Source organism: Abrus precatorius, unplaced genomic scaffold, assembly GCF_003935025.1.
Source record: "Abrus precatorius isolate BTA unplaced genomic scaffold, Abrus_2018 Scaffold8, whole genome shotgun sequence".
Classification (NCBI taxonomy): domain Eukaryota; kingdom Viridiplantae; phylum Streptophyta; class Magnoliopsida; order Fabales; family Fabaceae; genus Abrus; species Abrus precatorius.
The window spans coordinates 26,181,123-26,303,018 of record NW_020874428.1 but is presented as its reverse complement, the minus strand read 5'-3'; the positions used below and the strand labels follow the sequence as shown (position 1 = coordinate 26,303,018).

The 121,896-nt window shown below is 31.9% G+C and overlaps 15 protein-coding genes across 28 annotated transcripts; 10 read left to right on the top strand and 5 right to left on the bottom strand.

Moving 5' to 3' along the window:
* Positions 1 to 3,337: 3,337 nt before the first annotated feature.
* Positions 3,338 to 7,510, top strand: LOC113847065 (glucose-6-phosphate/phosphate translocator 1, chloroplastic-like). Its single transcript, XM_027475918.1, has 5 exons — positions 3,338 to 4,028; positions 4,425 to 4,650; positions 5,075 to 5,297; positions 6,336 to 6,549; positions 7,358 to 7,510. The coding sequence occupies exons 1-5, from the start codon at positions 3,516 to 3,518 to the stop codon at positions 7,367 to 7,369; spliced, it is 1,188 nt and encodes a 395-aa protein (XP_027331719.1). The 5' UTR covers positions 3,338 to 3,515; the 3' UTR covers positions 7,370 to 7,510.
* A 5,067-nt stretch (positions 7,511 to 12,577) lies between these two features.
* On the top strand, positions 12,578 to 14,855 carry LOC113847155 (small nuclear ribonucleoprotein-associated proteins B and B'). Its single transcript, XM_027476062.1, has 2 exons — positions 12,578 to 13,514; positions 14,530 to 14,855. The coding sequence occupies exon 1, from the start codon at positions 12,651 to 12,653 to the stop codon at positions 13,497 to 13,499; it is 849 nt and encodes a 282-aa protein (XP_027331863.1). The 5' UTR covers positions 12,578 to 12,650; the 3' UTR covers positions 13,500 to 13,514; positions 14,530 to 14,855.
* A 2,226-nt stretch (positions 14,856 to 17,081) lies between these two features.
* Positions 17,082 to 19,554, top strand: LOC113846954 (KIN17-like protein). 3 transcript variants are annotated; one of them, XM_027475738.1, is made up of 3 exons: positions 18,036 to 18,678; positions 18,790 to 19,172; positions 19,218 to 19,554. In XM_027475738.1, the coding sequence occupies exons 1-3, from the start codon at positions 18,297 to 18,299 to the stop codon at positions 19,494 to 19,496; spliced, it is 1,044 nt and encodes a 347-aa protein (XP_027331539.1). In that variant the 5' UTR covers positions 18,036 to 18,296; the 3' UTR covers positions 19,497 to 19,554. The 3 variants fall into 3 exon arrangements, with proteins under 3 accessions (XP_027331538.1, XP_027331537.1, XP_027331539.1); XM_027475737.1 differs by adding an exon at positions 17,082 to 17,287 and having other exon boundaries at positions 18,290 to 19,554; XM_027475736.1 differs by adding an exon at positions 17,403 to 17,413 and having other exon boundaries at positions 18,219 to 19,554.
* A 1,683-nt stretch (positions 19,555 to 21,237) lies between these two features.
* Positions 21,238 to 24,698, top strand: LOC113846541. 3 transcript variants are annotated; one of them, XM_027474941.1, is made up of 7 exons: positions 21,276 to 21,403; positions 22,375 to 22,488; positions 22,593 to 22,848; positions 22,949 to 23,063; positions 23,391 to 23,410; positions 23,478 to 23,561; positions 24,386 to 24,613. In XM_027474941.1, exons 1-6 carry the CDS (start codon positions 21,311 to 21,313, stop codon positions 23,531 to 23,533), a joined length of 654 nt encoding a protein of 217 aa, XP_027330742.1. In that variant the 5' UTR covers positions 21,276 to 21,310; the 3' UTR covers positions 23,534 to 23,561; positions 24,386 to 24,613. The 3 variants fall into 3 exon arrangements, with proteins under 3 accessions (XP_027330740.1, XP_027330742.1, XP_027330741.1); XM_027474939.1 differs by having other exon boundaries at positions 21,238 to 21,403; positions 23,391 to 23,561; positions 24,386 to 24,698; XM_027474940.1 differs by lacking the exon at positions 24,386 to 24,613 and adding an exon at positions 23,771 to 24,352 and having other exon boundaries at positions 21,279 to 21,403; positions 23,391 to 23,561.
* Positions 24,699 to 31,389: 6,691 nt separating this feature from the next.
* LOC113848183 (probable LRR receptor-like serine/threonine-protein kinase At1g07650) lies at positions 31,390 to 40,633 on the top strand. 3 transcript variants are annotated; one of them, XM_027477582.1, is made up of 24 exons: positions 31,390 to 31,666; positions 31,949 to 32,123; positions 33,632 to 33,703; positions 33,786 to 33,854; positions 33,971 to 34,042; positions 34,204 to 34,275; positions 34,389 to 34,460; positions 34,788 to 34,859; positions 34,946 to 35,017; positions 35,105 to 35,179; positions 35,268 to 35,339; positions 35,697 to 35,768; positions 35,854 to 35,919; positions 36,123 to 36,188; positions 36,279 to 36,317; positions 36,443 to 36,501; positions 36,944 to 37,323; positions 37,427 to 37,622; positions 37,787 to 37,936; positions 38,251 to 38,369; positions 38,677 to 38,887; positions 38,975 to 39,215; positions 39,647 to 39,797; positions 40,156 to 40,633. In XM_027477582.1, the coding sequence occupies exons 1-24, from the start codon at positions 31,555 to 31,557 to the stop codon at positions 40,540 to 40,542; spliced, it is 3,072 nt and encodes a 1,023-aa protein (XP_027333383.1). In that variant the 5' UTR covers positions 31,390 to 31,554; the 3' UTR covers positions 40,543 to 40,633. The 3 variants fall into 3 exon arrangements, 2 of the variants coding, with proteins under 2 accessions (XP_027333383.1, XP_027333384.1); XR_003501803.1 differs by having other exon boundaries at positions 31,472 to 31,666; positions 38,975 to 39,512; positions 40,156 to 40,590; XM_027477583.1 differs by having other exon boundaries at positions 31,555 to 31,666; positions 36,443 to 36,491; positions 36,949 to 37,323; ... (1 more) ...; positions 38,206 to 38,369; positions 40,156 to 40,570.
* A 56-nt stretch (positions 40,634 to 40,689) lies between these two features.
* LOC113848184 (citrate synthase, glyoxysomal-like) lies at positions 40,690 to 46,031 on the bottom strand. 2 transcript variants are annotated; one of them, XM_027477584.1, is made up of 14 exons: positions 45,577 to 46,031; positions 45,135 to 45,315; positions 44,919 to 45,004; positions 44,425 to 44,529; positions 43,574 to 43,636; positions 43,287 to 43,396; positions 42,938 to 43,057; positions 42,784 to 42,859; positions 42,593 to 42,666; positions 42,282 to 42,402; positions 41,918 to 42,015; positions 41,693 to 41,816; positions 41,228 to 41,378; positions 40,690 to 41,130 (listed from the first exon to the last, which is right to left on the bottom strand). In XM_027477584.1, the coding sequence occupies exons 1-13, from the start codon at positions 45,820 to 45,822 to the stop codon at positions 41,247 to 41,249; spliced, it is 1,536 nt and encodes a 511-aa protein (XP_027333385.1). In that variant the 5' UTR covers positions 45,823 to 46,031; the 3' UTR covers positions 40,690 to 41,130; positions 41,228 to 41,246. The 2 variants fall into 2 exon arrangements, with proteins under 2 accessions (XP_027333385.1, XP_027333386.1); XM_027477585.1 differs by having other exon boundaries at positions 40,791 to 41,138; positions 45,577 to 45,933.
* LOC113848186 (alkylated DNA repair protein ALKBH8 homolog) lies at positions 42,982 to 48,713 on the top strand. The gene is made up of 2 exons (XM_027477587.1): positions 42,982 to 43,008; positions 47,537 to 48,713. Exons 1-2 carry the CDS (start codon positions 42,982 to 42,984, stop codon positions 48,203 to 48,205), a joined length of 696 nt encoding a protein of 231 aa, XP_027333388.1. The 3' UTR covers positions 48,206 to 48,713.
* Positions 48,287 to 52,396, bottom strand: LOC113848185 (ubiquinone biosynthesis O-methyltransferase, mitochondrial). The gene is made up of 9 exons (XM_027477586.1): positions 52,046 to 52,396; positions 51,697 to 51,786; positions 51,147 to 51,225; positions 50,672 to 50,749; positions 50,448 to 50,496; positions 49,519 to 49,568; positions 48,843 to 48,992; positions 48,504 to 48,584; positions 48,287 to 48,425 (listed from the first exon to the last, which is right to left on the bottom strand). Exons 1-9 carry the CDS (start codon positions 52,225 to 52,227, stop codon positions 48,312 to 48,314), a joined length of 873 nt encoding a protein of 290 aa, XP_027333387.1. The 5' UTR covers positions 52,228 to 52,396; the 3' UTR covers positions 48,287 to 48,311.
* Positions 52,397 to 53,668: 1,272 nt separating this feature from the next.
* LOC113846529 (integrin-linked protein kinase 1) lies at positions 53,669 to 59,777 on the top strand. Of its 2 annotated transcripts, XM_027474916.1 has the most exons (12): positions 53,669 to 54,065; positions 54,157 to 54,231; positions 54,371 to 54,466; positions 54,776 to 54,861; positions 54,978 to 55,098; positions 56,225 to 56,304; positions 56,485 to 56,547; positions 56,709 to 56,827; positions 57,135 to 57,220; positions 58,372 to 58,493; positions 58,610 to 58,721; positions 59,474 to 59,777. In XM_027474916.1, exons 1-12 carry the CDS (start codon positions 53,754 to 53,756, stop codon positions 59,567 to 59,569), a joined length of 1,368 nt encoding a protein of 455 aa, XP_027330717.1. In that variant the 5' UTR covers positions 53,669 to 53,753; the 3' UTR covers positions 59,570 to 59,777. The 2 variants fall into 2 exon arrangements, with proteins under 2 accessions (XP_027330717.1, XP_027330718.1); XM_027474917.1 differs by lacking the exons at positions 58,610 to 58,721; positions 59,474 to 59,777 and adding an exon at positions 57,443 to 57,512 and having other exon boundaries at positions 58,372 to 58,408.
* Positions 59,778 to 71,234: 11,457 nt separating this feature from the next.
* On the top strand, positions 71,235 to 81,407 carry LOC113846112. 5 transcript variants are annotated; one of them, XM_027474033.1, is made up of 6 exons: positions 71,235 to 71,443; positions 71,529 to 72,705; positions 76,483 to 78,316; positions 78,452 to 79,478; positions 79,569 to 79,704; positions 80,535 to 80,629. In XM_027474033.1, exons 1-4 carry the CDS (start codon positions 71,412 to 71,414, stop codon positions 79,363 to 79,365), a joined length of 3,957 nt encoding a protein of 1,318 aa, XP_027329834.1. In that variant the 5' UTR covers positions 71,235 to 71,411; the 3' UTR covers positions 79,366 to 79,478; positions 79,569 to 79,704; positions 80,535 to 80,629. The 5 variants fall into 5 exon arrangements, with proteins under 5 accessions (XP_027329834.1, XP_027329833.1, XP_027329832.1 ...); XM_027474032.1 differs by having other exon boundaries at positions 76,483 to 76,825; positions 76,898 to 79,704; XM_027474031.1 differs by having other exon boundaries at positions 76,483 to 79,478.
* Positions 81,228 to 82,554, bottom strand: LOC113846114 (HVA22-like protein f). Its single transcript, XM_027474034.1, has 5 exons — positions 82,421 to 82,554; positions 82,144 to 82,170; positions 81,839 to 81,961; positions 81,470 to 81,719; positions 81,228 to 81,366 (listed from the first exon to the last, which is right to left on the bottom strand). The coding sequence occupies exons 1-5, from the start codon at positions 82,465 to 82,467 to the stop codon at positions 81,340 to 81,342; spliced, it is 474 nt and encodes a 157-aa protein (XP_027329835.1). The 5' UTR covers positions 82,468 to 82,554; the 3' UTR covers positions 81,228 to 81,339.
* A 10,297-nt stretch (positions 82,555 to 92,851) lies between these two features.
* LOC113846110 (floral homeotic protein AGAMOUS-like) lies at positions 92,852 to 99,410 on the top strand. Of its 2 annotated transcripts, none has more exons than XM_027474021.1 (7): positions 92,852 to 93,081; positions 96,514 to 96,595; positions 97,903 to 97,964; positions 98,048 to 98,147; positions 98,441 to 98,482; positions 99,095 to 99,136; positions 99,234 to 99,410. In XM_027474021.1, the coding sequence occupies exons 1-7, from the start codon at positions 92,852 to 92,854 to the stop codon at positions 99,408 to 99,410; spliced, it is 735 nt and encodes a 244-aa protein (XP_027329822.1). The 2 variants fall into 2 exon arrangements, with proteins under 2 accessions (XP_027329822.1, XP_027329823.1); XM_027474022.1 differs by having other exon boundaries at positions 98,441 to 98,486; positions 99,093 to 99,136.
* A 2,447-nt stretch (positions 99,411 to 101,857) lies between these two features.
* LOC113847926 (probable galacturonosyltransferase 15) lies at positions 101,858 to 106,977 on the bottom strand. The gene is made up of 6 exons (XM_027477258.1): positions 106,599 to 106,977; positions 106,009 to 106,052; positions 104,605 to 104,751; positions 103,428 to 104,009; positions 102,742 to 103,044; positions 101,858 to 102,197 (listed from the first exon to the last, which is right to left on the bottom strand). Exons 1-6 carry the CDS (start codon positions 106,813 to 106,815, stop codon positions 101,901 to 101,903), a joined length of 1,590 nt encoding a protein of 529 aa, XP_027333059.1. The 5' UTR covers positions 106,816 to 106,977; the 3' UTR covers positions 101,858 to 101,900.
* Positions 106,978 to 111,990: 5,013 nt separating this feature from the next.
* On the top strand, positions 111,991 to 113,446 carry LOC113847664. The gene has a single exon (XM_027476899.1). It carries the CDS (start codon positions 112,178 to 112,180, stop codon positions 113,276 to 113,278), a length of 1,101 nt encoding a protein of 366 aa, XP_027332700.1. The 5' UTR covers positions 111,991 to 112,177; the 3' UTR covers positions 113,279 to 113,446.
* A 3,724-nt stretch (positions 113,447 to 117,170) lies between these two features.
* LOC113874557 (vegetative cell wall protein gp1-like) lies at positions 117,171 to 118,969 on the bottom strand. The gene is made up of 3 exons (XM_027512778.1): positions 118,813 to 118,969; positions 117,604 to 118,624; positions 117,171 to 117,507 (listed from the first exon to the last, which is right to left on the bottom strand). Exons 1-3 carry the CDS (start codon positions 118,967 to 118,969, stop codon positions 117,171 to 117,173), a joined length of 1,515 nt encoding a protein of 504 aa, XP_027368579.1.
* Between the last annotated feature and the right edge of the window lie 2,927 nt (positions 118,970 to 121,896).

Here is a 121,896-nt window from a genome sequence, read left to right as displayed (position 1 = left end):
ATCACTGGTGAAGAAGCATTGGTGGGACTACCTTGAGTCAATTGCTTTATATTAAATACCCAAGTGCTGGTTTTTATATGAACATGTTTACAGTGGAAAGAGAAAATTTCATGGATCTTTGATTTTAGTTGTCATGATTTGCATTACTCCCTCCTAGCTCATAGCAGACAACATCTTGACAACTACTACATAGGATCTAGTTCTCTAAGATGCCATGCAATGATACATGGCATGAAGCTAATAATGTGACCAAATAAAATGTACCTTGTTATTATATTTTGGATGTTTCTTTATGTATATGCATCTTAAAATACTTTCAAAAATCAAAACATGTTCTCCTTATATCTACACAAAACATTTTGGATGTTAATATTATTGTAATTTAAATCTTAACCCACTTTTATTGAAAATTTTTATTTTTAGGTGATATAAATATTTTTAAATATTTTAAATTGAAATACATTTTTATGTAATATTTTCCATTATAAAATATTTTATTAACAAATGTTCATCCTTTTTAATTTAATAATTATCCCTATAAGTTAAAAATTAATTTTTCATGTAAATTCCTTCGTCCATAAGAAATTGTTCGAGAAAGAGATGTTTGGACAAGAAAATTATAATTATTTTTTTATAAACCTATTTAAATTTGATAATATTCAAAATAAAAAATATAAGTTAATATATTCACATAAATTTAAGACATTATTAATTTATTTATTATCATAAATATTTATCATGTTAAAAAATATATACTCGTCATGTATCACCATGTATATCTTAAAAAAAAAAAATACCCAATTCCTAAAAAAGGAAAACTCAAGTAAATTTATAATCTATCGTGTAGATCATAAATTTCATATACTTATTATTTAAAAGAAAGTAATTTTAAAAATAAAAATTCTAAGATAAAAGACAATTTACATTAAAAAATATGTAAAAATATTTTACATTACATATAGCCATATTAAAAATACTTAAAAAAATATTTCAAGCTCTCTAATATTTGTAAAAAAAATAATTATTCAAATATTAATGAAAAAGGTAATTAATAGAGACTAAATAAATAAATAAATGACACTCTTTTTTAAAAGACTAATAAATTTGATAAAATAATACTCCGGTTAAGAAAAAGTGTTTAGTTGAATAACTATCCGAGAAAATGCACCTGTACCAACTTTTTAAAAATGTAGTAAAGGAAGAACAAGTGAAAATTCAAATAAAATAAAATAAAATAAATTAAATAAATAAGTATTTTGGTTATTTTTATTATTAAAATATTTAATCACTCTATTTACAATTTTGTAGAAATTATAAAAATATAATTCTTTACAACAACGCTAAAAATTTGTTATAAATTTTAAATATTTTAAAAAAAATTTAATCAACAAACAAATATATTTATTAATTAAAAGTGAACATTTTAAATTTTTGTATACGTAAATCATACTTGAAATTATTTAGCTATTGTAAATAATGCAATTAATAAATATATTTAAAGAAAAAATTAATCAAAGAAAGTTAACAAAAATAAAAAGTAAAAAAAATCATAAACTAAACTAAAGTTATATGTTCTTCAATTTAATTTTATTTAGTTGTGTTAAAATAATTATAAATAATTTAATTTTTATTACTATTTAATAATCATATAATAATAAAGATCTTCTTTTATCTATATAATATCTTAATGATAATAAAAAATAATAAAATAAATAAAAATATGAATAACAACATAAAGACATTTATAATTAAAATATAACTTTAATATCACATGGATCTAGACCCATACCAAAGGATATTTCAGTACCCATCACAAAGATAAAAATGAAAATAACTTTATATAAAACATCATAACAACTAAAAGAAAAAAAAATGATAGTCTATAAAATTTTGTGATGGAGAAAGAAAAAAAGGAGATGGAGAAAATTTAAACCCTTCATACCAGACAAAATGTAGAATATGAAAAAGATATGATTGAAAATAAAAATAAAAAAGATTTATTTATATAAGAGATATGATTTATCTATTAAAAAATGTGATTTATTTTTCAAATTCAAATTTATATTCAAAATTTAGATTCTGAATTCATTCATTCTTTATTTATTTCAACAAATTTTTTTATGATTTAATATTTTTTAACAAAATTTAATTATTACCTTTTTTACAATAAAATAAAATAAAAACCCAAATAAGTTAAGAAGTAAAACAATAATTATAATAAAAATAAATTGAAATATAATAAATAAGATAGTAGAATTACAACTTATCATACTCTTACATGTTATTTTTGTTATCAAGTTAAGATTAAAAAGTTACAACGATTATAAAACAAAGATTTGATATATTGGTTGGACGTAAATAATTGTTTTTGTGGTATAAATAAAAACAAATTTATTAATGTTAAAAATAACAATAAATATAAAAACCTGACTCATATTTATATATTTTTAATAAATTTATATATATATATATATATATATATATATATATATATTAACCACATACTCTCTAATAAAATTTTATGTGAGTTTGATATAAAATAGTAAAATTTATAAAAAAATATATATTTATTATATATAATTTTAGAATTTTGATATATATGTATACTAATAAAAATATATTAGTTTTAAGTGTATAAATTTAATCTTAAAAATTAAATACAATATTTTTATTATTATTTATATTTTATTAATATTTATAAAATTTAATTAACAAGTAAAAATATTACAAAATATATTCTAACGCTCTTTTAATAAAAAAAAAATTAACTGCACTACATAAATTGACTTGAAACTGAAAAATATAATAATTTCTTATTAAAAAAACAAATATATTATTCTTTTATATAATAAATATTTTATTTCTATATATCTCAATCTTACAATTAATAAAAATATTAAAAAATATTAAAAAAATGCTATAAAAGGGAGGCTCTTGTAACTCTTCCTAAAAGATGTTGAACTTTTGACCCTTCTGCAAGAGACCAACAAGGTTAGTATTCCCTTTTACCTTTGGCATCATCACACCGTTCTGCCACCTCTCCAACCAACTTGAGTTGAGAGACACAGAAAAATCCGCAACGATTCTCCATCCACTGCTTCACCTGTCACCCCTTTCCTGAAACAGATTCCAAGGTATCGATCAATAAAAAGTTTACCATATTTTTTTCCATTATTTGATTTTTTCCAAACTAAACAACGTTTCTGTTTTTTGGCGCAGTAATTTGGATTTGCATAAACAGCCATAAACCTTTAATGATCTCAGAGGGCATCACATCATAAAAGCCAGATCACAGAGACATTCTTATATATATATCACATAAAATAGTGTGTTCAGTCCGTGAGAGTTTATTTCACGGCCCTGACACTGACACACACAACAGATACACACGGGATCTCTATTTTCTCTTCTTTTTTTAGGTTTTCCCTTGAAGTGTTTAGCAACCCATAAAGCCTCTGGTAGAAAAGTTTACATTTTTATTGTTATTTTTTTGACCCATCATCGATCATAACATCATGATTTGCGCTTTGAAGCAACCTGGTATATCTATCAGAGGTTCTGATGTTGTTCTCCGGAACAAGGGTTTAACTTTACCTCCAGTTAAGTCATGTTCCCTTGTTCTACCTTCCCTCCCAAGGGAAAAACCTCAGAGATCCCTGGTGTCAGTGCAAAATCCACTGCTCCTTTCTTGCATTGGTTTTGGGAATTTTGTTGGGTCAGTGAAGCGTGAGCGTAGTGATTTGGTAACGTGTGGAGCGTATGAGGCTGATAGATCAGAGGTTGAAGGAGCTGATGCTCCATCAGAGGCTGCTAAGAAGGTGAAAATTGGGATATACTTTGCAACCTGGTGGGCGCTGAATGTGGTGTTCAATATTTATAACAAGAAGGTGCTGAATGCATACCCCTACCCTTGGCTTACTTCAACTCTTTCTCTTGCATGTGGGTCTCTTATGATGTTGATCTCATGGGCCACCCGGATTGCTGAGGCTCCTAAGACTGATCTTGAGTTCTGGAAGACTTTGTTCCCTGTAAGTGACTGGCTTTTTGTTTGTTTCCTGAGAGAAAAATTGATGGGAGAAAGTGAAAGCGGATTTTTTGTTTGTCATGGTTTATATATGTTCTCATAAAAAAATTAAATTTTTATAAACAATTTTGGTTCTTTCTCTGGATATCTGAGTAGTTTGACTTCAGAGAAGTTTCATGATTTCATGAAAAAGAGATAGAGAGAGAAAAGTTAAATCATGTTGATGAATTGGGTGGAGTTTTATAAGAGATATTGTTTTTTCTTTTCAATGAAGGAAATTTAAGTTTTGGAAGTGTAAATTCACCTTCATTAGATTCAATTGAGATCTTAGGCTTTTCCCTTTATTTATTTATTAATATCTAGAAATGGATAGGGACCTTAGTGTTTGTTTTTACTTCAGGTTGCTGTTGCACATACAATTGGACATGTAGCGGCAACCGTTAGCATGTCAAAAGTTGCAGTATCATTCACCCATATCATCAAGAGTGGTGAGCCTGCTTTCAGTGTACTGGTTTCCAGATTTCTTCTGGGTGAGACCTTCCCAGTGCCTGTCTATCTGTCTTTGATTCCGATCATTGGTGGCTGTGCTCTTGCTGCTGTGACTGAGCTCAATTTCAATATGACTGGTAAAGAAGTTGCTTTCTAATGAAACACGTTTTGTCAAAAGCATTATGTTCCTTTCTGTATTTTTCTGTTGAGCATTGTAATTAGTTTAAAAGTTGGAAATAGGATGATAAACTGACTTGAACTTTAAATTTGATCCGAGAGAAGATAATTTGATGTCAAGTTATTGGTTAAGGGCTTCAGGCATTGTTACAACCCCCCTACCCGTGTGGCTATATTGTTAATTTTTTTATTTATTGTGCATTCATGCTTGTGTTGAACCATTGATGGAAAGGATGATATGCTATTATAGAGTACATACTTGGGTGCTTATTTCAAAAGCAGAGGTTGTGATGAAATGTACTTTTCGTCTTTCCTGCAAAGGAGTCCTTTGCACCGTACCCTCTTGATTTTGATTTCATAACTGCTTTATTATATGTTTTTCAGGTTTTATGGGGGCTATGATATCAAATTTGGCATTTGTATTCCGTAATATCTTTTCAAAAAAGGGCATGAAGGGAAAGGCTGTTAGTGGAATGAATTACTACGCTTGTTTATCTATGTTGTCCTTGTTAATTCTCACACCATTTGCGATTGCTGTGGAGGGACCACAGATGTGGGCAGCTGGATGGCAAACAGCTCTCTCTCAAATTGGACCCCAATTTATATGGTAATTACAACATGTCTGCTCAATCTGATGTTATTCATAGCGCATCTTCTTAAATGCGATGTCTTGAAGTTGTCGCAATGTTTGTTCTTACAACTATTGTCTACATCTCTTGTTGTCCTTTTCAGAAATTCCAGTTCATTTGATGTTGCGTAAATTATTAGTTCATTTGTTTCTGAAATACATTTAAATATCAAGGTGGCGAAGGGTAAGGTAAACAGGGTTGGACAAGGAAACTTATTGTTCTGCCCAAGACAACTTCTGTTTTGGTGATCATCATGTCAAAGATAGCCAATAAATTGTTTGTAATTATTGAAGTTTTTTTTATGGAATTGCTATGGTACCTTTATGGGTACTTACCAATATGAGTTGTTAAATATTTAATGGTTGTTGATTTGATAGTAAATAGATTGAAAGTCTTTTAACTTAAAATATAACCAACAAGCAATAAATATTTTTGACAATTTGCCTTGATACTGGTAATAAAAATAATAGAGGGGTATGGGGGAATACTCCCATACCCATCTATTTTTGAAAGTCTTATGTTTCAACCAAGTGAGATGATTTCTAGAGATGTTTGGGACCTTCTTGATGGATTTAGGATTCTTGTATTGAAGTGACAGTTATGTTAACATCTTGTGAGTAATTTGGGAGGTCCGACACTAGAAGTTTATCTAGATGGATTGGTGTATTTATACATTAGCCAAGTCTCAATTTTTTCATTTTTTATCTAAAAATGAGATAATATGAACTAGCTCCTCAAATTATATGTAGAGGAATATATTAACACATTTTTTCCATCTGGAATTTATGCCAATTGTTAACATCAACAGTTGCTAGGCTGATGGATAAATTTATGTCTCAAATCAATGATCATGTCTTGTTTCATGATTTGTGTGAATGAATTCTGAAACAGAAAATAGATCTATGTTTTGTTGTTTTGATGTTGAGATAATTGTTATTTTCCTTTTTCTTTTGTTTCTGAAAGCTTCTGCACTTCATCTTGTGATTAAAAGTAAGCCTGCAAACTGTGCACAACAGGTGGGTGGCAGCTCAGAGCATATTTTATCATCTATACAATCAAGTGTCGTACATGTCTCTGGATGAGATCTCTCCCTTGACATTTAGCATTGGAAACACCATGAAACGTATATCTGTTATAGTTTCTTCGATCATTATCTTCCACACACCAGTTCAGCCAATTAATGCTCTTGGAGCTGCTATTGCCATCCTTGGAACCTTCTTGTATTCACAGGTATTTTCTAGATTAGATTTTTTTGTAGTTATTTCGACTATTATGCCCTTTATTCATATCATGCATTGATTAAAAAAAAATGAATGAGGCATAATCCTACTTATAGTCGTACCTATTGTTGGTTGGAGGCTTGGAAGATGTATTAGGATGGTTTTGTGGCTAACCATAGGTATGACATAGATTTTAGTGTTAGATACTCGATGATTAGGTGGACCAACTTCGAGGTGGAAGAACCTACTTTGTTTGACGAAAGCATAATTGTTTTGTCTAGTGTGCAAATTGTCTTTTGAGGTTTGGTGGAACAATTTGATTTTGTTAGCATAAAAGAAGGTAAAATTTGAGGCTTATAGTCATAGGTTAGAGTTGAGTGTCAATGTACCTTGGTATGCCTATCCTTCTCATCTGGTGGTGCTATTTTTAATTAGATTTGATAGTCGCACATCTGTTTTGATATCTTTTAAATACAATTTTATTAATTTCAATAAGGCTGAGTTTAGGTCAACTAACAATAAGTTTTTTGTTTAAAAATAAAATGTTATTCCACTTTTGTATCTCTAATGCAATAAATATTTTATTTTTCAATAACAATTTACTAATTTTGGATGTTTAAATTCAACACTAAGGGTTAAAGTTTTAAATACGATTGCTGTGTGTGGCCTTGAAAAATTAAGAAAAAGATTGATGATAAGAAAGTAAGAAACAGAGTATATTACTGACAATTTCGATTGTTTGGTTTTCTGTTTGAAATAACAATATTGATTGGCAAGGTATACTTGCTGTAATTTCTCACTCTGCTCCTTTTTTACAGGCAAAACAGTAGGGTCGAGGAGTTAAGAATTAAGGAAGTTGATTTTGAAATGAGATAGCTGGATTTTCGTATAAAGACTGGATGATCCGGCCGTTTGACAATTTGTATATAATAATTAATAATAATAATGATACTGCTGAGGATCATTATCATTATAGATATTACTATTTTTTTTTGTTCTCTATTTCTGAATTATCATTAAGTTTGAGTCATAAATATTATGCAGTTATTTAGTCTGAGGATAACTTTTGGAGACATGACATATTATAATAAGAAGTTCTTTAATAATAATCCGAGTTTGATTCTCTCTATGATTCACATGACAATATCTACTTAATTTATGCACGTGTCATTCTCTCTCCACCCAATCCGATAATAATTGGATTGCAGTCAATTTTTTGGAGAATTATTTTTATTGACCTTAAGATTGCTCATGACTCACAGCGGACATCTGACAATTCTATGTTCTTTTACAAATCATTCTATTTGTTAAATAAGAAAAGAAAGAATTGAAAGCATTTTATGTTTTCAAAATATATTTTTTTAATATGTCAAATGGGAATATATGATACGTTCAGATGACTGAATATAAGGATTTATTATCTTTTAAAATGATGATTTATGTTGTGAATTTAAAGATAAAACTTGTTAAAATAAGTTTAAAATATTATGAATCTTAATGAAACAAGTTGAAAATAATTTATTACCCAGAGCTTATAAGTTGCTTATAACACTTGTAGATTTGACATGACATGCATTTTGATTAGAAATTGTCCTGAGGGTATAAGTAGGAAAATAAAAAACGTTAGAGAGGTAGATGAGAGAGCCGAACCAGTTTCATGGTGAAATAGATGCTGTTGAAAGATTGATATCGAATGAAAAGGTGTTCCACTACTTTCCATATTCGAGCTTCAGCTTCCATCTTCCTTGCAGTTGGAGAGACTCTGACAAGTGTATAAACTGTTTCCAAAAGACTCAACAATTTAGAAGAGAAGGAAGCAACATGGAAAATTAGAGTTACACTGCTAAAGACTCCACATTGTTCTTTTGTCTTTCACTTGTTTGGACAACTTGTGGTTTGCAATGGCTGTTGTAGTTGTGGATGATATTTAAATGGCTATTGAGGCTCAATTTTTTCTTTTTTATGGATAAGGTTTTCAAAAATAAAGCCAGACGTAATTAATTTACTACTACTTTTGCAATATAAGATGGATGATAATATCTATGGCACTTCGATTAAGTGTCACATCATTAATATATTAACTGTTAAATGTTAAATTAATAGTAATTATGTATTTAAAAAAGAAGGAAAATTTAGGGGGAGAGAGAGAGAGAGAGCAGCCAAGTCATTATTTCAAGGAAATGATTCTACCAAATCAATATTTCTACGTCATTTTTATACCGCTTAAGGAGGTGCAAGTTTATGTATGCTTAACATGTCTTATTTGATTAGCATATGAATGTTATATTACTTTATGGCATTTGATTATTAATTTTTTTAGCTATAACGCACATATTGTTAAGAAGAAACTTCCCTCGTTAGGCTGCATAAAATGGTAAACAAAAAAATGCTACGTGAAAATTAGAGCCGATAAAGAAATAGATAGTACTGATGCATGGTACAGTTATTCAAATATAGTTTTACAAATATAATGTTTCTTAATAATTTTCTTTATTTTGTTATTTTTATAATAATTAAGGTAATATATAAATAAGAAAAATTACTATTATTATATAATTATTGGATAGTAATAACAATTGATTAGATTATTGATAATTATTTTATTATTCAAGCGGCTTTAATGAACTCAAGAATTTAACTTAAATGAGTGAGAATGCAAGAAATATGAAAGTCTATTAATATATATGACAAAATATCAATAAAATAAATTTATAATAAATTAAAGAGATAAAGAAAAAGAGATTGCAAACTTGATTTATATTAGTTTAATCACTTCCTATATCCTATATCTAGATTTCTCAAGCAAACTACTTGAAAATTTTACTATTTCTTTAAATTTTTACAATCAAAGAATTCTCTTACACCTTGAGATTTTTCACCCTTTGTGTTTGAGTCTATCAATAGTCTTGAAATATTGTACTATTGTTTTTACAAGAGATTTTCACCCTTTTTACAACTTTGATGATAATATAAGAAATCAAATGTTAACTTAAAGTCTTATAAAATTTTTCAATAATAAGAAAATTTGACCAAAATTTAAATATGATGAATAAGAATGATTGTTCAATTTATTTCTGCAATATATTTTTTTTATATATAAAAGTGTCTGAGAATGTTAACTATATTGAACAATTCATATGAACTGTTATAGATTAATTTTAAAAAAATACATCTCTTCAAAATGCATTTTTTTAGGTATTATAATCTTTGGTAATCAATTACTTAACTTTGTAACTGACTATATAATTTAAAATTTAAAATTTAAAAAATTGACAATGATTACTTTTTGATTTAATCAATTATATAAATAAAATTTTAAATTCTATATACAAGAGCAACATGATATTCAATTACAATAAATTAAAAAATTGAAAGATTAAAATTTTGTCACCTTATAAATAATTTTAAATTATCATTTACGCTTTCTTCATATCAAAATAATTATCTTAAAATTTATTTTAAATAAAATATGGTTAATTAAAAAATATTAAATAAACTTATTAAAGCAAAAAACTTTTGACAAACTTTTCTAAAATTTAAATATTTTAACTATTTACCTTTGTCATTTTATCTACATCGTCAAAGATATTAATGTTTAAAATCTGCAATAATTAATATACACTATTTTTAAGAGTTTATTTTTTTAATTCATCGTCAATAAAATTTTTTTTTTTAATGTAATCGTGAAAGTAAATGCATTCGTGGTTTGTGAAATCACTTTTAAGTATTTAACTACTTGAAAATACAAATATAAACAATTTTAAAAAACTTTTACTTCATACAAGAAAGAAAGAATGATAGAAACTTTCTTAAAAAACAATAATCACAAATCATAATTGAATCGTAATCTATCATTTTTCACTATCTAAGACCAAAGCACTGTGCCAACGTATATTTACGCTAAGACTCACAACACCAAATGATGTTTAGGAAATCTCTGGTAGCCTCCTTGTTCTCCTCAAAACCAGCAGTGTTCTTGATCTGATCTAGTTGGAATCGTGCTTCTTCTCTCTTCTTTTTTATCTCCGAAAGTTGACGCAGTTGTTTCTGTTTTTCTATCTTTATCTGTTTCCAGTTATATATTACGTTCTTCATTGAATTTTCATCAACAGCAGTGGGAGAAACACGAGGATTCAAACTAGTTTCTAAAAGAGGTGATTCATCGACACTCCACTTTTCATTACTCTCCAACCTCACGTTATTCAAAGCCATGCCAACTTTATTTGCTCTTGACTTTCCATTGCAACGCCCTTCGCTTTGCTGACGAGAATCCACCGCCATTGATGTATCGCAGCTCTCGATTTTAGATGTTTATTTATGTCTGCTGTGTGCTGATTCTACGAAGACAGAACCATTTGATACATGGCTGTGTTATTTAAATGCCACTTTTACGAACTAATTTAAATTTTCCAAATCTACGCGATTTTAACGATGGAGTTTAATTAACGGATCATAACTAACGGACTAACTTAAATTTAAGATTGATCAATTTTTAATATTTGCACATAGTGATTTATTTACAGTATAGCTCTCAATAATAAATAAGTCATAGATTATCGATAATTAAAAGATAAAATTATCGTTAAATATTTAATAATACGAACTTAATTACGTTCATAATATATTTCATGGCTATAGTAAAATAATATTTTAAAAGTTAAATTTCATAGTAACATATCATTTTGCATGTTTGCTAGGATGACAAAGTTACGTTAAAACAATTTGAAACAAGAAATTGAAATAATTTATAAAAATATAACAAAAAGTTAAATATTTCTTTACATCCACTCTATTGATAATATAAAGAAAGAACCGTTTGATAGATTTCCGGCGGCTAAATTTAATTATTAATATATATATATATATATATATATTACCTATATCTAAATGAAATTTCTAACACTTAAATCATGCCGTTAATTAACCACTTTTAAAATAAATTCAAGATTAATAAATTGTTAAAATTGACACAGTAATTTGTTTATAATATAAACCTCGATTATAAAATAAACCAAAAACCACTAATAAAAGAAGCATAAATTTACCATTAAGTAATTAAATAGCATAAAATTAATTATGTAAATAAACATTTCATGACTATAATAAAATAACAATCAACAAAATAAATCTCTTACAAAGTAAATAAATTTTCAAGGGTTTTAGATTGCCAGAAGATCTTTTTATCTCTACATGGCACTTCAACAAAGGAAGTTAGTTTTTTTCAAACTGCTGTATATATTTTTTTCTAATACGCAATTTTAACAAATAGATTGTGCCGTTAATTAATAGATTGATAAACTTTTAAAATTGGCACATAATAATTTATTTATAATATAACCCTCAATAATCAAATAAGTCTAGATAAATTTGTCGTTAAATAACTAAGTAATATGAACTTATTTATGTACTTATATTTTAATATAATAGGTATGAAAAAAAATATAATAATTGAATAATGATATAAAAAATATATTAAAAAGTAAAATTCATTGGTAGCTAGTCTTGGACTTATTTTATTATTGAGAATTATGTTACAAATGAACTTCCATCTACCACTACGAACCGATTTAACAAGTGGATTACGGTACATATTTTTTGCCAATTGTACCAGAAATTTTGTGAATTTTGCGTTAAAAAAAAATCTTACTCCTGTGTCTTAAGGTTGAAAATTCCCACATTGTGCATATTCACTTTTGTAATGAAATAAACAAAAGAATTAAACAATTTTATATATTTAATAACAATTCTCCAATACATGTTAGTGTAAATAGAAAGATTCAAAAGTACTTTATACCTTAAAATAAATAAATCTTTAGTTATCAGTTTTTATTTATTTTTTGTCGATAGTTATCAGTTAAAGGATTTTAGTAGGAAAACAAAAAGAGTAGTTTATGTAAAAATATAATTTGGGCTTGGGCCCATTTCCTAAAGGAAATTGGGTGGGTGGGTGAGTTAAACTTGACGGTTCCGGTGACCCGAATATTAGTCTTCCAAAGTCCCAAAAATTCTGAATAAATCAAAAACCCTAGACACTCACACTCACAAAAGGGAGCAGAACAAGCTGCTCTTCGCAGGTGTTAGGGCAGAGGAAAAGAAAATTGAGATTTCAAAATGTCGATGTCGAAGAGTTCGAAAATGCTTCAATACATCAATTACCGCATGCGTGTCACCATTCAAGACGGTCGTCAACTCGTCGGAAAATTCATGGCCTTCGACCGTCACATGAACCTCGTTCTCGGCGATTGCGAAGAGTTCCGCAAGCTTCCTCCTGCTAAGGGCAAGAAGACCCCCGACGGCGACCGCGAAGACCGCCGCACTCTTGGCCTCGTTCTTCTCCGTGGCGAAGAGGTCATTTCCATGACCGTTGAGGGTCCCCCTCCTCCCGAAGAGTCTCGCTCCAAGGCTGTCAACGCTGCCGCTCTTGCCGGACCCGGCATTGGACGCGCTGCAGGCAGAGGCATTCCACCCGCTCCCGTCGTTCAGGCTCAGCCTGGTCTCGCCGGTCCCGTCCGCGGCGTCGGCGGTCCCGCTCCCGGCATGATGCAGCCGCAGATCTCGCGTCCGCCGCAGCTCTCTGCGCCGCCAGTGTCTTATCCGGCCACCGCGCCGGTGATGCGGCCGCCTGGACAGATGCCTGGTTATCCTGGGCAGGCTCCCCCTCCTATGGGGAGAGGTCCGCCACAGCCGATGCCGCCCGGGCAATATGCTCCGCCGAGACCAGGCGGTGCTCCGCCGCAACCATTTGGTGTTCCTCCGCCTCAGTTTGGACAGAGACCTATGGGGCCACCACCGCCTGGACAGATGGTGAGAGGACCTCCGGCTCCACCGCGTCCTGGAATGCCTGCTCCTCCGCCACCTCGTCCGGGCATGCCGCCACCACCTGGCGGTGGTGTTCCTGTTTTTGGTCCTCCCCGACCTGGCATGCCCCCTCCCCCAAACCCTCCAAATCAGCAACAGTAATGGGAGAAAGGATTGGTAAGTGTATTTCTGTTTTGATCATTTTTTTTCTGCTAGTGTATGGTGAGAATTTTTAGGTTTTATGTGTATCTAGATGGAAATTAGGGATATCTAGAAGGAAATTAAAATGGTTCATGAAATGAGGATAAGTTGCGGGTGTGCATTTTACAATCAAATATATATTATAGTCTGTATTCATACGGGTAATGGGAGGTATTACGAACTCAGCCTTACGTTAGGAAGTGGAAGTAAAATTTAATGTTAATACATTATAGTTGAGTTTCTAGATGTTTTGGAATGATTACTGATATTACCGTCTGCAACGAGTTACTGAGTAAAAAGACCATGTTTGATTTGTCATGAACAATTTTTGAATTTGCTTTGTAGATATATTTAGTGTTTTAATCTAACTTGATTAGCAGAAGATATTTGTATATTGGTTTTTCTAATGTGTGCCCGGAAAAACGGTTTGTATATGCTTAATTCTATGTTGTTTTCTTTGCCTTCAAAATGGAGGGCTGTCGTAATTTGTATACTGTGTTGACTGTATACAAATTGCTTTCTTCTTTTTCTGGGATGAATACACGGAATGACATTTTATTCAAATGACTGAATGGAAATTTATTATCTAATGAACCAATACCTAATGCAGAATCCTATTTTCTTCTTGGATATCTCTTCCAAATCTTAGTTTCATGTGTCAACTGGTCCACTGCCGAATCCTGAACTTCAGCATCCCAATTCCCAGCTAATATTCTTGGAAAATAATTATGACTTCAAAAAAAATTTCATGAAGAAAATCTATTTTCTCACCATGAACGACTGATTGCACTTGATTGAGACTAGTAGAACTCTGCTTAGATGTGGTACTGCAGTACCGATGGCATGGAATCATTTTATTCAACATCTTGTATATGTTTGACTTGCTTCATAATGTAGTAGATTTAGTTTTATCTTGTGCTACTTATGTGGTTAGCTAATGTCCCTCATTTTCAATCAATGTTAAACTGAAAACATCTAATTATTGTGGCAGGCTTCTTCTTGCTGGTAATGAAGATCTGGACCCTGAACTTCTTGTAGACCATTCAGTATCCAGCTTGTACTTAGGAAGTGATTGTTGCTTGTACAACCTTGAATCATTCTCTTGTTAGTTTTTTTTTTTCGTCTTGATGAGAATGTGATGTTATAACACCCTTATGTTTTGGAGGAAATTATTCTACTGAAACCTGAGCATTAAACACATAATTCGGCTGTGTAGATTGTCAGATTAAAAAGATGCCAGATTGCAAAGACAGCGTACTGATTTGAATGTAGGACAGGAACCTTTATATCTTTCGGGTTATATAACATAATTATTACTTGGGCAATTTTTCTTGTGCATTTTTTTTATTTGTCGATTGTTATCTGTGCATTGTTTTTCTTAGTATAGTTTTGTTGTTTTCGTGAAGACAAATGATACATGGAGTTGGAAGATTAATCAGGAATGCTGGGTGGATTACTTATTTATAAATTTTTTTCAGTTGATTGCTTTCTACAAGTTAAATTTAATTATGTTTCGTTTCTTTTTTTTTTTCTCCGTTTCCTCGTCAATTTTTTTGTCCGCAATTGTTGATTGGTTTCGTTAGAACGTTAATAGTTCAGTTTTTGGTGTAAAGGCTTTCACCATCTACTGTCATTTGAAGTCTGCTCTAAAGAATAAATCACCAACTTTCTCCCTTCATGTCCACGGAGCACAATTGTTCACTTTTCAGTTGCGTTAGCATTTGTAAAAGGAAATTTCACTTAATATTGTGCAGAATTTGAACTGTTGAAAAATGTATTAATGAAATATACAATAATACAGTAAAAAGTATGTAGGATACTACTACAATTTAAAAATATTCACCTACTTAAATCCAAAAATATATACAATTTGATATACGTACTTTTGCCATGTATAACAAATTGTCGAATTATAGATTCTATCCTCACAAACAATAAATCCAAAAATAAAGAATTATTATCCCTCATTTTTCTCTGCACGATCATCTTCATCATTCATCAAAGCATTGTGACCAACACCCAATGATTTCTTGAAAATCTCTCATAGCCTCGATGCTGTCCTCAAAACCAACAATGTTTTTTTATCTGCTCGAGTTTTAGTTGTTCCTCTTTTCTCTTCTTTTTTAATCTCCTGATCATGTTGTTGGAGTTGCACCTCTTTTTTGTATGTCATTCCATCTTTATCTGCCTTCAATTAGACAAAGTGTTCTTCACAGTACTATCATCAACAATAGTAGAAGGGAGAAGAGGTAGTTGTTCATAACTAATTTTCCAAAAGTAGTGTTTCATCAACCACAATACCTTTTTCCTCTTTTAAGGTGCTTTTCAATCTTATCTTCAAAGCTATGCAAACTTGGCCACCCTTGACTTCTTGCCACACTTTCTTTTTAGGAAGGAAGGCCTTTTCCTGGACCTCGATGAATCACAAGCCTTCATATGTAATCTTTCTTGAACTTGTTGTGTCATCTGTGAAGAAGTAAAGTAATGAGCTCATGACAAAGTCAGAATTACTTTTATTATTATATCATAAAATACAAATATTATGAGACCAATGATCTAATCTACATGAGATTTGATCGTTGATAAAATTATCTACCATGTTCATGCACTGAGTCATTACGCCACGAGACTCACGATGTTAAATTCATATTGTAAATAGCATGTTAAAATGGCTGTGAAAAGAATCTTGTAACACAATAAGCTACCTAGTATCAAATTTCAAATTCAATGTGAAATCGCATTCAAGAAAATTGCATCATTCGCATTCAAGGTCAGTATGCTATTGTTCAAATTAAATTATTCCATTTCTCATATAATTATTAATCACATGTTTGTTTACGGTTTTGCTTTTCGTTGTAAATCTTCAAAAACATACCACAGTAGTTAATAACTATGTTAGATTCTTACTACTTATGAGTTATTGTTAAAGTATTAAGTGTAAGAGAAAAAATCTCACCTTATGTAGGAACAGGTAAGTTAAATTACATATGTAAGGAACACACATTTTATTAATAAGGCAGCTTGAATTTTGTTAACTTTATTATCATCACAATTGTTAATTTGTTTTTATTAAGTGTAATAACCCACATTTTACCCTTACCGTGCACTTTTCAGACATTTAATTCCGTATTTTAGATACAAAGAATAAACACAAACGTTCAATTTAAATATTTTAAAGTGATAACTTATTTGAAAGAGCCAATTGAAAAAAAAAAGCGTTTAATCGTCTTCAAACTTTATTGTATAAAAAAATTCCTTTTATTAAAACTTCAATAGTCAAATTTTGATCTAATTAATAGTTAATATAAAATTTTATTTTAGAAAAGATAAGTTTTTCAACTTGTAAATAATGAGATAGAGTCCTCCTAAGGTGGTCCAACCCATATGTGAAGAATAGTGAGCACGGGCCTACAGTTGTAATTGGGCTGGTTTTCATCCCCAGCAAAGCCCAAAAATAGTTGGGCTTACATGGTTTCAGCCATTCATTCACCTTTGACAAAAAAAAAAGTTATTCTTTCACCTGACAATTATTTTCCAAATTTCTTACTCTATCAACCCTAATCCTAATTGGCAATAACGAAGGAGCTGTAGAAGAACCGTACTCCCAATTCGCAATCATTGTTCGCAGCAATTGGAATCAACAAGCATCATTGCAGTCACTGCTTCTTCTACGCGGAATCGTGTGGTTCTTCGCATCCATTTTCGTGCACAATTCCCTGTTCCACGAACCTTCATCTCCGTTTGCGCTGGTAACGTATTCAAGTTTTCTGCGATTTCTAGTCTTCCCCTCTCCTTCGAACTCATGTGTGGATCTGGCTATCTTTCACCTCTTCATCTTTGATTTTTTTTGTTGGCTAGGTTGCGTTTTCGCTTAGGTAGGTTTAGATGGCATTGTATGCTTCACTGCGTTTGAGTCTGTCCCCTCAGAATTAGGGTAAGGTGGTTGGTGTCCGTTTGTGGCCATAGATGGTTTAGATGTTATGAACAGAGTTGCATATTTTTTATGTTGGTTTATGTTTCCAGGGAACATGTATTGAGCTCACACTTCTTATAATTTTTAGTGTTTTACCATTTTCTTTCTCAGTTATGGATGTTCTGTTCTGGATTTATGTAAGCTTTGTTTTTAGTGTATTGAGTGCTTGAAACTCATTTATTTGGGAACCAATTGTTATTAGTTTTAGAAATTTTCTTTTCCTTAAGTTTGTTTTGTTGTCATTTCATACTTATTCATTAGCTATCTTTGATGGTCTTCCTGTAAGGCATGCTTGAAAGTTTGACGCACAAACTTGCAAAGCAAGCTCAGTTAATAGCCTTTGCATTTATTTCTTAATTGCTTTAATATCTTACATGAAAGTTGTTTGGTTCTTTATGTTTGTCGCTTGTCTTCACGTTGTAGTGAATTAACTTTCTGAACCATTTGAAAATAGCAAAAAGAGGGAAATAATTTTGTTCTGCTTGTAGTAGTGAACCTTAATAAAGTTCTAATTAGTAGTCTAGTGCAAGTAAATGTATTCATTGATCATAGCTTGTTTGTCATAATCACATGCTGTTTGATTGATTATTTTTAGTGTGGATGCATGCTCCTAAATTCTATTTCTTCTTGTTGTAATGTTTTAAGAATTTTAGCTGTTGTTCCAATGCTTTTTGTTCTTCATCTTTTCCTTTTCAATGTACTTTCAGCTGTTAGGAGGAAGGAAGCAGTGAGTGGGATTACTAATAGCTTTTTTTTTTGTCTGACACGTTTCATCCAGAATCTCAATGGGGAAAAATGAGTTCCTCACACCTAAAGCAATTGCCAACCGAATCAAAGCAAAAGGACTGCAGAAGCTTCGGTGGTATTGCCAGATGTGCCAGAAGCAATGCCGGGATGAGAATGGGTTTAAATGCCACTGCATGAGTGAAGGGCACCAACGTCAAATGCAAATTTTTGGACAAAACCCATACCGGATAGTTGAGGGCTATTCTGAAGAGTTTGAGAGAGCTTTTCTTGAGCACATGAAGCGCAGCCACCGATTCAGCCGGGTGGCTGCCACTGTAGTTTATAACGAGTACATAAACGATAGACACCACATTCATATGAATTCCACTCAGTGGGCTACGCTTACTGAATTTGTTAAGTACTTGGGTCGTACTGGAAAGTGTAAGGTTGAAGAAACACCTAAAGGATGGTTCATTACATACATTGATAGAGATTCAGAAACCCTGTTTAAGGAGAGGATGAAGAACAAGAGAATCAAGGCTGACATGGCAGATGAAGAAAAACAAGAGAAGGAGATCAGGAAACAGATTGAAAAGGCTGAGCAATTGATGCAGCTACCTCCTTCTGAGTCTGATCAGCCTTCACAGGTTGACTTTTCAAGAGAACTAAACATGGAAAATGGAGTTAAGGTAGGATTTTCTCTTGGGTCATCAGCTAGACCTGTGACCAAGGAAAAACGTGAGGAGGCATCAAAGGTGATGTTTGATGAGATTGATGAAGGAAAAAATGAGGAAAGGAATCCTCGAAACAATTTGAAGAGGAAAGAAAGTGGTGGCGGAAAATCAATTTTGGATGAAATGATGAGGGAAGAAGAGAAGAAAAAGGAAAAAATTAACAGGAAGGATTATTGGTTGCATGAGGGAATTGTTGTTAAAGTTATGAGCAAAGCTTTGGCAGAGAAGGGGTATTACAAGCAAAAGGGTGTCGTGCAGAAGGTGATTGACAAGTATGTTGGGGAAATAGAAATGCTTGAAAGCAAACATGTGCTCAGAGTTGATCAAGCAGAGCTTGAAACTGTGATTCCACAAGTTGGGGGCCGTGTAAAAATAGTCAATGGGGCATATCGAGGATCAATGGCTAGGCTGTTAGGGGTGGATACAGACCATTTTTCTGCTAAGGTGCAGATAGAGAAAGGTCCTTATGATGGTAGGATTCTTAAAGCGATGGAATATGAGGATATTTGTAGAGTAGCCCAGTGAGTTTGATGAAAATAATAAAGCAGTCGTTCCGTCAAATTATTAAAAGAGACTTTTCAATTAATAATATTCTTCAAAATTTAGTTTTTAACTAAATTCAATATCGTAGTGTAATTCATGTACCTAATGAGGTAACTTGTTTGATGTTATTTTGTTAAGTTGCATGAATTGGAGTGCTTAACCTTATGAATGTTTCTCAAGGTTTCATCTTTGTAGCGCAGATCATGGCCATTATCTTATATTGGATAGAATTCTTGATAATTTCAAATTCTGACTATAATTGGGTGAAAAAACTGCAGAAAAAGATGGTGACTTTGAGGGCTAAACTATCATGTTTTTACCTGTCAATAGAGTCGAGTTCCCAATCTTACCCTTCGTAATTTTTTACGATGGTTAGAGAGATGATTATTTAAATTCGAAAGCAGTTTCTTATTGGTTTGACCCTTGAAACGAAAATATTGGTTATGAATTTCTTTTTGGTATCTATCACTATAATTCATTAGGTTTATAGAAATTGACGGCCTTTGTGTCTTGGGTTATGCATCTTCCCGAAAATATTGTCGTTTGTATCAGGGTGAAAAGTGATAGCCTCGATGCCTTTGAAATCTTCACGTATTTGTTTTCTCAGTTAATCTGTGCTTTGGCATTCATTTGGGAGTTTCCAACTCAAAGAATAACTAACTGTTCAGAATTCAAATTAATAGCAGGCCATGGTATTTGCATGATGCTGATTAGTGATTGTTGTTGAACACGAAATTATCTGCTATTTATAGTAGTTAATATGAATAAAGAAAATGAAATTTGCATATTATTTAAACTACAAAGAATGCCTAAACCTGGAACTGATTATGCATTACACGTTCAATAAAAACAAGCATATCATTTTCTTTACGGTCTCAAATATCTGTATAAAAAATCAACTTAAACGGATCCAGACCTCTTGTTACAATGCTCTATGGGGATAAAAAAGATTGCTTCGAAGTTTTAACTCCGCCACTTCTCTAGCCCACTAGCACCTATCTATTTTATGTGTACTTAATTTTTGCAATTGGTTCGTTATTGAACATTATTTGTTTGAAATAAAGAGAAAAAAAAAACTTGATGGAAAAACTGTCGTAAAAAAGTCTTTTGAATATGTGAATTTAAAACAAATTAATAAATTATGATAAAATGAAGAGAGCATATACTCGGATTTTATTTTAAAGTAAAAAAATTGTAATCGACTAATTTTATTTATTATTTATTTTAGAAAATTATGATAAAATATGTAATTATATTTAATTACGTAATTATTAATAAATAAACAAAAGAGGTGAAAAATATGCCATATAAAGTGATACAATTTTTAATTTTTAACTTGATACGTGATAAAAAATAAATCTTTTCAATTACAGATTTATTTATTTATTTTATATTGTATTATGATGAATAAATCATATATATTAAATATAGTTATATATTTTTTGTGAGATAGAACTATAATTATATATCCATTGTTATATACTTCATTAAATTTTAAAATAAAAGTTAAATAATAATAAATCCCCAATCAGAGGAGAACCAACTTGCTGACAAGTGACTTGCTACTTAAAAGAAGACAGTAGTATAATCTCAAGATGATATTTGTGTTCCTCATGGAGTCCAGGTGGTATCTAACATCATCTTTCCAAAGATATTTGGATTCAGTGGGGCCCACTTATGTTCTTTTGTAAAAAATATCTTACATTTAACAATGACTTCCTCTGAATATATTCATGATCCTCTCAAACTCCTTTGCCACATCCTTCATTATCCGTTTAGCTGAAGCATTAGTGGAAATGGAGAGTGATTTGGTTAGACGCAGAATTCACATGATTGCAGCCCACTTTGCCCCCAGTGATGAGATTTCAACTACCCATGTTCTGCCTATGGTAACATATTATCCTCCTTCTTTTTTTTATCATTAACACTTTTTACTCTTGTTGCTTTTGTTTGTTTCCCAAGATACTGATGGAAAATAAAGGAAACTGTTTGAGTTCAATTATGGACTTCCACTACACATAGGAATCGTTGTGGAGCTATACATTGCTAGGTGGGGAAGGATACTATTGAACTTGTGTCCCTTACTTTGGTTTATAAAGAAAGGGCATATAATGGGAGTCTTTTTTGTAATCATGGGAGAATCTAACTGCTTATCATTTGAACGTTGTGAAGTGGACAAACTTTTCCATGGTTTTTAAGTGGCTAAAGGTCCAAAGGATGAAAGTTAATTGTTCATTGGTTTCGAGTACTAGGAAATATGTACCTTTCTTCTAATAATTGATGTCACTGTGCGACTAGCTTTGAATAAATTGTTAAATATCACCGAGTCAGTCTCTGGTTCTCTGCAATTTGACTCATAGGCATTGCATATTTGCATTTATGAGAAACATTACCTTGTATTGATTTTACCATTAATTACTGTCAAGTGTTTATTGATCTTTAGGTTCAGGATTGGAAATTTATTTGTTTAAGTTGACCTTTTCTTTTATCATTTAATGTTAGGCAATAATAACTCCACACTGAATTCAAATTGATGCATTTTCGTAGGCTACTAGCAACTTCAAAATTTTAAAATCTGAGGGTTTCCTTCATCTGTCTCTTTTTGAATTTATCATTTCAACTAAAATATTTAACCACATAGCTTGTGTGTTTGCCTTAAACCAAAAGGACAAGGAACAAATCAGTCCCGTGAGGAAATTGATACACAATTTACATATGCTACACTTGCTTCACCTTCTATGTATACGAGTTTAGTAAAGCACTAATTTTGTTTTATAGCTTTTGTTTTACAGTGTCTAATAACAAACTCTGTCTGTACTATTCTATTTATTTTGTTGATCAATTTTGCTACCCCTATCAGAACTGCAGTGGTAGTCTGAACTCTGTGCTGCGGAGATGTGATAATAAGGTGTTTTTTGCGCGCCAAGCATCAGCTTCTCTTGGTTATTTTATGAGGCAGATGTCAATTGAAGAGGTACTAGCAATATTATTTTTGAAATAGTTCAAAATGTTCTTCTATATACCTTTTTTGTAAATGATTCTCATCTCACTGGCTTATTCAATACAATAATTTTTCAGGGTGGCTCAACTTCCTTTATTGATCCTAAAACTCATAGTGCTACATCTGAAAGTCCGTCTAAAACAAGAGCACCGTGTTTTGCTAGATCTTCAAGGACTGAATCAGCTGTCACAAATTCAGTGGTCCAACCCATGGCTCAGGTGCAGGGTTGTGATTTTAGTACACTGGAGACTCCTAGATTTGCCAGGCCAAGCAAAAAGATTGGAAGAGGAGACCAGTTACATTCTGAGAAAAAAATATGCTATTCAGAAATTGGTGATTAGGCTTGGAACTCTGAAGTCATTAGAAGTTAATTAATACTGATTAGCAAACAAACTGAAGTATATTATTTATGTAACCTTTTTTTTTTTGGCAGGAATTGAGTGGTCTCCAAGGATGGATGTTGCAGAATCAGAAGGCAAATTTGTTATCACAGTGGAAGTTCCCGGTGTTAGTATAAGTGACATAAGAGTGGAGGTTGATGATCAAAAGTAAGAGGCATTTGTTATACACATCCTTATATTAATTGTAATATTCTTATCAGTTTAAGCATTGAGTTCTGCCTAATCAATAGCAAAGGGATGGGTGAAGTAAAGGATAAGGCTAAATAAAATATTGTCGTACACTACTTTTGTCTAAGTCACTATTGTGTTTGAATTGTTCATTCATTTGTGTACGGTGAAGGGTACAGTCTATTGATACAAGGTTTATCGTCATTTTATGTATATATACTGAGTAAATTCTGGAAGTGAAAATGTTGATATTCTTGGTTTATAGGACCTCTTTTCTTTCTGATAAAAGAGCCAATATGTGAACAGTGACAGGTTGTGTGTCAAAGGTATACGCTCCACTAGCTCTTTGACAGTTTCAGGTTGTCCAAATGCTTCATTTTCTTCATATCATAGGAGGGAGATACTATATGGACCATATGAAGTTGTCTGGCCGCTTCCAGCTGGTGTGAACAAGGACACAATATCAGCTGAATTTTTGTAAGTTATCTTCCTGTTTATAGCCTCATTTTTAAACTCAATTCACAAACCATTCTTAAAAAATAATAATAATCTCTTCTAGTCAAAAGCGATATTCTCATAGCTTCTAATGAAGCTCCTAAACTATTAAAGGTGACTTCCAACATGTGAAGTGAAGTGAAATTCAAGACAAAAGCTATATCTTAGCTTCTAATGAAACTTACTTTCAGAAGCAATAGCATGCCAAAAGTTGAGCAAAACAACGCTTGAGACATCAAACCCACCGTTGGGATTCTCAAATGTGGAGCTAAACATGCTATGACTTAAACATCCAATCCAAACAAGCCTTTGCCCTCTATTTCACTCCCATAAAAAAAAAGCTTTCCCAATATAACTTAAAATAAGTATAGTTTTTGATTGGCCTGCTGAAAAACCATAACTTGTTCTCTTTGTATGTGACCCAATTAAGCTTCAGGATTCCATGTCATTTTATTTGACACGTGTGCTAATAGTGGCTGGAATAACTTCAAGGATTGGTTTAGTATGAATTAGGATGTGATGTTATTGGGTTTGTACAAGTTCAAAGATATTTTCTGTGACCAACAAAGTTCAGCATATATTGTAGATAGTTGTGCTCCTTAAGCATGTTGATTCAATTCTTATCTGTGTGTATGAAAAAGACTTTGTTAGGAGAGGTGAAACTCACTTTGGTCATCTCTATGCCTATAATGGATTAGTTTTAGCTATAAACTAGGAATAGCCTTGGTATACCCAAAAAAGAAATATATGTGCTGTATCTTTATACATTTGAACCTGATAATTTGTTATTTTTTCTCCATTTTCAGGGATGGATTTCTACAAATTATACTTCCTAAAGTCTGAGTATAACCAAGCATATTGATTTGTAGCACATTTACATATGTATACCACGTGCATTTGGTGATCATAGATGGAGAGGAAATGGGTGAAGTTCTGCATGGAAACCTCTTGCTTCTTTTGCATGAGCTATGTCAAGCCCTATATATATACATAATGTAATGAACAATTGCTCTCATATACAACTATGTATATTTTTAACCGAGATTGTCTACATGCATTTCCACTTTTGAAAGATAATACATTGAATTGGCATAAAAAATAAATTTAATATAATTTAACTACCGTAATTTTTTTTCCTTATCTTAATCGCTGCTATGATAGAGAATTCGTGTCACTACTTACACATTAGATTGAAACAAATTAATATGATATGCAGGGAGACTTTCTAGTATACACATACATGCATTTGTTATTGTTTAAACTAAGGTAACTTCTCAATTCTCTTTTAATTATGTTGTCATCCTTTGTTTTCTTTTTTTATTTAATTATTATTTTCAGTCCTTTTCTTGTTAAGGTTTGTAAACATTTCTTCTAAAAAATCTGGATTTGAGTCCAAATCCTGTAGAAAGTTCAAAAGGTTATTGGGCCTCAACCTTATAGGTCCATAACACATTGTAAACCATTCTCTCACAGGTCACAGCTTCGTCTACAAATAAACAATAACTTTTCAATCCTGTCTATTTATATCTTCCATAATACTACTAATCTTATAATAGTTGTTCTGCTTAAAAACTTGGGTCTTCTCCATCCACAATTCAAAACCTATATGTTAGCCTAAATTAAAATAATATCACTCAAGCTATAGTTAACATATCGAAATAAGCTGGATCAAGCCAAATTGACTATAAATTCATCGAGTTGGCATACTATGCTACATGTGTGTATAACATTTCTTATGAAAAAAAAATTTCAAAATTTACTAAATCTTACTTTATGGCCTAATGTGTGCCCCAACTGTGAAAGTAAATCTTCCAGTTAGTAATTAATTAATACGTGTTATTATATTAGCCTTTTAGAACAGAAACAACAAATATGTTGTACATACACAAGATAATGTTAAAGTATCATTACGACTTGTACGAATAGTAATTGACTGGAGAATAATTATCCAAATAGCGCGTACATAACAAAAGACAAAAAGTGTTTAATTAATAATTTGACAAGGCAGAGAGTCAAAAGTAAGCATGGAGCTACAAGAGTCCAAAATGGGATGCTGCTACGGTAAGCATAGCTAGCTGTCGTAGCAGTATGGTGGTAGTCAACCTCATGCTTAAGCAATTATGGATAATGCATGCATTCTCTGCTCTGCATGTTCAATCCTTCAATGCATCCAACGTCTAGAATAGACAGAAAGGACCACTCTCACTCCCTCACCATTCAATATTTCACTACCCTCTTCATATTTTAATTCAAGGTAGTAAATTACACTCTTTGTTCTAGTGCTAGTTTAATTAAATTTCATTAAATATATATTTTTTTATTTTACACAAACTTCTCTTAATTTATGTAAATAATTTTTAATATTTTATATAGTTATATAAATACAAAAATTAAAATAATTTTAGAAAAGAAGTATCTTTCATACTTTTACTGATCTTTTGTGAATGAAATATATCTGGATAAAACTCAAGTACATTGACTGTTTGCATTATTCTTAAATAGAGTTTAAGTTTCACTGTATAAATCTTTAATAGTAAGTAATATGCTGATCTTTTGCATTACTCTAACTTTAATAATAATAATAATAAAACAGCACTACCAATGTAATGTAATGTTACATTCAATTTTTGTTCTTATTTTATTCCCTCCTTACAAAGCGCGTTCTATTTTCTGCACCACGAGCCACCAAGTATCTTTGAAATTGTCCCCACACGCTTATCTCTCCTTTTCCTTTTCTACCAAAACAAGACAACACAAAAGTGTTAATTTTCTCATTTCGACGCCTCAATCGTTATCGTTCTCATTTGCAATGCAAGTCATTATTACGTTCTCAAGAATCAGAGGTGGGATTATAGATAGTGAAAAAAAAGGGAATGGGAGACATACCGAGTGCTCAAAATTGTTGTAAGTGTTCATGGACAACTCCAAACTATTGATTAATGAGAAATAGAATTAGAACTATAATGGTATGAGAAGTATAATTAGAAATATAATGGTATAAGAAGGACCACCTTTCTTACTACAATTATTAAGAAAACTTAATTAGATCATGGAAAAGTTAGTCGCTAATTGGGTCTTGAAGTTGTATTTACCATGGGATCAAGTGGGTTTGGAAAGCAGTGGAATATATAATAATAGTTTAAAGGGTTTGAAAAATGTTGTTTCTATAGTTGAGAGATGGGAATGTATCCACTGTGTACTGAAATTAACATAAAATGAACGTCATCTTCAAGTCCTTTTCCAGGGTAGATAAAAAAATCCGAAACTTGAAGCTTCAAGACCATGGTCAACCCCTAGGTATTACTTGCTAGCAATAAAGTAATATATAATTGGTTTAACTGATTTTTTTAGCCCTTTTAATTTAGTATATTATATGTATTATTTTAATTCTCTTAGTTTTGTAGTTAATTATTTTTATTTACTTTTAAAGTTGTATAATTTGATATTTTTATTAATTTTATTCTACTTAAACTTTTTTGTTTTTATTGTTTGTCTAAATAAATTTACATATTTTAAAGTAAAAATTAGTAAAATATATTTTGATAAGATTTAAAGACTTCTTTGAGGTGTGGTATTAATTTTTTTTTTTGGCTACTTATCGAGACACTAGGGCCCAAAAAAATTAGTCAACAAGACGAGAAAAAGTAAGGCCATAGGCTTTCTCTCTAAGAAATGAAACAAGAGCAGAAGGAGAAGATACAATGGGATGAAATCTTAAATTATAATCATGAGCAATACTAGTAAGATGATTTGCACTCTGATTTGCTTCTTTAAAGATATGAAAAATGACAACTATATTGGACATCTTGGCAAGGTCACGAATGTCTCTAGCAAGAGGAAAACAATTATGGGAGGTGTCACAACCGAATTTGGCGAGATGCATCGTTACCTTGGAATTCATCTCAATCACAATACATTGGAAATTGCAAGTCTTGATAAATTTGAGGCCTTCAAGTAAGCTCCAAAGTTCTGCTTTAATTGCAGAGCAAGTACCAATCTTGCAAACAAACCCATACACAAATCTACCTTGATCATCACAGATAACTCTCTCCACAAGTGGCTTCAAGAGGAGAACCAGAGACTGAACCATCAATATTGAACTTTAAGAGGTCAGTAGTGAAGAGACTCCAAGAAATAAGGGTCTCAGAATTGGAGGATTTGTTTAAGATCCTTTTAGAAGAAATATTGAGAGGATGACTCAACCTTGCATAGTCTATTGATTCACGAATGATGTTCTGGGGCAGAACGAGAATACTTGAATATGCGATCATTCCTAACACTCCAAAGCTGTCAAGCAATCACGCAGAATAGCACGCATAATTTGAGGTGTGATATTAAATTTTGAAGAAAATTATATATATATATATATATATATATATATATATATATATATATATATAGGCTTTAAAAAATACTAGTGATAAATTCTTTATTGTAAAATGTATATAGATCTCATTTTTGTTTTGATATTATTACTTTTTTTTTAATCTTAATAAGTTTTAACTAATAAAAAGGATTGTGTTTCTAACATTTTTTAAGTTTAAAACAATTTAAACTAATTTAATTTATTATCATTTTGAGTAAAAAAATAAATAAGAATTTAAGTATTTTATTTAGAAAAAAATAACAAGACATTTTTAAAAATATATTCAATATTATTTTGTTTAAAAAATAATCATATAAAAAAATAAAAAATTATTAATATTCAATATAAAAATTGTAAAGACTAGATTTTCATGAAAAAAAACACTTTGTTGTTCTTTATTTATAAATTAAGAAAAATAATCACCAGATAAAAAGATAACAACGATTCATATTCAATATAAAAATAGTTAAGACTAATTTATTTATAAAGAAAGGCTTGATTCAAAATAAAATAATTTATTAAAATAACAGCAATATTTTATAGCAAGAAATAATTTGTTACGATGGTACTTGTTTATAGAATGTTAGATGAATGTTAACTAAACAAATGAAAAGAAAATCTTTGATGAAAATCAGGGGCACAGTTGTTTTAACAAGCATTTTTCTTAAAAATATATTGTAATTTGAAAAATGATAAAGACAATTTGAAACATAAAAACATTGATTTATTAGAGATAAAATTTATTATTAATTGTATACATGTTTTTCCAAAAATAAAAAATAAAAAATACTCTTCCATTTCACACTTGCTTTTGGTCATAAAATTGATCAAACCTTTATATGGATTAGTTTGACTTATTATCAATTAAATTAAAAAGTTAACATAATTTACTCTCTTAACATAAACAACTTTTAAAGATTAAATTTAATCTCTTTAAAAGTAAATTTTAATTTTAAAGACTATTTTGTATGATGACTTTTAAATAAGCCAATAATCTTTTTTTAAAATAGGTTAATATATATAATTCTTTATCTAAGTTAGTGGGCTTCATTAGTCAAGTAAGTCAATAAATATATAATTTTAAAACACTGCGATAAAATTTAATATAACATCAATAATAAAAGTATATTATTTATATTCACTTAAATAAATAAATTTATTTTGTTTAAAAAGTATTTGAAAAAATATAGCTTTAATTTTTAATTAAATATTTGAAAAAACATTTACTTAATTAATTTAATGAAAAAGTTTGAGTCAGGTCATAGGTCTTGATATATTGTAAACTAACCTATTTCCCCTCTTTATTCATTATTTTGCTTTTGAACTTTGAAAAAAATTATGATTATTATAGCTTTAAATTATTCTGAATATAAAAATATTTAAAACAAATGAATAATATATATATATATATATATATTTGTATTAATTTATAATCAAACTACTCGTGAGGAAGATTAGAAAACTCTTAAAATATAATCAAAACCGCACAAAACAAACTTATCCAAGCCCAACACAACATTTTCTATATTTTATTTTGTTTGGTTTTAACTTCGATAAACAATTTATAATAATTATTTGGATTCTATTTTCCTTTTAATAAATAGTTGGGGCTTTGGTCAAATACGAAACTCGATTCAATAAACAAACTAATTAATATAATTAAGTATTGTCGGCACATATCTTCAACACCAGTTGTAATTATCGGTTAAAATTATACTAAATACATATTTAATATTTAAAACATGAGATAAATTATAAAATATAGAATAACCTCTCAAGTTTATAGATACTGTATTAAACAAAAAAAAAATAGCTTCATTATTTAGATATAAAAACGATGCTTTGTATATAATTACACTTCATTGTCTTTAAGTTAACTGTGCTTTAATCTTAGTTTAAAAGTAGGGGTTGAGATTAAACATGAAATTAGTGATGCTGGGGAAGTTAAAAATGCATATCAACCTCAGCAAAAGAAATTTGGTTTATAATCGAACAATTAGCATAGCATTTGAATCAGTAGAATATGAACAAAAGGATGAAGAACTAATCCATTAAGTTTACGCCATTGGTTGAAGACTTTGAATACTTCACATAAGATCATAACTTCAATTTTCTTGTATTCAAGTTTGAACAATGTGTAAAATTCCCTACGCCAATGATGTTAGAGTCCATGTTATTTTGTTTACCTATTAATTGCATTGGATTTACATTTCAAAGATTTGTGAAAACGTTATTTCCTATTTATTATATTTACAATAAATGCTAACTTATACAGCGTAGTCGTAAGAACAATTTCAACAAAGTGGTTTAGTTAAAGGAAAAGTAAAAAGAACAAAAACAAAAGGAAAGGATTTTTACATATTTTTCATATTTTATTCAATTTTATTTTAAAAGAAAGAAAGTAAAAAAAAAGAAAAGAGGCTAAAATCCCTTGGAAGAGTTGGAGGATATTTTTCAAAACATGATTAAAATAACAATTGATCCTCATACTTTTATTTTTTGGGGTCAAAATCCTTTTACTTTTAAAGTTCCATTAAATGTAACATTGCAGAGTGTGGCATTATGCCCACTCCATCAACTCCCACCCTTCAAGACGGTTGCAAATGCATTTAAAGCTTCACAACTTCGTTGACCCATAGAAAAGTCAAAACTTGGTCCATGTAATGATCATTCATTACCTCTTACCATTAACACACTGTAATTGTCATGGAAAATGTTATTTACTTTTTTTCTTTCAACTAAAATATTCCCTTTTTAATTAGTTTAAGTGATACCTATTTGACTTTTTTTTTAAGAATTATGATTTTTAAGTTTGAGTTTCGTGTATGGTTTTTTATAAGAGAGTTAATCTCATTAGTGATCATATCACAAATATTATTGTATTAATATTTTCAAAACCAATCTCATTTTTTGTAATTATATTGAACATTGTTCAACCAATAATTTATCAACCAACCATTGTAACATTGTTTGACAATTATGCATTTCAAACCAGTCCAAAAAAAAGATTATATATAATTAAATGATATATATTAATCTCTGAAAAATAGCACATAATAAAAAATTAAATATAATAAATTTTTATTGAAATAGTAACATTTAATAATATTAGTGAATTTAAAATTTATAATTTAAAATAAAAACTTACTATATATGTATGCACGAGTGAGAGAGAAATAAAGTAATATATATGAATATTTATTACTGGTTTAATTGTTATTATTATTAACGAGGGGAAAGGCAAGCGATGTATACGGCACAGCACGATCCAATCCCAAATCTACGATTAATGTTTGAATCTAAAATAAAAATTTAGGGCTAATTGATTCACATTTCCCACGAGCTAGGATTCCAAATTTGCAAGCCCCATTCATGTCCTTGCAAGTTGCAACTTTGCACTTAACTTTACAATGAATATAAGAAGGCTCATAGCATAGCACAGTAGTCTTTGATTTGATATGATTTTGTCTTGTCCAACAGTTCCTCGCAACATTATCTATCCTCACTTCTCATAAATTCACTCTCTGCCTATCTTTCATTTCTCTTCCCTCTTCTGCTTTGGCAACCACAGTTCTACACTCCCAAAAACTCAAAGCACTTTCATGAATCATGGAACCCAAGTTGGTCCTCGTTTTACTTCTCCTTGCTTCCACTTCATTACCTTTTCTCTCACACTTGCAATTGGCTTCAGCTGCCACACCCAAGCTCAGCACTCAAGAGGGTAACTAAAAGCAATCTCCTTTCCTCCACTTGGTTCACTTCAACTACTGGATCAGATTCATAAGATTAGTTCAACATATTTACTACTTTCACAATCCCAAGTTTATTGGAAATTGGAACTACAATTTATTTATTTATTCACTTGTTTTGGATCTATGGAGTTGTTTAGTTTCTTCATAGCTTTCTCTGTGCTTCTGTTGTGCTGTTGCTACTTGCTACTATTGGTTCATTTTGAGTGTTAATTTGTTTTTGTGATTGGTAAAATTGATTTGGTTGTGTGCAGTGATGGCATTGAAGGAGATAGGGAGGAAGATAGGGAAGAAAGATTGGGATTTTGGGGTGGAACCATGCAGTGGAAAAGGGAATTGGAATGTGTCAGATAATAGGAAAGGCTTTGAGAGTTCTGTGATTTGTGATTGTTCCTTTAATCACAATACTTCTTGCCGTGTTGTAAGCATGTACTACTCTCTCTCTCCATCAAATTTTATGTTCAATCCCAATAGATTCTTCATGTTTTTCAAGAACTCATAGGATGGCTATACTCACATGGAATCACATGCATTTAGGAAGATGAAGAGGATTTTCTTCAGCTTTAGATTAATTAATCTTTTCACGGGTACTTTGGATAAAATATTTTTTTACTACACACCTGAAGTTACACCCTCAAAGCTTCACGTGCAATTATAGACTTTTAAGAATGAAATGAATAAAAGGGCAAATGAAAGAAAAAGAAAGAGAGGCCAATGAACGTTTTTCTATTCTATTTATTAATACCTAGAGTATTTTCACCGATTTTTACAAATTTTAAATAAATTTCATTATTTTAACGTAAAAAAGTAATATCATATATAATGTTATTTTTTAATTCTCACTTATTTACATAAAAATAAACACCTCAAAACTATACGTACTTGAAAATAAAAGGAATATGATTTTGTTACGTCATTTCATTGATAACATTCTTCCCCTAAGTAATTTACTATAGCGAATCTTAATCATACACGCGTGTGGCTCGTCAAAGCACAGCATTGGTCGAAATGGGAATGAGTTGGAAATTTTGTGCAAAAGGTTCTTTTCAATACACTTTACCCGATGCAAAATTGCAAATCTCTGACTTTGAAACGCTTGCGTTTTGTCTAACTCTGTTTTTAATCACCGTTTTATATTAATTTTGAAATTTCTTCTGTTGGGATCTACATATACCGTTTTGCTTTAAACTATTTGTTTTTTTTTTTTTCATCAAACTGTTGTCTTTTATATATATATATATATATATATATATATATATATATATATTGCTGTGCAATCTCTGTCATATATTGAACAAACAAACACTAACTTGATAGTAATTGATTCGACTTAAAATGTGGTCCAAGAGCAATTTTTTGATACTCTTATAATACTACTAGTCTCTTTGGTAGTTATCATCTTTAACTATAAATTTTTTACTTTTAAATATTTAAATTGGAAAAAAAAATCATACACGTCAAGTGGCATAATTTAAAGAATGGAACATATGCTAAAAAAATTTCGTAATCCAGAAGAAACTTTACCTATAAAATATTGGATTTGTCATTCACGAATGACTTAAATCATCACCTCAGTAGGGTTAATCTCACTATATTTTTTTAGAACCTTGATTAAAGACCAAAAAACTAAAATTTGTATTTTTTTCGGGTACATAGGCAATTTGTTTTTAGATGAAAAGACCGCATTTTGATTTCAACAAAAGAGAGCAATTGAATTAACTACGAAATCTGCTTTGATTAGCCTTTTCAATTTAAATTTGTTTATGAGAACTTCCTAAGTTTTTTATACAATAGAGCATAACATTGGTTTCACAAGATATTGTCTCATTTTTCATGTACTATATATTTGTTTATTGGTTGGATATCTTGGAATAATCATGTGAACTACCATGTAAATTCTAATTTTCTGCTTTTAAATTCATATTCTAAATGAACAGATCCTTGAAGGCCCAGAATCTCTCTGGTACACTCTCACCAGAGTTTTCCAAGCTTCGTTATCTCAAAATATTGTAAGATAATCAAACCTCAATTTTGAAGCAATGATTATTTGGCTCTTTGCTCTACTTGATGTTCCCATGAACTTTCAAACAGGGACCTTAGTCGTAACATCATCACTGGTTCTATACCTCAACAATGGGCTACCATGAAATTGGTTGAGCTGTAAGAACTTTCTGCTTTGCACCCTTTGGCTTCTCTGCATTGTCTCATCAATTTCATATTTTTAAAGTAACGAACTTGACAGTGACACTTAATATTTTTGTTAATTGAATATGCAGCTCTTTCATGGGAAACAGATTATCAGGGCCATTCCCCAAAGCTCTCACCAATATTACAACCCTCAGAAACTTGTATGTTGAAATCATTTCTTTATTTTCAAATAAATTGTATGTTGACACAATGACTAAGCATAATTATAAATCAATGTTTCTTTAAAGAAAAATGAAAAAAAGAAGATAGAGAACAATATTTTCTGCTTTGTTTTAATTACCTATTTGTATGAATGTTACAGGAGTATTGAAGGAAATCAATTTTCAGGCTTCATTCCGATGGAGATTGGGAAGTTGATCAATTTAGAAAAACTGTAATTTTCTTTACCTTCTTTGTATGCTTATTGGAATCACAACATTTGTTTGTGTTTTCCCAACTTACATATTATTCTGTAGTGTTTAACATGAACAAATCATGTTTGTTTAGCATTCTGTCATCCAATGCATTCACAGGAGCATTGTCATCCGCACTTTCCAAGTTGACCAACTTGACTGATTTGTAAGTCTTTGCTTTCTTGTCAATTTAATTTATGTACAATCCACCATAAATAAATTAGCGAATAAAATAATTTAAACATCTTCTAGCACATGGTTACCATCTGATAGTAAAAGATGAATAAACCATAAAGATGAACCATTTGGATCCTTTTTAATATTGGGTAATGATCTGGTAAATGCAATCACTGCAGGTTTCTGAATCAATTCCTATAATGGGCAACGAAATTATACATTTTCTTGCTCAATGTATTGCTTAAGTTATTTTACTATTGTTTAATTTAAATTTTGAGTTTTCTTTGTGTACTAACCTTAAGGAAACAAATTTTAGGAGGATAAGCGACAATAATTTCTCGGGTAGGATACCTGATTTCATTAGTAAATGGACATTGATTGAAAAGCTGTAAGTCCCATACCTAGTTCTTTCTTATTGTATTTGTTTATATAATGATTTTATCGTGCCATTTTTTTCTTCTTCTGGGGTTACAGGCACATTCACGGTTGCTCTCTTGAGGGGCCCATACCTTCTAGCATTTCTGCCTTGACAAGATTAAGTGATTTGTATGCTTGCAATACTTATTTTATTTATTGTCTGATCATAGAATAAAATTGTGTCAAATGATTGTTTTGTCTATTCTTTTAAATTAGGAGGATAACTGACCTAGAAGGTAGTAAAAGCTCTGCTTTCCCACCACTAAGCAATATGAAATCCATGAAGACACTGTAAGTTCCATGACTTGAATGCTTTTTCTTTCTCTGTCTTTAGGATTTTTTAAAATGGCCTATATTTCATTTGGGCATCATAATGCAGGGTATTGAGAAAATGCATGATTAAAGGAGAGATCCCGGATTATATTGGCAGCATGGAGAAACTGAAAATTTTGTAAGTAGTTCAACAAGTGACTTACTGTAAACTGTTTTGACAACTGATGAATTACTTTTGAGGATCATCTTCCACATGAGAAGATCTCATTAATATAAATGATTCCAGAATTAATTCAATGTTGTTTTGGCCATCTTTAATTATAATATTGACACTATCTTTATCATAAATTATAATGTGCCTTGTAAAAACGATCCCAGAATTAATTCACTGTTTATATAGGCATCTTTACTTCGGATGTGCTTATCTTTCTACGAATCTTAAATTTGAAGATAAAATGTTTTTTTTTATATTTAAATTAACCCTTTCCTTATATAATTATAAAACAAGTTCACTTATTTATCTTCGTTGCTGCAGAGATTTGAGTTACAATGGTTTGAGTGGAAAAATACCTGAATCTTTTGCGCAACTTGACAAAGTGGACTTCATGTAGGTGGTTGGATTGAATGAAGCGTGTTCTTGGAACATCTTATTTTTAATTTTGATGAAACAAAATTTTTGTTAAATAATGCAGGTATCTTACTGGGAACAAGTTATCAGGGACTATACCTGGCTGGGTCCTTGAAAATAACAAAGCTATGTACGTTAAAGTCCTTGAATGGCTTACGTTTCAATTTTCAATCTTTAATGTATAGCTGGGTGGCTTATATTCTAGGAACTTAATCTATTGGCGTCTGCATAAAGTCAACATATGATAAACCCTAAACTGAAATTAAATAATGACTCTTGCAGTAACATGAGATAAAGTGATAAACAGCTTTTATTTTATATTTTGGTGCACAGTGATGTCTCTGACAATAACTTCTCCTGGGATAGCTCAAGTCCAACTGAATGTCAACGAGGGAACATGTAAGTTTTATTAAAGACTTTTGTTATAGTTTTCTAGAATGAATGGTAGTTATCGGTTATCACTGCAACCATTTTTTGTTATTTTTCCAGAAACCTTGTTGAGAGCTACTCTTCATCTGCGGATACACAGTAAGTTGTTGTGCTTTGAATATGCAGTCCTTTTTTTTTCCTTTTGCTTTCTGAGGAATTTCTGTAAAATAAGGTCGTTGGAACTTGCCCTATCATATAACATTAAATTTCACTCTTTGTTGCAGAAGTAAGATTCATTCATGCCTAAAAAGGACCTTTCCATGCCCTGCTTCAGTTAGCCAATGTAAGTGTGTGACAGTTCTTTAAATTAAGTTTTAAGTTGCTTTTATCTGACAGGCTGCTTTTAAATGGTGATTCAAAATCCTGTTTCCAGAAGGATAAATCTCCGTTAGGAAAGAAACAAGAATGTATCTGTTTTTCCCTAGATATTAAGATCAATTTCATCCTAACAAGTTGACTTATTCTAAGAAACTTAAAACTGGAAGGTAATTCAGTATTCTTGTTTATTAGAACCATTGCATAATTCTAATGACATCTTATTGAATAAATTCGTGTAACCAAACTATGCTTAAAAATTTAAACACAAATTGTGCTGTGTTATTTCTTTGTGAATTTTACCTTTATTTGATGCTTTCTATCTTTATCATTATTCCATTACTATTTGAAAGATTCTGCATCAAGTATTCTTTCTAAATCAATCCCGTTTGGCATTGGTTTTTCAATAGATCAGTACTCCCTCCACATCAATTGCGGTGGTAAGGAAGCAAATATTAGTGGTCATATTTATGAAGCTGACAAAGAACGAAAAGGAGCTTCAATGTTATACACTGCCCAGGATTGGGCTCTTAGTAGCACTGGAAACTTCATGGACAATGATATTGACTCTGATCCCTATATTGTGGCCAATACTTCTAGACTTAATGTCTCTGTACTCAACTCACAACTATACACAACAGCTCGTGTTTCTCCCCTTGCTCTCACATACTATGGCCTCTGCCTAATGAATGGAAAATACACTGTTAAGCTTCACTTTGCAGAGATTACTTTCATCAATGATAGGTCATTTAACAGTCTTGGGAGGCGTGTATTTGATGTCTACATCCAGGTAACTATTACTTGCATGATTTTATTATGATGCTATATAACTTGATTCGCACTGAGTTGTGCATTGATGTAGATGGAATATATTATTATGTGCTTAAATTAAGGGGAAATTAGTGCTGAAAGACTTTGATATCCAAAGAGAAGCTGGTGGTACTGAGAAGCCACTTGTGAAGACATTTAATGCTACTGTTACTCAACATACTCTGAAGATTCACTTCTACTGGGCTGGAAAAGGAACCACTGGCATACCCACAAGAGGAGTCTATGGACCTCTAATATCTGCTATTTCGGTAGACCCTAGTAAGTTATATCCTGCAACTTAGTGTTAGTGTTTTATCTCACTTTATAAGCCTAAATTTGAGGGAGACTGGAGTTGAAACTATAATATGACGATCTACCTCTACTCTCTTGTTTTGTTCTTAATTTCTACAAAAGCTATAAACTAATACTTTTCCCTTGCACAGATTTTAAACCTCCATCAGCAGAGGATGGCAACAGAACTTATGTCATACTGGCAGCTAGCATAGTTGCTGGTGCTGTAGTTGTTCTTCTTCTGGTGCTGGTTATCATGAGGAGGAAGGGATGGTTAGGAGGCAAAGACCCAGTATATAAAGGTATGGAATATGCCACAAAGTTCTTCCTATTTTCTCAATTTAGAAAAGATATTTCCATCTGTTTCCAACATAGCATACTTATTTTTATATTCAAGCGGTATTTGTGCAAGCTTGTCCAACAATTTGCATTAAATATTTCTACAAAATTTATCCAAATGTCATAAAACTGAAGTTCAATATTTTACTTGTATATAAGATTTGCTATCGATATTTTCATTGAAGTTAAGGCTTTAAGAGAACATAGGAGAGCATACTTGAACACTATATATTCTTATGCTTTCATGTTGAATCCAAATTTTCACTCTTTTTTCTAGAGCTTAGGGGTATAGATCTGCAGACAGGATTATTTACGTTAAGACAAATCAAAGCAGCAACCAAAAACTTTGATGCAGCAAATAAAATTGGTGAAGGTGGTTTTGGTTCTGTTTACAAGGTATTTTGATCTTCCTTATGTTTATATTGCTGGTTACCTATTCCCCCATATGGTTAATTTATACATTATTTGATTTGAAATACAGGATATACTTCATGGTCTCTATATCACCATTAGATTCAAATTTAATGCCTACAATTTTATCAGTTTTTTTTTTTTTTTTCTAATGTATTTTGTACTCGTTAACGAGCATATAACATTGGTGGGTCAATGAAAGAGTAAAGATTTGTTAGACCTATCCGTAGTTTGATATGTGTGTCTATGTAATTGTAATGCAAGACAAAAATATACCTTTTTCATGATGCAGGGCCTACTATCAGATGGTACAGTAATTGCAGTAAAGCAACTCTCTTCAAAATCTAAACAAGGAAATCGTGAGTTTGTGAATGAGATAGGAATGATATCCGGACTTCAACATCCTAATCTTGTTAAGCTTTATGGATGTTGTGTGGAGGGGAACCAACTAATACTGATATATGAGTATATGGAAAATAATTGTCTATCCCGCATTCTTTTTGGTAAGCTTCATGATGAATAACCTTAGCCATACTTTTGCCATTTGATATGACCAACTAGTTGATTGTCCTTATCCCAATCACATACAGGGAAGGATCCAAACTGCAGAATGAAACTAGACTGGCAAACCAGGAAGAAAATTTGCCTTGGTATAGCTCAAGCCTTGGCTTATCTACATGAAGAGTCCAGAATAAAGATCATACATAGGGATATAAAGGCAAGTAATGTGTTGCTCGATAAGGACTTTAATGCTAAAGTCTCAGATTTTGGCTTGGCAAAACTTATTGAAGAGGACAAAACCCATATTAGCACTCGAATTGCAGGAACAATGTAAGTTGGCAGTTTGCTATTATTTCTATTCTTTTTCTCTCACAACATGGCATTGAAATCTTCATAATAGTTTGGAGGAAGCTTCAATCTTGTTTGTCATGAAAAATGAAAGAAAAAAGTCCATAATTCACTGAAAAAGAATAAAGTGTATATTGTCATGGACCAGCCTGTATACAAAACCCTTCATGCAAATTCTTTTGGACCTGAAGTACGAAGAAGACACGTGTCTACCTCAATCTTATGCTGAAATCATAATTAAATTCGAACACACGTAGCAAGGAACTTCTCATTTAAGCAGTAGGTGGAAGCCATAAAATAGTTAATATCTGTCATATACATTTGAATGTTTCTATTTTCCGTGCATGTTATCCTGCTTCCATTTTATTTCAATAACGGTAATTTCCATCTATTTGTTTGATGTCATTCTGTAGTGGTTATATGGCCCCTGAGTATGCAATGCGTGGGTATCTAACTGACAAAGCAGATGTCTACAGCTTCGGGGTGGTTGCATTAGAAACTGTCAGCGGAAAGAGCAATACAAATTACAGGCCTAACGAAGATTTTGTTTACCTTCTTGATTGGGTAATTATAATTTAACTTACTCCTTATCGTAAAATAGAGTATATAGACTCATTAAATTGATACATCCATTACTACTACAATTAATGCCTGTTATAATGACTCATACAAACAAATCCCAAGTTAACCAAGACGTATAGATTATGGATATTACTAGTTCATATATATGTAATCCTTTATCAGAATTAAGACCAAATATTCTATAGGGTCTGTTAGATAGGCAAATTGATGCTTTCCACTCCAGATTTTTATGCTGGTTTGTATTTAAAGTCCACAAATTGAAATTTATGATACCAGTCATCTTTTGATCAAGAATTTAAGAGTAAACTCTGGTCTGAAATTTGATTTGATTTTCTTTCAGGCCTATGTTTTGCAAGAGAGAGGAAGTCTTCTGGAGCTGGTTGATCCAGATTTGGGTTCAGAATATTCAACTGAGGAGGCCATGATAGTCCTAAACGTGGCTCTCTTATGTACCAACGCATCTCCGACACTTAGACCAACAATGTCCCAAGTTGTGAGCATGCTTGAAGGTTGGACTGACATTCAGGATCTACTTTCTGATCCGGGATATTCAGCTGTTAGTTCCAGTTCCAAATATAAGAGTATAAGAAATCACTTCTGGCAGAATCCAAGCGGAACACACAGTATGTCAATACCTAGTATATATACGAATTCCTCTAGTTCACATGTTGAAAAAGAAAAGAGCTACCATCTTGTAACCAATAATCCAGATACATCAGACACGTGAAGATAGTTTCCTAACATCATGTACTTAATCCAAAACTCCTGATGTATTTAAAACAAAAAAGAAATTAAAGGTAATAACTATAAAAAGATTTTTAATTTGGTGTGCCATGATTTTGAACTATCTATAATCTACATTGACATTTTGTTAAAATGTTCAGAATAAAAGGTTTAAAAATATATTATTCGTGTTACACTTGCACATTCGGCTTCGTTGGAAGAAAAAGGCTTAATAAAAGAAATATGTCAACGGATTTCATTTATCTCATGCATCCTTTTTTTATTGATTTGGGGGATGACAGAATTCGTACTGGTATACCCAAAACTCAGCCTACTGCTTTTAACACAAACGAGCAACCGAAATTCATTGGCTAATACGATCATACATATTACTACCAATGAGTTATCGAAACTATGCTTGTCCGTTGTTTATCCCTTAATAATTTTAACAAAAAATTCAAAAGTATAAGTACTGGCACGTGACTTGAATGGAACAACAAATTCCACCAGCATCTCGTTCTTTCAGCAGGTGATGGATAGGACCCCAGTTGCATTATTTATTCAGAGACATGCTCCCTCCCATTGCATAATCCTGATTATCATAAAGTTAAGCTTGTTTAATAAGATATTAAAATGTCAGGAAAAAAGGATTATTTCCTCCGTGTACATTCCTGACAATTATATATTACCTTTTAAATCCAAATTGAGCTATATCCCAGTTCCAGCAAGCCGGCGCTTTGAGGCATTTGATATGGCCAGCTGACCGAGCTTGTCAGCATCGCTTGAGACAGTCCTTTCATTGATTGGTGTGTAATGCCGCAGCCATTCTCCAACATAAACCTGATACATACAAAAGATTTGACAAAATCAGGGAAGAGAAATGCAAGGAGAAAGGCATAAAAAACTAGAAATATTTATAGATGCATCTACTAGAGAGGTTTTCCTTATCGTTCGGATGCATAATGCAAGTAGAACCAATGCTATAAGAAATATGTAAATGCGGTCATGATACAACTAGAAATTCATTTTGAAGTTAACCAAATGGAACACAACATGGACAGCCATTAACACAATATAGCCCACTACAATGATGATATTTTTTTAATATGCAAGAAAATCAAGATCAGATAAATGACATATAGAAAGGAAGTAACCTGTTGTGGTCTCATAATCTTCGTATCGGGATCATCCAAGGACTCTCTCCAATGTGCCAAGTACCCGGCCATTCGAGGGATAGCAAATAAAACTGTGAAATACTCAGGTGGAAACCCCATGGCTCTGATTGCATAAAACTATTAGCTCAAGCCTTGTATGATAAACTATGGCGAGCAACAAATTCTACCCTCCCTAGTTAGAACAAATGGGTGTTATTATATTACCTATAAATTAATCCAGAGTAGAAGTCAACATTTGGATATAGCTTCCTCTTGATGAAATATTCATCAGACAGTGCAACCTTCTCCAAGGCAACTGCAACCTGAACAATAAAATAATCACATAAAGAATTTATAATTTTTAAAGTTTAACCTAAATACACCAATCAAAATCTGAATTAAATTACATATACTTTCCTGTAATCAAACATTTAAAATACAAAAATAAATTTTAAAAAAATATAGGAAGAAATTTTCCAAAATAGTTTGTCATTGTATTCACAACCCTAATCATAGGCCTTCATGACCAGCATACCAAGCTTAATGAATAAATAAGCACACAGACAGGGACTACATAATGAATAAATACCTCAATAAGAGGATCCCGGCCAACAATGGAAAACACTTCCTCTGCTAGTTTTCTCAAGACCTTTGCTCTGGGATCGTAGTTTTTGTAAACTCGGTGTCCAAAACCAGAGAGTTTTCTTTTCCTGGAGGAAAAACACAGGATAGGAACATCAGCTAAAACTATCATTTTCCAGGCTTGCTGACTAGACCCCCAAAAGAGCAGGCAATAATATCGAGGTATCATGCTTCCTTTCAGGGTATAAGCATTAAGAAAAACAGACTAGGAAAACAAAATATAAGAAATAGCTAGTAACAAAATGAAATATTAGCCACCTGGCTTTGACACCTTCAATGAAATCTGGAATGTTCTCAACAGTTCCAATTTCACTCAGCATTTTGAGGACAGCCTGCAGACTTGAAGGTCAGTTTAGCATGTTCCCATATTAAATAACTGTATTGCGCTTTAGTTTACTCACTTCATTAAGTAATACATAATGACAGCTTCATTAACTACTTATAATTACCTCATTTGCACCACCGTGAAGAGGTCCATATAGAGCTCCGACAGCCCCAGCAATTGCAGTGTATACGTCAACACCACTGAAATAAGATAATAGTTGAGCAATATCAGACTGACTGTTTTACATTGCTTAACCAGTATTCCAGTAGGGTGTCTACCTTGATGCAAGATGTCGAACAGCAGATGTAGAGCAATTCATTTCATGTTCTGCATGAAGGATGAAGATTATGTCTAGCGCACGGGTTAGGTGAGGATTGGGTTTATACAACCGATTGCCTCTGAAAGTATGCAAAATGGAGATTTTATTTGTATTTGAACTCTAAAAAAACAGCTAGTATGTGGTTACCATTATATCAACTAAGATTGAATTATAGTTCTTTTGGAAAAAAATGAATTCTTATGTATGAGCATAAAAATTAAAACGTCATACAGCTATGAGGAATAAATAACTAAAGCCAATTTTGGCTTGCCAAATGATCAATCAGACTTAGAAGTACATAGACATACAAAGAATCCAACATATATAGGAAGTTCTCTGTGTAAGAAAGGTGGTTGGATGGAAGCACAGGTGGCCTTCCTGCCATTCTAAGATAAACTGCAGCTGCAATTGTTGTTATCTGCAGCAAAGAAAAAGATGAAAAAGAAGCAGGGAATATTGCAAATAAGCATAGAGTTGTGTGGATACTGCACAAAATACCACAAGATAAAAGCTGTAAAACCAGTGCAAGAAGCACTTAAATAACTTGCATGTATTGAAGACAGGATCGTGATAGAAGAGAACCAAATAAGCACACCTTTCCAATAACCCGTGTTATTTGTTTGTCTCTCACTTCCTTTGAGTCGTAAATACCAAGACCCTGCATTATATTAATATAACACAGTATTAACAATATAACATGTCAAAGCCTAATAAGAGAAAGAGTACCACTCACATGTACATTATATTAATCCACAGGAAAAAGTAATATCCACAAGGAAGCCCTAACACTTGTGTGTGCGCTTGGTCAGGAAGCCCCAACACCATGTCAAAGACCAACTCTTTCAAAGGTTTACAGCTATTAGGAGTACACCCGAGATTGGCTCTATTACATCACTAACAGTAAGCATTACCCAATCGAAAGTACTGTAGTGACTGACTTAACAACAGATCATTTCTTATCATTTTTGTTAATTAATAATTTCAAAGCTGGGGTAAACAGTGCTTCAAACTATGGAAAAAAAAAAGAAGATAATTTTAAGTTCTCTTTCATGATACACTCAATGCAGTGCAATTACCTCTGACAATTCCTACTAATTCAGGGCCTTCAAGTTACATGCAGAATTAAAATTAATTTCTAGATTAATGTTACAAGGTTTTCCCAATATGAAATTAAAAAGCGTAGAAATTCACTTTGATAGAAATCTAAAATCTACAGGAAACCACATAATGTTTGAATCAAAACTCCTTGCTGTAAATTATCCTGATAGATTTCAAATTAGAGAAGTAACACAACTTTTTACAAACTACAGAAATTCAAAAGATGAAGTTAATATACTGTCCCACAAGATAAAGATATACAAGGTGGGTTGTTATTTTATTACCATAAGCTTGCATTGATGAAGAAACAGTTTGAAAGGTAACTAGACAGCAGTTGTTGTTACTTACTCTAAGAGCAGGATTTGCATCAGGATGAAAAACAGAAAGAGCACTTAAGGCATTGACCAGCACACCCATTGGGTGTGCATCATGTGGCATTGATTGTATGATATCCTACAAAACAAATGTCAGATGATACCACTAAAGTTAGATAAATAATCTCACACTTCATTTAAAGAAACAAACAACAAAATCTCTCTCCAAACGAAAAAGAAAAAATAGCATATACTTCAGAAATAAAAATGTTTACAGAAAACTATATTAAAAAAGTATTCCACCAAATTTCTCTGATATAAACACTAGTATTAAAGAGCTACTAGATTTCTTTAACAATATAAAATACTGCAAGCATACTATATTTCAAGCAGTAATGCAATTGGCGGTAGTAGTTTACAAATCTAAACTGTCACTGACTGAAACCAAATAGTTATCACCCAATAGATGAGATTTTGGGACAGTAAAATCATAGTAAAAGTTATTTTAGATATAGCATAAAAGCTCACCAAAACTCCTTGTGGAACAGCCGAATGCTGAGATACAGCAAACTTCCATTCTGTTAACTGACTTTCAGAAGGCAAACTTCCATACACTTGAAAACAGAGAAAGACGGAGTAAATAAAATTCGGAAAAAAGCATGCTATGCATGCAGAACTAAGCCCGAGATGCATGTGTCTTCACTGGCATAATGACATACAATTGCAGTAAAAGACAGTACTCACATATAAGATAGGACACTTCCATAAAAGTGCTTTTCTCTGCCAACTCCTCAATTGGGTAGCCTCTATATCTAAGAATCCCCTCATCACCATCAATATAACTAATTGTTGATCGAACAGGAGCCGTGTTTAAATAGCCAGGATCATAAAGCTTGAGTCCCTTGTCACTCTTCCCAGTCGATATCTGCAAATAAAAAATCAGAGAACCCCACGATCAAAATATTACCAAAAATTAATAAATAAGCGCACAATCATAACATAATTACAAACCATCCCACCAATGATTTCAGCAGGTAACTATGACTAATTAGCTTTGAGAAATTTTAAACGATTCAACAAAGCTTAAAGGAGAAGAATTGGCGGAGACCCATTAAGCAAAACTCGAAATTCAATGGAAAACGAATATCAAAACTGAAAATTTCATTGACGAATGAAGAGGAAATACCTTTTTGAGATCGGTAGCTTTGACAGTGCCTTCTTTGGAGACCTGAATTTGGTACTTCTTGCCGGTCCTCTCATCGACGACGGTCAAGGTGCCGTTGAGGTTCGCCGGCGGCAACTGAGCAGAGAGACGGTGAGGGTGCAGCACGTGATCAACGTGTTCCGTGTTGCCAGAGGGAATTAAGTGAGCGGTGAGCATAGCCAAACGGCCACGAGCAAGCACCGTCGCTGATTCTGATTCGGTTGACATTTTCTTTTTTTCAACAAAAATTTGGAATTCAGAGAGATGGATCCTCGATTTGGATTTGGATGAATTGATAAGAAAAAATATATTATTCACTCGCAAATTTCATTCATTCAAGTTTAAATAAACGGATGAATAAAGACAAACATTTTGATGCGTGTACCTCTGCCTCTTTGTTTGTGAGTAAATCTACTTAAAATAAAATGATAGTGAATATAGATAAATCAATAACTTGAACTTATATATTATTCACCCGTATCTTTCGCTTAGAAATTATAATATTATTTTACTTTTTCCTTTGCTTTAGAAACATGTAATTACGTGAAGGAAGAGCGTGTATAAAATTTTATTTCTTCTTAAGAATATTTATAATATATGAATAAATATTTTCTATCAAATTTTCTTTTAAAATATTTCAATTGTTGGAGAACAATTATTTGGAGGTTATAAAATCTTGTTTTGCATTAAGAAAAAAATAATTTTGCTGACCCATGTTATGCTATATTGTCATATATTAAATATATAGTACGAAGTTAGATATGCTACGGTAATTGTTGAAGGATCAAGGGACGCGGCAAGCAGAAATTGGCAGAAGTTAACAGTTCCGTGCGAAGAGTGAAGACAGGGCCGAATAATGTTTTCTTGAGTTAGGGAACGAGGGATACGAATTGCCAACATTTCAACATCTCAACCAACATAAAATGAACGACCGCGATGAACCTACCACTAGAATCCACAGGCGATTGTCAAGAGATAAACGATGATCAAAACCTAAAGCTTGTAGATGGTGTTCTAGGACGAAAATACAGTTTCTTTTTTCAGATAAAATAGGTGATAGATATAGATGTTGGAAAAGAACAAGAGGACCCATTTTTTGGGCAGCTAAACTATTTTACAATGAATAAAAGAATATTTATATTAATGACCAAAAAGATGAATATTTATATAATTATTTATTTTAAATAATTTAAACTTGACACATACTTAAAATGGTTAACATCACAAATATTTTAAATTAAATTAATGATGCAAACACACACGCTCTTTTAATAGTCTGAAGACTTTGAAGGTGCATAACCTGTTTTTTTTTCTCCGTGCGATCCCGTTCCTAATCCTAGGGATGACGCATGGGATAAAGACATGACATTTATCCTTCGATTCTTTCATAGACAAGAGAACTGCAGTTTTAGCCCAATGAACAACGAGCATGGTTATCCTTCATTGTAGTATGAATGTGGCAGTCGTCAATTTCACAACCCCACGCAACTTGAATCTTCCTTTGTCTTTGGGTACATGAAAGTTTAATAACACTAGTACATAATGAATTTCATAGCATGTCTAGTTATATGTCGTTAAATGTCATATTTTGGTCTCTTAGAATGCTGCACTCTTCTTATAACAAGAATAAATACAAATTTCTCTTTCCAAATACCGTGAAGGAAACGAATTAAGTGATAATATTTAATCCATTACATTTCACATAACATTATATTTTCCATAAATTATAACATTTTTTGTCCAGAAAAAAGATTAAATTGGATCAAGATCTGAGCCTTTTAACCAGAAGCCCAAGAAATAGAGCAATTGGGTTGGGTCAACCCATCCAAGGATAAATTATGAGATCTTGTTGCGAGGGCATAGGCCCAAAAACAGGGAGCGAATCGGAAGAGAGAGAAGGGGAGTTTGAGGAGAAAGAGTGAAGTGGAAGATGGTTGATGAGGAAGAGAAGGCAGTGTTGGAACAAGTGTTCGGAGCATCATCCTCCGACAGCGAAGAGGGATCCGATTGGGAAGAGTGTAAGTGGGAGTCAATCGAGGAAGTGAAGGGGCTATGGCTGTGCACGCGCTTCCTCTCTCCTCGCCAACAAACACGCTTGCTCTCAGCCATCCAAGCAGAAAACTGGTTCTCCCAACCCTCCATCAACCAGGCCATGCGCTTCGGCCTTCAACATCTTCCCCCTTGGGCCATCCGTTTGGCCCATTCCATTCACCGTTCCGTTCTCGCTACCCAAGCCCAACCCTTTCCCCTACACCTACTGCAGAGAGAACCGCTCTTTGATCAAATGATCGCCAACGTGTACCAGCCCGGCGAAGGCATATGCGCCCACGTTGACCTCTTGCGCTTCGACGACGGCATCGCCATCGTCTCCTTGGAATCTTCCTGCGTCATGCATTTCACTCCCCATTCCGAAAGCCAACACCGTTCCGTTTCGGTTCCCGTTTTGCTCACCCCAGGCTCCTTGGTTCTCATGTCAGGGGAAGCTAGATATCGTTGGAAGCACGAGATTAATCGAAAACCGGGGTTTCAGTTATGGCAGGGACAACCATTGACTCAAACCAGACGCACCTCTATTACCCTCAGGAAACTACTCTCCTCCTCCGACACCTGATTCCGTATTCAACCTTTCTATTTCGATCTCAATTTCAATGTTTATTATTCAGCATTCAAAACAAATTTTACAATCATAAAAATAGCAAGTATTTTAAATATCTATCCTATTCGGTGTTTTTCGATTTGGTACCGAAGGCGATGAAATTGACGCTGATATCGTCTGATAAAGACCATCGTCCTGTCACCGGGTTATACACAAATCCTGCCATCTCCTCCACCTGTGCGATGCAACCGAAAATGTCATTAAGATAACCGCAAGTGATGAATGTGTAACAAATCAAATCGAGGAGGCTTACATTGATTCCGGCACGTTGTAGGATGAGAACTAGTTCCTCTGGGGTAAGAAAAGTGGACCACTGATGTGTACCTCTCGGAAGCTGCAAAATTTTAAATAGAATGCTTCAGTGTTGAAATGCAAATTGTAGAGTACAAATCAATTGTAATACCTTCCCTGTACGCTTTCTATCAATATTTTATCAACACGTTACTGACTGATTATGTCAATTGCAACCGTAATATAAGTCTTTAGAGATAACGTGCGTGCTAATTTGATCACGCGTAAGGAGTTAACTACAATGTGAACCGGTTAATTTGATGTAGGATAAAAGTTTCTCCAATGAACTTGAAAACAATACCCAGCGCAGAATGTATTCTGCAGCAACAATCGCAGTTGCATAGGCTCTCATAGAACGATTGATTGTTGATATGACAGTAGCTCCATCTGGAACCGTTAGTGCTGCAAGAGATTTGCAGAACTCTGCAGGGTCTGCCACATGCTCAATCACCTGGTTAAAATTTCAAGTATATGAACAATGTGGATGCAATTCCCAAACAGAAATAGAAACAAATTCATTTTGACAAATATTAGATATACCAGGAAAAGGTCTTTGATCAATCACTACAAATAAGTTCTAAATTAAATTTTTACAAAGAAAAAGAAAACCTCTATTTGAGTTATTCTATAAACCTAGATCTACGTTCATCCAGCAGCTTTACGCAGTTGTTATCCAGCATTAAGCAGAACGTGCGCTCCGAATCTCATTAGTTACTAACATATGATTGACAATGATTATCAAATATAAATGACGCGCTGGTGAACCTGCAATTTATATCTGGGAGCATATGCACTTGATGCATTTAAGCAGGACCAACACAACATAATCACTTCAGAGCCCATGATGCATTTTCTTTACTATTACCATCAAAGATTTTACGCTACATATAATAGACGTGCCATATATTTATATATGAACCCATATTTATACACTCCAATTTGCAATCACACGACCACAGGGGTGAAAGATAAAGTACCTCCAAGGCCATAACTGCATCAAATTTTCTTCCTTCTTCAACTAGCTTCTCTGATCAATCAATTTTAAAATTGTTAGTTGTAAAATACAGTGCATAATGTCCAAAAACAAAACGACAACCCTAAACAAACAAGGTGTTCACAAGCCATTCTTACAAAAATTACCAAAGCCATCTTAGATGTACAAGAGCATTTATTTTTTTAGAAGCACTTTAACTAATTGGCAAGCAAAGAAATTGAGTTGACAACACCAGTGAAAACCATAATTCTTCCAACTACAGAGAAAATAAAGTAATAACTGTATGTAACAACTCTTTTAATTGACTTATTCTCCCACTTGAGGGTACAACATGCAAAAGTATGACACCTTGTTTAATACAAAACATTAAGGGTTGTTTGGGAAGGAGGATTCTAGAGGGGAAGGGAGGGGAGGGTAATTTTTTAATTTTAAATAAATATATTGGGAAGAAATAAGATCAAAGCAAAAAAGGGGTAAAGTTTCCAAAAGTTGACATTCTATTTTTAACTTTTCTACAGCCAAAGACAGATTCTAAATAACTAACACAAAGGGTTACTGCAAGCTACAAGAATAACAAGTTAAGAACCCCAATCGCAAAAGACAATGGGAAGTGAAAACATTGAACTTTTTCACGCTAATGCATCATAACCTCAACTTTTGAAATTTTAAGTTCTAAACTATAGTAAAGGTCTACAATACTTGGAAATGCTACTCCGAATTAGATAAAAGGACATTATGCCAGCCAGACTTGGACTTCTTATCAAGATAGTATACCACCAAAATGTAAGAGAATTTAGTAGGAAAAAGTAGGGCACTTCAGCAATAATTTCCAAATGGAAACAAACTTAAAGCATGCATGTCATGTATGTAAAACAGAAGTATACAAGAATGCTTCAAGATTTTCATATGTACCAGCTGTTGTGCAACAAAACTCAATAGTTGAAGTTGCTGGATCCAAACCCTGTTGACAGGAAAGAATAAGTTGTCCATCTATTAGCGAAGATGTAATTTACTAAGTTAGCATCTGCTTCCACCAATAAACAGTAATCTAATCAGTTGGGAGAACAATACTGATAAATTTAAATTGGAAACAACTATTGCAACATATAAATAGTCAAATTAAAGAATCAGCATACAGCATGAAGTTGAGCAATCTTGATATTTTTCTCGACAGCATCAACACCCGTCACAGTAGCTCCCAGTCGAGCTAATGGCTGAAGAACAAGAGAGAAGCATACTTATTAAATGACAATAAAAAGAGCACAAATTTGCAATCTGCAATTAAAAACAAATAACAATCTTAATACTCTACAAGTAAGAGGGAGGGGAACATGCATCAAACAAAGAATTTAGATTTTGACAATTCCAGCTAACAAATATGATTGCCTACAAACATATCATAATGCTACAGATTCCCACGAGGATCACAATATAGTAATACAGTCACAAAATATAGATTTCCCAACTTCTAGTCAACAAATGCAGTCCTCTCCAATCCCCCCCCCCCCCTCCCCAAATAAAATAAAATAAAATAAAATGTTTATCATAGGCCAGAAGATAAAAAGGAATATATTTTTTCAAACATAAGAAGAAAAAAGAGAGAAGATATACCTCAGAAAGAATTCCACCTCCACAACCTACATCAACAATTTTAAGTCCTTCAAGGGGTTTAGCACTATAAGGGTCCTTCCTGAGACAAGGGAAATCTAATTATTATCCAAATAGTACCCTCAAAGAGACAAAATAAAAAAGTAATCCTATTATCAACCTTCATTTGGTTCGTGTCAAAAAATAATTCAGTTAACTTTTTTTTCACTAACAAATAGTTCACTAGACTCATTGTCATTTGATTCAAGGGGTTTACTCTTACCAATCTATTTTTGGAGGCATTAAATCAATTTTCTACCCAATATTGCTTTAACAAGTTACAGCTGCTACTTAAATGACAATGCTATAAGATTAATGCATAAAAGCAATAGATTACAGTATTGGCTTGGAATCTGACCCAGTACAGCCAGATTATAGTCTTAAACCACTAAATACCATGCGAAAAAAAAAATGCAGTACAAATCACAGCACATTCTAGCAAAGTAACTGCAAGATAAACACCCCACAGAAACAAAATGGAGGTAAAAAGAGCTAAATAAAAGAGGTGGCTTACTTAAAATGTCGACACAGCGCAGACCTAATGAAGGCAAGTCTTGTGGGATTCATCACATGCAATGGTTTAAACGGGCCTTCAGAATCCCACCTATTAACATCGAGCAAAAATCAAGTAGATGTTATTCATAAACTCAAAATAAGACACGCGTTGCAAGCTTATGCACACGGTAGCAAATTCAATAGAAAATGAATAGAATAAACCCTTGAAAATTTTCCGCAATTTTTTGTTGTTTCTAATAACACCAAAGTTCTCAAGCTTTCAATCCTTAACGTTCCAATGCGATTATTATAAAAAAAGAGAGTAAAACTGGCAATCAGAGTGGACAGACATGAAATCGAAGAGTCACCAGGTATCAGCAATGGCAGCGAACTTGGCGAGCTCATGGTCCTTTTTGGACGAGGGAGGCGAAGGCTGTTTAGGCTGTGGTTCAGGCAATGAAGCATCGGAGAAGCATCTAGCGTTGAAGAGAGGGCGAAGAATGCGGTGAACAGTGATACGATTTAGGTTTCGAAGATGATTGGAAGCCATGGCAATGGTTCCGCGGGAAAGTGCTCAGAATCCTCTGCTCATTCGTTCAGCGAGGAGAAAGACCCGTGACTGTGAACCTGTCGGAGCTCCTATTTTGACCCGATTGTGGGAATCGGGTAACCCGGTTCAACCAGTATCGTCTTGTTGGATCGGATCCGTTGGGCTCCAATCGTCTGTAATGGATTTGGACCAGGCTGAAGAGTGGGTTCATTTAATATTTCTAAGGGACCACATAAGTCTTACAAAAAAAAATAAAATAATAATAAATAAATAAAGAGAAAGAAATAAAAAAATAAAACACAAAAAAAGCATATTGTAAAAATTAAATACACGAATAAGCAGAATAAGACTAATAAGAACTTAATCTGAAAACACTAATTATTTATTTAAATATTTTTCAATAATTATTTTTAAATTATTATTTATATTTTAAATTTAATGATAAAATTTATTAGAATAAGTAAAAAATAAATTATTTTAATAACTTACATTAAAATATTTATTTAAATAAATTTAAAAATAACTTATGAAAGTTGTAACTTTTTTAATAAGTTATTCATAAGCTATTTTAAATAGCTCCTAACATTTTTTGCATGCTTATAATATAATATTTTTTAGAAATATTATATTCAGAAAATTAACTGGAAGAATTTTATTTCAAGAATAATTTTAAAAAAGATATTTAATTTATATTTAATTTTTTAAAATCTATTTGTTAAAATATTAAGAGTGATTTTAATCCAACGGTTTAATACAATAGTGTAAGACTTTATTATGCTGATATTATGAGGTTATTTAGTTAATAAAAAAACAATGTGTTTGAATCTTGCAATTTTATTTTTTATTTTTTGAGTTAGTAACAATCATGAATTGTGGACTAAAATTAATCTTAAATTTCATATACTGAGAGACGCCTCGTGATATCTGAAAAAAAAAGGTTAAAATACATATCTAATGACATAAAAAAAACTTACACACGTGTGTATGGTTTTTTTATTGAAAATAATATTATATTATAAAATTTAGTGCATTAATAATATTTAATATCATAATTTTAATAAAATTTATTATTTATCAGATTCTTATGACATGTTATGGAACGCATTAAAAAATCTCCAGACAAAATATCATTTAAAATCAATAATGAAAAATATTATTATGCGTATGGTGTAAAAAAAATTGGATGACTCGAAGGCCGAACATATTAAATATAATAACGAACAATGTATGGAGGTTAATTAAGTTGCAATAACAGTGTATGAAGAAAGAAGAGGGTGCAACAGCGATTGGCGAGTTGAGTGTGTAGAAAGGCATGACGTAAAGCTCTGAAGCAGTCACTCTCTGACAGACAAATACAAAGAATCCGATCCTCTCTGCAAATAAAATCAAAAAAGTATTTCATTCCCTTTCCTTTTTGACGCTTTTCCTTCTTTCATTTTTATTCTTATCCCGCGTTGAATATAACGCCAACATTCTTCCACCATTTTCCGTTTTCCATTTTCCTTATCTCTTCAAAACCCTCGCATATGGATACCAACAAACTTCACCCTCGCTTCTCACTCGGCCGTCAATCCTCTCTGGCGCCTGAACGCGACAACGCCGCCGCCGCCGAGCCGTCTGAGGCGCTCGACCCCGCCGTTCGGTTGATGTATTTGGCCAACGAAGGAGATTTGGATGGGATTAACGAGTTGTTGGACGCTGGCAGTGACGTCAATTTCAGAGACATTGATGGCCGCACCGCTCTTCACGTCGCCGCCTGTCAGGGACGCACTGACGTAGTCGATTTGTTGCTCCGACGAGGTGCCGGCGTCTATCCTCAAGACCGCTGGGGCAGCACTGTAATTTCAACTCTCTGTTTTCTCTCTTCACTCTGATCTAATAGACTAATACTAATACTGATACTGATGCTAATTTCTGATTGTTTGACAGCCTCTTGCTGATGCAATGTACTACAAAAATCATGACGTTGTGAAGCTTTTGGAGAAACACGGTGCAAAACCCCCGGTTTGTGTCTTCTTTTGGTTCTTAGATGTTAAATTGTTTTTGTGATTTCACTTGCCAGCATAAGCTTTTAGGATGATTGGTTTACGACACTGCGTTGCAATTTGCAAGCATTTATTCTCTATCTGTTGTTTTGCTGTAGATGGCTCCTATGCATGTCCAGAGTGCTCGTGAAGTTCCAGAATACGAGATTGATCCTTCTGAACTTGATTTTACTAATAGCGTTTGCATAACAAAGGTAAACTTCCGAGTTTTCCTTTCTCTGCATAGTCTGTAATGTTGTGCAACTTTTGTTCCTTGACTTCTCCTCTTGTCTTGACGGCAGTATTCTCCGAGGATTTGGGAGATCCTCTGTAGTTAGAAAATGTGGAAAAGTAAGGGTGTATTTACTGTTGGTTTAAGAGTAAGTTAAATTGATTACATATTCTAATTCAAACTAACGGTGAATACAGCCTTATTTTCTTACTTTCCACATTTGCTTACTCCTCTTAAGTCACTGTCACCCTTGTTCATTTCCGACTGCATATTTTATATTTGAATATTTTAGGGAACTTTCCGGATTGCATTATGGCGTGGAACTCAAGTTGCAGTCAAAACATTTGGGGAGGAAGTTTTCACTGATGCTGATAAAGTGTGGGTTGGTCTAATGATGCAATCTGTTGTTTTATTCATGTCAATTGGATTATTCAGTTTGCAATTTTTATCTTCATAGTGGATTTCTTTTTGTCTTTTTGTTGATTGTCTCTCAGGAAGGCATTTCATGACGAGCTTACATTACTTCAGAAAATAAGGCATCCAAATGTAGTCCAGTTTTTAGGTGCTGTGACACAAAGCTCCCCAATGATGATTGTCACAGAGTATCTACCCCAGGTCAGTCTTGATCCTGCACTGGTTTAGGAAGAGTTTGATAATCATTTAGGTTGTGTTTGGATGGGGAAATTTAAAATTCTAGAAAATATGAAAGCATAATGAGGGATGCTTAAAGTGAGAATTAAGTATGACAGTAGTTATGAATGATAAATACAAAAAGTTAAGCATAATAAAGAGATTGTTTAAATTATCTATTAAAATAAGTCATTTAAAATTATTTCTATTTAACATAAAAATTATCTAGTTAAAATTATGTGGTATTATTTTAAAATTATTTTTTCTTACTACCCAAATACATAAATTGTAATAATTTTGAAATGTCCTATCCAAACACAACCTTAGACTTGCTCATGGTGTTTACATACAAATTATGGGGTTTAATTAGTTGGCTATCATAGACAATAGTGAGCATACCGTGGTACATGGCCTGAAATTTGTCATTTTGGATATAGTCTATAGAACTTTCTTTAGAAAGAAAGTGACTATTGTAGTTTCAATAGGATTTCTCAATCCAGCTTTAGGTAGGAGTTCATGTATGATTAAGAACTTAATTTGATGAAAAGTTATACTAGGACTTATAATAATTGTTGACATGCTACAGTTATTTGTGTGGGTCAGAAAAATGAGTTTCTGTTCTTTCTAGAAGTTATAAATATCTATTATGAGGGATTTAAGTATTGATAAAGAGATACTTGTTTTTACCTAGCATCGATAAGTGTTGATATAGGAGTTTGATTTCTGTTTATTCTGCATTTTGCTTCATATTAGTGGAGTGGGGAAGAAATAGGGAAGTGCATATGTATTGGTGACTGTAAATAAATACATGTCCATATGGATACTGGATATATTGATAAATAAGGATACACTCAAGGAATGTGTACAGTTTCTGTTTATATGCATATCCATTATTTTCCCACCAGTTATCATTTATTTTCTTGAAATACCTCAGATCTTCAAACCCAGCTTATCTTTTCATTTGTACATGACAATTGGCATTTTCTGTTCCAATAATTGGGGGATGTCTCCTCTGCTTGTGTGTATGTGTGTGTGATGTGGTGGTTAGCTAGACGCCGTCTCTTTCACAAAAGTAATTTCTAACAAGTTGGAATGGATTATCACTTTTTAGGGGGATCTTTGTGCCTATTTGGAGCGCAAAGGGGCATTAAAACCGGTAACAGCTGTGAAGTTTGCACTTGATATTGCTAGGTCAGTCTAGAGCTTTCATAATATGAATGCTTCACTAGATTTCTGTTGTTTTGCAAGGAAAAAGCTCCCTAATTATTTTAGTTTTATAGAGTTGAATATTAAATATAATTTTTTTCTTATTTTAAAAAAATTGTATTGGGTGTTTATAATAAAGGCAATATTTTGATGTATATTGTGCAGGGGAATGAACTATTTGCATGAACATAAACCAGAGGCCATTATACATCGAGATCTTGAGCCTTCGTATGTTTTCTGTTCTCATACCCCGTCTAGTTGATTTTAATATTCTTCCAGCATGTGTATGAAGTGTCATGGGTTTTTCAGTAGAAGCATGCATTGTTCATGCATTCTTGAATGATTGAAACTGTTTAAAGTTTCTTCATTGTACATGAGTAAGACAACAGAAATATACTACGGGATGATTCTGGGCATCTGAAAGTTGCAGACTTTGGGGTTAGCAAGTTGCTCAAAGTTGCTAAAACAGTCAAGGAAGACAAACCCGTGACATGCCAGGATACATCATGTATGTTTTATTCTTTTGTGGAGCCTTTTAATATTCATTGTTGATCATATCATTCTGCATAAAAGTGATGTTGCAAACCACATTGTTTCATGAGGGTAGTAACGTACAACATGCTGTATATTCTACAAAAGAAAAAAAATGCCGTTTAAATGGTGACTACTTCAGTTTGCAGCTGGTGCTTCACTTTTAATTATTTGAATTTGTCAAATAACCTATAAATAACATATAATTGATTTCATTTTGATTCTATTGTGATTGATTCTGATTTTTGTAGTTCTTATTAATGAAGTAATTCAAATGTGTACAGGGCGCTATGTTGCTCCAGAGGTCTATAGAAATGAGGAATATGACACAAAAGTTGATGTGTTTTCATTTGCTCTGATATTACAGGAGGTAAAATCATTATTGCTCACCTTCACATGCATGCTGATTTTCCCTCTCTGGTCTTGAAATAAGATTTTTAAATCCTAATTTTGCAAATTAATTATTAATTAATAAATATAAAATCAGTTGGATTAATTGGTGCTTGATGAAGATTTTGTGGTATTTGACCAAATAGTACTTGCTATTGCTAATTCAATACTCTCCATCCCTGGTAATTCTTGTTTATCTCAGCACATAAACCTTTCAGAAGGCTGTTAGTTGTATTTGATTTCTGAAGCATGAAGCGTCCCTGTTTAGCTATGTAAATTTACTTTATGTTGTTTATTATAAGCAATTAAAAGCAATTATATTTATGGAATCTTGAACAATAAGTAATGCAAATTTTTAGTAATCATGTGACAGTTAAGTAACTCATAATCTTGTGTCATCTCTATATGATATCAAATGGCCAAGTTGCAAAATATGTCCCATAGACACATTCGTTTGTATTATTTACATCAGTAAAATATTTGCTAGTCCAGGAAAAGGAATGCATTGAGAGTTGTATTATTTGTTGCTGTGTATCATATATTGCTTTCAGCATTCAAATTCCTTCAGTATTGTTACAGCATATTTAATTCAAATGTTTGATGGTTTCTTTTACACATAAGACCTTTTTGACTTATCAAGAATATATATAGGATGAGTCTAGGGACAGCTCAAGCACTCATGACTCATAAGCTCTGCCCTCTTTTATACACCAGATTATCCTAACGATCTTTTTATTAAATGATATATGATTTATATAATATTCTATTACATATTTTTAGGTTGATCAAATGGATAAGAAATTGAGCTCTTCGCAGATTGACCTATAGAATATAAATATTATGTATGGGTATATTATTTTCGATATTCATGATCATTTTTGTAAGATGCCATGTCACAAGGGTTTGCAGTTGCAACAATATTTGAATTGTTCTTGTACTTTTTTTTATGTAAAGACAAAGTGTGCACTTTCTTTAACTTTTTGCAGATAAAGTTCATAATATGATTATTTTATTTATGGAGGATGGGCAATTCTGAATCTAGAATGTATAGACAACCGACAGTAGGTTAATATTTGTAGAGATGCCCTGCAAATTATTGACTGCAACTTGTATGGTTTTCTGTTACTCCAGATGATTGAAGGTTGTCCACCATTTTATGCAAAGCCAGAAAATGAAGTTCCAAAAGCCTATGTTGAAAATGAGCGTCCACCATTTAGAGCTTCACCAAAGCTTTATGCTTATGGACTAAAACAGTGAGTGTTTTAAATATATTTGGCAACAGATTTGAATGTTTAGTTTCAAAACCTACCGCATGTAGGAGATTAAAAGAATAAGTTTTTTACATTCATGAAATTTGATTCGTCCGTAGGTTAATTGAGGAATGTTGGGATGAAAAACCATACAGAAGACCAACATTTAGGCAAATAATTGGGAGATTGGAAGACATCAGCAGCCATCTTGCTCGAAAGAGGCACTGGAAGGTATCCTACTCTTTCATGCAAAAAATTATTTTGTCAATTTTTTGACCTAGTTGTGGTAGCATAGTTAATTTTCTAATAAGAACCTTGAGAAAACTACATAAAAAAAGTTAGCCTTAGTAGTTCAAGAGCTCAAAGCTTTGTAAATTCTATTATTCCACCGCACTATGCAACTTCAGCACCCACACAGGCTACCTGTGTACTAGCTCCTTTGATTAGTTCCGAGCAAACGTGAAATGTCAGTGTCACCACCTGCACCTCGTAGTTGCATCTGGGAGACATGGTGTAGTGCTTTAATGCCAATTGATAAGAATCTTTAAAGAATCATATCACAAAAGTGAGCTGTCGTATTCGAGATGTCAAGGACTTATAAACTCCACATTAGAATTCCATACTTCCAAGAAGGATTCAAAGTTTCATTCCTTACAATTGGATTTTAACATTTTAACTGAGCAATAATATTCAATTCTAAAAATTACCCGAATTTAGAATTTCAGCTTAAAGGTCTTCTCCTGTATCACTGGATATTATTATCTGTGGTGAAGTGACTATAGAAAAACACCTGCTTTTCTTTTTCATTATAAAAAAGAGGAAAAAACTATTACTGTATTTAAGCAACTATATATCTGTCTCAGTAGTTGAATGCCCACATGCTTGAAAAGGTGCCAATGTTTTTATGTGATATATATTTTACGTCGATTCCTTGTGATTATTTATATTCAATGGCGTGTGATACTTTCTTGAATGATACCCAGGTTCGGGCTCCTGGATGCATTCTGAATCTGGGGGCCCTATTTAGAGGCTATCGCACAAATCCAAGTAGCCGATCATCTCGCTCTACGACCAGATAAATAATTGCCATTATGAAGGAAGAAGAATTTCGATCAAGCAGTCTCAAGGAAAAAAAAAAATCCATCGTGAACGGGTTTCCACTTGCGTGCATGCATAGCTTTTTGTAAATACCATGCTCTGATGCTCTCCTTGACGTGCGATTGGATAAATTTTTAAAATGTATGTGAAATACCCTTTTGTATAGTTTTTTCGAAAGTTATTCTTTCTAGCTTATACAATAAATATTAAAACTGTTCTTTTCAAAAAAAAAAAAAATATTAATATTCTAATTTTGTATGCATTTTTTAAAATTAAGACAATTTGAAAACAAAAACCATCATGCCCGTACTTGTATTCTCATATATTTTGCCTTAGGAGAATTGTGATTTGAGAACCTGTTTGGACCAGTGGACAGTTTTAATACCGACCTTGTGTCAAATCTTGTTAAAGTGCCTCTTCGCTCACATGTGGAATCAATTAATCAATTTTTTTACCCCCTAACATTCATTTGAATGAAAATTATAGTTGCGATTACTTTGGGTATGTCTTTAAAATTATTCTTATTTAAGTCGAATTATTGAGCACTGAATCGTTGATAGTTCAGTTCTGAACACTCTTGTGAATATGTGATTAGATTTTATGTTCGGGATATGTTCAGAGTGCAAGAAGGATAATTTTCCCAAATATCTTGAATTAAAAGTGGGGAAACGAAGACAAGAAGGATAATTTTCTTTGAAATTTAACCCAGTAGCAAAATTTTACTTCTACGTTTCTTCCTCAGTAACGATGCATCTGCAAATGATTCTGATCACATACAACCTTGTGAATCAGAATCCCAAACGATGTTGATGGATCCTACAAGCTGCCGCTACATGTACGGTTCTTCCTATTTGTTTAAGTGGTGAAATGTCTTTTTAATTGTCTTTTATTCAAGAAAACTTTCTGCATAATGAGATAAATAACAAAACTAAGGGACGCAGAGTAAGAAACGACGGGGTATTTTTGTTGTATGCTTTTCCGATCAAATTTTATCGTACGTATGCATCAACATTTTTTTAATACCTTCTGTTGTAATTGAAGTCATGTTTGAATGATCGTAGATTTACGTTTTAAAGTTACTAGCAGTAATTTTTATGTTAAATTTACGTTTAGAAAATTTTCACGTTTGCAAACACATTAAAGTTGCATTTATCTTTCCACCTCTGCAAGCCGGGATCTGCTTTTGCTATGTTTTTATGCATTTTTGTCACATATTTTGACCTATCTAATGTGTTCAATGCCATTCCGAGGCTTTATACCAAATGCCCATATTCTGCGCCCAGCCTGCAACTGCAACTGTCATACTGCACTTTTGACAGAAGGACACAATAAGACTGTATTTTGAGCGTGTGGAGTGACCTTAATAATTCTTTTTCCCTTTCCAGAATTGACCCCCTTATTTGTTAAAAAAAATTGGGCATCTGAATTCAGTTTGTGGAAATGGGAAAGCTTTTTCATTTAGATTTAAAAGGAAGCGATGTTCTAAATAATATATACACTAGAAATATCCCATCATTGCATAGGTCTTTTAATTTGTTCATAAATTTTAAAACATAAATTTAAAAGAAAAACGTTTAAAAATGGGATGTATGCATTACCAATTTTGGTGGGATATTTTCTTTTTCAAAAATATCTTCAATAGGAAATAATTCTACTTGATGAATTGGTGAGAATGTAATAGGCAAAAAGAGAACTTAACTGGTTTGCATAGCACAACGTTGATGGGATAACTTTCTTAATATTTTGTACCAAAAGAGTATACAAATGTCATCTAAATAACTATAAATCAATACATGGGACATTAATATAAACGTCATTTAAATCAGTAGTGGATACCAATCAAACTCAAAATTGCAATCATTTCCATTTTTTCACTTTCTATCAATGGTTATAACTTGAAAATGGCAGTTGAATTTTCATCGGATCTGGGTATATTGCCTTTTTTTCTTAAGGTCTCTCTTTCTTTTTTACAAGTTGTATAGGATTACTTTACGACAAGCACGAGGCAGCACGAAAAAGAACACGTTCAATATTATTCTTTTTGCTTCTATTCCCATTAGAAGGCGACATTAGATGAACGTTTGTATTTCAATAAAATGATGTGTTAGTTAATTTGATACTGAATTATTTTCATTATTTGTATGCAGACATATAGAGATACATCAATCTTACTTGATAGGTAAGACTACCTTTCATAATATAGTGCTTGCATTTTTAGTGGCACTCACATTTCTGAACAACACACCTAACACTACTGCCAAATGCAAAAAAATTAAGATGAACAGCTTTTCCCTAGCATTTGTTAATGTACGAGTTTCTGCTGCTTAATTCTTCCAAAGTAAAAACAATAATTCATCTATTGCTTATAGAGATGGTTAATTGCATTCCTAATTATCATGAGAAAAATGTTAATTAATATTAACTAACATTGAATTTAAGCAATTAATAATAGTAAAATTTTGTTAAAAAGTAAATATTTATTATACTTTTATGATTTTAATACAATGAATATATTATTTTAAAAAAAAACTTACTAGTAGTAGATATCTACACTCAACCTAATAAAATCCTTATCATGGTCACACAATCTTAAACGTGTTAACATTAAAGTGGAATGAAGTGCAATATTGTATGCCCAAGAATTGCTGTTTATGTAAGTAAGAACAGTGGACAATCCATGTGGAGAGAGAGATACAGTGTAAAGGATGAGATCAGAATAAAAAGAGAACCTCGTTGTCTGTAGGGTCGTTTTAGCTAACAGCTCCATATTTGCGTGCCATTTTGGGAACTGTATTTATACAGCTACTTTTGTCGACGCCCTTTCACTTTTGTTTCCCCTTCTAATTACTCTCTCTAATCTTTTATTACTTTAGCTTACTCTATGTTTCAATCTGTATAGTACACTCTTAGAGATGCTTAAATTGCAATATTTTTTATTTTAAATGTTTACCCTATTTCTACCAAGAGATTTATATGTTCATTTTAATATGAACGTGTGTTTTTATAACTAGTTTATCCCTTTTTTTTTATCACTCAACATCAATATCGATGACAAATTTTAAACGTCTATTATGATTTTGAGAATTTAGAAGATACGATACACTCTGAACTAAGTTTTAAAGTCAATAATAGAAAATTTTACTTTTATTTTTTGGAATCTTAAAAATGACAAGGTTTACTGATCTTGGGAAACCTAGACAAAGGAAAATTGATATTGATGAAAAGTTCATTCTTTATCCATTACTTCTAAACTACTAAAAGATTTATTCCCGTTGTAAAGTATAGGTCATTTTCAACAAATAGAGAGGATATAATTTTTTTAAATAGAAAGATAACATAATTTAAATATTTTTGTAATAAAAGCATATTTTATTATAATACATTTGCCTCTAAAAAACTTGTAATATTATCAATGTGGTATCCATATAACAGTGGTTGTAAGCCGAAAAACTAATGAAAACATTACAAAGGTTATTATTGAATTATCAAATTTCAAAACTAAGTGAGCTTGAGATCCAAGGGTTGACAAGTATATGCGCACACACGGTAAAACATTCAAGTACAATAAACTAGTTTAAAGCTAAAGCACACGACAAGAAAAACAAGCTAAAGTAATAACAGTTCCATTATTTACACAACTAAAAGTTGGCATTATATAGAATTTCTTTTATATGTGCGCTGCAAAAATACACTAAGAGTCCAAAATTGTCCAAAAATCATTTCCCGAGTAATAAATCAGATTGAACTCGATTTTGCAAGTAAAAAATATAAAATAAATGAAAAAATAGATAAGCCACATAGACAAGTATATTTCATATATTATTCAAATCTTTATAGTTCTAAAGTTTGAGTTGATTAGCTACCACAATCGAATTTCATGCGTCTGCATTGCTTTTACGCATATCGATTGTAGCCTTCACACTACGTTGGACCTCTCTCTCGTACGACTTTACATGGCAAAAAACATAATGTGCTATAAAGCCAAATATTTTCATAAGATAATCCATCTTCTTTATAGTATTTCTAACGAGAAACTGAGCTACGAAACATAAAATCTAACAACAGAAATTAGAAATCCTAGCCATGAGGAATTTTAAAACCTGTCATCAGCAACGAACACAGCCTAACAGCATGAACTATGTTTCTAACACTAAAAAATCTAATGTAGTGTTAAAACGTCAACAAATATCATAGTCGATAGGTACAACCACTCATTTAAAGAATATCTATCACATTCCCTCTTCCCAAACCTACCTTCAATGAGCTGTTCATCAAACTATAGTAGCCAAGCACCACTTTGTTTCAGCCTATAAAAGCAAAAAAAATCAGGATTACAATTAGTGGTGCATCAAATAAGACATATATATAATTGCATAAATGTAGATAAAGATACAATTTGTTTAACGAGTAATTGAGGATGATCTGATTTCCAGATCTACAAAGCTATCTGTGTTATTTCCAACATATTGGTTTTTCTCAAGAATGAACTAAAAGTGTTAAGATATTATCAAGACCAACTTCATCGGCCACCTTGTCTCTCTCTATATATATCACTTGTCAATGATATACAAAGAAAACAGTGTTAGGCACAAATGGGTGCCTCCGCCCCTTCTGCATCCTACAAAAGTCTTGTGCTAAAAGCAAACTTGATCAGAAGCCACAGTGGACATTGTGATTTGTGACAACAAGAACATCCCTTGCTATCATGAAAAGTATTGGAGATTTGGAAGAGAGGACTTCCGCTAATTGCAACATTCCAATTTACAGATAACCCCTCTCGTGTCGTGTCAGTTAAATAGGTTTTGTTGTCATTTTTGCTTTTAAATAGATATTCCTTGTTCATTTTTATTCAGCAAAATCCATGGATATATCATGAATCTCACATCGGAAGGCCCAAAATCCTTAGTATGATCAGCAGCTGAAACTCGGAAGTGTTCAGTTCTTGAGCTACCTTGCAATAAAAGCAATAATGTTCAAACAACCCGGTTAGTGTTTCTTTCACATTGGAAGCCAAAGCCTTTTCAGTTTCAAAAACTCAACAAATTTAATTTTATATCTTGGTTCCTACAAAAACGTGTTACGAGGACAAACTCAATAAATTATTTCCAAGAGTATCTTCAAGTCTCTCAAATGCTGTTTGTAATTTTAAAGCAGATTTAACATGAAAGTGGAATTCCATCTTACCATATATATTTTGGGAAGGTTTTTGACAATTTTATAATCCTCTGGTGGAATGTTTACTCTTTATACGTGAAGCGGGAATGATGCACATATAATTCAAATTTTGTATGCATGTCAAACAATCAGAAATAAAACTTTGCAAGACATTTATATATAAGAGATATTGTGCCCTTTTTCATGTTTCGATTCATGTAAATGTTAAAACGGGTTCTTGCTGGTCGCCACAGCACATCCTGACGGAACATTAAATAAAAGCTGAGCAACACCCATGCAGTGTCTAAAGAAACAAAATTTAGGGGTAATTCTTTAAGTAATTTTGATGTTAATTTAAAATTAAAATTGAAGTTTTATCTCAATAACTCATAGAATCAAGGTTAAAATTAAAGATCGACACTTATAATCAAGATAAAACTTAATTTAATATGATTGAAAAACTATATCAAAAGCATTTGAAAAACTAAGGCTGAGTTTTTCCTTATCTTAAATAGTTCAGAAAGCACACAAACTTGAAGGGTCCCTCATCCATAACCATGATTTGTCATCCTAATCAAGGCCTTTCTTGCATTAATTATCCAAGCTAACTACTGTTAAGTTGCTAATCCAACCCTCTACTTGATCATTTCTTAAAATGGCTTACTTATATGATCCCCAAGTGCTTCAGAAAACTCCAGCATTGCCTCAACAAATCCCAACCATTTTTTAATTTCTTCTTCCTATGAGAAGCATATATATATATATATATATATATACTTATTCTCACGAAATTTGAATAAATAATGCATCCCCATTTGAACTCATAAAAAACAATTTCAGTAACGCAAGGTTTCTTGTACCATATTGTTGCATCTTGTCTCACAGTTGTTTGAGCCTCGGACTGTGTTGTGGGGGCTTCAATTAACAGTGACTTGGGGACCCTTCATCTTCTAGGAAGATTCTTGGACTGTAGATTCTGTTTCACCGATCATCAAAGGTTGAAAATATTAATCTCCAACTCCTTCTCCACCATCCATGGCCTTGAAATAATTTTCAAAACAAGATAGCCTTGAATCTGACCCCTCAATCTATCACAGGGAGAAAAAAAAATCTCAAATAAATATCCAAAGCCAGGTTGAAATTTCAAAAAATAATAAAATTCAACAGTTACCTACCACTTGCTTTGCTCATTTTGGCAATGAAAACCACTGTTCTTCCTCCCACACACACATGCAGAATATTAATAAAAAAAAAATATTTAAGCTCTCCAGAAATCACTTGAAGCGCTGAGCTAAAACTGCAAATATCCACAAACAACTCCAGACAAATTAAATTAAATTTCATATTATCCCTTGATTATGGGTTGGGGCAGGTACAACTATAAAATTATAAATATAATATTCATCATCATATGAGTAAGCTAAGCTAAAAAAATAATAACATAGAGTAGAAATATGGTGAGTTAGAATAAAAAAATGAAACAGTTTCGACTATAAACAGAAGATATGAGGAATTATATATTATTTATTGATGGTATAATAGGCACATACATACCTATATAGCTGAGGAGGATTGGAGAGTGTGAGAAGAGAAACAGAGAGATAGGAAGTGCTTAAGGCAAGATAAGAGGCTAAGGGGTGAAAAAATTGGAATTGGAAGCATCATGCAAGTGTGAGATTAGAGATAAAGAGAATAAGCTCCACACTAAACGACACGAGTACCATTATCATTAGTGCCTGGGTCCCACTTTCTCGTCGTTTTCTTTGACCGCATGCTTTTATGTTATTTTGAGTCACTTCATCTATCATTATGCCACATTGCCACGCCCCATCCATATTCTTCACAATAATTATATTCATTTTAATTTTATCTAATAATGTGTCAATATAGTTTAAATGTTCGTGCTAATAGCCACGTAAATTAAACTGGATATATGTAGGTTTTTTTAAAATATCATGTTAAATTTAGAATTTGCATGTGAGCTTTTAAATAGGTTGTTAATCATCATATTATTTAATAGATTTAATAATTTTATGTTATTAATCTTGTTTAATAATGTAATAATACTTTATAAAATAAACAATATATATGAAATTTATATGCTAATAATGCATGTGCATTCAATTTTATGATTATATCAATATAAGTTTCATACAAGCGGATTACATTTAATTTTATGTATGATTGGGTTCACAAATCATGTAATATGTTCGATTCTAGTTTATAAATTTCAACAGTAAGTCAAATTAACTTACTGTATTTTAAAAATATATTATATATTAAAAAAATTAATGTAGTATTAGAAATTTTTAATTTTACAAAACTTGATAAGCTTATTTATTCGATAAAAATGATTTCCTTCCATTAAGTATAAAACTAAAATTGAATCAAACACATGTGTTTTGGACTAAAACTGTAACTATCGAAATTAAAATTGAGAGTGTGATGTGAGCATCAAATATGCTAAAGATAAAGATGGTGTGTTGGAGAACTTGGTAATTTGCAGCGTACGTTACTTTAAAGTTTTTTAAAACAAACAAACCAAACCTCTAAAGTCAAAACGATGTGTGGTCTAAATGTGCCTGTTAGTGGGGGCGCCCCATATTCTCGCCATCCACACACGCCACGCCACTCGTCCCCTTCACGCGCTTCCTGATTCTTCCATCCACGTTTCAAACTTGCTCATAAAGAGTGTTGGAAAGAAAGACATTGGTTTTTGCTTCAAAAGCTTTTTCCACTTTTATTATTTAACTCCATTTTAATTTCTTATAGTTTATTAAAATTAATAATTGGATTCGAAGGTACCAATGCCATGTGGATACTCTTGCTTCGTTCTGTGAAGGTGCGTTGCTTAATTATTTATGAATTTTCTTACCCCTTTCTGCCAATTAATTGCAAAAGTAAAATTTCAATGCTCTAATGCAGTTAATTTTTTTGTTGGTACTTTGTGCTCAGACTAAAAATGCTTTTGGAATGTTATTTGTGGTTAATTTGGAAAATTATTGTATTTTATAGATCATATTAATGTAAAAGTGACCATCATCCTACGTTTTCTTTCTTCAGTTACTTATTTCAATTTTAGGTTTTTAAACTATTGTTATTACTTTATTAGAAAACTTGCCGAGTTCCCATTTAACACTCTTTAAAAAACTATTGCTATTATTTTATCATATTAAAGAGATAAAATAATAGCACATTTTTTGTAATACAATTTTTATTATTAGTTAAAATTTATTAAAAAATATAGAAATTATGTGTATTTTATTTTTTAATAACGTGACAGAGAATGTGTTATTATATAGCATCTTTTAGTATTGGATTTATTGGTTGATCGCTTAAAAAATTAAATGATAAAAAATTTTAAAAGTATTTATTATATTAACCTAACGAAGTCTTCTTTTTATTTAATTAAAATTATTCTTTAGGCTTTGACGTTATTGGTAGTTGAATTTCTATAAAAGTTTTCCAGTTTTTATTTGTTGCTGAGCTTTTAAGCTCTTGAATATTAAAAAAAATCATAAAAAATAATATTAACAAAATTCTTAATTTTAAGATGAGTAAGATGCTGTCAAGCAAAAGGTAGATTGTAGTGGAGATATGATTCGATGTGCAGCCCCAACCCTTGCATCCTTGAATTGCACTAAATGATGATGTTCGTATTTTTTGGTTGTTTTCTAAAAATACTATTACTTTTTTTCTTATTTATTTATTTATCCAAAAGATATGCAAATTTAAAAATTAATTATTCTGTTAGAATAAATTAGTAAGCATTCTGATTTATCTTTTTTAATATTTTTTTACTCTTGAACTACTCGAATTATATAAATATTTTTATATAAAAAATGAACATCAATAGAAAAATGATAATTAATATTATCTTAAAACATTTCACAAACAGATAAATAAAAATATTTTCCCTCTAGATAAATAAATAAATAAAAATTTTAAATAGTATTAATATTTTATCAAAATTTATAATATTTAATACTATTATATGAATTTAAATAAAAAAATATGTTGTCTTTAAACACATAAAAATCACTTTTTAATGAGACGAGACTATTTTAGACTGTTTAAAGTTTAATTTTTTAAAAAAAGGTAGCTGTATTTAAAATATAAAAAAAATGTTAACGCTAATATTTTTTTTAATCAGTTTTTGGCCTATATAAATTATTGAACTTTTTAATGAGATAATTTTATTCGAATTAAATAAAATTATTACAAGTAACAATTTTTTTAATATTTAACAGATTACATCTTTAAAATTTGAACATAAAATTATTAAATATGTAAACTGAAACAACTTAACCAATCAAATAATTAAAATATTTAATATAGTATCTAAATATTATAATGCTATAAAAACAAATCCCTTCAATGGCGGAGAAAACTGCTATATGCATGATTTTTTTCATTTCTGGATGATATTTATGTTGACAAATATATACATGCCGAAAAGCAAGCATGGATAGCTATAAGTTACGGATTCATCATATGATCTACGAACCTTGTATTAACTATAAAATATTATAGGCTAACTTTTCATGACTAACATAAAAATGTTAAAATAATCGATCATTTTATTATCTTATAAAAATAATTTTGAATTGAAAAAAAACCATAGCATTTACCAATTACAAATTATTGGGAAATGGGACATTGGCATGGTACTTGCAATTTAGTTCCTCCAAATTAACGTTTCGAGAGTCTAACTTTCAAGTTTCAAGAGAAGCGCTAGCCAAGCACTTTATTAGAAAAGTATTTTAATCAATTATACTTATAACTAGTTTCGATTATCGACTCTACACATTTAATTTTCCAAGAGTATGGTAGAAAACTGAAACTTGTGCATTTTCTTTTTGTTGAATTTTAATACATACTTATCAAGAACAGATAATAAAATATTATTTTTAAAACTAGCTATATAATTTACCATCTTTCTTAGGTACTACGAGATGTATATTGCATAAGTGGATACGATTAGATAATCAAACTTAATAATATGGTATGAGAGTGACAGAGTGTGACATCAAAGTAAAGTTATACCTTGTATCTGCATCCAGATGGGGACTTGGCGTGCTAACTCAGAACATACGGTTTCTGCTATTAAACCCTTCAACTTTCCACCATTCACTATTTACCGATTTAATTCTAACCTTTCTCAACCACTGATTTTTAAGATTCTATTAATATATAATTATATATGTTTTAACGTTCATTTATTGAGTATAATCAATTTAGAATGTGTATTAAACCAACTTTAATCACAAATGTTACATCATAAATTCGAACATGAATAGAATTTGCATGAATTTCGGACACGAACAACGAATGTGTACTTTACTTAAGAATACTATTATCATTCTCTTTCCTATCATCTTGATCCTAATCGAGCTCGTAGCAGGCTTGGTATATATGGGAGTAAATGCTGGAAACTTGAACATAAAACAGTATAAATATTTGCAAGGATATTCAAACCCTTATGTCACTATAAATCGTAATAAAGTAATAATATGTGAAACCTTCGTATAGGATTCGGATACATGCAATGTGGAGATAAGAATGGGAATATAGACTAAAAACTTGTAAAAATTAAATAATAAATTTAAGAGCCAAAGTTAATCTTACGGTCAATCCATCTTTAACCTGTCACAATTTGTAAGTCATGTAGGACAAATTACACAAGTTGACAAAAGTCAAATACAATTTCAACAATAAAAAAGTAATGGGTTAAAGCGAGTTAAATTTATTTTGACATCGAAATATTATTTTTTAGCAAAAAAGAAATAGACATTAACAAAACTTGAAAGAAAATAAAAAATATTGACCAAAGTCACCTCTGTAGTGGCAAGGGATAGAGTGACAGAGTTAAAAGAAATCAAAGAACTAGCAAAAATAAAGAGTGATGAAAATATGAATTTATCCTAAACGACTGATTCTTAGAATTTGTTTATTTTTCAGTTTTAAATTAATTTTAAAAAGAGAAATAATAATTTGAGGAAAAAAGAGAGAAAGAAATAGGGATAGAATGAAGGAAGAAAGCGCGTGGATAGACGGTGATCGCGTATGGTGGTTAGTTTGTGCTCTTACAGCAGAATCTTTGTTTCATAGCAGTAGCCGAGCGTGGGCATAATACACAATAGATCATATAACAAATCTAACATTAAACATTTAAAACAATACATAATTATATATTTATGATTAAAGTAAATCTCCAAGGCTTGGGTGCAGAAGCACACAAGTCGCAATAATATAGTAAATTAAATAATGGAAATAACATGCATGGAAAGAAAAGAATAAAGAGAAAGAGTTGATTAAGAAGAATAAAATAATTAATTAGCGTTAATTAAATAAAATATTGTTTCACTTTCGCTGGTTCGCTCAATTCTTCTTCTGTTTCTGTCGTCACTTTAGAACCCCCCTCTCTCTCTCTCTCACTCATACGTCCCTTTCAGTCATAAATTAGGGAAAAGCAAGCAGACAGCTACACACAACACACACTCCCATTCCCCCCCTTCTTCTCTAGTAAGAACGCAAAGCGTTAATTACTAATTACTCTCTCTCTCTCTCTCTCTCTCTCTCTCTCTCATCTAATCATAATCATCATCATCCATGTTCCTCTCTTCTCCTCTTCCTTCTTCCTAGTCTCTCTCTTTGTAACCACCGATCATGGCGGCTACGTTTGATGGATTCTGCATAAGGTATTTATCTATCTTTTTTGTTTTATTAATAAGTTTGGTTTTACTAATATGAACTCTTGTTATTGGTTTTTATTCGGTGTTGCAGGGACTACACATCGAAGATGAGGTCCGTCGACGTTTTCAAATGTTGGCCATTCACATCCACAACCTCACGTGACGTCACGCGTGAGGAAGTTCAGTCATGGCTTCCGCCGATGACTCTCCCCGGTAACCGCTGCCCTAGATCCAACAACCACAACGCGCCAAATCCCGAGAATCTCCCTTCACCTCAGCAAGATTCTGGAACTGACGACGACTTCAGCGAGGGAGAATCGGAGAAATCCGATAACTCCGCTCCTCCTCTCGATGCCGACGCCAACGAGGATGAGAAATTGGAGATGGTTTGTCCGGTTTGCCGCGAATTCCACGCAGCCACGCTCACGGCGGTGAACGCGCACATAGATGGATGCCTCGCGCAGACCATGAGGGAGGAGCGTCGCCACATGAGGATGATTAATTTGAAGTCGTCCAAGTCCAAGGCGCCGAAGAAGCGTTCCATCGCCGAGATTTTCAAGGTGGAGGAGGAGGAACAGCAGCAGCAGCAGCCGCAGCAGCAAATCGAGAGCGTGTTGAAGTACTGGCCGTTCCGTGAGGACGCTGACGATGTGTCGATTACCGTTACGAAGTTCCAGTGGCTCTCTCGCCGCCTCGAGGCGCTGAGATCCAAGCGCGGAGGTGGCGAATCGGCGAAATCGGACCAAGGAGACCCCGCGGAGGAGGAGAAGTTAGAGATGGTTTGTCCTGTTTGCCGAGATTTCAACGCCGCCACCGTGACGGCGGTGAATGCGCACATCGACGGTTGCCTCGCTCAGGCCGTTAGGGAAGAACGGCGGCAGATGAGGAGGACAACTGGTTTCAAGCACAAACCGAAGGCACCGAAGAAGCGCTCGATCGCGGAGATTCTCACGGTGGCGCCGCCGATCGAAGCCGGCAAAAGCAAGGTGATTGAGGTTGGGGAAGATGAGAACAAATCCGATTATGGCGGTGGGGATTCAACTAGTACTTCTGCTGCTGCTGCTGTTTCGGTAATCAGGAGCAAGAAGAATACGAACAAGAATAGGAAGAAGAAAAAGACAAAGAAGGCGAAGAAGAAGAAAAGCAAGGTGGAAAAGCATAGTGATAGTGGTGTGTCATTCCTGAACAACGAGAAGACGACGATTGTGAGTAAGAAAAAGAAGAAGAAAAAGAAGAATGTCTTCAACAATGGGCCAACTGGGAAGAAGGTATGTGGTTTGTGTCTCATAAAATATAAGTTAATGTCTGGTTATATGCAGTTTGTTTCTTCGATTTGCAGCTAATTCATGGCAGATAAGGATACAATTCATGGAATTTGCGCATAAAATATTACCGAACACTGTAGATTTTTTGTTGATGTAGTTTCTTATCCATGCGATTATAGCTTTCCTAACTCTATCTCTTGCTTTTTCTGCATAAAATTACTGCTGAAAAAGCTGATTAGAGAGAGAGCTTCCCATTTGTGGACGAAAGTGAGTGGGTTTTTTCGTTTAGTACTTGAGCGAAATACGCGGCAAGTAAAAGTTGGGAAAGGGGAGTTATAAAAGAGGAAAATTAAGACAAGTGCCTTCGTGCGCGGAAGGGATTCAGAAGTTAGTGAAGCCTGCAAGAATGTTGCTCCAGCTGTTGGGTTTGTATGATCAGTACAAGTACCCTAGCTAGAAAGAAGGGGCCACTCATGGGTTACGAGGAAGAAGAGCTGAGTCTAATGATGAGGGGTTTTTCTAGCCCCGTCACTATTAACTAATAATTTGGGGGGGAATTAACATATGGGCCATGGGTAGATCAACAGATTCTCATCTCTTGTGGCTAGTTTTTCGGAACGTAGAGGTTTATACACAGCTTACAGCTGGATATATTTTGGCTTGTGGGAGATCTGCATGTGGAGGTCCAGAATTTGATAGATCATTTATTGGGTCTGTCAGAAGTGCATATACAGTGATTTGGATCGATGAATGTTTGCTTATAAAATTCCATATTGGCATGTAACTTCAGAAAAAATACTCTGACTTGGGGGTTGATATATATCATTATCGCATGGGCATATCTTCTGAGGTGTTTTATGCGGTAACCATCGTGGTTCGTTAGTAAGTCGGGGGTGTCAATGTAGCGTATAATGGTTTTGGGCTTTCTGTCGTTGTGTGAGAGACTTCCGATCATATTCTGAAAATGTTGGTCTGTGTGTGGGGAGAATAGCTGGGATATATCAGTCAACAAAAGTTAGTGACTCATGTTTTGTTCATATTTACGAGCAGATATGTTGAGATACAATCAAATCAATGTGAGTGTCGATCAAAACCCAACCTAGGAGCGTACATAGAACCATGAGAAGACCGAAAATAGTATCAGTTTTCGCGATTATTATGGTGGCCGAAATTTGAAAGTGGAAGTAGTCAAATATTTAACAAGGCTAGCCATGAAGGTTGCTCAATGATGACATAAGGATGACCTTGCCGCTAGCTGTATCTCTAGAAATGAAATTTTAAACTTGACCGTCCGTAATATGTCAATAATGACATCTGTAGTATTGTCTAGATTGTTTTAACTAGCGTTTCAAAATAAATACGTTATTTTCTAAAAATATTTCGAAATCTGATTCTATAATCATAGAAGTTTTTCCCTGCCTATCAACGTTTTTCAAGATTAGAATAGAGTGATCTTTTCAGTATTCAGATTCTACAGAAGCCTCAGCATTTTGAGTGGGGATACATCATACATATAAAACACGTAGTACAATTTCTATAGAAGTTTATATGTGAATTTTAACGGTGAGCATACTACATATAAGTCTGAGATTTATGTAGAAAAGTATTTAAGCATCATTATTCATGCATTTGCCATTGTTCATCCCTCCCTTTTAGTAAAATTCACTGAGAAAAAAGTATCACTTAACGTCCCACTAGTTTTTTTAATTTAACTAAGGTAGATGCCTTTAAGGATGTCTTTTTATTTAACCTCCCTTTTATAATTAGAGGCTCTTCTCATTTTACCAGATCATTTATTTTTTCTTGAAATTGCCTTTTGTAAAAAACAACTAAGATAGTTATTGTAAAAACATGTTAAAACAATAATTTTAACCCCACTGTGAAATTATTTTAGAATCTGTAATAGTTGCTTACCCTAACAATATTTGCTAGAGCAAGCTTTTTTTCATTAGTTTCTACTTCGTACAATGATATACAGGAATGTATATTGTTAAAGAAGTACTATTTTTACTAGGGTATTAATTTTATAAGTAATTCGTGTGACTTTACGAACAAAAGATTCCCTGTATGATTCCTCAAAGTGAATATTCTTTGAACAATAATACACAGCTTTGTCATTACAATATAATTTGGTTCTTATTTTACCAGAAAGTGTAATTGGGAACCAAGGTAGAAAGTTTGTTGTTAGAACTTAGAATGAACTGAACTGATAAGTTTTTTCCTCTTACAAGTGTTTCTATTGACAATATCTTTGATATCTTTATAATTTGAAGTCCCAGGTTTTCAATTACAACTAGAATTTTTCAAAAATAATATTTATTAAGTAAAATCAATACTAGCGATATGTAGTTTCTATGAATAAGTAAAAGCTTTGATATATTTTATTATCAATAAATAAGAATTGTTTTTTATGAAACCATGAATAAGATTTTGATTGAAGCTCTCGTGCATTCTTCTCTCTGGTATTCATAAGAATTATACCTACATTTAGTTTGATATATAATTATTTTAAGTGTAATTTCCATTGGCTTGTAAAAGGTTTACAAATAATATCTATACAATAAAATATAAGCTCAAATAACCTTATATTTATAAACTACGAGCATTTTCTGGGATGTATTAATAAATAACAAAAATTTCAGTTGCTTTTCTTATTTACTAATGTTTTTTTTTGGTTAATTAGCATATGATCTATGGATTTATGATACATACATTTATAGATTTTTATCTTCCCTCTTCCGAAAATAGATACTAAAAAGGTAAATTGGCCAAGTTCATGAAATTTGTTTTGAAGCTTTTAAGGAATTTCTTATCATATTAGAAAATATGCACTAGCACGTTTTGACATATTTTTTTGAGTGACGGGTCACTTTGAACTACCGATTAAATTGTTATTAAAATCTCACTAGAGTCTTTTCCTGATTATAATGATTAAAAAGTATACTTTTTTCCTCTCAAATGACGAAAAGTTTGTTTACTTTGGGTCATTATTATATAATTAAAGCTGGAATACTTTTATCTAATTTCACTAGAACTTTCATATTGATCTTCTATGTTAAATCTACTTTTACTTACCATCAATTCCATTTGAAAATGTCTGCCATTTTATCGTATGTAGTCACAAGATATAGGCATGAACCGAGTTGCTGCCTTTATCTTTTATAAAATGCTTTTTGATGAGGGTTGAAACAAGCATTAGAAAAGCCCAGGTGTGAGTAAACTATTAAGGACATTCATCATTGGACATAAAATTAACAAGACATGATATTATGGTTCTGGGAGTGGTATTGTAAATTGTAATGTAGCAGCAATCATAAACAATTTCCATGCTATCTCATATGCTGGTTGGAATTGTTGAAAGGATATTGAGATTTGTCCCTGGTTTTCTACAGTGACACTTTATTCTTGGCATCACCATACAATGCTATTGTGTATTATTATGAATCTTATTTATTTTCTTCATCTGTCATTCCCTAAATTTTGGTAGTGCGGTATCTTGATGACAAATATTGCATATAGTTTGTTAACAATTTGTCTCATGCATTGAATTTGCTGGGGGTTTTCCGTGCAATTTTATTTATTTATTGCTGAAAACTCCGCAAAAGTAACTGATAGTGATATAAAAGTTACAAAAGGTGTTGTATTTATTTATTTTCCTAAGTACGGGATTGGAGATACAGTGAATTGCTTTCTCTTTGAATGAGTATTTTACATAACCTAGCCTATTCAGATTGTATTATAATAGAACATCCATAATTTTGTTAATTTTGTCAATCTCAGGATGGTGCTTACAAGCGCATGCTGCAAACTGCAGCAAATAGTTCCAGAAAACTAAAAGGTAGAATTGGTAATAAAATGGTTGCAGTTCACGAGGTTGATCCTTCTGTCCATAGAAAGAAATTGGGTTTAAATGGTTTATCAGTGGAAAAGAAGCAACAAGTTAAAAACTGCGATCTAGTTGGAAAGCAACAAAAAGCAGTATCTCCTGTTCATGGCATTCTTAAGAACCACTTAAAACATGTTTCTGAGAAGACATCAAGTGGCTGTAGTATTCGAGATGGTACGGAAGAAAGTCATTACAATGATCAAGTGCCAACCTTGGACAGACATGTGAAATTCTCTGGTAAAGACAATAATATACTTGGTCCAAAAAGGAGAAATTCATTTGACGAAGCAATGTTCAACATGTCTTCAGGTGCGATGGCTATTTCACTACTAAAGGAGAAGTCCTCTGGAAGTGATGAAGAAACTGCAAGTTTGGAGACAAACAGAAATTATGACCATATTGCTGTGAATATAGACAGAGACAAGAGAGAGGAGGTTTCCCCTATAGTTGAAAGTAAACATTTTTCTATCTCTTTGGAACAAGTTACTGTACAAAGTTTCTCGAAACCATGTACCAATCAAGAGAAGTCAAAGAACTTGGAAGAAAAGTCTGAATTGTTGGCCAAGGTGGCAGTTTGTGACAATAATAGTTCACAGGTTTGTGATGGAAGCAACACAACCACACTGCATTGTTCTCCATTTGCTGACATTTCTAGACCTCTTTCAGCGGTTCAAGAACAGCAGATGTCTGGTATAAATACACGAGCGTGTGAATCTGCATCTTTCAGCTACAGTGGAAAGTTAGATCATTTGGATAATCCAACTTTTCAGGTTGATGCTGTGAACTCGAATGAAGATACAAAGACATTTCTGGAGCCTTCATCGTCCTATTCTGCTTCATATAATAAAGGAAATGAAAAACCAGAATCTCCATTGCAAAGCTATGGAGATAATGATGACAGTGGCGAGGACAGACAGTTGACTCATTTGTTATCTGCAGACATGATTGACAGCTCATTCCCCTTTACACGCTGGGCAAAAGGAAGCGTAAGAAATAGCTGTCTGGATCCGAATTTTTTTGGTTTGCCACTCAATTCTCATGGTGAACTAATCAACTTCAGTTCAAATGAAGAAGTAGGGATGAAACAGGCAGAGACATCAAGTGCATTACCAGGTTCTTTAAGTGGCTTGTCTTTTAATAATATTCTCCATCAAAGTAACCAGCAAAACTTAACCTTTAATGAGAGGCATGCTGTTCAGAAGCAATTACCCAACGATGGTCTCAATCCATTTCCACATCATCCAACCAGATTAGCTGTCACCGAGATACAATGTAGAGAGAGAGAAGATATCTGCCGACCGAATATTGATATGTGTTCCAGTCATTATGTCCCGCCACTTAACTCAGAGTTGAACCTTAAGAAAAATTCGTTCACTGAACAGACTCAACGTGAACAGGTGCGGAACCACAATGGAAATGGGATGATTTATCTGAAAGATCATGTCTCACTAAGCTCCAGCCAACCAACAGTGAGGTTGATGGGTAAAGATGTTCCAATTGGTAGAAGCAGCCAAGAGATGCAACAATTTGCGGGAGATGTTTGGAGTGAGGAAGAATCCAGAAGAAAGAATTATTCTGAATATGCTGCTTTTGAACCCTCTTTATTGGGAAGAAACTCTAAGCAGGATTCGGTATCTGGTTCACCTTTACAGATATCAACTGGCAATGTATTGCAATCAGCAAAAATTCAGAGCAATCAGGCCTTGCAAAGCACCTTATGGATGAGTGGTACAGACTCTGGATTTCCTAAACAGTTTATGGATCTGCAAAGTAATCATGTATCTCAAAATGGAAGTCTTGATGTTGACAGAAACGACAGTTCTTATTTCAATCCCATTGCTCAAAAATCTACTTCATATGCAGTATTTGATGGGGCATCTGATGACTTTCGAGAGCAGTTTATACCTGGAGCTAAACCTGTAGGACTGAGCTCTCAATCACTGGCGCTACCTACTCCTGGCAGTTTTAGTAACTTGACACGTTTAAGCAATGGTGAAATGAATGACAGGAACCAAAATCCCCATGTCACAAAATCAGTCTTCGGATTTCCTTTCTTGCAGCCAGCTGTAAATGAACAGGCCAAAACATCTTGGTTTCAGAGGCCCTACAGAAATTTACCATCGTGGTTGTCAAGCTCAACAGATGAAATGCTTCCAAGGACCTTTTCTCAGCAAATTTCTGGCGAAAGTAATCGAAGTTTTCCTCAAAATATTTGGGGAAATAATTTTACTACGCCATCTGTGAATCATTCAACAGAAGTTTGCTTTTCTTCTAATCCTCTGACTTCTCTGGGTCCCATGAAGACGACTCCTCTTTCTCCAGCATCAATTGTTCAACATCCATATATTCCAGTTACACCCTCTACCATAAATAGTGGTAATAGAAACATAAATAAGGTCGCTGACAGAGTGAAGTTGGATGATATGATCACCAAAGACTATCATCCGTGCACAAATAGCAGGAAGAGATCCGCAGCTAATCTTGATGATTCCAGAAAACCTATGAAGTTACCGAATATAGAAGTGCAAGAAAACTTGAGTCGTGTGACTAGGTTTACTAGTGAAAAGTCGAGCTTAGAATTGCATCGAAACACGAGAGCGGTCGAACTCGATCCACAAATGGACAGTACTAGGAGTAGATGTTGTCAAAATGAGGCACAAAATCTAAATCCTAGAAGTTATCCTGCCCTTGATTCTTTTAAACTGGACGGCATGGTAACATCAGGTCCTCTCCGACTTGGTCCTAAAAGAGCTAAGCACATCCTAAAGTCCTCTTAAAATGTGGATCAGGATGACAAACTATTCTGCCACATTCTCATTTGCGACAACTGACAGTGATAGTTGATCTAGAAATTCAGAAAAGAAATGACAAAAGTATACTGATTTTAGGTGTAAGTCATATCATTTCATATCTGTTTTTCCTCCATAGTATATATCCATTAGACAACATAACAGGATTGTCCATGTATCAATATTGCCAGGTCGCTGAAACCGGTGGAAATTTGATATAATTCCATCCAGTCTTTTGATACATCCAGCTCTCAGTTTTGAAGTTTTAAGCCCTTTACAGAATTTTATCCCCAAAGATGACGTTTTGGATATCTATTTTTGATTCAGGTATTCCCCACACGGCACTCGTACAATGATTACGAAAAGATGAGCTCTTTTGTTTTTTGCCCTTTTTTTTGTTCAATATAGCAGAAAAGAAAAGGAAGATGACGGGCTTTAGAATACGGGAATAGTTCATATCTCATAAATATTGCTAAACCTGTTCAATAAAATTTGATGAGAAGAAAAAATCAATAAAATTTGAATTTAGTTATTCATTAATTAAACACTGAATGCTTCAAAATTAATTTGAACAGGCAAAAATATATTTATGAAAAGTATTTCTGCCATCTTGGTTTTGATTATTTTTAAGAAAATATTTTTTATTTGAAAACTTTTATGATTTATTTTAATATATGGATATGAAACAAGTTACCCAGTGAACTCGCATTTGATGAATAAGTACATAGTTTTAGTTTGCTTTCCCGTTTTATGCTGTGAGAGGATTTAAACTGAATTAAGTGTTTGTAATTGTTTTAAATAAATTAAAACAAATCAATTTCATTACTTCATTCTAAGTTCAATTACAAATGAGACATTACATCGGTAAATGAATTTACTTGAATTCAAACGGATTTCATATTCATTGGATTGAAAATGAACTAATGACGTGTCAGTTTGCCGGTAAACTAGCGCTTATTAAATTATTAATGCAACCGGAAATAAGCACAAATTTTTATCAAAATGCAACATAAAAGTTAGTAGGCAAAGTACTGCAGTTGATCCTCTTGTCTGATTTGTTGTCCCTTGGATCATTCAGTTTCATTCTAGCTATATACTTCTCCAAGTATTGTCTCGGCCTAATTTTCTTGTACTTTCGATTAACTAATGTATTTAAGAGCTGGAAGTGATGATAAGAACCAAGAGTTCAATGTCAAAATAAGGAGGGATTGAGTTACGTTTGAGTGCTACACATACAGATAGGAAGAATCTAGGCTAATTCACCATACTTGTGCATTATTTTGTTTTGATTCTTATTTTATGCCTGATATTTATCATCGGTTAAAAACATTCATTCAACGCAGAATAAGTTATTATTTATATAATGTCCCTCAAAGCATGGAAGGAAAAAGGTTGAGCTTGTCTTGTTTAATAACAAGATCGGGTTATCCCTTACGTTACTTTATACGTAATCACTGAAGTGATTCTTACGTTGCTTATCTGTAAATGAGTTCACCCAATTAATCAATTAAGTCGCTGTTCAAAGCATTATGGTTTATGCGATCGTCAAACTTGCTCGTGATCTACCTTGTATGCTTGTTACTGTTGCTGCACTCGTCCCGATTATATATGAGTTTCTAGGTTATTTATTAGAACTTAGAGCAATTCTATAGGATTTCGTTGAATTCTCGTTGAAGGGTTTAAAGTAAAACTCAGATAATTTGACCTTACAATTTTTTATTCTCTAACTATATCAGGAAATACCTATATATCAAATCAATCAACTAGAATGGAAGCCCTTACATTCTTAAACCATACGGAAGGTAAAGAGAAAACTCATATCAAGTTCATAATAGCTGTCATTTAATTAAACTATAATTCTGAAACTCCGTCTTTTTCATGCTAAAATATACACGGAAAGAAGTATGGATTTCAACAATATTTACATTCTTTTCATTCCAACTTTGTCAAATCGATACTCACTTAATGCTTCTTTGCTTCTTTTTCAGCCTGCACATATTTTAAAAATAAAAGAATGTTTAAAACACGGATAGATGAACGATATAATGAAGTAATATATCTTTGGATCATAGTCGCTTTGTAAATATCATACCGCTTTGATTACTCTATCAAAGGCATCAGTGCCAAATCTATCGATATAACGTTCAACTGCTTTCCTTGCATCGAAGGACATCATGTGAAGGACCTTCTTGTACTCATCAGGATAATTGGAACCTCCATAGCTTCCGATATTTTTTATGTATTGCCTCACAAAATTCTCATATATGTAAGCAGCTCCATTGAACATTGGAAGTACTAGCCAGGCGCAAAACACAAGCTTCAGGTATGGCCAAATGGGAAACCTGTATAATATATATTTTTATTACAAGAAAGAAAAAAATGTCAAATTTTTGTGCATGTATCAGTATATAGCTAGAGAGAGAAAGAGAGATTGGTATATAAGTAATAAAAGTGAACGTACCAAGATAGGATCTTATAAGTGGAAAGCTCAAAGAGGGTAATGAAGGAGTATAAAATCCAATACGTTAGCCACTGTTGATCATCTAAGGTTGAAGGACTTTCAATTGCCCTCATTGATGCGTATCTATGATATTTACTCGGAAATCAAGCATTTAATGATTAGTCATATGATCATGTAATATGTCAGATAACGTGCATGCCTGTGCTTAGAGATGCTTTCTTTCTTAATAATTGTTAGTTAATTAAGAATTACAGCAATAAGGAACTGAAAATGACGCATGATTTCATGATATGGCATATACTTACAGAGGATAAAGAAGCATTACTCCAGGCCTGGTATACAGAAAACAAAAAGCATACTGTTATTACAGGGAAATATATTCATAAAATTAAAACCTATAGTTTGGTGAAATATAATTTTGTAAATGTTGATTCGCATGCAGGTGTTGCATGAAAAGTATTTTTTGTTGAGCACATAATCACCGCAGTGCATGTGTAGGAGTAGAATGAGAATAATATATCCGACACCTAAAGAAAATAAATGCAGAAACATCTGTTTAAAAGCACAGAGAGATTTATTTACCCTATTATCGTGTCGAAATGTCTTGCCATTGTTCCAAGGACACCCATGACGAAGAAACTGAGATATTAATTCAGATCTTTCTTGGTGGGCAGATTCAACTTATAGGAAAATTTGGAGCGAGGGATGAAGGAATCTGAGTTGTATTATGGATGCATGCAAGTTGTTGCAAGGTTAGATATGTATATAGTAAGTGTATAGTAGGAGGATAAATGAAGCAAGCAAGGAATGTTTCGTGGGATGACCCAAAAGTCTTCTTTTTCTCCAAAGAGAGGAAAGAACAATGATGATTAAGGAATGTGTAATAAGGATGCCAAAAGTTTAGGATTCCACGTGCTTTTGAAGTCGTGCATATTCGTCCCTGTAAGCTTTTGTGGCATTCAATGTTCTTTTTGATCCAAGTGGCATTAAATGTTAAAGCATGCTAACGAATATGTATATACGGACGAGGGTGGCTACACTTATAATTGCCCTTCCCACTCTCGTAAGAGCTGCGGAACAAAGTACTCCGAGCTTTAACGTATATAAAATAAAATAGTACTCACAAAATTTAACTAAATTCAAACTCTATATGTTACTCACAAAAAAAAAATAAAAATGTTAGGGTGTAGGGGTTGGAATTTAATGTAATTTTAGTATAAAAAATATATACTTATATTTAATTATGTGCTCTCACATTGTTTAATATTTTTTATTTTCACATGGCTATTAATGCAGTCAAATTTTTTTGTTAAATATATTATACTAACGATATATAAAATGTTGGACTTACTCTTGGTAGTAAATGATCCTGACACACATGTATGTATGTATATATTTATTTATACATGTAAACATATTTTCTACCCAGATAAAAGAAGAAAAAAGGTGCTGTGTCTCTTTTTTTAGGTGTTGAACTTTGATATTTGAATAACATTATTTGGTAATTGTGATCTACTAATGGTGTTCGCCAGTGATTTTACAAAAGCAACTTCGTACAGAATTAGGCATTGTTAACTTAACATTCCTAAAAGCAAAATATCATTCGAAATTTAAGAAATCTTAAGTTTCACAAATACAATCATGACCATAATAACTCCTCCACACATGAAGCAAGAATTCTGACTTAGTTTAATAAGTTTATTAACTTAAAATTGGAAGCTTTTATCAAACCCATGACCAAAAACTGGTGGTGATGGAAATAAAAAGAAGCACAAATATGGGTCAAAGGAGATACGAAGCACGGTTGCAGCCATCGTTGAAATTTTGAGTGTTTTTCGTCACCCAACAAGATAACGACCAATGATAATGGAAATTTGGAATGAAGGGGTCACACGGAAATGGGAGTAGAAATGGAGGTGCAGTGAAAGTGAAGAACAAGAATGAACCATTTATTTTTGGTCAACGAAGAATGAACAAGCAAACCAAAAACCAGTACAGGCTCACTTTTTTTTTGGATCCAGGAACAGGGTCATTTCTCTCTTTTTTTGGTCCAACAGGGTCTTTCATAATGGGTTCAGAGCAGAATATTATTGGGCTGGTTCAACCATGGCCCATATCTTACGAACAACGGAATGTACCCTACCATCGCTATTCCCTTTCACCAATTTTTAATGTATCTGTAGATTGTAGAAACATAGCAGCAGAAACCATGTCCCCTATTTGTCATAATAAATTTGTTCTTTGTATATAGTTTGATTTTGTAGATTGTTGTAACAAATGGTCTAAAAATTGACTAATTGTGTATTTATTTATTTTAATAAAACTGACGAGATTATATCTATATATGGTGACGATGAGATATACAAAGAAAATGAGGAGGATATAATAATTTTGGTTTCCTTTAATGATCCCAACAAGCAAAAAGAACGAAGAATAAGGGTTGCAATGATACGAGTATACCTCAACTAATTCACTGGGCCAATGCAAAGATATTTAAATGACATTAGATACGTATCATAGAAAAGGCTGAATATCCAATAACAAGTTGTTTCGTGGTACGTAAATTGGTACACATTTGTTTCCTAGAAATCATGCCCATGCCCAAATGTTATCTCTTTCGTAATGAGAATTTGAAAGATTATTTACCATGCTTGCCATTTATTGAACGAGTATTGCTTTGATGATTGGCCTCATTTTTCAGGTTCAAATTGTGTCTTATTGTAGTGATGGTCCCTCACCTAATCAATCAATTAGCTAATAGCTTTTAGGATTTTGAATTTTGGTTCCCGACTGTTAACTGTGGTCACAGTATTGCTGATTTGGGACAACTCTATGTTTTATTCGGATATTATCCTATTTGTGGTCCACATCATCTATTAATTGGTATGACTATGAATTACAGGAGAAAGACGATGTAGGGCAATTCCAAGACACACAAAGTTTTAGTAGAACATTTTTTTCCTTCATACGTTTACTTACCTTTGCTTGGTATACTTGACAAATTATCCTATTTTATCTTTTAAACTTTGGTCTTTCCATTGGGGCGTATGAGACACACTTGTCTTTCTTTTCTTCTTTGCCTTGGCATTTTCTTCATGATACAGCCCCTAATTTTCACTATAAAAGTGATTACAGATTTTGCCTTGTGCATCAAGAGAAATATTTGGAAGAGTTTACAAGAAATTATGAATATAAAACTTATAACTAGTTTGTTTGAACAAATTTCATAATCAAATTTTTAGTATAAATTTTTATATGATTAAGGGTCTATTTGAAAAACTTATAAATAGTTTATAACTTTAATAAACTGTTTTAGATTATTTCAATAAGTTTTTTTGAATTTGTTTATCAAAAAAATATACCCAACTTTTCAGAGTAAGTTTTATTTATTTATTTTAATTAGTTTTATAGTTAAACTTATAAAGTTTTAAAAAAGTTTATTAAATAAATATTTAAATAAGTTATCTCAGCGCACTCTAAAATTTATTGAATAATTAATTAATTTAATTACATGAACACATGCTGTTAACATCAATTGCACAAGTTTCGAAAGTTGCTCTCATCCTAGAATCAAGTTTGAGTTTTGACAGCTATGGCAGCACTTTTTTAAGTTGTCATTCCATAGAATCATGTCCATCCAAAATTGATCTACGATTCTTTAGCTGGCACATGCCAACAGCACAACTTGTCTTTGAATTGGTTGTCACAGTTTCTCCAATTTGGCTTGACAACAAATGTTGGTAATAGTACTGAAAATCTACAATTTTACACCCATCATCTTCCACCGAATCAATATCTTTTGGCAAGAAAGAAGGCAACAGTGTCCACACATCATGGTCTCTACATCAACAACAACAAATTCTATAGTATTGAAACCATTATCACCATATTGCACCATGTAAGTTAGCAGCGTGGCTGCCATAATATTCTAGTAAATATCCATCTAATTCAAACATTGGTCTTCACCCTGCCCTTAGCCTAACTTTGCATTCTTCCAAGCAAAGGTATAATCTAACAAACACCAGCTCTAAGGGATCTCTATTGTAATTGTTGTACACTGTTACCATACACTAATGCTTCTAGATAGTTCCAAAGCTTTTCCTAACCAATCTCTTTCAGAATCTTAATGATTTGGTTTGGTCTGCTCAATGTTCTATAGGCTTTTGCTGTTGTAGTCCTTAAAAGTTGCTGCCAACTTATTTGCAAAACTCTTGGAAGTAGCTTGCTGACTTGCCTTTGTCCTGTTGCAGTTACATGTATCATGAAATGTCTCTGAAAATGAATTTGAAGTTTGGCATATGAACACTAACATTCTATCTAGCGCTAAGTGATTTGTTAATGTTACAAATGAAATAATTATAAAACTCAATCAAAGTATGAATGAATAAGAAAATTGTAACATAATGAATCAAAAGCACACCATCTTAACAGACTTTCTATAAAATAGAGCCTACATATTATTCATGTTAAAAAAATTGTGTGATAAAATGTCGATGAGGACTATTCCTCTGCCCACCAACTTTTTATTCGGTGACCAGACTATTCAATCTACAAGAAGTACCCAGTTTGGAAAGAAAATTCACAAAGGTATTTGAGATAACTGCACTTCTCAGTCAAATTGAAGCAAGATTTTGGTATATATATCCAATATATCTGATGCTTTGCAAGGAGATAACTAGCATCCTAGGAATCAGTGTCCAACACAATTAAGCCATTTAAAGCACATGAAAGATTGAATGAAGCTTGGCATTCATGTTTGCAGCATAGAAGTGATGTATATAATGTATTTGTTTTAATCCTTGTCTTTGTCCCATCTTGGTAAAATCATATAGCAATTCTTTGTATATAATGTATTTGTTTTAATCCTTGTCTTTGTCCCATCTTGGTAAAATCATATTCTTCACTTTGTCCCAACCTTTTTTCTTGTTCTTATACAAAGAATTGCTTTCTATATCTATTGTGAGAAACTCGGAATATGCTATTGTAACTTACATACACTTATATATATATTATTTCTAAATAAGTGATTTTTTTTTCTCAAATACCTTTATTATTAATTTGATCAAAAGAACAAGAAAGGTATTTTAGATTAAAACTAAATATATAAGAGTTATAATAAACACAGAGAACTGGTAATAAAGCTGATATACTTGGGCTCAATACCAAAGTAAAACCTTTTTACTTGGTTCCTTTCCATAAACTGTTTTTTTGAGAGCCTGGTTTGTGTTTTAGAGTGTACGCGTTCACAGACAACTACAATTGATTTGAATCCTAGGATTGTACAAGACGACATCCAAATTTTTTAGCTCTTGACCGTGCTAGCTAAGAATTTTATGATATGATGAGATAGTGTAACGCGTGATCCAAATTTTTTAAGCTCGTGACTTATGCTAGCTAAGAATTTTACGATTTGATGAAACAGTGTAACGCGTTAATTTTAATTAATGCAAGGTGACTTTTATATCGTTTTGAGTCTTTGTTTGATCAGTTTATTTTGTTGTATTTTTAGGACCCTCGCAAATTGGTCCGAGTAGCAAGTGATTGCAACAAAAATGTTAATTGTCATCGCAATTTAACATCACAGCAAGCAATACTTAACCAATATTTGCTTTATCCGCCCCTATTACTTGCACCTAACATAACAAAAAACTTGCAGCAATTTTTACAATTAAAACTATTTAATGCAATGTTTTATCCGGTACCTAATTTAATCAACAACTGTTTCTGCTTTCATGAACCTTTTGATTTATATCACCATGTACTAGGAATTCTTTAATGCATATGAATTGCCTTAGTTTATGAACTGTTAAATGGTCATGTAGATGCTTACAACCAACTTTAGCTAGCATGTGACAGATCAGATGATTTGTAAGCCCAAATTTCTGACACTGTGATTACGGGTAGGTATGAAGGAATAATTGCACTTATCAATGGGTTATTATCAAACCCCTTTCCATGTTAGAACAATGTGGTCCTCAAAGAAGAAACTTCAAGGATTCAAACTTCCTTTTATGACGTTAGGTCTACATAGAATATAGCCTTAATAATGGCATTAAATTGCTGCGAACAGATGGCATGGAGAAAATATTTGCATTTAAGGCTGAAATGGTGGAAATTATATATAAATACAAATATTAGCTTGTGCTTGAGTATGAAAATGCATTGTGACGTGGATAGAAATATACGTGCAATGGAAAGAGACCATTCACACTGCTACATTGATACAGAAGTATGCCTATTAAATTGATAGCACTAGGCCACCGAGTTTAAGCGTTCCAGCAATATCTATTCATATTACTTTGTGCATGTGCATTGTTATCTAAAGAGATTTTTTCTTTGTTGCACCAGTTTGTGTTGCTTTATAATTGAGATATATTTTTAAGATGTGTATATAAAAAAATAAGTAAAAGATAATAATTATATATGATATTATGCACGATAATAATGTATAATTATAACATGTTTGAATTGCCGTGAAATTCACTCAAATATTAATTCTTTTCAACACTGTAATAGCATGCTTGAAACTCATTATACTTGTGTTAAGAAAACGTAAAAACTGGTCTTGAAAGCGCATAAATAGACGTGCATATAATGATAAATATATATATATATATATATATATATATATTCAAACATATACTTAAATTATAACTTTTATATTAAAATGTGATTTTGTTAAAATTTTCAAACATGCACTTCAATGTTCAAATATTTGCTATCTAAAATAACTCATTGCTTTTGTAAAAGTAAATAAGTAAGGAGGAATTGAGACAGATCTCGTGTCTCTTACCAAGGAAAAAAAATGATGAATCATTTCATCTAATGCTTAAAACCTGTGGATGGCAGCATGCAAAATTCCAGACAGAAGAAAAGTTGAGGATTATTATCATTGTGCATATTGTCTTTGGGCAAACAAATTTTCTTTGAGCAACCTTTTTAATTAGCATTCAAAGGGAAGTAGAGATAGATAACCTATATCATTATCTTGACGGTGTGCTTATGTTATAGAAGCTACATTTTTCCATTAGCTCTCTAATTTTCTTTACTGGCCATGGCATTTTAAATCTGAAACAGAAACCCTTCCCAAAGATTGTCCTAACTTTTCTTCTTTTTTTTTAATTCGTGATCCAGTGAATGAAGATCTGATTATAATAACATCACATGAGACACCAATAGACTGAGGTGATAAGCATTTGGGTAACACTCATCTAAATCCAGGGAGTTCTACCTAATGATTTTTTTTTTTCCTGAAATGTTCAAATATAATTTATTTCATTGGTGTGTCAATCATTTTTAAAAAATATTAATAATACAATTTTTAACACACTCTTTTTAACATCATCTTAGTTATTGGTCAAAATTGATTAAAAAATATAAAAATAATACGGATCACACTTTTTTCTACTTTTGATTTAATAATATTGTTTCATACTTTTAAAATTTTTATTAAATCTTAAACAATAATTAAGAACTGACTATCAAATACCTGAATTAATTAGTAGTAGATTGTTTTAATTTGATTTATAATTCTAAATTTAAGTTTTAATTAATATTATTATATTAAATACTCAAATAAAAAGCTTTATCGCGTATCTCAAATAAAATTGCTTCTATTTAAACAAAAAAACAATAATTAAAAGTGTCTAAGGTATGGTTTTAGCATTCACAGTTATTCTATTAAATATTTGCATGTACGGATATGTTATGAAAAATTGAGCAACTTCATTTGCAAAATTAGTTTCTTGAGTTCATTGAAGTATTTTAGCTTGTAAAATATGCCCCGGTCATTGCAAGTTGCAAATGGGAACATAAATTCTTTAATATATCAGAAAAAATGGAGATGTGATTATTTCTAAACCAGGATTAGAAAACGGAATAACATAATATCTATCATGTTGCTCATTTAAATGGTCATAAGTTTTTAGTAATTTGATCACGTCTTTCTTTACATCAGAAACAAAGAAAAACATGTTTATTTTGAATATCCTTCATCTTAACAAACACATCACTTTGGAGTTTCTCCGCCACCATCTTGCAGAATTTTAGCCATACAAGTTTATTGTTGTACAGCAATCGATAAAGAAAGAGAGTGTAATGAACTATCAAGTTTCTGACTGGAGATACGTAGGGATGATCTGAGTTCCTAACACATATTTGATGGCGGAGAAAATCCAAAGTAATAAAATACGAGAGTTGAATAAGAGTAAAATTTGATAAAAATATAATAAATTTTTATCATATTTAATATTTGATCTAAGTTTAATAAAAAAAATAAATAATATAAATATGTAAAAAAAAAAAATTATTCTTTTTCTATATTTATGAAATTAAATTTTAAATTTTTATAAATTATTTATTTTTAATTTATAGAAAATATATAAATTATTTAATATATTTTAAATTTTTAACATATTTTTTAAAAATATATAAAAATAACGATGTAATAAAATAAATTAAATATATTTTTTAAAAAATAATTGTTATCATTTCTTCCTCTCTTAATCTATTCATATTATTAAGATAACAATTACACTAGTCTAATATAATAGAATAAGTAACATGATAAATTAATTTATTATTATAGCTCAATAAACAATTAAGAATATATATATATATAACTTATCTATCTATTTTTATTCTGGTTACTAACTTTAAATATTAATATTAGAAAAAAATTTATAAGAGTTTATTGACAAATTAATTCACTAAAATTGGACCGATATTATTGTAGGTTTTGTCTATTGCATCTTTGATAAATTGGATCTACATATCAAACATCAAATGCAACAGTTTATTAGGTTTTTAAGTGAGAGTAAAGATTTTTCACATGAAAAATGAACTGTCTAAAAGGATAGATCAAATAGTTCTAATAAACGACTCATGCATGATTACAGTTCATCTAAACCATATGAAAAAATGAAATCAAGAAGGATTTTAAGCATAGTTAAATAGTTCAATTTTGCTGCTAGTGTAAATTTCGATTCTATCTTTTGATAATATTGTTATTATTTATATGAATTTCTATCCATTATTACACATGTAGGCATACTAAACTGTTCATTTATATATATTTGAATTTAACAGGAGTTAAACGGGTTACTAAAACTCAAAGAAACAGTGTTACGAAATTACAATTTTCTGCAATTAATTAACTTAAAAATTTATTAAGACAAGTACCCTTGTAAAACTTACATTATTTAATTTACTTTTAAACAACGGTTACATCAACCAATATATTTAATAGTGTTTACTTCAGTGAAAATAAATGACAAATTCAAATCAACTTAATCTAACAGAGTAGTCTCACAATTATTCACGTAAGCTCTTAAAAAAAGAAGAAAAATGCAACGGTTACATCAACAATTTTTTTACCCTGATGGAAATATGGTTATATATATGGACACATAACTACGTAAGCGTGAGGTCACACCATTTTTATCCTAGCATTTTATTAACCTAATTCATACAAGGGTATAAACTATATTGAGAGACTAACTATCTAATAAATAAATAAATAAATATATATATATATATATATATATAAATTTTGAGTTCTCTTTAAACTCTCTAATAATATATATTTTATCTATAATATATATATATATATATATATATATAAAAGATTTAAATACAACATTTCACATTAAAAAATTTATCTAAACACCACTTGAACTAATTCCATTTATAAAATTATTTAAGGATTATGCAAGTCATCAACATAAATGGAGTACAGAAAAGGCAAGAAGAAAAAAAATTGCAACTGAAAATACAGACTGACTTTCCCATCACCAAAAGACAAGTTAGTAACTGAAGAATTAAGATTATGATTACGACGTCACATGGGAAGTCTATGCAAGGACGGCATAAAACTTGGTAAAATTCTGCAATAAAAAAATTAAAAGTAAATTACACTCACACCGCTTTAATAATATTACATTGGTATTATGTTATTAAAATAAATGGATCGAAGAAAATGTTAAAAGACTGAGATATCAAATGTAATATCGTTAATCCTCAGCCCTCACCTCACCAGATGTAGGTATAATTTGTCCAAAATTCAAAGAATGCAAGTGAGTGTGGTGAGTGAGCCTTAAAAACGAAAATGTTTGTAGTGCAAACACCAAGAAACCGATAGATAAAAAGAGAGAAGTAATATGGTATGATAGGAGAGAAAGAGATTAAAAAAAACGTTAATATTATGAGAAGTAATTAGGTTTCAACCACGAGAGAAAAGTGAAGGGAACAAAACTAGATTCTACATAGGTAAATGGGCAAAACTCAAAATCCAAGAAGCAACCCTGCAGCTATGCCTCAAAATTTCAAGCTTTCCAAGTTTTTGCGTGCAAGCTTATCTTCCCGTCCCTCTCATTGGAATTGAATCAAACCCCACATTAACAAAGTCACTTTCAAAAAGACATTTTCATTGTCTCCCTTGCCTTTTTCCCATACATGAAAGAAATGAACGGTTTATAGAGCACCAAAGTTGAAAAGTGAATCCCAAGTCCTTCTTTCTCTCCCTTTTTCTTTTATTCTCCAAACATTACACAACGAGTTATGTTGTTTTCAGTACTGAGAGAGAGAAAGAGTTGGGTAATAGTTGAAGGGTCTATTTTCCGTCCATAAATACCTGTCTCATGGTCCAACCCACTTCCATATTTTGCAACCCTTTCTCCTCAGTCGCAGGATAACACCAAACAACTCTAAATAGTCCTCATTGCAAAGGTACAACCTACACACAAAACCCTTGTTTCTTTCTCTTCTGTCTTTGATTATTATTTTCATGTTAGGGACAAGCTTATATATATAATATATATAGCTTATAGAGCTAGCTAGTATGTCAAAATCATCAAGATCAAAGAAATCTCATTTTGCATAATGAACCAATTTTTTGAAAGCTTCTTCTTTGTTTCTGCTTATTAATTTCATTCGTCCTTGAAATCACATCGATATTAACTACTTTGGTTTCTTCTAATTATTATTTTTAGCAAGCTAGCTAGCTTCCATCAACTCATGGAGTTTCCAAACCAAGCAATATCAGAAGGGTCTTCTCAGAAGAAAACGGGAAGAGGGAAAATAGAAATCAAACGGATCGAGAACACAACGAATAGGCAAGTTACCTTCTGCAAGCGCCGCAACGGGTTGCTCAAGAAAGCTTATGAATTGTCTGTTTTGTGCGATGCTGAAGTTGCTCTTGTTGTCTTCTCAAGCCGTGGCCGTCTCTATGAGTATGCCAACAACAGGTTTCTCAACATTTATAACATATATACCATTCCTCTCTTTCAATCTCATTTCATATCTCTAAATTAATATGCACTATATATAACATAAGGTGATATTTTGAAGTTGTTATTTTCCTTTGTCCCAGAACCCTTGTCTTTTATTTAATTTCTTTGTTGTTATTTTTTATTGTTTTTACTATATGATCTTTGTTTGTCTTCTCAAAAGAACTAGACGTTAAGGTGAAACAATATGAAGTAGCACGTAGTTAGCAAGGTTTGTCTAGGGTTACAAAGATTTGCAGGTCAGAGATCTTAGCTTCCTTGTGTATATTCCCTCATGCTGTTAAGCTTTACTAAATCATCTTTCTCTCTCTTTATTTTTCTCTCTCCACATGTCAACCATCAAATCTTAAAAGGGTCTGCTACACAAAGCTGTCACGCACTCAATGAATCCCTGCCTTCTATTCTATCTTAATAGACTCTTCCTTAATTCTACTTAGTACTTATTTGTCAACTGAACAAAATAATAGTGACACAACACAATCACAAGCAGGTAGTCCAATTAATTAGGAGCTAGGGTTTCAGACTTTTTTCGCTATTTAGTCACACCTGAATCAGTTCAATTCTTTTTTACATATTTACACACAAGGGAAAATTGATTATAGCTATAGGGTAGTGCAAAAACTGCAAATAAGTGTTGTCTTCTAACTAAAAAGGCCTTTTCAAGAGAGGTTTTTGTTGGGAGAGAGACTTTTTAAAACTGTTTATTGGCTATCTCCGTACAATGAGATTCTGAAGAAGATGCCAATCAAATCAGATTTTAGGGTTTCCGACTCATTGGATACAGTTTTCTTTAAATTTGCAACAGATTTTTCGCAGGATTAATTGTTTCATTTGTTTGTAATTAAGTGCATGTTTCGTATTTCAAAACCCTCCTTTTTGTGTTAAGTTTAAATTTTTTTTCTTAAATTCTTACTGAAGTTTTCGTTATAAACTAATTTAATAAGTAAATCAATTTAAACTAATACTTTTTCTGCTGATAAAAAAAAAAACCACTAATACGTTTTCTACAGTTTCCTGGATGTCCAAATTTGATCCCATTTTCGTAAATTGTCCTTTACATCATGAAGGAAAGCATTCAGTGGTTAGGGTTTCCCAGCATAGTGATGCCCATAACTCATGTCTCTACAAGAAAATTCTGGCGGAGGCATTTTGATATATTAACAAATTATTTGATTATTTTACCTTTGTGTAACTTGAATTTATTAGGTAAAACAAAAATCAATTGAATAAAGATTACAAATTTATGTTGGGTTCAATTATATTTTAGTCTATTAGGCTTGACTTATGGATGATTTTAGAAAAAAATTTAGACTTCCTAAAGTACGTATTCATTTCCTTTAATAACAATACACACTCATGCATGATTAGTTTTTTCATAATTTAAAATTTTTAAATTAAAAATAAAGAAAAATGTATAAATAAAAAACGTAACTACAAGAGAATATGTATTACAGGAATATTAATAATTTACTTGTGATTTTGGTTATTATTATTTTTCTAAATATTTAAGTGATTAATGATAAATTTATTATATAAAATGATTTTGAATGTTTAAAGGTGAAAAATTTAGTGAAATTTTGATGAAATTTATTTTTTTTAAATATGCAGAATTAAAGTTTTAAGAAACACAATTTTGAGTTTTTTTAATATGTGAGATTAGAGTTTAAAGAATTAAAATTTATAATTTTTTTGTTTTGACTAAAATATGATGTTTTGAAGAAAGGAATATTTTAATAATTTAATGTAGTAAAATTTTAAATATAAAATAAAAATTAGAGTGCTTTAGATAAATAAATAAAATAAAATAAATTTGAAAAAAATGTAAAAGTAGATAGACTTAATTAACTCCTAAAAATGAAAAAAAAAATCAAAATCTCATGCATATTATGTAAAAAATATATATATAATTAATTCTTTAAGTTGTCCCGCAATTAAAAAAAGAAAGAAAGAAAGAAAAGAATTGAATGCAAAGAGAGAAAATTTGTAAGATTTTGATTATTAATCTTTTAAATTTTTTTTTTCTATTAACAATAAGACATTTTTTTAGGATGTATAAAGAAACATCTTTTTATGAGAAAATATTTTTTTTATAATTTCTCCTGAAAAGATATTTAAGAGAAAATTTTTCTTAAAAGTAAAGCAATCCAAATGCCCACCTGAGTTACCATACACATGATTTCGTGGTTTTTCAGTAAGGACATAGGTACTGTTTACAATTCATCCACTTCAATTCATTTATCATTTTTAATTATTTTGCTCATTTCCCCCCATCTCTTATATTTCGAAAATTCTAGTATAGAAGATTTCTTTACCCTAAGTTGCTAAAGCAAAATGATGAAGCCAGATTCTAAGAATAGCTAAAGGCTCTATTTTTATTGCTTTCACTAAAGCTTCTCATTCCTGACGTCAATTCTCAACCTACTCTCAATTATGTGTTTTGGACATTTCAGTTAAAGGAAATATAAACTTTCATCCATTGATTCAATATCGACCTCTTCATATGCATACTGTATTAATCAGATATGGACATGCCAACCTGTGTTTGAACTTTAAAGAAGCTAACATATCGAGGGGTTTAACATTCTTTAGGATTCAAAGAATGAAACTTTCATCATAAAAGTATACATATTCAACTTGAACTTTTTTGGGTTCTTAGAAAAAATCGGAGAGGGTATAGCAGAAGAAGGGTAGCATAGAAAAGAGTTTTCTGAGCTATTTATATGCATTGGGATGGCATCCATTAATTTCCCAGAATCATATTCACTGGTTATTATTATATTTAAAGACATTCGTTAAAAGCAAAAATACAAGGACAGTATATTAAATTGAAAGGGTTTTGCCATAATCAAGGTAGTGGGTACAAAAAAATTTATTAGTTATTATCGTGGTTTTTACACAATGAGTAACGGGAAAGTAACACGATGTATGAACGAAGAGATAGTTGTGATAGTGGAGCCAATGACGTTTTGGGATCTTGTGCCAGCTTGGCAAGGACAACCAATCAGGGCCTCGACAATATTAAGGTTGAGAGATCTTAGTACTTACCCTGCTATATATTTAGTTTATGAAATGGCTATTTACATATAAAGAGTAATAATGATAAGAGTACAGTTGAAAATCTTGTGCTTTCTCTTTTCATATTAAAAAATTTTTCATGCAATTTTTTTCTGAACAAAATTTTTCACAAAAAACTGGTTCCTGTGCAAGATTACGCATTTGTAATTTCAAACTCAACTTTTTGACTTAAAATTTCAATGTCAAAGATCGATGAGTTTGTAATTAGGATTCGTAAAAATACAGATTGAGTCACCGTTTATCTCTTCTAGTAAAAATATTATGACTCGATCACATTTTCATATTCCTCTAAGCATAGCCTGTATTGTTTTGCAGTGTTAGAGGAACTATCGAAAGGTACAAGAAAGCATGTGCTGCTTCCTCAAATGCAGAATCTGTATCCGAGGCTAATACACAGGTAAATTTAGTCAGCTAAAAAAATCGAAGATAAATGGTAGAAGAAAATGCTCTAGTTTGGTTAATTTGGCTCAGAATTAATGCATCTTGCTTTAAAATTGCAGCATATTTTTATACAATATCTTCATGGAGATTTAATGTATAGTTTCAAGCTATAATCATCTCAAAACTATAAGAATCCTCTGTGTAGCTTAACTATTAAACTATTTTTCAGGCAAGCTAGCAGATTGGAAAACTGTTATGGTCATATTTCTGTTTTTTTATGATGTGCTGATGATAAAAGGACGATATTGCGTATATCTTCTACCCATGATTTAGTATTAAGTTCGCATGTTATCCCTAAATATCATTTTAATTCACATAGAATATTCCTCATTAAGTATAAGCATTCCGACACTTAAATTGTATGTGAATAGTTGCAACTGGAGAGCCACTGCATAACCTTAGACAAATTTTTGGGAGTGGATGACATATAATTCTCTTTTTGTAAACAACAAAAGAGAAAATATAAATGGATTGCAAGGATAACCCAACCCATTTACATATAAAAGCATCAACGACAATACTGAATACATTTAAAGTTATTAATTTTCTCTTGACCTGTTGACCCCTTTATGAGAAAGAGATATTAGGGGAAACATATTTGTTAGATCCATGTAGATATTAAGATCAAGAGGAAATTAATATATTAATCAAGCCTACACAAGTGGAGTTTGGTTGAATTTAAAAACATATTCAAATTAATTAAAATAAAGTATATTAGATTAGTTTAGATTTAACAATTTTTTTATTATATAACTCGAACAGAACCAACTCAACTAAAAATAAGTTGGATTGAAATGGTTGGGTATTTGGATATTTAAATATAAAAGAATTTTACACTTATTATTATTATTATTATTATTATTATGCTTTCCTGATCAAGTTTACGGATAATAATGAGAGCATTGGTAATGAGTCAAAAGATTGAAGTGGAAAGCACTAAATTTGATACTTACGAGTTCAACTGACGAGGGACAATTTTACCAATACTATGTACGTAATTTGGTTCTAAGGCGTGTGATGAGTTACATGCAAGACTATATACAATAAATTGGAAATAATTATAGTTAGAATCACTAGTTTTAGTCTCTCTTCCATTTATATAAACCAAAATATAGCTCATTTTGTATACTCTAGTTCTATTTAGTGATTCTCTCAAGTTCTCTCTTCTTTTGCGTTCCGTCTTGTTTTTCAACATATTTTCAAACAAAAATTATCTCTAACTACCTATAAATATAAATTAACACTATTTATCAATATGATCAGTTTTATCAGCAGGAATCATCCAAATTAAAAAGACAAATCAGAGACATTCAGAATCTAAACAGGTCAGTTTCCTCTCTAATATTTTTCAACACACACTTTTCATTGAATTTGAATGAAAACAATGAACTTTGCTTTTAATTTCCAGGCATATCCTTGGTGAAGCTCTTAGCTCTCTGAGTCTAAAAGAACTAAAGAATCTTGAAAGTAGATTGGAGAAAGGTTTAAGCAGAGTTAGATCCAGAAAGGTATCAAAAGACGTTTATAGTATGTGACATTTGTGGGCATCACAAGTGTCTATATAATAAAACATGTCACATGTCTGGGTGGTTTCCACCGTAAGCCCAAACATGCATTATGCATTTACATAAATGTACAAGAAGCTAATTAAAAACAAGTAATTAAGATTATTTAAGTCAATATTTTTGAAAAAAAAGAAAAAAAGGCTTGCCTAGTCTTTGGAAAATATGCGTTATTTTACTCTTCCAAGTTATAATATTTATATTTCTTTGAACTGACGTACGAACTCAAATTCTGCCAGCACGAAACACTGTTTGCCGATATCGAGTTCATGCAAAAGCGGGTAAGACCTTCGTTTTTCCTTCAATGTTAAATTTCTTCTGTACTTGTTTTCTACACACACACATAGCATAACAGCTAAAGAAAATATATCATTAAGTCAATGTATTGAAAATGATTGTGTAATTCTTGTATTTTTTTTAATTGTGACGTTTCAGGAAGTCCCAAACCTCACTAAATTTCAATATTTAACTAGAATAATGGAACTGCAATGTTGAATAGGAAATAATAAACTCAGAATCCGAATAAGACTTTCACTCTAGAAGTGGCAAATTTTGGAATAAAATAGCAATTATATATGTATGTAGTGGCTTCAGTAACTTTTCGGTATAAATCACTCTTGTTTTGGGGGAACTTGGGTACTAATCATTGTTGTTGGTATATAAAGATTAATATTTGGATGTTCTTCTACATAATAAAACTTATATAGAAGGCATACTTGGGGTTTCTCTTTACCTGAATGAATGTAAAAATTGTTATTTTATATACTCAATCTTTCATAGAAAATGAGAATAATTACGAATTACCGAACATAAATTCATAAACTCTACCAAATATATGCATGATATTTATATCTTTTCTGACATGCACATTTATATTTACTGGAAATATGCAGGAAATAGAGCTGCAAAACCATAATAATTTTCTGCGAGCTAAGGTCTCTTTCATTCCCTCCAAATGAATGTATGTAATCTACGTGTCTAAAATAATTGAGTGAAATGAATGATAAAAAAAAGTTGGTGGGGGTGATGCAGATAGCTGAACACGAGAGAGCACAGCAGCAACCACAACAACAGCCGAATTTGATGCCGGGAAATGTGTGCGAGTCCATACCTTCACAGTCATATGACAGGAATTTCTTCCCTGTAAATCTCATAGATTCCAATCATCATTATTCACGCCAAGACCAGACTGCTCTACAACTTGTGTAAGCACAATATTCATTTACCAATATGTTAACAAATTGTTGTTATTGAATACCCTTTTAATTAGTTCATTGATCACGACGATAACAAAATCAAGGAGGGAAGGCAATGCCCAGTGCAAAAACCAATTTAATAAATAATTGAGTTCAACATTGTACTAATCCTTTATATGCAATCCATTATATAAGGTGTTTGAAGGACAAAAAATCACGTAAATTTAATCATACTCACGAGGAATATTTTAACGCGTCTCAAAGGCTTAAACTTAAATCATTAGGCAAAAAGTTGGAGAAATAAAATGGGGAAATTAGTTACCATTTCTCGTGTTTTTGCTGTACAATGCAATTAACAATATGCTTCTCTGTGCCCTAATATTGTTCATGCATGATTATGGTATTTTATTAACCATTCTGATATTTTCTCACTTTTTGATGTAGCTGAATAGGTGGAAAACCACGGGAAATTATGCCACAGCATTTATATTGTTTCATCTATCTGAATAGCTAGTTGCAAGTGGTGTGAGTGCCATTGGAATTTCCTCTGCTAAAGTTCTGTCAACTGAGAACAAGAGAAAGCTAGAACCAGCATTTGTACCATTACTTCACAGGATACTGTTTATGTATCTTCGAATATAGTTTCTATTCACTCATAGCATGTATGTGTATGTTTGGTTGGGCCTAATATTATGTTATAAAATGGCTGTTTAAATATAATTATGAGCAATTAACGAGGAGTAAATGTGAAAATGTTTGGGGCGTCGGCGTTATTCATCGTAGATAAATTTCTCCATTCTCTTTACCCTAATCAATTCTGAAAATTCAAAAGCCATCAACAATTGCAAATATTATTATTTCATATGCCATCAATCATTCTATCCTTGCTAGGGAAAAGTTAAACGAGTTTTGAAGAACTCAAGCTTAAACCTTTTTAAGTTGGACAGCAAAGAGAGGAGGTTAAAATCAATGGGTGCTTATTGTCAAACTGTTCAGAATTGCATACCCAATTCGAGGGCTCGAAAACAGATTCGGCATCTTCGCTTTTGTTCTCGATTCCTGAAATTAATATCAATGGGGTATGCTTGGCCGGGACATTGGAACATTTTTTAAGGCATATATAGTCTAGCTTGTCCTTCGTAATAAGTTCTTTAGTTTAGGGCCTGGAAACATAGGGCAATTGTACCAATCAAATGTGAAATTTCTTTTGCCACTCTTGAAAGGTTTGCATGATCACTGATCATTTAAAAGTTTGATGTTGCAGGGCATTATAAAAAATCCTATTTTGAGTCAATTCTTACTTACCTCAATACTCATAATATTCCTAATCTTTCTCTTTCTTTCACACCATATCATTTATTACACTTCTCTTTACGTGTATACGCCCAAAAAATGTTTATGAATTAATTTTCATTTCGAAAACCATTATATCTATACAATTATTTTTCTTTCCCTTTTATCTCTTTTTTTTTATCTTTCTTTCAATTACACTATATTTTCTATCTATTTTTATTTCTCTCAAGATACAATTCTCATTTTCTAAATTTTTATTTAATTGAATAACTGGTCAGAAGGGTCAAATGATGTATATAGAGCTTGTTTGTTTGCATGTTAGAATAGGAATTGGGGGATTTCTAAGTTATAGAAACGGTATTTTCTCCACAAAAAAGGAAGGGAAAAAAAAAACTGTCAACAGAGGTTCATATCGTAGAGACAGACAAACTTTAATATACTCAAACCGACAGAAGCGAAGTCCAAGAAAAAGCGTACCGTAATCCATATATTATTTCTTTGGGACTCTAGCTCCACATAACATACACAAAGAAGAAATATTTTAATTATAGGTTTTCGAATGCTTGATCAATCTTAATTTTACCGTACTGTTTCTTGTTCCAAAAGGAGCTCAGGAGTTCACAATAAACAAATATAAATAGTTGATAGTGTGTCTGTGAGAAGAATCAGAAGAGACTGAAATATAGTCTCGTTAAAAAGGACTGGGTTTTGCAGGGGACAGTCATGTGAAAACGTACGTCAGAACTCTTTATTGTCCCAAGAATTAGCTAATAAAAGACCAAAGAGATTAATTAAATCAAGATGCAGGGTTTATTGGTCAATGATTTTATTACTAGTTTTTAATTTGACGAGAGTTGAGAAATATGTAATCATAAAATTGAATTCACACAAGGATTTAACAAGATATATACAAACGCTACTCAAGGAAAACAATATCTCCATTTTGAAAAACAAATAATTTACAGTAATGTTAAACTACAAGATTATGATGCTTGTATCTTCTTTCTTAAAACTGCTACCACTGCTTCTTCTAACAGGGTAGTGTATGGTAACTTCATCAATTTGCTATTTATATGGACATGGAGTGATACATTAATGTGTAAAGCGCATGAGTCATAGACTGAAGGCAAAACCTTCTTCCCTCTGATCCCATACGGTACGGTTGGTTCAATGTCAATATGAACGCTGGAGGTGGGATAACTTCGTCTCTTCACACTACAATCCTACATTTCCTAATAAACTTATCGGAGAAATTTACATATCTGTTCCATAAGCTTCGAAGCTCTGGTGAACCGATTTCAAGCCATGGCTTTGCTGGGCCATTGAAGTGAACAACAGCAGCAGCTTCCAGTCTTTCTATGCTATTGATAATTTCTTCTGATCGATGGCGATAACCTAAATCAGTCGCAAGCCATGATGAATTTATGGGTTGCACTTGACCCTCAAAAGCAATCAAGGCAGGTGGGAGTACTCCAGGATTCCAGAATGCCAACCCAGACTTGACGTTCTGTGTCAAATTAAATCAGATAAATGTACAGTTAATATCATTATCAATAAACAGAAACAGCACCATCAAAGATAAATAATCGAATATACCGACAATATTTTTCCTTCTTCATCTTTTTTCTTGTTGGCGGGGTAAATACCAAGCATTACGCAGACTTGAAAGATTTAAATAAATTTGCATTTCTACTGTATAGCTTAGAAACACTGAGCAGTTCAGCAATAAAATAAAGGTAAAGAAATCCGCGCTCGAAACCTACTACTGCTTGCTTGACACTTCTCAGAGAAGATATGAACATTTCAAATTCTTGTTCATCAATATTGAGACACCCTTAAAAGTAAAAATGTGAAATTCGACATGATCTTGCTAATTCCATTTTGATTATGGAAACTAGTCGAAACGTACTAGATTTTTGGATCTCCGTTTACAACGGAGTTTGAGAAAGCAATTTATTTGCTTCGCAAAAACTGAGTTTTGCGTTCAAATGCATAACCTCCGTTTCGTGTATAAAACAAACTAAGCCCAAATTCTGTCAGCATATACTTACAAGTTTCAACCACTGATGATAGGTCTCAGTAATATTTGATCTCCTCCAAGCTTCAAGATCAAATATGTTCATGCCATAGAGCCATGCACACTTATCACCGTCAATGTTGGATGATATGATAGGATGTGAAAAGTTAAAGAGGTCGTGGTATTTACTTCCAGGACAGCAGCTGTTCTGACACCATGACTTGAACACCGAACCAACGGCTTTGCCATTAAGATCTATTTCCCACAAAGAAGATATGTCATGCTGTACGACAACATCATCATCCAGCAATACTACCTTGTTGAGATCTGGAAACAGCTGTGGTGGTCCACAAAAATCAGATTATGAAACAATCATGTATCATCACTGAGCACGCGTCTTGTGTTATTACTAAATCAGAGGCCAGGCGACCTAAAAAGAGGTTTAAATAATTTTTTATTTTTTATAAACAGATTTCCTTTTTTTAATCATAATAATTTTTTTATCCAATTATGATTTTTAAAAAATTATTTTTTAAAATATTATCGTCACACTTAATAATGATGTTAATAATATCACCCCATCAGCAGCGACTATTAAATGTGACATTGAATATGGTGTGGCTAAATGTAACAAAACAAAAATAATTGAAAGATCAAAACCAAGTCAAGTCATGTTCGCAAGAATCAAGAGCACATTTGAAAAAACAAACTAATAGTTACCTCAGGGATATAGACGCGGAGGTGATTCAACAAGGAAAGGCTGCTGGGTCTTAAAGCTTCCAAATATCTCTTATGCTCCTCACTATAGTCGACGTTTTTTTCTTTGTAGTTGTTGTAGCAGTGCTTCCAAATTAAATGATTAGCTTCCAGCAGCTCTTTAACACCAGCATTCACTTCTTTAGACCAGTCATAGTGGTGTAACCCCCTAACTTCAACAACTGCTGATCTAATAGAGTTGATGGCAAACCAGGTATGCATTGGAGTATAAGTTTTCTTGTCGGTAACAACGTGAAAAACTAATCTTTCAGGCTTGGCTGAATTTTCAACAGTAGAGGTTAAAACAACAGAAGCTGCAAGTACGTTGTCAGTTAGGAGAACAATGTGGTGAAATGTAGGGTCAACAAGGCGAGATACATATTCAGGAGCAGGTAAACGAGATCGGGCTATGGCATTTACAGCATATTCTTCAGCCAACTTCAAACAAAGACAGTGCAGACTTTTGGGAACACCATGTGAAGCAAGATGCCAATTAACTGACTCCTGATTTCTAGCTGATTGCACTTCACGTTCCATCTGCGACAGCTGCATATGAACATGAGATGACATGACTATAACTTTACAAACTCTGTTTATATGATGATCGAACAATTCAATGGCGGAATACCTCATACAGAGAGACACATTGATTATGATGCTACCCTTCCACTCTCCTCATAATGCCAGTTTACACATATATAGCTTACATATCCGTAAGTTTTCTTAACACATTCGATATAAAATTACAAATGCTTGAGTACTACAGAAATTATATCGAAATTTTCCACAAAACTATCGTAGATCTGTTTGCTTATTTTTAGTTCCAACTCTTGTCAAAGTGGCAAACTACCTGTTCATCGAAAAATTATGAAATATATTGAAATCACAAGTAGTTACTTGAATTTGAATTGTTCCAAACAATGAAACTAACTTCTTAGATAATGTCAGACTGCATTTGCGAACAAAGTTAATTTGAAGTTTAATGTTCAAAGCTACACCTATTGTCACTATGTCCAGCTTGATTGTAACCTAACACCAAAGGGAACCGAACAATAATCACAAGGGAAGATTAACAAAAGCATCATATTGTAAGGGTAACTAGCTAAACCTAACATGGTAAAACAGTAATTGTTTTGTGTACCATGGCTTTGGTCTTAAACGCAAATGCCTTAAGGTCTTGTTTTGACCCCAACACTTTCACAAGCTCGTTAAATGACTCTGCTCCTCCTTCATTAGCATTGCCATCATTTGCCTCTATTAGCGCTCTGGTCAGCTCGTCTCTGAGTTTCTTCATGCAAATACATATATACAGTACCACCGTAAAAAAGGATGAAGCAAAAGATGATAAAGTTTTAAAAATAAATCTCATTAATTTTTGCATAGATTTTCTTTCTACTATAAAACCTCCTTACTAAGTCATAGATTAAACCATTTATGTGCTTTAGTGTACCAAATTGTTTAAGCATCTTTAGTATATTTATGACTAGGTTAATGTACGAGACAATACATTGACCTAACAAAGATAAATGCATCATCATAATGATGACAAAAAAAAAATGATAAGATAGAAGATACAACTTGAATCAATATGTATGTCAATAGATAATTAATATGAAGTCGTTAAAAGAAATTATTTTTCCCTGAAGAATTAATTACTATGCAAATAAATATTGAACGATGTTTAGCCTGCTTGTGTTATCGCTGGAATTTCGTTTTAGTCGCTTTGATATTATTTGGTTTGGCGATAACTTTATTATAAGTGTGATTTTGTATCTGTGAATAAAGGAAGAGTAGTAATATCCTTACATTAAATTTATTAAAAAAGTTACTCTTAAATTATTATTATTTTCTCATAATTTTTTAATTTTTAATTAATAATTAAAAGTATATAAAAAAAGATATGTTCAAAAATATGTTTCCGGTGTTAGAAATATACGCTTAGAAAGGTGGAATTCATTAATTAAGAGAGAAGGTGGCGTATACATACCGTACAATAGATAAAGCCTAAAAAGTACCGAACTATGAAAATGCCTTTTGTCTAATTCTTTAAATTTTATTAAAAAAAATAGTATTAAAATATCTAATTTTTATATAAAGAAAAAAATATAGTTGTTTTTTAAAATTTATATTTCTTTTCAACAATTACCTGTATAAAAAATATATAAAAAACAAGGATTTAATTAATAAGAAAAAAATTATAGAGGATAAGATTAACAAGCATGAAATATATATATATATATATAGAGAGAGAGACACACAATTAAATGTTGCAATTTTTAATTAAAAAATATTATTTTTTATTATGTGTATTTTACACATTAAAAATAATTTCAGTATTGTTTTTTAATTTTAATCTTTAGAATTAAAGATAAATATTAAAAGGTAATAATTTTGTATTAAAATAAATAATTACTATGTTAAAATATAATAAATATTTAAAAATAAAAAATTATGATTATTGATTATGTGTAATAGAGATTAATATTTTTAAAATTTTATATCTAAATTTTGTCTTTTTATAATTGGAGCTGGAGCACATCTATACCAGATTGGCGTCATCCCGGCTGAAAAACATCGATCCCACGCAATCTGCAACAATCATGTTCATAGATGCTGTCGTCAATTTCCAAAACAAAGATGAGCGCAATTAAAGGATGATTTAAGAGGAGAAATGTTATTCATACAATTAAAAAAGTAATATTAAAAAAAACTTGGAGAGAAATAAAAAAATTAAAAGGTAATCAAATGGATAATATCATGAAAAGATATAATACAAATTATTATTATTATTATAGAAATTTGTTATAAAAATAATATAACTCATTTAAAAGCGAAATATGTTTTTAATGATTTTAAATCTCTTTATAGATATAAAAAAAACAAATAAATATAAATATTAATGCAGGCCGTGGTATTACTATCTCTATCTGGTTGGTAACTTCTTTTATACATTCGCCATTCGGTACTTCACAGTACACTGAAATTCATATGTACTTGTTCCAGTGTAACCAAATTCAATTCCAATGTTTTTACTCAACGAACTGTGTAATACGAAACAGCTAACAGTAAAAAGAAAATAAATAAATAAAAATATTAATAGGAGCAGAAAGTATAAAGTAATCGGAATATTAATACCGAAGGTGGAGCAAACCACAGAAGATTCCAGCATCAAAACCGCCACTCTTACAAAAGCGAGAAGCAACACGACGCCAAGCGCCAGCACCGTCCGGTTAGAAATCCGGCGACCGACAACGGCGTCGGCAGCAGCTCCTCTCTTTCCGGATCCTTTTCCGGCGTCTTTGGATAGCGTTACGACTCTCTTTATCCCCTTGGAAGATACATAGAACTTCATCTTCCGAATTCCATTCGCCTCTTACTCCGATCGAATCGGCACCAAATCTGAAGCTTCGCCGCCGATACAGTCACAGTCGCAAAGACAGTGCGTGCTGTGTGTGTTGCATTCGTATGGTTATTAGTATACGGTTTTGGTACTAATATTTGCGCTGTGAAATGGATTGAAATGGATTGAATTGAAGTTTAGTTATTGCGGGGAAAAGAAAGTTGTTACGGTGACAGAGAGAGAAAAGGAGTGGAAAATGCGAAAAACAAAGTCGCGGGAAATGATTATAATGCAACGATGCGTTGGAGTTGGAGGGATTTGAGAGGTTGCTTTTCGCCACTGGTTTTCACGTTATTTACTCTTTTAACACTCGTTCACCGACACCTCCACCACGTTGCAATTAAACAGTTCTTGCTTCTGCTTAAAGATTATGTCATTTTCTTTTCCAATTTTCTTACAATAAATACATCCCGGATTTCCATTTCTTTCCCTATTTTACGAGATAATTTTAAAATTTAAACGTATAATTAAAATTTTTATTTTAAATATGAAATTTATTATATTTTCCGTTTATAATACATGTAAAATATTAAGCAAGGATAAAAAATTAAAAATAATAACTTTTGTTGTTTTGAATGTTAAAAATATATGAATTTTTTAAATAAATAATAAGGGAAGTAATTATTAAGCGGTAAATGATTTTTCTTGATTTTTTTATAAAAAGAACTAATCTCATAACGTTATATATATTTTTTAATCAAATAAAATTATTAATTTTATTTTTAAAAAATTCATAAAGACTTAAAATGTGAAATTATTTAATAATTTTTTCTTCTCCCTTTCAATAATTTAAAATCCAATAATAATAGTATCTTTTGGAATTATTAATAAAATTAAAATATATTATGAAATCTGATATATTAATAATATTAAATATTGTAGTTTTTTAATAATGATATTAAACGTACATTCAAAATTTTTTTAAAAAAAACTCATCTTGAGGTCGGTGATTCTGCCTCCACCGTCCACGTGTTATTCAAATTTTCCCGATGCAGATTTGGGCTCTTGTGTGACATCGAAACAATTTTTTTAATTTTGTCTATATTTTTATTGATAGTCTAAAATTAATATATTATTTTATTTTTATGTCTGTTTAAAACATTAAAATAATATTATTTATTATTTTTAAATAAAAAAATTTTAAAGATATTTTTTTTAAATTATCTAGATCGGATAATTTTTTTATTAGTCTCTAATTTTATAAAAAATATTTATTTTAATGTTTTTACTTTACTTTCTTCTGCAATTTGATATTAAATAAAGATTAAATATTATTTTACAAAATTAAATATTAATGAAATGTTTCAATATTTAAATATTAAAATACTCGATTACATAATTTTAAAGATTAATCTAAGAGTTTATGCATCATGCATATCCTTTGAATTTGAGAGACTAAAGTGGTACTAGAATTATAAAAAATATTTTATATAAATGCAGATGTAAATTATAATTTTTTTTTCAATTTATACATTATCTTACTGAATAATAGAAAATATAGTCTCAAATTATCTTTGTAACATAATAACTTTGGTTGGGGTCTTAACAACTATGTTGGGAGAGAAAGCACTAAATATACTGTTTCATCATTAACCAATCTTATTAACTTCAACGTCTGTTAGTTAGATATTTCTTGCTGCATTGAATTTTTTTCAAAGGAAAAATGGTTATTATTAGTGAGTGCTCACCTAAACATTCAAAACCTAGAGTTCTGAAAAAATGGTTAGTAGTATTTGATCTAATGAATTATATATACAATTAATTACTCTTTTAACATTTAATTAGCATAAAATTGAATAACGTTACGATAATTAATCAAATCAAATAATTTTTGTCAATCAATTTATTCTTTTCATTCACAATTGATACATGATTGGACTTGTCCCAAAAACTCCACAATTGCAGGTAGGAACAGTATATGCATAGGAGCGTGACTCTGTGAGATTCAGAGTTGGAGCAAGCACGAAGACTCTTATCTTTTATCTTGGCTCAGTAACTATACACTAATATGTAGATAAAATTTTCATGAATATTAATTAAACATTATATGGTATAAAGAATTATATATAAATACAAATTGTCATCACCGAGCCCACTATGATAACATTAGTATTCATGGGCACGTTGATTCAGGATAATATGGAGACATGATGGAAATGGATAAGGATGTTGTAGCTACACATTTAGATTTTCTTTGATTAAGTCTTATTTCTTAATGAAGAGTTCATTAAATTGTATATAATTTTATAAAAATAACACACAGATTGCAGAGGAAAAAGTTAGTGTTTTCTAATACAGTGATATTTGAATATATTAATCATTAATTAAGGCTTATTATTAATTTTTTACACTATTAAATCTAGAACATCCATAACGGATCAATATGAAATCTGAATTTGATTAAAATGCTCTTTGACGCAACAGAATTTGTATGATGTATGACTGCCTGCCGACAATAACTATACCATGTAGCAACTATATATACATATATATGCTCTTAATCTAATAAATATATAGTTAAATATGAATGTGTATATTAATTCCATATTTTAAAATTTTGAAAATTTAATATTATATTTTGTTTAATTTCATCTGTTAGACTATTTTTGTTACCCATTTATATCATTTTCTAATATAAACTTATCTTAATAGTAAGTGAGAAAGGACAAATAAAATTAAGCTTAAATTTTGTGTTATTTTTTTAATTTGGTATTTTTAATGTTTCTAATATAAATAACTCGATAAAAAGAATTAAAGTGAAATAAAAAAAATAACTATATAGTGTAAGAAAAAAGCAGTTAAAAAAAGTGAAAGAACTATTTTTGCCTGCATGTACGTGAGGATATATAGTACAAAGTCTCTGACAGACACATATTATATCTATTTTTTTCCCTCCAACTTTGCACATGTTCCAAAATCTTCCTTAATTTTAAAGTACCATGAAGTGAACATGATGATGAAGAAATAAGGCAGAAAATACTGAGCCAGTTTAAATAAAATGATTTTGGGTTTTTGGGAGAGATAATTTCATTCAACATATGATATATATTTTACCTTTGTGTGGTCATATTCACTGTTCACATTGAAATTCAGTCCTTGCCACTCCAAGTCCAATATCTGGTCCTTGAAACATTGTCTTTTTTCACCTATATTTGTTTTTTTTTTATTACTGTTGGGCTATCACTATCTATGGCTTTATATTGTATATTGTCACCCTTTCGATGACTAGTTATTTTTAGCTGACAGTGACAGTGAGCCTTGTAGATTTATTATGGTTACAGACTCTTCACCTACAATTCTTTATTTATTTATTTTATGCATTTTGGGTTCTCTTATCTTTCTAGCCAAGATGTGTTCCTAATTAATTTCAATGTAGAGAATGTTACATTTATACACCAAACAAAGAGGCATAAGCATGAAGTATTTCTTATGCTTTAGAAACTGAATTTACATGATAAATGATCTGAAATTCTAATATTTGGAAATGGGTAATGAGTTAAACAGAAGTCGTATATAATTAAAGGAAGAAAAAAATGGAGGAAATGATTTAGGTATTGAAAATAAAATGGAATTTGCTTTGGAGTTTGAGAAAAGGCACATATAACGTGATGGAGGGCACAGAGTCAAAAGTTGAACTTATGGAGCAAAGGTGAAGCATGCACATGATTCACATTGTCTTTGCTGCTTTTCATTTTCTGTTAGATGACAAGTAACGTTCCACTGGGCCCACTTCTGGCCCACTAAATAGTAAGTGCTCCCTGTTCTCTGTTGGCCCAATATGAGCCTGGGCCCAATGTGCCATGTGTCGGGGCACACCCACATGCCTCTCCAATTGCAATAAACATACATACTTTCATGCCATGAGTTATATGATTAAAATTTATTAAAAATTTAAAAAATTATATAAATTTGACTCTTTTTTCAAATTAATGTTTTTCTTTTCATATTTTCTTAGTTTACAGTAAATTTCAATTAACAATAAATAATATATTAGAGAATATGTTGTTAATATTTATCTTCTGTTATGTTATGTCTTTCTCTTTATTATATTACTTATTTTTACCTTATATTTCTCACTCAATCTTTTTCTCTATTTTAGTAACTCTCTCTTTATTTAAAAATTTATTGTGAAAAATGTTATTGAAATAGTATTATTTTTAAAAATATATTATTATCTTTGTTAAAAAAAATTCATTTTTTGGTCTTTTTAGGATCCTATTAGGACATTAGTCAGTATTCATCTTCTTCTTTTTAAGACTAGCAATTGCTGCCATGCTTTCATCTCTTTCAGACGTTGAGATGGAAAAGAGTTGCAGAAAATTCACTAAACTTAAACTCATTTCCTAATTAATTGTTAATTTTTTTATACTCTTATTTATTATAAGATTTATATTAATAAAGTCCTTATTCTTTATTTATGAAAGTAGATATATTCATTCATTTCATACAAAACATACTAATTTGATTATGTAATACTGTAAATATTTTCGAAACAGAATAAAAATTTATGACATAAAATTATTTTTATTAATTTTGAAAAATTAAATGTTTATTTATAGGATTGAATATAGTATTATCAAAATGTTTTTTTTTTGTTTCAAGTCGAAACGTTTTATTTAGGTTAATCAACACAGAACATAAAAAAAATAAGGTTTATTTTTTTCTTTCAATTTTTAACTCCATAAAAAAATATAAAGTTGTTTTCAATTTTTCTCATACAAACATTTAAAAATAAGAAATGAAATAAAAACAGGAAAATCCCTTCCCTTCAGATATTATTCATGTACATGTTTTTTCTTCATTTTCTCTTATATAAAGTAAAAGAAGATAAAATATTAATGTTATTTTTAACCAAACAAATATAAAATTACTTCACTTTATATTTTACGTCAGGCCTTTAATTGTTGGTAAAAACATTGAAATGCAGAGCCCATTTGGGCTTGATCCAGCAGCATGCTGCATACCCAAAGTGCACTAAAGCCCAAAGCTGATCCTTTGTCATTTTCTCTGTATAATGACACCAACCCAACAACTAACCGCAAGCCGTTAACACAATACAAGATTTCACTGATTCACCAAACGGTTTGTCCTTGTTCCTAGAGATTCAACACTCTGCAGACGTCGAATTTGGAGTTTCTTCACATGTTTCCTCACGGGTATGTTTTCAACATCGTAGCTATTCTCACTCTGATTTGAATGAAGCATTTGATTTTTGATTTTGCGCTATCGACCCATCATGCTTTACTAATATTCTCTCATGAAATTTTGGTAAATTTTTTATCCTCTTACCCTTTCTATCAACCCTTTTTGCAGCATGTTGAAGCGTGGATACAAATCAAAGTCATGGAGTGGTGCTCAGAATTGCCGGGTCTCCGCGTTTGTCATGTCTCTTACACTGATGCTAATACTAGTGGTTTTATTTTTAGTATTTCGTAATGATAGTGATAGTGAAATTTCCAGCTTAGCTTATGAAATTCCCAAACAAAAGTGGAATGGAAAATCCAGTTTACCTTATGAAGTTCCCAAACAGAAGTGGAATGGCTTTGATTCATTGGTGCAATTGCATCCAACAAAAGAATTTCGGAATGGAACTGATTTGATATGGCAAGTGCCTGAGTCACCTGAGGGTGTTCTCTTTCTGGCTAATGGATGCAATGGTAAAGCCATCAACTTTTGGGATAAATCCCCTGAATGCCCTGATTGTGTTGGTTTGCCTGAAGAACGATTGCTTGTACTTCATGGTCTTGCACAAGGTTTTGCTGTTATTACTATTTCAAGTGCACAAAGATGTTGGACATTTGGTAAGGAACTGTTAGTTGTTAAAGACATTATAGAATGGTGGATTGGCAGAAGGAAGCTTGAAAATCTTCCTCTTGTGGCTTTGGGTGCTTCCTCTGGAGGGTATTTTGTGTCTGTGCTTGCCACTGTGATGAAGTTTAATAGTATTGTGCTCATGATTGCTGAGGGGATGTTTGAGGAAATGGATATTAGAAGGGACTACCCACCTACCCTTTTTGTTCACATGCCTAAAGATCTTTATAGGCAGCAGAAAATAGATGAATATGTGGAGGTTTTAAGAGATAACAGGGTTGATGTTGGCGTTGTTGAATGTATGGAATTCCCGTTGTCACCAAATACTTTGGCTGATAGGATTCCAGGTCTTGATCAAGCTCTTTCTCGAAGGTTATTTGAGTTCTTTCAGGAAAAGGGCTTTATTGATCAAAATGGTTATATGAAGAAAGATGGGCGTCAAATCAAATGGAAAAAGGCTCTCGAGGGGGAGAAAACTGTTCTGCTGGATAAGTATCTGGTCCCTCATATCCAAGAGGAGCTAAACCTTGCATTTGCTTACCATGAGATGACTAGCGTGCATTCTGACCAAATTTTTAAATGGTTTAAATCTCATATCAGTTGATCAATCCTTACTTGGGATGCTCTCTGGTGTTTAAGTTGCTACCTGCTATGACAGAATTGTAGCCAACTGGACTTGTATGTCATTGAAATCACTTGTATGCTAATAGATTGGGGACCTATCCTTCCTCTCATTTCATGAAAATTCAGTTAGAGATCCAGTGACTCACATGTAAAAACTGCTATAGTGGTTACTTTATCAGAGACTTTCAACTTTCAAGGGCTGGGATTTCTTAATTGGGTGTTACTGTCAGATGTTATCAATTTAAAAATGAAAGGTATGCCTTTGCACCTTTGCACCAGTATGTGCTTTGGCAAGAAGTCTGCTGAATGTTATCCTAGATTTAATCTTTCTGCCATTTTTCCTTTTAGATTTGAAGCACAAATCCTTGTTTCATCTTTGAAATTTGAATATTTAGCGCTTCAAAATACCCTTTTGTAGGAAACTGACCATGCAAGCTTGACTACTAGACTGGTTTGCCAATGATCCAAAGCCAATTTGTCATCTATACCTGTTGAGAAAAGAAAAGTGGAAATATTTATCTGATAAATTTAAAATAAGAAGGGCTAAAATAAATTTTAAACAAGAGGGCAAATGAATATAATGTGAGCAAGTTTCATAGGAGGGTGTATAATTTTCTCTCTTCAAATTTAGGTAAGTGGTTTGTAAGTCAAGAATAACAGTATTTTAATCAAAACGCAAGCAATTTTCTTTGGCTTTTTAAGCTTTGCTTGGATTGAAGTTGAATGAAAGAAAAGAAAAAAAAATGATATGAGATGTTACAGGATGCCAATGTTTGAATGATTATAAATTATATACCAAGGGGAGACTCGATTCTGCTCCACACCTCTCTATTCGCTTCTTTCTTTCCCTCCAAATTGGCAGGGCATTGGAAGTCGTGGGATATTGGATGGAGTAACCTAGAAGATTACATATTTTGCCATTAATCCTAAGGTTTAATGTGTTTGAAATAAGGTTAACATGGGAACAACAAACCTGTAATTCTTGTATTTCCAATCACTTCTGCTAGAACTGCAAAAGGAAACTTTCTTTCTTTCTATCATTAAACAGCCAAACTACAGTATTATGGAAACTTTATTCCTTTCTATCATTAAACATCCAAATTATTGTAATTACCTATTGCTGCTGTTGCCCCAGCAAGTGTAGCTTCTAAGAACCAGAATGCTTGTGAAAATAGGAGTGATATGGAAGTATTGTATTTCAATTTTTTGTATTTTTTGTGAGATCATATGATCCTTTTTAGGATCATTAGTTTTTACGTGTTCCTGTCCTTTACAATCTTAGGAAGGATCTCAATTTGACTCTTTTGGACATATGGACAACTTCATATTCCTTCTTGAGCATTTAAAAGCTTTCGAGACTTCAAAATTATATGCACATTGGAATTTTACAATTAAATTTTTGGGTGCATTGGGATGAGCTTTAAGAACAAATGTTTTTCACATATAATTTTCATTTAGATTTTTTTTCCAGAATATTTAATACTTTTAACCTGTGATAAAAAAAAACCCAACTTGTTCTGAGGTTTTTACCCCAGAAAAACCTGTCTAATTACTTCAAAGTTTTAAAATATTTTTTTAATGAAAATGACACCTTTTTTCTTTCATTAAAATGCTCAAAGAAATGGTCTATAATTTGTATTATATTTCTCCCCACTAGTGAATATATAGTGAAGCAAATAGCAATATACCATTCTCGCTACGAAGTCCACTAAAGTAATTGCACAAACTACTTTTTATCATCGAAACTAGCAGTGGTAGAGGTCCTTTGGATCTCTGTTAATATCTTGCTCAATTTGGGGAAGTTGAGGCTGTGTTGTGTTTTGTTTTTTTCTCTTGTGTGTGTATGTTTAAGATTTAACGAGTCTTTTTACATTACTCTTGAAGATTACCCTCCGTTTATAGTCTTTACCTACCAGTATAATTGTTCTGAACCATGCGAAAGCCTAGTACCCTTCCTGTTGAGGCACTTAAAAGGACATTAATTGGGGTTCACATGGCACTTTAATCCTTGCTCTGCCACGTGTAGCTCTGCATTCCCAATTAATATAGGAGCACCATTGCTAGCATCTTGGACCATATGTTGTCTCTGTTTATATATATTGACTACAAAACCATTCCCTCGCATTTCACTAAGAAACAATTCCAGACAACAATTCACTTTCTGGTGTGGACCTTGCTCATGTTTGCAAGGCTTCCCGAATCATTCCTATAGTTGAATGCAATTCAGGTAGCCTGAAAAATCAGCATGTCTAGACTAGTGCTATTTCTAGATTACTTGGATAATCAATTTCTTTTAAAAGATTTCTAGTAAGATGATCGTGGGATGCACAGATACGTTATTATGTCATAATATAATATTATAATTATTAATTATAAAATAAAAAATAATTTTATAAATTTTGTATAATAATATTTAAATTATTTTAAAGTTTGAAATTAATTATTATATATAAATTATTATTAATAAAAACTGATTATTTATAATTAATCATTATTTTATCTTAAATGTTGTAAGAATAAATGCATTAATATATTAATATTAAAGTTAAAAAATGTATAAATATGTTAATTGTACTAAATTAAAATTTAGAGTAAACCATTAATATTAAAATTTAAAAATGTTTTAAACTTTGTAAGAATGAATGCATTAATATGTTAATTTTAAAGTTACAAAAAAATAGATAAATATGCTAATTACATTAAATTAATATTAATTCTTATTTATTTTATTATTGTATGATTTTTCAAATTTATAAACTCATTAATTTTTATTTATTCATTTCACTATTTTTCATTATTTAAATACTAATTATTAGGTTCTAATAATAAAATTTAAAGTAAATCATTAATATTAAAATTTAAAATTATCATAAATTTTACAAGAATAATTTCATTAACATGTTAATATTAAAGTTAAAAAAATAGATAAATATGTTAATTATAATAAATTAATATTAATTCTTATTTATTTTATTATTGCATGACTTTTCAAATATATAAACTTATTAATTTTTATTATTTATTCCATTATTCTTCATTAATCAAATATCAAGTATTGAAATTTGTAAAAATATTATTTTAAATCGTATTTTAGAAAGCTTTGAAATCATAAGTGACATTTAATTATACATAACATATTAAAATATAACATGTATGACCTTTCAAATATATAAATCTATATTAATTTTTACTTATTTCTTTATTTCATGACCTTTTGAATATATAAATCTATTAATTTGTAATAATAAATGCATTAATATGTTAATATTAGAATTAGAAAAATGAATAAATATGTTAGCTGTGAAGGCAAATTTTTCTAAAAAATTTAGAATAAATACATTAATATATTAATATTAAATTTAAAAAAAAGTATATATATTAATTACACTAAATTAATCCAATTATAAAGGTAAACTTCCCTATAAAATTCATCTATTTTTATATATACAAGGATAAAAGATGTACACCCTTATAGGCAGACCTTCAGTAATGAGATGCACCCCTTGCTGTACTTATAATAATCCTTAGTTTTATTTGATGAATAATATCTCATATTCTGATTTTACCGGTCGTTTAACAGAGTTGATGCGATTGTTATATAATAAAATAAGTTTCTCTTTGTAAGAATTTAAGATTCTTTCATATGTAAATCTTGATACTTGAACAATTTGAATGAAGATTTTGAACTTTCAAATTAACAATATATCAACTTTATTAAAAAATGAAAAACCATAAAAGCTAACATTAAGTTGTAAGGAAAATGATATCCATCTTACACATGATGAGTACCTAAATAACACACTCTTAGAATAAGTCTTATAGATATGGTATTCTTAACTAAATAAACTGACACACAAACCAAGTTAATTATATCATGCCCGAGGCTTCATTTGCCCCTCATTGGCCATCCTGAAGAGGTTGGCTTGTGCTGCTGCAGCCTTATTTGAGCTAAGCGATGCAATAAATCTGTCTCGGACTTGCTGGGTAGTATAAGGGAACCTGTTGTTCACCAAGGAGTTTAGAAAGGAAGCTGTCCCTTCTCTGTAGAGTGCTCCAAGCCCATCAGTTCTTGAGTTGGAAAGTGCTTGTGGCAGGCTGAGACCGGCACCAAACCCTGGCATGGTTGAGCTTGAGACACCAAATGCATTGCCTAAGGTTCCCCACCAGCCTAGCAATCCCCAAATGATTCCTGGGTGAGTCCTCCAGTAGCTGCAATTTACAGTACAAAAGGTCCCAAAGATTACTTAACAGTGTGGCAGTATATCATATGATAGTATACAGTGCAACATAGTGAAAGGAACTTACTTGCATGTACCGGTGAAGGGAGATGGGGCAGGAAGGAAAGGGGGTGAGGGAATAGTGGGTGTGCCTGGGTCAATTGGGGTTGAAGGTGGGCTCACAGTGATTGGTGTTGTTGGGGGACTACCACCATAAGTTGGTGGTGAGTTATAGTACCCTCCACCTCCTGAGGGAGGATTTGATGGTGTTGGAATAGAAGGTTCAACAGGTGGTGATCCACAATTCCCGTCTGACGGTGGTGATGGTGTTGGATTGTAACTCCCACCACCTGAGGGTGGTGATGGAGTTGGATCATAGCTTCCACCACCCGGAGGAGTTGATGGGGTTGGATTGTAACTTCCACCACTTGAGGGTGGTGAAGGGGTTGGATCATAGCTTCCACCACCGGGAGGAGTTGATGGAGTTGGATTGTAACTTCCGCCATCGGAGGGTGGTGAAGGGGTTGGATCATAGCTTCCACCACCTGGAGGAGTTGATGGGGTTGGATTGTAACTTCCACCACCTGAAGGTGGTGATGGGGTTGTATCACAGCTTCCACCACATGGAGGAGTTGATGGAGTTGGATTGTAACTTCCTCCGTCGGAGGGTGGTGAAGGGGTTGGATCACAGCTTCCACCACCTGGAGGAGTTGATGGGGTTGGATTGTAACTTCCGCCATCGGAGGGTGGTGAAGGGGTTGGATCATAGCTTCCACCACCTGGAGGAGTTGATGGGGTTGGATTGTAACTTCCACCACCTGAAGGTGGTGATGGGGTTGGATCACAGCTTCCCCCGCCAGGGGGAGTTGATGGCGTTGGATTGTAACTACCACCACCTGAAGGTGGTGATGGGGTTGGATCATGGCTTCCACCAGGGGGAGTTGATGGGGTTGGATTGTAACTTCCACCACCTGAAGGTGGCGATGGGGTTGGAGTGTAACTTCCTCCCCCTCCATGAGAGGGTGGTGGGCATCCATTACCACCTCCTCCAGATCCATGAGATGAATGACTGTGTGAGTGTGACCCTTCAAAAGTGGAAGCAACATATACTATCAGATTAGGAAGTTAAATATCAAATCAAAATAGCTTTTGTAAGAACTTTTGTTCCTTCGAACTTCAATTTGGAAGTAAATGGCCTACTGTAGCTTGCAAGAGACGTTAAGAGCCTGTGTATAATATTCCAAATTTTGCATAAGTAATGAAGTAAAATATGCACTTCACAGAGAAATAGAGAAACCTGAGTGATGACCTCCTGCATGTGGGTCTGGAGAGTAGTAGTTCTTCTGGTCCTCAATGGTGGTAGATATTACAGGGATGACAAGGTTCTGAGAAAGCAATCCAGCTAGCAATGTGAATATTGTAAGAAAAGTAGGAGTGCAATTTTTCCTCTCCATTATCACTAACTTCTTAGAAAAACTCAGAGAAAGAAGAGAAGCAAGTTTGAGGATTTTCTAATGCTTTGGAGAGGGGGAGCTGGCTGAGAATATAAAATGGTTCACATAGTGGAGTAAATATTTGCAGGTGGAGAAGTATGCGGGTTAGTTGATGAGTTGCAGGGTGCATTTACTCCATATTTACTACTGCTTCCTTCAATAATGCATGAATTTTCTACAATAGCTTTAAAACACAAGACATGAATTGATTTGCAACACGTACGTGTGTACACTCTTAATCCTGGCCTTGTTTCTTGTTGATCATACATAAGCTTAAGATGGATTGTACGGATATTACTCTTTAGTTTTGAGTGTTGCATTATGGTACTAGTTAAAGCTATGCTTGCTTTGGAGTTTATATTCTGAAAGCTTAGTGAGTGTTATACATTTCTTTATCCTTCAATAAAGTTAGTGACCCTGCTTGAAGATAATATCAACAGTTGACAGCAAAATCTCTAGCACCCCCTACATTTATGGTGGCTGATAGAGACATGCCCCAGGAATGATTTTTCAATATCATATCCCTCAGAAGAGATTTCTCGATATTTATAACGGTTACTCTAAAAAATTTCTGGGGTTGATCTACGTACTATGTAGTCATCAATATAGGATATATACTTCTTTGTATACATAGATATATAAAAGCTGATAGTATAATACAAAACCCGCAAGCATAAAGAAAATATATTAATATAGCTCACCGATTCCCTCCGCTTTATTTTCTCCTTTTACGTGTCTTATTATTCCCAGCAGCTCCTCTAAAACAAATGTATAAAATAAAGTAATAAAGGTATATGAATTTTTTTAACATGCACAATTTTGCATAAAATAAATTCTAATAAATGTATTACTTAACTAATTTATATTAATTATTTTATTATAAATTTTTAAAAAAATTATTTTTTACTCTTCTCTTATTAGTTAAGTGGTGTATTTATTAGAGTTTATTCTATACAAAATTGCACAGATTAAAAAACCTGAAGATATATTTATTGTTGATTAATTTAACGATGATTTTGTCACTCATTGTAGTCCTATTTAACTTGATCACGATTGTTTTCAGTGAAAAAATACTTGTTATCCAGAAAAAAAAAGATGATTTTAATAATTTTATGTATATACACATGTATTTAAAATAAAAAATAATTTTATTATTTTAAATATTTAAGGACTTGACGAGATAGTAAGTATAATCCTCAGCCTTGTTCTTGTCCCTAAATCTCTTTTTGGGAAGATTTTTTCATCCTCATTCCTGTCTCTAAATGCATAGTTTCGATTGGCACAATCCTTGCATGGAACCCAAGATATCGGGAAAATTTGTGATCCCCATTTAGGTGTCCATTGTTCTGCATTTTACATACATGACTGCTACAGATACATATATAGTCGAGTTATTTAAAGAAATGTATGTTTATTTTTCAAATAATTCTCACTTTCTTATTTGAGTCAATAAATAATAATTAGTATTCTATTTAAATAATTTCTGAATTTTTGTCATCATGGATATTCAATATTTATGCAATAATCAATTTTCATAAATGTATTGAAGTAAGACAACTGAAGGAAAGGAAAGAAAAAGAAAAGGAGAAAGGGGATCCCAATGTCTGAAATTACAAGTGAGTTACTCCGAACTAAATGACATTGGCAGAGAGTAGGTGAGCTTACACAAATATGTTGGGAGAGTAGTCAATAGGGGTGGCTTTTTTGTTCTTTTTTGCTGGTAAAATTATGAACAATCTCAATAACATTTTGAGATTAATCAAGCATTGGTTTGGTTTTAATTACACGATATTTTATAATTAAAGTTTGTCTATGCTTTAGTCTTTTATTTGAGAAGATTAATTGTTACATAATTATTGTGCATTTTAAGAACTTAAATAAACAGTTACCATATGTAAGGTTGTGTATATCATATTACTAAAAATGTACACATTTTTAGAAATACATTCAAACTCCTCAACCATTAAAATACCTAAGATGGGTATTATTAACCAAATAATTTCGAGCTTATGTTAACTATTATGAATTTAAGTTTATATGTTTGATAAGTGTTTGTGATTGGCATTGAAAGTTTAGAAAATTTTAAATATTTATAAGTGATAAATTCTGTAGTAACCTAAATTTTTTTTATAGATACTGTATTTAAAAAATTTAAATCAATAAAAAAATATACGTGTTAACTTAAACAAAATTATTATATATAATATATTTAAAGTTATATTTTTTTATATTATTTGCTACATAATCTTATTATATATATATATATATTTAATTTTTTATAAATTTTTAGTATACTTTTTTTAAAAATAAAATATAATTTTTATTTAAATAATTTTTATTTATTATAAATAAAAAATAATTATAATATAATATATTAATATAATAATTTTTTTTTTAAATTTTAGTTAATTTAATTTTGATTACGTCTTATTTTTATTTAAAAATTTAACAGCCTCCTATTTTGTTTAGATATAACAAAAAAAATAATTTATTATTAAATAAATTTAATATAAATTATATTTTATTTAAAACTAAAAATTTATAAAAAAAATAAAACAAAAAATTAAATAATAATAATAATATTATGTAACAAATAATATCAATAATATAACTTTAAATAAATTATATATAATATCTTTTTTTAATTTGACATGTGTTTTTTTATTAGTCTAAACTTTTTGAGTACATGTCCATACAAAATTTTTAGAGTACCACAACACAGAAAGAGTTTTGATAAAAAAAAAAAAAAAAAAATCGTTGATAGAAATAAATATACATACAAAGAAAACGAGTTGGCTATGAGCAAAAATGTTTATAAACCGACAACTCTGTTGTTTATTTGTGAAGTAAAATAAATGGTTATATAAGTAGGAACTGCAAAGCCTCTC

Bases quoted from the DNA above. Each gene is read 5' to 3' on its own strand.
- LOC113847065 (XM_027475918.1), top strand. From the start codon at position 3,516: ATGATTTGCGCTTTGAAGCAACCTGGTATATCTATCAGAGGTTCTGAT. The intron at 4,029-4,424 runs GTAAGTGACTGG...TTTTTACTTCAG, and splicing joins TCTGGAAGACTTTGTTCCCT to GTTGCTGTTGCACATACAAT. The intron at 4,651-5,074 runs GTAAAGAAGTTG...TATGTTTTTCAG, and splicing joins GCTCAATTTCAATATGACTG to GTTTTATGGGGGCTATGATA.
- LOC113847155 (XM_027476062.1), top strand. From the start codon at position 12,651: ATGTCGATGTCGAAGAGTTCGAAAATGCTTCAATACATCAATTACCGC.
- LOC113846954 (XM_027475737.1), top strand. From the start codon at position 18,297: ATGGGGAAAAATGAGTTCCTCACACCTAAAGCAATTGCCAACCGAATC.
- LOC113846541 (XM_027474939.1), top strand. From the start codon at position 21,248: ATGATCCTCTCAAACTCCTTTGCCACATCCTTCATTATCCGTTTAGCT. The intron at 21,404-22,374 runs GTAACATATTAT...TACCCCTATCAG, and splicing joins CTACCCATGTTCTGCCTATG to AACTGCAGTGGTAGTCTGAA. The intron at 22,849-22,948 runs GTGATTAGGCTT...TTTTTTTGGCAG, and splicing joins AATATGCTATTCAGAAATTG to GAATTGAGTGGTCTCCAAGG.
- LOC113848183 (XM_027477583.1), top strand. From the start codon at position 31,555: ATGGAACCCAAGTTGGTCCTCGTTTTACTTCTCCTTGCTTCCACTTCA. The intron at 32,124-33,631 runs GTACTACTCTCT...CTAAATGAACAG, and splicing joins TCTTGCCGTGTTGTAAGCAT to ATCCTTGAAGGCCCAGAATC. The intron at 36,318-36,442 runs GTAAGTTGTTGT...TCTTTGTTGCAG, and splicing joins TCTTCATCTGCGGATACACA to AAGTAAGATTCATTCATGCC.
- LOC113848186 (XM_027477587.1), top strand. From the start codon at position 42,982: ATGTTCTGCATGAAGGATGAAGATTAT. The intron at 43,009-47,536 runs GTCTAGCGCACG...ATGGTTGATGAG, and splicing joins GCATGAAGGATGAAGATTAT to GAAGAGAAGGCAGTGTTGGA.
- LOC113848184 (XM_027477584.1), bottom strand. From the start codon at position 45,822: ATGTCAACCGAATCAGAATCAGCGACGGTGCTTGCTCGTGGCCGTTTG. The intron at 45,316-45,576 runs GTATTTCCTCTT...TTTTATTTGCAG, and splicing joins AAGCTACCGATCTCAAAAAG to ATATCGACTGGGAAGAGTGA. The intron at 42,016-42,281 runs GTATTTATTCAT...TTTATTGTTCAG, and splicing joins GCCGGGATCCTCTTATTGAG to GTTGCAGTTGCCTTGGAGAA.
- LOC113848185 (XM_027477586.1), bottom strand. From the start codon at position 52,227: ATGGCTTCCAATCATCTTCGAAACCTAAATCGTATCACTGTTCACCGC. The intron at 50,750-51,146 runs GTATATCTTCTC...CTTGTTCTTCAG, and splicing joins GAGGTGGAATTCTTTCTGAG to CCATTAGCTCGACTGGGAGC. The intron at 49,569-50,447 runs GTACATATGAAA...TTGATTGATCAG, and splicing joins GTTTTGTTGCACAACAGCTG to AGAAGCTAGTTGAAGAAGGA.
- LOC113846529 (XM_027474916.1), top strand. From the start codon at position 53,754: ATGGATACCAACAAACTTCACCCTCGCTTCTCACTCGGCCGTCAATCC. The intron at 54,232-54,370 runs GTTTGTGTCTTC...GTTTTGCTGTAG, and splicing joins AACACGGTGCAAAACCCCCG to ATGGCTCCTATGCATGTCCA. The intron at 58,722-59,473 runs GTATCCTACTCT...AATGATACCCAG, and splicing joins CTCGAAAGAGGCACTGGAAG to GTTCGGGCTCCTGGATGCAT.
- LOC113846112 (XM_027474030.1), top strand. From the start codon at position 71,412: ATGGCGGCTACGTTTGATGGATTCTGCATAAG. The intron at 71,444-71,528 runs GTATTTATCTAT...TCGGTGTTGCAG, and splicing joins TTTGATGGATTCTGCATAAG to GGACTACACATCGAAGATGA. The intron at 72,706-76,482 runs GTATGTGGTTTG...TGTCAATCTCAG, and splicing joins ATGGGCCAACTGGGAAGAAG to GATGGTGCTTACAAGCGCAT.
- LOC113846114 (XM_027474034.1), bottom strand. From the start codon at position 82,467: ATGGGTGTCCTTGGAACAATGGCAAGACATTTCGACACGATAATAGG. The intron at 82,171-82,420 runs GTAAATAAATCT...TCTGTATACCAG, and splicing joins CATTTCGACACGATAATAGG to GCCTGGAGTAATGCTTCTTT. The intron at 81,367-81,469 runs GTATGATATTTA...AAATATGTGCAG, and splicing joins TTGATAGAGTAATCAAAGCG to GCTGAAAAAGAAGCAAAGAA.
- LOC113846110 (XM_027474022.1), top strand. From the start codon at position 92,852: ATGGAGTTTCCAAACCAAGCAATATCAGAAGGGTCTTCTCAGAAGAAA. The intron at 93,082-96,513 runs GTTTCTCAACAT...ATTGTTTTGCAG, and splicing joins TATGAGTATGCCAACAACAG to TGTTAGAGGAACTATCGAAA. The intron at 96,596-97,902 runs GTAAATTTAGTC...CAATATGATCAG, and splicing joins TATCCGAGGCTAATACACAG to TTTTATCAGCAGGAATCATC.
- LOC113847926 (XM_027477258.1), bottom strand. From the start codon at position 106,815: ATGAAGTTCTATGTATCTTCCAAGGGGATAAAGAGAGTCGTAACGCTA. The intron at 106,053-106,598 runs GTATTAATATTC...TGATTGTTGCAG, and splicing joins TGTGGTTTGCTCCACCTTCG to ATTGCGTGGGATCGATGTTT. The intron at 103,045-103,427 runs GTAACTATTAGT...GGACCACCACAG, and splicing joins TCCGCGTCTATATCCCTGAG to CTGTTTCCAGATCTCAACAA.
- LOC113847664 (XM_027476899.1), top strand. From the start codon at position 112,178: ATGTTGAAGCGTGGATACAAATCAAAGTCATGGAGTGGTGCTCAGAAT.
- LOC113874557 (XM_027512778.1), bottom strand. From the start codon at position 118,969: ATGGAGAGGAAAAATTGCACTCCTACTTTTCTTACAATATTCACATTG. The intron at 118,625-118,812 runs GTTTCTCTATTT...CTAATCTGATAG, and splicing joins TGCAGGAGGTCATCACTCAG to TATATGTTGCTTCCACTTTT. The intron at 117,508-117,603 runs GTAAGTTCCTTT...TGTAAATTGCAG, and splicing joins CCCTTCACCGGTACATGCAA to CTACTGGAGGACTCACCCAG.